The 138,524-nt window shown below is 49.4% G+C and overlaps 7 protein-coding genes across 13 annotated transcripts; 4 read left to right on the plus strand and 3 right to left on the minus strand.

The window, feature by feature from the left end:
• Positions 1-25,390: 25,390 nt before the first annotated feature.
• WDR93 (WD repeat domain 93) lies at positions 25,391-36,506 on the minus strand. Its single transcript, XM_054077985.1, has 16 exons — positions 36,243-36,506; positions 35,275-35,470; positions 34,552-34,616; positions 34,231-34,309; positions 33,245-33,372; positions 32,594-32,680; positions 31,641-31,728; positions 30,861-31,044; positions 30,586-30,656; positions 30,053-30,139; positions 29,610-29,741; positions 29,091-29,307; positions 28,320-28,380; positions 27,401-27,557; positions 27,092-27,272; positions 25,391-25,914 (listed from the first exon to the last, which is right to left on the minus strand). Exons 1-16 carry the CDS (start codon positions 36,504-36,506, stop codon positions 25,797-25,799), a joined length of 2,115 nt encoding a protein of 704 aa, XP_053933960.1. The 3' UTR covers positions 25,391-25,796.
• PEX11A (peroxisomal biogenesis factor 11 alpha) lies at positions 36,461-42,973 on the plus strand. 2 transcript variants are annotated; one of them, XM_054077984.1, is made up of 3 exons: positions 36,461-36,600; positions 38,414-38,529; positions 39,885-42,973. In XM_054077984.1, the coding sequence occupies exons 1-3, from the start codon at positions 36,461-36,463 to the stop codon at positions 40,448-40,450; spliced, it is 822 nt and encodes a 273-aa protein (XP_053933959.1). In that variant the 3' UTR covers positions 40,451-42,973. The 2 variants fall into 2 exon arrangements, with proteins under 2 accessions (XP_053933959.1, XP_009559685.2); XM_009561390.2 differs by lacking the exon at positions 36,461-36,600 and adding an exon at positions 37,564-37,697 and having other exon boundaries at positions 39,885-42,972.
• Positions 42,974-46,170: 3,197 nt separating this feature from the next.
• PLIN1 (perilipin 1) lies at positions 46,171-51,829 on the plus strand. Of its 2 annotated transcripts, none has more exons than XM_054078123.1 (9): positions 46,171-46,290; positions 46,980-47,068; positions 47,272-47,470; positions 47,613-47,695; positions 48,050-48,302; positions 48,474-48,679; positions 49,223-49,375; positions 50,049-50,282; positions 50,780-51,829. In XM_054078123.1, the coding sequence occupies exons 2-9, from the start codon at positions 46,994-46,996 to the stop codon at positions 51,149-51,151; spliced, it is 1,575 nt and encodes a 524-aa protein (XP_053934098.1). In that variant the 5' UTR covers positions 46,171-46,290; positions 46,980-46,993; the 3' UTR covers positions 51,152-51,829. The 2 variants fall into 2 exon arrangements, with proteins under 2 accessions (XP_053934098.1, XP_009559688.2); XM_009561393.2 differs by having other exon boundaries at positions 46,176-46,290; positions 46,980-47,038; positions 50,780-51,827.
• Positions 51,830-51,951: 122 nt separating this feature from the next.
• LOC104059691 (ras-related and estrogen-regulated growth inhibitor-like protein) lies at positions 51,952-56,177 on the minus strand. The gene is made up of 4 exons (XM_009561394.2): positions 55,071-56,177; positions 54,595-54,648; positions 54,053-54,129; positions 51,952-53,506 (listed from the first exon to the last, which is right to left on the minus strand). The coding sequence occupies exons 1-4, from the start codon at positions 55,222-55,224 to the stop codon at positions 53,081-53,083; spliced, it is 711 nt and encodes a 236-aa protein (XP_009559689.2). The 5' UTR covers positions 55,225-56,177; the 3' UTR covers positions 51,952-53,080.
• A 1,193-nt stretch (positions 56,178-57,370) lies between these two features.
• Positions 57,371-68,225, plus strand: KIF7 (kinesin family member 7). 4 transcript variants are annotated; one of them, XM_054078114.1, is made up of 18 exons: positions 57,371-57,675; positions 58,842-59,042; positions 59,300-59,711; positions 60,413-60,944; positions 61,636-61,773; positions 61,916-62,143; positions 62,550-62,746; positions 62,984-63,090; positions 63,395-63,550; positions 63,886-64,088; positions 64,205-64,402; positions 64,658-64,783; positions 65,233-65,409; positions 65,704-65,919; positions 66,140-66,346; positions 66,732-66,930; positions 67,023-67,172; positions 67,373-68,225. In XM_054078114.1, exons 1-18 carry the CDS (start codon positions 57,381-57,383, stop codon positions 67,756-67,758), a joined length of 4,128 nt encoding a protein of 1,375 aa, XP_053934089.1. In that variant the 5' UTR covers positions 57,371-57,380; the 3' UTR covers positions 67,759-68,225. The 4 variants fall into 4 exon arrangements, 3 of the variants coding, with proteins under 3 accessions (XP_053934089.1, XP_053934091.1, XP_053934090.1); XM_054078116.1 differs by having other exon boundaries at positions 67,376-68,225; XM_054078115.1 differs by having other exon boundaries at positions 62,553-62,746.
• Positions 68,226-68,982: 757 nt separating this feature from the next.
• Positions 68,983-88,165, minus strand: TICRR (TOPBP1 interacting checkpoint and replication regulator). Its single transcript, XM_054078028.1, has 22 exons — positions 87,470-88,165; positions 86,007-86,292; positions 85,147-85,388; positions 84,653-84,899; positions 84,004-84,139; positions 83,134-83,276; positions 82,204-82,416; positions 81,445-81,593; positions 80,596-80,690; positions 80,147-80,240; positions 79,897-79,976; positions 79,335-79,577; positions 78,689-78,785; positions 78,381-78,450; positions 77,541-77,681; positions 76,975-77,065; positions 76,411-76,472; positions 75,523-75,678; positions 74,658-74,815; positions 72,169-74,461; positions 70,686-70,799; positions 68,983-70,341 (listed from the first exon to the last, which is right to left on the minus strand). The coding sequence occupies exons 1-22, from the start codon at positions 88,097-88,099 to the stop codon at positions 70,223-70,225; spliced, it is 5,859 nt and encodes a 1,952-aa protein (XP_053934003.1). The 5' UTR covers positions 88,100-88,165; the 3' UTR covers positions 68,983-70,222.
• A 6,843-nt stretch (positions 88,166-95,008) lies between these two features.
• Positions 95,009-103,852, plus strand: RHCG (Rh family C glycoprotein). Of its 2 annotated transcripts, XM_009561395.2 has the most exons (10): positions 95,009-95,466; positions 98,794-98,980; positions 99,475-99,625; positions 100,366-100,513; positions 100,895-101,061; positions 101,742-101,879; positions 102,243-102,379; positions 102,923-103,047; positions 103,418-103,491; positions 103,604-103,852. In XM_009561395.2, exons 1-10 carry the CDS (start codon positions 95,256-95,258, stop codon positions 103,667-103,669), a joined length of 1,404 nt encoding a protein of 467 aa, XP_009559690.1. In that variant the 5' UTR covers positions 95,009-95,255; the 3' UTR covers positions 103,670-103,852. The 2 variants fall into 2 exon arrangements, with proteins under 2 accessions (XP_009559690.1, XP_053934236.1); XM_054078261.1 differs by lacking the exon at positions 102,923-103,047 and having other exon boundaries at positions 95,010-95,466.
• The last annotated feature ends 34,672 nt before the right edge of the window (positions 103,853-138,524 follow it).

The raw sequence follows: 138,524 nt of genomic DNA on the forward strand, positions 1-138,524 counted from the left end.
TCTCTTTTTCTCTGAAATTTATTAAGGTTGAAGTGGTCTTTTCAAGTGTCTTCTCAACATGCTGGTGCTATCTAATCAATTGAAGACAAATTAAGGGTTTGATCAGATTTTCTTTCACAGGAATTGACCTGATGATTAGAGATGATGCTCTGTGTGTTACTTCCTCTAGTGCAAGAAAAACAACTGTATCTTGCTATGAGTGGTCATTTTTGGGTGATTGATGCAACTTGACTTATTAAGCATTGCTCAGCAGTCCTGTTGACTAAGAACGATTGTACAATATATTTAATTTTCATTTTACTTTAAATAATGACAGTTTTTCTGCAAATAGCTCTAAATTGTGACAGTTTGAAGTGCAGAGGGGCAGACTGGACCACGGAAACCCAAGCAGCTCCACACATTCCCTTAAGGTCATGACTGTCTCCTCCAAAGCCTTCCTGACAAGAGACAAATGTTCTCTAAATTTTCTTCACAGACAACAGCGGAGTCTTCAAGAAGTCAAGGGTAGTTAACAGCAGTAAAACCCAGATCCACCTTCACACATTCAAATTCCCATGTCTAGTAACCAGCTATTTCCTAAACCAGGCAGAGAAAATTCTGGTAAGCCCACACCAAACTTCCCTCCAGACACCTGGAAGGTGTCAGAATTGCTGGACAGTATCAACAAATTTGGCCCAACGTCCTTCATGCTCTCAGTTGCAAGAGATGTTTCTCAGACACACAGTGCCGATGGCTGTGTCTGCAGCAATCCTGAAGCAACCAGGTATCCATTTCAGGGAATTATTGAAACAGGAAAAAAACATAACCTACAGGAAAAGGTAGTTACTATTTGACTGTAATGGAGAGGCACCAGGAAGATGAGAGCCATTGTGTATTTGTTGGTAGAATGAGCCAATGATATGAGTGGGCCACAAGAGAGGCTAACGAGCTTCTGCAATTACTGCAGGTGGCCTTGGTCTACTCAGGAGAAGCTGGAGATTAGTGTCATTGCTCAGGCAGTTGTACAGGATCTGAAAATCAGGACAAGCCCAGGCATCCCAGTTCTGGAAAGATCTGATTCAGGCCGGACCAGGTACAAAGAACAATAGATGCTTAGCTAATCTCACAAAAGGAGATTTGAAATAGCTCATTCTGGTTTGCAAATGAAAGACCAGGGTACAGTTGAATAAACCAGGGAGATTACTAGCATCAGATCCTGCCTATTTGGACACAAAGCCCCAAGAGCCAGAATGTGTTCTCCATCAACAACATGTAAGACAAAAAGCAGTTTTGGCACAAAATGAGTTTTCCATTAAATTTCCAGCACAAGCTCATTGGTTGGTTAAGTGTCTAAGCATTAGATGAGGGCAAGTATGGAAAAGCTTTCCAATAAGAAAAGAGGGAGAAATTGGCATCCTTCATTAAAGGGCATCTTACCTTGTAGAGAGGGTGACAAAGTGGCACAGCCAGTAGCAACTTGGTTTGGACTTCATTTGCTCTTGTTTCAAGAGCAATGTCTGCATCAGCATAATTTTATCTTTTCATTGACGACCATCTTTCCCCTGGGAGGCTGCCTATGTCCCAGCAGCAGCTGCTTGCAGGTTCTCTGAATGGGACTGGGATTCCTCCTTGATCCAAGACACTCAGGGAAACCTTCAGCTACTTTCCTTTTTTCTGAATCCACACAGCAATTTGTGTGGATATGAGGAGCCTCAATGGCATCTGCAAAGCTGTTCATATTTTTCAGTCTCCTCATCACTGAATATTTCCATAAAGTGATTGTAAGTTTTTCAGAAAGGAAAGGGAGAAGTTTAATATATTGAAAGATTAAAAATTTAGGTGCAGGATAAAATTAATTGAACCTTATGTTAAATTATACAGCTACAGAAATGCCAGCAGAATTTTATCATTCATATGTAGTCCAATAAAACCCTCAGGCCTTTAATTTATCTCCACTCCAGCACCACCCTGCATCACGAAAGGGGTTTGCATGGAGTAGAGGTCAGGCTTGCTACAGAGCACCACAAGCTGTAAATACAGCTGACTGGTTTCAGCTGCCTCCCCGGTGGGACTGACATCAGGATGCTCTTTTCTAAGGAGAAATCAGAGAGAAGCACAGCACTCGAGAACTCATTTTCTTTCACGCTCTGTACAACTGCTTTGATGTCAAAGGTGGGTACATAGCCATGCAAAGTTGGATGGGTGACTCTCAGATGGGTTTGTGCATTCAGCACTATGTTCCTAATGCTCTGCAATAACACAGGGCTTGTGCAGTTGCTGTTCATCAACAGGAAAGGAGGAACAGTTTCCCTTTTTCCAATACTCTGGTCCATCCCATCACTCCTCTTTGCAAGACATTTGTCCTGTCCAGGTGTAACAATGACTTCCCTCCCTCTTTCAACTCCCCTGTTACCATCTTGATTGCCTTCCTCAGCATGCTCCAGGCTCTGGGGACACAAGGCACACCCAAAGCTTGCACCCACAGAACAGCATCGCCACACTAACCACCTCAAACAAGCTCATCACCATAATTCAGCAGCTCCATCACAACCACTTGCTCTCAGAGGGATCCCAACAGCATTAACTGTGTGGCTATTTTACAGCACCTCTACTTTCTTTTTAAATTACTCCTAACACACCAAAGCTCAGCTAATCACATCCCTTCACCAGACCTCCCCATTCAGACTTTTTAGGGAGCAGAGGGTTGCACCACAGTACAGAGGAGAGCAGGCAACACAGGACAGGAAAGAGAAAATTCTGTCCATAAAATGCTACAGCTGCCATTATCCTCAAAGGCTAAAACCTTCTAAGCCCTGGAGACATGGATACCTTTAATTCCCCACACGCTAAAGTGGATGGCAGTGGGTAATGCAGAAGAGAATAGGAGCCCTTGGATCTCACTGAACCTGGCTGGAGTGCGATGACATTGCCATGGCATAACTTAGAGCCCTGTTTAAATCCAAGTTGTTATGAATTTCATGCATTTTCTGGGGCAGCAGCAAACACAGCATAAAGGCAAATCAAGCTTTGTGGTAGTCAGGACTAACACACTAGTTTTGCCTTTTAGCAGCCTGCATTTAGAAGACCTCCCGTAGACCTCAGGCAACTACTGAAACTCTGCAAGGTGTTTACGCCAAAGAAGCTGGCATCCTGCAGGACTTACTCAGCCTTCCTCCACCCAGTCCACACTGCCTATAAAAGGGCAGGACTATCTACCAAGCAGTTGCCAGTAGCACAACTGGCCCCAGGAGGCAGAACAACTAGTGCTGGAGCTTGCACAACTTGGAAGACCCATTGCACTGCAGTCCCCAGACCCGTAGGGATACATGACAAATTTTGTGCATCTTCTGGACTAGAGATTTATTCCACAGTTACCATACCAGCTGACTCTTTTTAGCCCCATGTCCCTGTACTCCTTTGAAACCCTGTTTTTTTGTTGATTGTCCCAAGATGGGAATTCAACATGTTCCGGAAGGTCTGTGTGGCTCCACCTGCCTGAGATCTGGGTGGATATTGATTTCACACACCGAAGTTGCTCAGTGAAACCTTCCTGCTCCATACCTATTTCCCAGCAATATTCACAGGACCTTGCTCTTGAAGAAGTACTGATCCCTGACAGTCACTCACCCCACTCAAACCTCGGCTTCAGCCTGTGCCATATCAGTCCCCCCAAACCGGGCAGGGTATAATTTCCACAATGCATTTTAAGAAAGTTTCAGCTATAAAAATCCAACAAGAAAATGAACAGCTGACTAAACTGTGGCAAAACTGACATGTTGCATAGTTTTGAGGAATTATTCAATTTCCCTTATTGATACAAGCTATGCATTCATAAGCAGCTCAGTGCCTCAGCAGCCTCCTGCCGGACCAAAACATTTCAGCTGGAAGATGAAAAACCACCAAAGTTCAAGGCTGCCACAACAGGAACCAGGCTTTAGGTCTGAAAACACCACAGACAAATAAGTAAAACGTCTCTCAGCCTCAGGACATTCGAGATTCAATTTCACCTAATGAAGCCGGCCATGTGAGATCCACCATGGCTCTCAGCAGCATCATGGGCAGAGAGGCACACACCAACGCCTGCTGGAGGTAGGATGGGGTCCATGTGAGCTCTGTGGTGGCCCCACCACAAATGTCTTTGCTGCAAAGATGCTCTTTAGGCAGTTCTCACAGTTTTAACCTATCCTAGGATGAAAAGGACCATCAAAGCCTCTCCCTCAGACTGAGAAAGGCAACGTGACTATGCTGTCTTGTTGCTTCTACAGGGAGATTTCAGATGGCAACCTGTAGAGCTGCACTAAGTAGGTACATATGGTCAGGGACCACCTTCAAAACACAGCTGTTTTAATTATTTTTGTTCCTGTGCCAGGCATATGGCATTTTACCTTTGGTTTAAATGCCACCAGCTTCTATTCCCATACCGTTCCTATCCAAAACTTGTTCTCTTTCTCTCCCCTTTAATGTTTTAAGCTGCAACTGATGCAGATTTTTTCAAATGAGAAGTCAGTAGCCAAACAAACATGTCCATGTCATAAGATGAATGCTTATACAGCTAAAGCAGTGATGTTTTCAAGATTAATCTTACATAAATATTTCATTTCTTCATTTTGACTTATGAACTTTTTTTTACATAAATACTGACAGAGTTTATAGATCACTCCTGAAAGCAAAGTCTGATTAAAAAAGCCTACAAAACCACTTGGAAAAAAAGGACTTCAGTCTCATCTAAAAGACAGGTTTTGCTATCTGCCAAAGAACCCATGGCAAGGTGACAGGTCACTTAGTTTTGATAGTGTTTTTATTTCGATTACAAGGGCTATCATGAGTCTTGTGCTACTTTTGCCATTGTTGGATTAATATAATGAAACATTTACTTGAGAATGAAACCATTAGGCACTGTCACGGACTATCTGAGACTCACTCTTCTGCAGGAATTCAGCATGGCATACACCTCCTGTATTGCGGAATTCACTGAGAGCTGTCGATACACATTTCCTTCAGAAAATTATAAAGCATAAGAAACCCTGTGACAGACAAGATGCAAGACTGATGAGTTGCAATCAGTATAAATTAGCACCTGCAAAGGATAAATCCAATACACAAGTAAAGAGAAAATATCTGTTATGTATATCTGAAAAAATCCAGCAACGTGAACTTGAGGAAGTCACAAGGTTGTTATTTACAGCAACACCTGTTTAGCAAGTGGAGCTTTGCAAAAAAATGAAGTCTCGGACACCACAAAGATGGATGTACGCCACCACAACTAAGCAAACCCAGCTCCACCGTGCACCAAGATAGCTTTAATCTACATTTAGAGACTCCTCTTGGCAGGATCACACATCCACACAGCGTGGATGTATCTAAGTCCTGAGCAGCAACAGCAATAGCTACACCAACAGCTAAAGAGCAGCAGCATGGCTTTACCATCAGGTAGACAGGAGAAGCTGTATGGGTGAAACAGGGGCAGGCAACTCCAGAGCACAACAGTCCCACCACCACAGTTGTCTCCTCTGGGAGCAGCAGCTCTGCCAGAGCCGGCCAAGGTGGGCTCGCTGTTGGTGCAAGCTTTTTGAAATATGATGGGGGTAACAAACATTTTGCTGCACCCTTCTTGCACAGCCTGTCTCTCTACCACCTGCCATTCAGGGCACTATCCTTCTTCGCTGTTAGTTAACATGCAAGAGCTCCTGGAAAGCCCACAGAAAGCACAAACTGTTGGGGAGCAGCCTGGGACACACTGAAGGTAAACCCTTTCCTCCATTATGGGATACTTCTAATCCAGCTTTTCCCAAGGTCCCTGGTTTAGGGTTCTCGCTAACCTTGCCCTGCACCAGTGCTCTGCCCTGTCTGTGTACTGGGGCCCCTGGCATTCCTGATGTTTTCCATCTATAGTCTAACATGCAGTCCTGCTCACATCCAGCAATGCCCTAATGTCCCCACAGTCAACTCCCAGGTGCTCTGAAGACCACCTTGTCAGACCCAGCAGACATAACTCTAAGTTCTAGAGTCCTTAAGCTAACATGGAAAAGCCTCTCCCATGTGCTGCTGGGTCTATCTGTCCCCCCAGGTCCTGTCCATGCTGCTTGCACCAAATTCAGATGCTCACCCCCAGGCTGCGCACCTGCTCAGACGTTGTTGGAGAGCTAGCTGGAGAGGAAAACAGTATCAGCTCTTCCAATGGAGCAGTTCTGCAGGAGGTTTCCACACATTGTGCAGGTCCAACACGGTCTATTTTTCTCCTACAGGTTGCTGTATGGCCAAAACAAAGACCCAAACTGGACTGGAAACGCTCTAATAGACCAGGTGAGAAAAGGAGTACGGTATCAAGGACAAGTGAGGCCCAGTGTCCCCAGGCATTCCGTCAGGTGATGTAAATCATCTAAGTTATGAATTCCATTTAGATCTCCACGCTCTTACTACATCCGCACAATCTGTGTAGCAACCTCATAAGAGCCATTAATTACCAGCAAGCCTGAGGATATCTCCTTTCCCCACTACCCCAGTTTCTCAGACACTTCAGTAAATACAGAGTTTTCTCTTGCAGGGGGAGGGATTGTTTCTGCAAAGCATTAATAGTCTAAAGCCACTTTCAAAATAGCTTGTATCAGCTGATAAGTTCATCCTACACATTGGCACTTTAAAAACAGCAGGTCCAAACATATTTTTCCCAGACCAATTTATCAAGATTTATATCAAATTCGGGGGTTCTATTCCAGCTTGACTTGCTTAATTTTTCAGCATCGTATAATCAAACCCCAAGAGGCCCTTGACTCCCACGCACGATATCTTCTGCTTTCAAGATGTTCTGTGTTAAGAAATAAAGAGGTAACTGTGTCAGGCAATAAGCAGGAAGAGAATATTTAATGATACAAAAGAAGTAATTAAAACTCGGCAATTTATCTGGGAACGTGTATGCGCTTTTGTTGGTAGAAGAATGTCGTCCCCGGCTTTTTTCTAATCTTGGGATGCACTAATGTATTGTGACACTCCATGCTTTTCGGTGCCGTGCATTTCCATTCATTTTGTTCCCTTTAGTGGGGCAGCCCTTCCAATGGATTGTCACCATTTAGTAATTACAAATATAAATGTCACCGCTGTCAAATAATATAACGCACCTCACACATCAGGACACATGCTGTTTAAAATCAAACTATTATAGTAAAGCCACTGCTGTGTGAATATGCCTTGATTAAATTCAAAGACATTAATCATTTTTAATAAAAACTGAATTTTGTCAAGGCAGCAATGAACTTTCCAGAAGACATAGGAGCAAAATGATGTTTCCAGAAGGCACTGTTCCTCCAGGCATTCCTTTAGCACTGGAGAACTGTTCGAGGACATAATGTATAGCTGCAAAAAGCATTTTATAAATTATGACTTCCATACAGCAGTTCAATACTGGAAAAGCCCTTAAAGCTGTAACTTCCAACATATGCCGAGTGCTCACCTGAGCATAAGTGGAGCCTTTTCACTCAGCAGCATTGTCTGCATAAGGGCAGCCCTGGTAAGCTGAGGCCGGGCTCTAGAGTAATTGGTTTTACTGTCAATCCCACCCTCAGGAAGAGGTTTCCCTGCCAGTCTGCTCAATGCCAAGACAGTTTCTATTTTCCACGCTGTCGGTCTCAAATCCTATCAGATTTCAGGCTATAGAAGCTAGATAATCTCAGCACCGTTATGACGGATGCACTGCTGAAGATGTCCAGTTACAGAGCAAAGGGTAATTTTTTCCCTTACGCCTTTCTGCTGGTGTCAGCCCCATCTGCCGTCCACTGCTGTGTTCCTCTTTGTCACGCCTGGGAACTGTGACTACCTAAGGGTGTGTGGCATGCATTAATTAAGTGGAAATATGGTTTGATGGCAGGGCTTTGTTTCTTTACCTTTTCTAGAAAGGGATATCTGGGAAAATGAGCTCCAATTATTTCCCCTAGGTATTAAAGAAGTTATTCTGCATTAGGATCAAACTGCACTCATGGAATGTTGTGGCCACTTGGCACTATGATAGATTGCTGTATCAGTCATACCTGTGCACCTTATTTACAGAAGCACCACAAAAATATCTGACCTGGCAGCTGTTATACTTTGAGAACAAATGTAGTTAAAAATGTTTTCTATTCTGCAGAACAATTTTTTTTTTTAAATGCATGTGCAAAATATCTCTCTCAGTACTTCAGCACCTGTCACCCCTTTTCAGTAAAGAAAAAAGTCTAAAAGAATGAAGTATTTGTTAAAATACAGACAATGATGTTGATGTCATTCTTCAGTTTACTTACAAGAGTCCAACTGAGACCAAGAGTAGATGAGAGTGGAAAGAAATCTCATTCAGACCCAGATGCTGCTCAGCTTCAGCTGGCTGCACACCCAGCTAAGTCTGAGCCTGTGTTCTGGATTCACACCACTAGACCTGGGTTACACCATCATGAAGTCAGCCTGCACTTAAAACACTGGTTTCCACGGTGGGATTGAGCCCTGCTCAGTTTGGGATGAGTGGAGCCACTGCTGCGAGCCCAAGCAACAGTGCTTAGGCACAGGGGACAGCAGGAATTCCCTGGGGACATAGCAGAGCTGCAGCAGCTATCCAATCCCAGAGTCAGACCAGCCCCAGAACCCAAATTTATTACCTTCCACCCACCCAATCCAAAATGCCACCCATGAATTGGGCACAGCCACAGGGACACCCCTACTGACACCTCCCTCAGCCCCATGCTACCACCTCTATCACCCCAGTACAGCTGCACGCAGCTGCACAGAAAAGCAGACTGAGGAACTGATCTGGGCTAAAAATAGGGGCAACTCTTTGCAAATAGTATCTTAAATTTAGCTTCAGACGATGCAGCAAAACTGCTTGAATGAAGTCGGTGAGCTGAGAGTGAGATGCCTTCTAGCAGGGAGCGCCCACCGTGGCACATTCAGGTCCTCCCAAGAGATGCAAAGTTTCTCTGTGCTGCCCTCACATACAGCAGCATCACACACCATAGTGTCTGTGGTCCCCTGAAGCACCACAGTTGTCCCCTGGGCCACCCCTCCCAGGTACAGACAGCCTCACCACACAGACACAAAGCATTGTGAGACAACTCCTCTAATCTGCCCCAAGGGTACCCAGTGGCTTTATCACAGTCTCAGCCAACAGCAAAAGCCTCTCGATTCAGGGGGTTACTATTTTTAATATATTTTCCTGATCAGTTCAAAAACGCATCCAGGCACTCCACAAAAATAATCTCTCTGCAGCCAGTGAAGAGAAACAGAAAGATAAAGTGCAAGGAAGACAGAATTTGTTTTAAATGCAACAGTCGCAGTCCACAGCCCTTCCTCTTCCAGCTCACCTTTGTCCCCTAGCCTCTAGTCAAGCCGATTAACCAGCTCTACAGCTCAGTCCCCTCTTCCTAATATAAATGCATATGAGGAAAGAAATTGTGCCAGGACAGAGACCACATTGCCACCTACCAAGAGCATCAGTACTGCACTTCATACCTGCAAATCCAGGTGCTTCTTACAAACTCAGGTCAACGTTTAGATTCCCTGGCACCAAGCAGAGTAGCTCTACTGAAAGCTGCTTGATCTGCAAGAGCTCGCACTGGCACAGCTCCCTCTCCTCAAATATGCTCCTTGCAAAAACAGAGAACCTCACCATATTTCTCTCAGTTTGCTTTCTCACTTGGTTTGCCCAAGCCTAAGCCCTCTCCTGTTCCTCAGCACCTCACAACGAGAGCGAATGCCAAAGTGAAGCAGCTGTTACAAGCACAAGGAAAAACAGAGCAACCACCACCCTGACCTACCTCCAGGCTCTTAAACAGCTCCTCTTCCCGTCCCTTTCCTCTACAACAGCTCTTCATCCTGCAAGCCTCCAAGCTGAATTCCTTACTTCAGCTGGGGAAGGCTCTTATATAAACTCATAGCACTTGATGATTTTCAGGTGGTCTGTATTCAAGGTGCCAAAAAACCCACCCAGGTTTTCCACCAGAAAACACTTACCCCAGGCTCCAGGATTGCCCAGGGAAGAAATGTGTCTTTCACAACTAATCATTTGTGGGAGAGAGAGGAGAGATCAGCCTGGAGGAAAAGGCTGACAGTGTCCAAATGGGAATACTGTTGTGGTTTTTTTTAATTTTGTCTTTCTGAACAAAGAAATAAACTTTTTTATGTGGTAGAAATATGAAAATGTTAGGGGTAGAGTCAGCAGTAAAGCACACGTTTTCTCCTTTAAAAAGTAACACGTACTCAGGTATAATAAAAGTGTCTGTGCTCACTCGTCACTTCAGTGCCAGCGTGTCAGTGAGGCATATCCGCCCATGCAGGTAAACCACAAAAGACTGCTGCTCCCTCTGCACAGCCGGGTCAGTGATGGAAGAACAAACTGGAGTCTACTTGGCTTCACAGAACACCTGCAGAATTGTCCTGTGCAGACAGCCCGTGCCATGGCCAAGGGGGAAGGCACAGTGGAACTCGGCACTGGCAGCCCGGCCGTGGTGGCCAGCAGGACCGGTAGCAGCCAGGACCTGTCACAATGTCATCTCAAACCACAGTGTATTGTATTGCCTTTTGCTTTTCAGTCCCTGTTTTAAATATGGAGGGTTAAATTTGCATGCTTTAGTTTCAGAAGAGAGAATGGATCCTTAGCAGTCTCCGGCATTCCATACCTGTCAGCGATTGCTGCTGGGGTGCGATGAGGCATCCCCTACTCTTATGCGTGCACCATAAATGAAAGCCAGAGCAACAGCTGTGCTTTGCAATCAAAAGGAACATTCCTGTGGATGATTGCAGCAACAACTCTCCGCAAAACATGGATTTGCTCTCCACATGCTAAATGTGAGCTCACTAAGCTCTCACAGACATTACCTGCGGGACTGGAGCCCTGAAACCCCTCCGTGTGGCCAGCTTGGGGCAGCCACAGGGGCTGAGAGCAGTGTCCTCAATACAGCATCCCTGAGGTGGCTTTAGCTTATGCCAGGGTGGATGTGCACCAGGATTCTCCCTCCCACAGCAATCCAGAGAGCACAGCATCCTCCTCATCTCCATAACCCCTGCGCAAGAGCAGAAGGAGAGAGCACTGCAGCCTGTTTCTAAGCAGCTCAAAGAAGCAGTCACCCTGCTGGGATGGCTCCAAAGAGGTAAAAAGGTAGTTTTGCTGAAGTGATGGCCATCCACAGTGATAACACAGCCACAGAACTGCGCTCCAATCTCCACAAACATCCTTCTGATCTGAATCTGAAAATCTTTTAAAAACCCTTTCATACACCTCAATTATTTTAACCACTTAGCCATCACATTCCAGTATTGATTTGAACACATACCAATTATTTAAGTCAATTGCCTATTAAAATTCATTTTCAGTGAAAGGTCAAACCTGCAAATTGAAACCAGATGCAGTACATTATGCCTATCAGTATTGTGATCTGCACGCAAGTTCATAATTATGTTTCTGCACAAGTAATTTCTCTTGCCAAATTTTGCTCTGTGTGACAGTGTCACTATTATAAGCTCTGTTAATTAAGAGGGCTTTTCATTATTATTGACAGAAATGTTTAAATATTGCAGTCTCAAATAAATATATGTAAAAAGACATTAAGGCTCACCGACCTAAAGCACGCTGCTCCTGTTGTTGAGAAAGAAATGCAAAGAAATTAATTTTGCAGCTGGATGTGCATTTTATTCAGCTACAGAAGATCTGAGGAGCTTTAAGGCTCCCTGTTGAGAATAACAGTGATAAGTGGTACCTTCCTCCAACATCTCCTGGTTACACACACAGGACTGCATTGCTTCTAAAGCGTGGTGACTTCTGGGCAGTTGTTACTCCACTTGAAGCCCATCAAGAACAAAAGGCCACAGGAATGGCCTCTCCACGTAACCTTGAAACTTCTGTCGACTTCTGATGAAAGGCAGCAGAAGTACAAGCCGCAAAGTAGTCTCAAAGCAGTTATGCTGCCCTCCGCCTTCGCAGACAGAGCTGGGAAATCCCATCCAGACTTACTCTGGGTTGACCCAGGATATCATCTCATTTTAAGGTCCTAGAAAAATAAAGGCCGGTTGCTCTGCCACTTCTTGCCCACATCTTCCCCCAACACACCCATTACCCTTTGCATCTTTCTTCTATGTAAAAGGATACAAGTGGCCTATGCAGTAAAGGTGACATTGGCACATTGGGGAGAAACGTGGCACTGTCTCCCAGAGTATGGGAAGTGTTTTGTTTCCTTTGAGATTGACTCCCTAAGTGTCCCAAGAGAAAAGTTAATTTTCTTCCAAACTAAAATAATATTTGAAAGGAAGCCAGTGGGAAAATGCTGGCATTCCTCTTGGGTAAACTGGAAACAAGCCAAAATGAAAACTTTCATTTTAAAATGCCAACTTGAAACAAGGTATTTGCATTTCTACCCTCCAATAGCAGGCACAGTTTTCCTCTTAAGATGTTTTTAAAAGGGTTGTGTTTTGGTGGAAGGAGGGGGTGTTTGATACTTCTGATAGGAAAATCTGATCTCTGACCATCTCTGAACTTCTGAAAGTGTTTTGAGCTTTATGCAACACAGCCTACATTCTCCTTTCAGGGTGCTTCAAGTTGCACAGATCAAGTCAACAAATTTAAAGCATCTGTGTAACCAGCAGAGTGAGGGAGGTGATTCTGCCCCTCTACTCTGCTCTCATGAGACCTCACGTGAAGTCCTGCGTTCAGTTCTGGAGTCCTCAGCACAGGAAGGACATGGATCTGTTAGAGAAGGTCCAGAGGAGGCCATGGAGATGATCTGAGGTCTGCAGCCACTCTCCTATGAGGACAGGCTGAGAGAATTGGGATTATTCAGCCTAGAGAAGAGAAGGCTTTGGGGGACCTTAGAGCAGCCTTCCTTAAACGGGGCCTAGAGGAAAGCTGAGGAGGCACTCTTGATGAGGGAGTGCAGTGATAGAATGAGGAGGAACGGTTTTAACCTGAAAGAGGGAAGATTTAGATTAGATATTACGAAGAAATGTTTTCCTGTGAGGGTGGTGAGGCACTGGAACAGGATGTCAAGAGAATTAGTTCATGCCCCACCCCTGGAAGTGCTCAAGGTCACATCGGCTCGAGCTTTGAGCGACCTGATCTGTTGGAAGGTGTCCCTGTTCATGGGTTGGACCTGCATGATCTTTAAGGTCCCTTCCAACACAAACCATTCTGATTCTATGAATTCAGTTCATTATATCTCTCCCAGCCCAGGGAATCTCTTCACTGGCACATTGCACCAATACAGACAAAGGCTGTACTTCAATTACAGCTACTTCCATAGTTCTTCCAAAATTTCCATCCAGCTTTTTAAGACAATTGCCAGCAAAAAAAATGAACAGAAAAGCGAAGAGAAGAGGAGCTGCCGTCAATGCCAAGCATAGTCGGCTGTTCAGCAAGCACTCCCAGACAAAGGAAATTTTCTTCCTATAAGTCAAACCTTTTCTTCCTAAAGTTCTCATTACTTTTCTGTAAAAATATTTCTTTTCAGTGGAGCTCTAGAAAATCTTTCTAATTTCCTTATATTGTGTTTGCTGGAAAAAAAGGAGCCTGCCAGTCCCTAGCAGGTCATGCCAGAAGCAAGTGGGAGCATGTGGGTGCTGCAAGAAGAGTGGGTGGGTGTCGTGGGGAGAGTGGGATATCACAGGGAGGGTGTGTGCTTGCATGTGACCCTTGAAACTCCATCCTCAAATGAGCCCTTTCTCCTTTTATCTGCCATAGTCAATGGTATTGTTGTCTGCTGTTGGGCACAGTTGGGCTTTTTTTGTGGTATTTGCAACAACAGTGGAATCACTAAATTTACTGACTCTCAACAAAGGGAAAAAGAGTGGTGGAGGTGGTTGAAACCTCCAAAGTGACTTTGGAAATGTCTGCTGCTGGATTCAACATGGAACTCCCAAAACCCATGTTCCTACTCCTGCGGAGGGGCTGGACTTTGCTGCCTGGCTGACAGCAGATGAGGGGTCCGACGTGACCGTTCTGAGCAGCTCTGCTTCCAGATTCTTTGTGTTTGCACAAGCAGGGGAAGGATCCCAAGGGGACAGGAAGGGCAAAAAGGGAATGGCAGAACCACGAGGACAATTATAACAGTTGGCTGAAGCTATACTCTAATAGCAGAGAGATCTGGGGATGGGGAAGGAGCTGGGGGGAGAGTTCTCCCTGGGGCTCCCATCTGCAGCTTGCTGTTAAGTGGCAGCAATGCACCTTGCTGGGGAAGACAGATAAGAAACTCCATCCAGCTCTATGAGTGGCTCTAGGTGCATAACCAGGAAAGGAAACTCATGGCAAAATATTTGTTTGTTCCCTTGCACCCACTCCTATGGTTAAAGTAGAGATGAATGCCACTGAAATTAGAGAAAAAAACTTCATTTTCAACTAGTATTCAGAGCAAGCAGAATAGCCAGCCTCCAGCTGCCTTGTCCGGGAAGGTCTGGGATAGTGGGACTTGCATAATGCAAAGGACATGCTATTTCTTATTCTCCCTACACCTCCTTTGATACTAAGCCCAGGGAAGAATATAGCTTGTTTTACAGAAGATTCGGTATCCTAAGGGGAAGTCTTGGAAAGGCACAGGTGAAGGAGCTGCACCCAGAGCAGATGTCTCTCTGCTCCATGTCTCAAGGGAAATGAGAAATCATATCCTGAAACCGGGAGCGTTGTACAAATAGCCACAGAAAAGGGGGTTGAAGATGAGGAAAGCCATCGATAGAATAGAGCCCTGTTTGAAGTGATGTAGTGTTATGTTCTGCTTCTGGTTGGGTTGGGCTTAACTCATCTCTCTTGAAAGTTATTTGGACACAGCCTCTAGAAAGGACTAGTGGGAGGCATCAAGTTGCTTTCTCAGTGCCTGTTGTAGTTCCAGTTCAGCCACAAATACAGGTTCCCACTGGTGATTGAAAGTGCTCCATTTGGGCAAAAGAAACCATAGGAAAGTCTAGTGCCTTGGAGAAATGTAACCCAAATCCCAAATTCTAACATCATCTCTTCCTCCCTTCCTTAATACAAGTAAGAACCTACACCTGGGCAGGACTTCACAGTCCATGGCAGGCAAGTACAGCTTCTATGAATGTGGTTCGCAAAGGGCAAGCATCTCAGAGCAACTTTCAAATGACCAGCACAGAGGACTTAAAACAATTTGGCAGAGCTCATCCCAGTGCCAGTGTGAGATGGTCCCCGGGCAGGGTGTGCAGCTGATGCAAAACCGATGCTACATTTGATCTTAGCTGAAAGGCCATTAAAAAGAAATCAGAAGAGACTGGCTAAAAGCAATTTATGGGGTTACAAAATGATGTATTACATGCACCATGGCTCTAGGTTTGCAGTAATTTAGGCTGGTATTGATTGAGGAGAGACTGGGGCATATTCCACCACCTTTTTAATTTCGGTCTGATTTGGCCACTGCTTGCAGGTCAGCAGGCAATTTAATGAGACAAAAACAAACCAAACATTAGAGCAGCCTAAATCACCCACTTTTAGAAGTACCTTGTAAATAACTTTTAAGGCTGAACAAGGAGAACAAAATGAAAGAACTGGCTGTTAAAGAAATCAAGACAGAAGATTCAGGCTGAGAAAAAATGGTTTCACAGCAGAGTTAAGAAGGAATATCACTCACACGTTGCCTGCCTTTATTTTCCCAAACAAATATACTTGTTTTTTCCTCATATTACACTGCTAATTCTGATTCAATGTGAACTGATTAGATACCAAAATAAAGCCAAAGTACACACAGTTTCTTATAAAAGCCTCTAATCGTATCACTGCAGTAATGGGATGGATGACTTGGTAGGATTCCAGATTATTCAAACCATGTAATGGTGTAGGATTGTCTATGCTCTGAGGAAAGGAATGGGCTGTAAATCTGAGTGTGAATCTCCTATAAGGGTAGATCTGGGATGATTTTTCTCCTGGAGGTAGTGATTACAGTACTAAGTGTACTGGCACATGGGATGCTGGGAAATTGCCACTAGACTAATATCAGGAAAGAAAACTTGCCAAGTATCACATAATAGTCAGTAGACAAAGCACAGGCAGAGGAAGCGGGAGGAAAAGGTCATTAAATTCTTCATTATGCCCCTTTGATTCTGGGGTTGAAGTGAAACCCTCCTCAAAAATCTGCATTAACATGCATAAAACGCCAGTCCTTTTCTCCTCACCCTGCTAGAAATCTGTCGTGCATTATCTGTAACTTCTCAAACACATCCACAGTCTCACATGGTGAGAGGATGGAGGCAGAATGTTGTAAAAGGGGAATCACTTCAAACCAACAAGAGTATTCAACTGCAAACTGCCTTCGGTGTCAGCTATGACCCTGAGCTCACCTCTACTGCATTCATATATCGATCATGTGTAGGTCATAGGCAAAGGTCTAAGTAAAGAAGATTGATCATGTAGTTTATACCAGCCATCAGATGTTGGATATAAATGGATTGTCCAAGTTTACTGTGCCTATCAAAGCTTGAACTCTGATGAAAGGGAAAGAGAGACACAGAAATGTCTGATTAGTCTAATTAGCACTTTCCTGCAAGAAGGCTTCTCTGATCTCTAACTGCATGTTCATTTCAGTCTTTTAATATCACACTCGTGAGCCTCTTTTCTGCTTTCTGCAGGTAAAGGGAGGCAGGACGTCGTGTTCTGTCACATGTGCCGGTAGAGCAGTAGATGTTATGTCCAAGTTTGCTGGAGCTTGGGAGGGAGCAGGAAAACTCTCTGCATTTACTTCAGATTGAGTAGTTGCTGAGGACCCAGTTCTTTATTCCTGGATAGTGGGGCATTTGCTCAAATAGCATCCCAGGCAAGATCAAGTCCCACGGTTTTGGCTCATAATGAAGTCAAGTGGAATGGAGTGAGGAAAGCAGGATAACATCTCCTTCCACGGGCCTATGGAAATAATAACCTGCTCAAAAATACACACACATCTTGGAAAGGTCAGCCTAGCTGTGCTCTGATGGACTCGCACAGCTAGCATGGAAACTGCAAGACTCAGCTGCCAGTGAACCTGATTCCACCCTTCTCATAATTAGTTGTACAATCAAATGAAACCACCTGAGCATCTTGTTCCTTTGCTTCAACTCCAGAAGTCGGAGACCTCAAAAGTTATTGGCAGTTTTAATTAAAACTAGCTTTGAGATGCAGAGCAACCTATAACGGTTATGGCGCATTCTAGATAATATTGTAATAACCCTCTCTCATATTAAATACAGCAGCAATATTGTTCACCAGAGATGAGGACGTGAGCACAAATAATCAGCCTCGCTGTCATGGGGAAGACATGTAAGCCAAGAGGGTGTCTAAAATGATTGCATAAAAGACATTTGCCCCTGTAAAAGAGAATATCCTGCAGCTTCCTTCCCTCTTCAGCATCCTTCCTAGAAGGACCTTGACTCTCCAGCAGATTTAGTTCAAAGCCCCCTCATTCCCTCAGCAACGCGCTGCCGTGGGAGGCAACTTCCAGGTTGGTGCCCCTGCCTGGCCACTGGCTGCATTGTTTCTGCTGGACAATCTCATTCCCACGAGCCATTTTTCCCAGGTGCTGAGCTCCAGCAGGAAGGGCCACAACACACAACAACTGCAGATGTGTCCACAATTTCAACCCTGCTCAGCTTTGCTGATTCTAAGCCCTTGGCTCTGACCAGCAAACACAGGGCTCAGCTCATGGTTTACCCAGAATGTAATGTTCGAATAGGCTGATAAACATAATCGTTGCTTTGCTGGGATTCAGAGCTGGGGCTGCCAAGCTGCTCCAGATCAAAGGCTTGGATTGGATGTCCACGATGCTCTGTCTTGGCTTGGTCTGGAGATGCAGAGAGCCACTGTAGATGAGCAGTCCCTCACTAAGCAGTGAAGCCCAGTGGCTCTGCAAACACCTGATACAATGCCTGAGGGACATGTAGAGTAATACCCACCTTCTGCTCGTTTATAAACCTGCAGCACAGCAGCAAGTAAGTAAAATTCCCCCCTGTTGATTGAAACTGGAAATGTTCTTTTTCCCCTAGTGAAAATCTACTGAAGTCAACATATTCCAGGAAGCCCCAAGAGAGAATTTGAACCAGGGAAGTTCATTTCAGAGTCCCAGGGGACACTGAAACTGTCCCAGTCCAGTGGCCCTTGCAGCATTAACCCAGTGCAATCTTATGGGTCAATGGAAAATTTAATTTTTTCTTCACATGAATGACAGCCAAATCTTCAGTGAGTTTTCTAGGCAAATATCTTATGTTCACCTGGAAAACCTTAAAAGACTCTGATTTGAAGGACGCCTTTTGGGAACAATGAAAACAGCCCATTTGAAGGCGCTCTAGTTAAGTATCACAAGGTGAAGTCATCCAAGGTCACTTATGTCTTTGGAAACAACGCCTCTGTTCTTTCCCAAAACACTGAGTATGTGTGTGTGGAGCTCACTGAAACAAGTTTTTGCTGAAAAGATATATTGCTGAAAAGGGTTGTCGTTTCTTTAAACTAATGAAACAAAACATGGCAATATTTCTCCTTTGAGAAAAATTAAAAAATAAAACCTACTTCCTTAGAGTTCTTTTTCCTTCTTCACCCTGTGCCTCTAATTAGATAATAAAAGACTCATCAAAAAATACTGGGTTTGTACTTAAACTTTGTAAATGTCCTCATAGGATTTTTTTCAAACTTCTTGGGGAAATGCTCCACTTTCTGACAGATGATGCATACCTTACTTATAGAACTATAAGCTCCTGCTAACTTCAAATCCTTCGCATATGAAATGCACTTCAGTGGCCATTCTGTTCAGGAACAGTTCATCCTTGGGAAAATATTATTGCTGGAATGCTACGTGAGTCCACAGCTTAGAGCCGGGAGATGCATTTAAATTCTCTAAAGAGGCTTTAAGAATTCATAACAGTACTTGATCTACCTTTGGGGGAGGGAATATGTCTTTTTTGTGCTGCAACAGCTGAAAGCATTAATTGGTTCATCTTTTCGCCAACAATTCATTGTGTTTCATTATGTGCCTTTTACGTGTCTGTTCTGTTGCCCCAGTGCCTTGCTAAATATTTCCTAGCTGCAGGATGACATCTTTGTAAGAGGGAGGAGGGCTATAGCAGTTGCTCGGTTCCCAAAGAATGAAAGCGAAGTAGAAATTAAATGGGAAAACAACTGTCACCGCAATGATAATCAAACTGCAACCTCTATTAGTGCTTTTCCTCTGGAAATAGGCAACGAGACGCATGTCTTCCAACAAAATAATTACAAAACACAAGCAGAACAGGTAGCCTAAGTAACAGTTAGGTTCTATATTTTCTTCCCCGCTCTGGAAGATCAGGATCAGTGCGGTCATAGTGAGATGTAAGAGTAAAATCCAGATCTGGATATCATGTTTTCCCTCAAGAGGTAGAAAATATATGAAGGAAGGCTTTCAATTCAGGTTTATTTTGTAAAAGAAATGTGTAATTCTCCATCTTTATTTTTCTCTGTTTCTGACAAGTAAATAACCTCAGCCTCTCTGATCCCTGAGGAACGATGATTTACAATACTGGTAATGTCCACTGAAGAAAAATACAAGTTGTTCTTGGAAACCACTGATTAAAGTGATCACAGCAAAACAAAACAACTCAGGGCTTCTTTCTTTCATCACTCATACCTGGTTTACCCCTTGTTACTTCACAGCACTGGCTCCAATTTAGTCTGCAGGAAAGGTGCTTGTCCGCAATGCCGATTGACACACCTCAGCCTTTGCAGACATATACCAGTGAGCACCGAGGGACCTTCTGGTAGTGATTTTAGTAGAAATCTTTCTTAAGAAAATTAATTGCTAAAATATGAACTTCCACAAAGAAAGAACCGGGGGGGGGGGGAACAAAAAAAAAAGAGGTGGCAAAACCATATTCACTGTCTACTCACTGTGAAGTAGCATGGGGAAGGGCAAGAGCTGTTGAAGCAGGAGGGAAGTACAGCCTAGCAGATCTGTTTAGTCCTGTCACATCCCACCATCTCTGCAGAAGTCTGAAAGGAGTCTGTCATGTGGGAGATCCACAAAGGGCAAAAGCTACTGGTAATAGAATTGAGCGTTCAATTCCCATGTGGGCAACTGTAAACCTTTTTCCTGCCCTGTCCTGATGCCTCTCTTTGCATCGCCCCAGGAACTGGGGGAAACGCTTTTCACATTTTCCTCTACCACACTAGGAGTCTGTCATAGCCTTCATGGAGAGCAAGGACCCTAGCACAGAATGTACAGGGAACACTTCAGGAACTCAGATCATTTCACTTCTACAAACTGAGAATCACAGGAAATTTGAGTTAGAAAGGATTCAAGAGTTGTCACTACATTACTGACTCGCCCTGGCCAAGACAAGGTCTATACAATGTCATTCCTGGCAGAGTTTTATTTGAGAGGGTTTCCACTGATGATGGCAGCGTGGCTCCCAGGAAAACTACACTGGAGCTGCTGCCACGGCCATGGCAAATTTTCCCTCATACCTAACCTGAACCCACTACTTTGCCCCTGACTGTCTAAGAAGCGTTTAGTCTCCTCACACCTGCTTTGCACACGTACATGTCTTGTAAGACCCTCCACACAAACCACATCTTTTGCTGGTGGGCTCTTCGATCTCCCAAAGATCCAGCAAGGTCCAGTGGCTGACAGCTGGGATGTCACCTATTTGGATTGGAAACAGGGTGCAAATTTGAACAACACAGGTAGTTTGACAATTGGGACAATCTACCCCAGGCTGTGCTGGAGTCTAGGATGGGCTGTTTCAAATTAGCATACCTGATGTCTTTTAAATTATCACTGTGTTTCAAAAAGGAATTAATTCAGAAACATCCTCTACATAGTGTACACCCTGCATTACCGTGCTATATTATCCTATAATTGGTTGCTAGGTCAGGATTGCAACCTGGCAGGTTCCTCTTCCTTGCCTAATTAATGTTTTTTTCCTCATAGCTCAGTGCAAGACTTGGTTTTTTTTCCCCCTACACATCTCCATCTTCTGCACACACCCCCTCACAACACAAACTTACTCCCTCTCCCCACAACAATCCAGCCCTTTGCATGCAGAAGAACTGCTGTTTGCTCAAGCAGGCTGACATGAAGTTTCTAACAAAACAACAAAGTGTTTTACACTTGGCAGCCCAGGCCAAGTTGCCATTCAGATGCTGTACTTTTCCCTCCTGCCTAATCGGCAGCCCTGCAGTGACGTGAGTCATGCCTTCCCCTCTTCTTAAAGTACGGACTTTCCTGGGGTCAAGCCAACTCATGGCACTGTGCAGAGGTGTGACACGTGAAAACTTGGCTCTTGCAATGACAAATCCTTCCCTACTGCATGATTAGTCTGCTGCACTACACCCTGACCCTGGCACTTGGCTTACAATAGGGCGTGAGTTCTTCATAGCACAAGCCCTGTCTGCTTTAGCTGCGTAAAGTGCCTATTAATCCATGGGGCGAGACCCAAAACACAGCATCACCCTAGTCATCATGCAAATCTTTTCTCCCTAACACCCTCAACTCGGCTCAGCCAACTTCCTCCTGTATTTTGGCTCTAAAAACACAGCTCCTTTCTCACCCCAGTCAATGATCATGTTCTTGTAAAATCAGGTATGAATGCCAGCTGAATTGGGCTTCCCTTGCCCTGTGAGAGACCACACCTTGTACCAGGCTGAGGGAGGTGATTCTGCCCCTCATTCCTCTCCTGTGAGACCTCTCCCCGAGTCCTGTGTCCAATTCTCGAATCCTCAAGATAAGAAGGATATGGAACTCTTGGAACAGGTCCAGAGGAGGCTACAAAGATGATCAGAGGGCTGGTGAACCTCTCATTTGAGGACAGGCTGAAAGAGTTGGGGTTGTTCAGCCTGGAGAAGAGAAGGCTCCAAGGAGACCTTATAGCGACCTTCCAGTACCTGAAGGGGCTACAAGAAAGCTGGGGAGGAGCTGTTTACAAAGGATAGTAGTGATAGGACCAGAGGGAATGGCTTTAAATCTGGGAGAGGTAGATTTAGACTAGACATGAGGAATTTCTTCACTATGAGAGTGGTGAGGCACTGGCTCAGGTTACCCAGGGAAGCTGTGGCTGCCCCATCCCTGGAGGTGTTCCAGGCCAGGTTGGATTGGCCTTGGGCAGCCTGATCTAGTGGGAGGTGCCCCTGCCCATGGCAGGGGGTTGGAACTGGATGGGCTTTAAGGTCCCTTCCAACCCAAACTATTCTATGATAAACAATAATGAACTGGAAAGGGGTTTGCAGAAACCCAAAATTAAACTAGACTGAGATGTATGGCATGATGTGTTGGGGGAAATGCAAAGAGTTAGTCTGCATAGCTTGGCGGAACAGCACAACTCAACAGCTACAGCCTGGAACCAAAGGAAGATGAGAAACTACACTGATTCAGGGAACTGAAATAGAGGTAATGAGGTGACATTAGTTTAGAAAACGAGAGCTATTTGACCAATTAGCAATGGCATGTGGTAACTGGTTCACCTATACCTAGAAACAAATTTGTAGACAGGGGACGAAGCTTGACTTTGTGCTTCCCCTACACCCAAGTACGCCTTATTTCCAGAGCAAGCACATGCTGAGACCGTCCTGTCCTAGGTACCACTGCACGTCCCACAGTGTCTTGTGGGGACATTATTTGTCCTAGATAGAACACAGAGGTCTTGCAGATTTCTCCTTAGGATGAATTAAGGTTGTACATGGGGAGGGACTAGCGGTTGTGTGGCTTATTGCATTAAGGCTGGCAAAACGTGTGCAAGGAATGCAGCTCCCAGAACACACACCACTTCGGCTCTTTGAGGACCACACTGCTTCCAACACTGCACAGACATGCCTTACCCAAACAGCCCGAACCTTTGCCAGCCCTCGGAGTGGGGGAATCTTATCAGATCAGCCTCTGATTTCCTCTCCTTCCACAGCACGAGTATGCAAAGAAGTAAGATGACATTTCGCTTCTTGCAGAGAACAGCAGATAATTTAGTGAGATTAAAGAACAGCCTCTTCTCCCACAGAAAAGTTCTCCACGTGGCTGGGCAGTAACCTGGCTCGGCTGGGAGCGTGCTGCTCGAGCGCCTCTCTGTGGATCTGAGCTCCTCTTCCTCCCTCTCACAAACCTCAACCCACCAACTGATTTTTTTTATTTATTTCGTTTTACTTTTTTAAAACACAGAGCCAAGTTGCTTCCATTATACCCAGGTAGCACCTCTGAGTTCACTAAACTCGTCACTGTGCACGAGTTGGCACAGGCAGAACTCTTACAGTTCCATCTTTTGATGGTGATGCTTCTCAAGGCCTTTCTGTAGTTTCCAGCAGCAGAATAGCTCAGATTGGCTCAGACTGACAGCTGCGTCACGCTCACAGAGGGACCAGGAATGGAGGAATAGCTGGCAAGGGCACTGTCTTTGGAATAAACAATCAGGTGCCTCTGATCCTCTCCAGAACGCTCTGTGAAGCTCAGCACACAACTCCATCACCAACATACATGTCAATGCACTGATCATACCAATATTTCTGTATCCCTTCAAAGAAGCAGGAAACAAATTGTCCCCTGCTGAAGTCATGACTTAAAAACAAAGGCTCTTCATCAGCCTCCTGCAGCTGCTTGTTGTTTTTCTTTCTCTGTAGAGCCTGCCAGCTCCTGGTTATCTTGGCCAAGCACATGATTAGAGTTTCAGAGCAGATTCAAATTGCAAACAAACAAGGACATCTTGAGATAAACAACACACAAACTGGTGGATGCACAGTACATCTAGCTGTTTAGTAGGTCCTGTCCTGCCTCTTGTTGTGATGCTACGCAAGCTCTGCTCCTCTTCTGGATGGAAAACAGATGGGGTAGGATTAAGGGAACAGATTCCCAAGCACAAATAGCAAGAATTAGACCCAGTGCTGTTTGAGGGGCGACAAATTAGTTGTGCTGGCTCTCTGCAGTGCAGGAAGCAATTCAGAAACAGGAATTCCTGCCCTGAGTAATCCCCTATGCTCAGTTATGGCAGAAGTGCCATTGTTTCTTAACCTACCACAGAAACAAAATAATTAAGTTGTTACTGCCAACACAGCAAGAGCAGAAGAAAGGAACAAGGATTGTTTCTTGTTCACTTCAGTGCTGAACCAAGTGGCTCAGTTTAAACGTTGAAGATGGTTTGAGCTAACCCGCTTGACTTTGCACTGAAGCAGATGGCAAGTGCTCACACAACCCAGTACCAATATCCGTAACAATCAGAACTGTGGATCTGTAATCTGTGGCAGATGGAAAATGACAACACAAAAGGCTTTACTATGGCCCTCAAAGCTCTCCACAAAGGTAGAAAATATGAAAGTTTAATTCAAATAGTTTATACTTCTCCAGAACAAAACCAGGCATCTGAAGCTGTGAAATTAGAGGAATGCTTCTCCCCTTTCCTACTTTCGCAACAGACTGGTTGACTTTATTTCCAGAGGATGAGCTGAGACCTCTCATCAAAATTCAATCCAAAATAAGGCAACTTGCTATAAAAACCTGAAACAGGATCTTGGCATGTGTGTGTCTGAACAGCTCAGTCTGTGCTGAATCCCTGGCACCCTGCATTGATGCTCTGAGGAACCTTTGGGGGATTCCCTAGAGGAAGACTTGGAAAAAATACAGCTCACCCATGCACACATATTGAAGAGGTTGCTGGCAGATTTGTCAGATTCTTTGTGGATTAGGCAGTCATCCTGGAAGCACCATCAGCTGTAAAAAGACTGAGGCTTTCTGATGGTTTTTATGCTCAAGAAAGCATATGTTTGTTTTGCTTGAGAATGTCTTAGTTCACCTCTCCTAAAGCATCTCAGGTTCCAGAGGACTCCAAGACAGCCTGAAGAGCAACAAAGATGCCTAGTGCAAAATACAGGTAGACTGCCAGCTGCTGAGTGAGAAATCAAACTCTGCAGCTAATGGCGTAAGAAACAAATACATGGATGCTTGGCCTTGCACTGTCCCTGCTAGTTCATTGGCCAGTGTTGCCTGAAGGAGGGATGCAACAGCTTTTTATGGCCTTTAACCAACGTACTCGCCATGCTCCTGGCCTGCTTGGTTCTGCACAGCCCTGAGTCCTCCAAACCCCCTTGTTTGTCCTGCTCCTCAGTAACATCAGTTCTTGGTTCTAAGACCAGTTCTAGACTGATCGTAAGCCAGAGAGCTTGTCTGCACATTTTCAGGCTGCAATTTCTACTCAGCGTTATCCCAAATCTACCTCCTTTGAAGTTAAAAGAAACAACTAGGCTGTGGAACAGCCTAGGTCAGGCCTGACACACCCTGCAGTGTCGCTGCTTCTTGGTGCTCCTATGCTCTTGGGTGATTTGCTGCCTGGTTTGCAAAGATCAGGTCTCTTGCTAAGCACAAGGATGCTGCTTCCTGCCCATCTAAGTCACAGCAGATGAGACACATTGGTGAGCCCCAGCAACGGAAGGACAGAACATCAGAGTCAGAGAAAATACCAGTCCTAAAAAAAGCAAGAGACTCTTACTGGAGAAAAGGGTTTATTAAGGAGGGACATTGTAACGTACCGTACAGCTCTGATGATCCAGGTCTCCAGGAGGACTCAGAGATCCAGCACAAATCCTTAGATGAACCACAAGGGTGCTGGGCCTGCCAACTCAGTGAGAGGCCTTTCCTACCTCAAGAGTCTTCCATCAGTAGTGTTTGTCTCTGATGAAGAGGGGCTGAGCCCTGCTGGAACAGGCAGAGGGTTAGGTAAGGAGAAAGGCAGGGCACGGATCCTTGTGACGGAGCAGCGGCAGGCCAGTAGCTGTTTCAGATAACAAATTGCCCCAAGCTGGAAAGCACTAGGATAGATTTTAATAGAGTTGCTGTCAAAATATCAGTGCTGGATCATGGGTCTGCAGGACTGTGATAGCGCAGAGTCATCCCCTCAGGATGCAAGGCTGACTAGGGCTTCTTCTGTCCCTTCACCTTCTGTCTCTCCTTGTCCATGGCAGCTGCTTGTGCCTGCAGCTGACTCCAGTACTCAGGCAACTGCTCCTCAAGTCCCAGCAGACTCTGCTGCCTAACAAAGGAAGAAAAGGGTGGTTAAAACAGTCCCTGCCATTCAACTGGTCCTCAGACAACCTCAGCCTGGTTCCCCCAAGGGCCCCTGGGGCTCACTACAAATTAAGCAGTTAAGGCTTCATGTGTCCAAAAAACCTCAGTGATTCCTGCATGCCACTCAGCACTCAAGTTTACTGCTCTTGAGAGCAATGACTTCCGTATTTCTCTTTGCCTGTTAGTCTCTGTAAATACAGTTCTCACTGCAGCTGTATTTGCTCTGCTCTGGCGTCGGTACCCAGGGAGCAAGATATTCCTGGAAGAGACATCTCAATGGTTTTTCTGGTGTAAGGCAGAAAAGAGTTTCCTCTCCAGCGTTAAGAGAAGGAGAGACAGAACTGGTGGGTGGCAGCATAGGATGAAACTTTCCTGCACTTATCTAGCCAGACAACACCACAGGATTCACCCTGGAGACAAGGAATTAGAGAAAGCTATCAGGTAGTATGTGCTGTAAGGCCACACCTGCACCTACCTGTTCCATTTCAAATTAGAGAATTAAAGTGTAGTTGAAAGAACAAACAGAATATTATTGACACAGATCTGGCTCCAGGTTCCCAAAAGCAGTGATTCAAGGATAAGGTGTCCCAATAAGAGATGTCATATTGCCATCTAGTGACGGCATTAAATCAATGCATCAGCTAAGCTCTGACCACAGCCTCGGCCTGAGGGCTCTCGGGACCTTCTCAGACCGAGAAACCTCCAACAAAAATTTACTTAAACATCAAACGAACCTAGGAATGGAAGGGAGGAGCAAGGTACAAAGAGATCTCAGCACTGTCTGGCTATGGCGTTAAAAGGAAAACGCAGACACTTACATGAGAATCACCTCCCCTTATGAGCTTGCATAAAAACACATAGCAAAAGTTAGAACTAACAAGACCTCTTTACCTGGAATGACAAGGCACCCTGACTGAAAGCCATTGCGTTATTCTAGGAAGGACAGAAGGGAGAGGAGGAAGGGTTCTGGGTGGTTGTCAGGAATCCCGCTACCTGAACATCACCCTTACAGAGACATAAATCTGTCAGAGCCCACAGAAAAACCCAGAAGCTCCAGTGTAAGACCTTGCATGGACCTGAGCAACACCACAGCTTATAGTAATGCAGGTGCACTTACCTAGAAGGCAGAAGGAGAATCTTACCTATCACATAAGAAAATGTTACATCTCTCAGCCAATGTAAGGTTCTGCAAGGATTTGAAAGGTAAATCTGGTTCCTTTGGGAAAGCTTCCTTCAGTGGGTAGGAGCGGAAGTCAAAAAGGAAGACGGTGCTGCAACCAGCTGTGCTCTGTGCTAACGCATCTGCCTGCTGCTGCTCATCTCCTGAAAAGAAACAAGAAGAGTGGACTATTGCATCAGGACATGCAATAAGAGGAACTATCAAGGATCTTTAGCACAGGTGAATGCACCCAGTAACCATGTATCTAAGGCCACTCCAAGATGCTACCCACCTCGAAGCAGTAAGCACCAATTCACGCTATCCACTACGAACACTGGCTGCCAAGGGCATGCTACCGCATGAGAAGGTGGAACACAGAAGCAGTAAACAATCTGTGATGTGGCAGTGTTCATCAGGGACACTGTGCCATCCCAGGAGAAGAAGAGGGCCTGAAACAGCAAGTTGGCACTTACAAACACGTAAAAGAAGTGAAAAGCGTTTCCTGGAGAGACTATGAAATGACATTCCGGACTTCATATCCCCAACAATGATGCTGTTTTCTTTGCCTGCCCAGTGGTCACAGAGCCATAGCAGATCACGGACAGGCCGTACAGGGATCTTGGACTGAAATTGCTGCAGGCTGGGATTGGCAAAGGGCAGCAGAGCAGGTTGTGCTAACATAGGCTCTGCATGGCTGGCTCTGGCGAGTAGCTTTTAGCCCTTTTTTCCCCATGCACGAAAACTTTCTTCTAAAGCAACTTGAAAGGTCTGGCTCTTTTTGTGCTTGTAACTTCTCTTCACAATGAGATGCCCTCTCATATTTGACCCTGATGCCTGAAGCTTCACGGCTGAACCCTCTCATCTTTGCAGTTGGATCTGCCCATGCACAGAGGGCCTCCAGTGCCTCCCACCTCAGTGAGGTGGAAGGCTAGAGACTAGAAGACAAGGGTGCAACAGGATACTGAGTAAGATCATGGAACAGAAATCCTTTGAAAGTGATCAGCTACATAGCGACCTGCAACCAGTGCAGGAAGTCTCCACGATAAAAATAGCTGGAGGCTGGGAAAGGATGTGAGGGCAGCACCATATCTGATTTGCCCTGTTCTTTATCTTCTAAGCACTCAGTTACAACCATCACTGGAAACAGGATCCTAGGCCAGAGGGACCTGTGTTCTCACCCAGTTCTTAAGACAGCCGGCAGTAATACTCACTGCACTGGGGAATGCCAGGACAGGCACCGCCGCACTGACAGCAAGATTTGGATCTTCAGGCCTGTAAAACAAACTAAGGTTTATACCACTGTTTCATGTACCTGACACGTAGTGAGAGACTGTGATGATGACAATGGCAGTTTGTGGCACGTGGGCTGGTATAAAGTTCCTGCCAAGACCCTTCCATATGGAGGCAAAGCCTGTCTCCTCCTGGGCAGGAATTCCTGAGGCCCATCCCTATGCAAACTTGCCTAGGAACTACGTTGGAGATATAAATCCCCTGCCTGCCAGGAAGGCATGAAACTGCCTTCCTGTTTTCATAGCAGCACTGCCCCCAAAGCTGACCCTTCTCAAACCAAGGGGAATAGTGAACATAAAATTGATAGAAAGATGGCAAGAAATGCTTATTCTGACTTCTAGGGGAAAGTTATGCTGGCAAGGGCAGAAGAGAGAGGAAACAATTCCCTTGGGTACCTGGCAGAGACGCAGCTAGTGGAATGCCAGCCCTGGAGCAGTGCTAAAAGCCCGTGTGTTCTTTTGCACAGAAGAATCTAGAAACACCCTTAATTCTGGTATAACCATTGGATTTCAGCACTGGAACTGGCTCCTCGTAAAACCGCACTTGCTGCTGATAGTAACATGGCAGAGCTATCTAGGTAAAAGCAGTAGAAAGTTCTCTGCTCCACAGAAATCTGGGGCTGCATGCTGGATCTGACCACTATACCACATGGTTTCTTTGGCTGGAGTGAATTCTATCAGAGTCTACCTCACCTGTCTGCAAGGAGGGTGATGCTGGACTTCCCGGCCGTGGGTGCTTTCACCAAATAGAAAGAGCTGTCTGTACAGAGCACTAAAAGCTGCACGATGGGAAAGGCAGGGTCTGTACCAGAACGAGGTGTCTCACTGCTTGCAGCTGCAGAACTCTGCAGGAAGTGGATACTACAGATGACACGTTCCTCTAGAATCGCAGTCACAGACAGTGGGTATCCTGGAGGAGCAGGAAAAAAAAAATAAAGCTGTTTAGGAGAAAAGGAACTGGCAATTTATGCAAGAAAAGCTTCGTTTTGACTCCTCAGGGGCAGCAGCCACCAGAACAATCCTGATGGCAGAAAAGGATCCTTCTTCCAGGAGAGTCCCTGCATCACGGCAGGACAACACTAGCACTGATGGCAGGCTGGACTGTGATGCTACAACAGCTTCAAAGATGACCTGATGGTACAGTGGCAAAGCAGTGACTGTCACCATCTCACAGCCACCAGGCAAGATGGTCATCAGTCAGGGCAAGCTCACCTAGATGTTTATCCCAAATGGTTATTGTTGCATCTTCACATGCCAGTGCTACGTATCTGGAGCAGGAACTGACAGCCGAGCATGCAATTGGAGCTGCACATGGCCACACAATATCAGGTTTTGGATCAGAGTCTAAATAGAAGGACATGAAGAGAGACAACTGTGAGAAGGCACAGAGCATTCTCTCTCATGGTACAAGCATCCAGTTTCCAAATAAAACATGCAACATCCCAGGGTCTCTTTCAGAGTGGCTTCACTCAAAATACTGCCAGTCTGTGCAACATGGAGCCCTGCAATCCATACTAACCTACAAGATCCTGGGCAACTCTCCTCCCCATTCCATTTCCCAGAATCATGAAGATCTGACTGAAAGACAGCCACTGGCCACTGAATACTCCCACTCCCCACAGAGTGCTCTGCTAGAGAAAGCAAGACTTTCTTACCCACTTTCTCTTTGAGCGGACAGTTAAGTAAGTACAAGCAGAGATTGTGGCTTCCATCCCAGTGCACACTGATGCCAGCTGGAACATCTGGTACAGAGAAGGGGACGACAAAAGAGAGAAGACGACTTGGGAAAAATAAAGGAACAATCCAAGACAGCAAAACACCATTAGAACACTCTCATTAGGCTCTCATGGTTTCCCTGACAGGACTTGGAGAAACTCTGCTCACTAAACCAGAATAAACTTTACCATTGTTTGTTATTTTCATCTTGCCTACATACTTCCTCATCTTTTTTGGTGTTTTGAGGGGGGAGGTTGTGTTTTGGGTTTTTTTTTAACTGTGGAGCTATGTTTGCTTGACACCATGCCGGTAACTGACTTATAAGCGTTAGGGCTGACATTTTTATCCAGGCTTATGTCCTTGGACATGGAATTTATCCAGTGAACCCAAACCAGAGCTATTCAGCTCTAACTGGAGCTCAGTGTCATGCAGTGACATACTACATAGCTTTCTGCCCATCTGGATTACCCACCTGGCTGTACTTTCACTTCAGGTCCCACCTGTAGTATCGGGCTAGGCAGGAGAAAATGAAAAGTAGCATGTCTGAAAAAAAGGAAGAAGTGTATTTAAAAAAAAGACCCTGATAAGTAGGCAGCACTGTGACAAGACATGAAATGTTTCTAGCCCCCTGTCCTGAAGCCTTGGAACGAGGGAGGCAAAGCTAAGACAGAGGCTTCCATTTATACTTGAAAAGTGTTCAGCGTTGATGTCTCATGGACTGAAATCCTGGCTGGTGCTCCCACTCACCTGGGGATTTCCTCCTTGCTCTGTCTCTCACTCTCAGCCTCCAGATACTCCCAATAAGTGCTCCGAAAGATTGCTTCCTGCTGCTCCCACTGGGAGTCCTTGATTAGGTGATTGAACCCCAAGCCAAGCATACTGCCATCATTTACTTTCTTCAAGGCATCCAAAGGGCTTTTAAAACTACTGCCTGCATTGGGAACACAAATGAAAAAAGGCATAGCCCTGGAGGAGCAGACACCATGGAGTGCTCAGAGGCACTTCGACCATCCCCCTTTCAGGGTAGCATTGTCTTGAAGAAGGACACACTGCACATTCTATGGGACTTCCATTACCACTAGCTCATTTTCCAGTATTTGAAGACAGGGACTAGAGCAAGTCATCAGAGGATCCAGTTCACCTTGCCTTTCTGTGGCAACCTCCCTGAGAGTCCCAGCATAAGATATGCTTTCTCCTCATCCTTAGCATTTTCCTACGAATCCAGGATTCAGAGTGACAAACTAGGGGTGTTGCCGGGCTTCTAGGGTCTAAGAAACAACATCCTCCCTCCCTGGTGACAATGAAGCCAAGGATGTATGACACCCTCTTCGAGACTCACCAAAGTGTTTTGTGCTAAGGTGACACATGAGATGGTCTAATAGGAAGCAAAGCCCACTACAGGCTTACATTTAACTACTACAGGTCAAGAAGGGATCAGGGAGCACATTACTGAAACTTTCATAAGCTCCATGATTCCTTTGCCACCTGAAGGAGGTTGCAGGTTGCAAGTACAGAATCAGTCCTGACCTGTAACGGGTTTGGGTGGCTTCACTTTCAGCAGCAGCACTGGGAGACTCAGCTTGGCATCACCTTTGTTCACAGATACAGTAGACTCCTGCAACAGAAAAATGTCAGCCTAGAATTGTCTTGTGCCCTACGCTGCTAAGTTTTCACCTATTTGTAGGAATTAAATGCTTTCTAAAGAAAGCGTATGCAAAGACTGGCTGACGCTGCCTAGGAAATACTGGGTTTAGGCTTGTTCTTCAGGCCAAAACACAGAAGCCTGACAAGGAGTCACTACTTTCTCAACAACATTGCAAAGGATGTCCTGCCCAGACACCTCCTGTCTTTGTGCCCCAAATAACCTCTATTTCTGATCTTATTATGGCTCTGAATTACTCTTGTTGCAGCACAGGCCTGGGTGGGGCACAGCAAGGCTCAAAAAAAAGAAAAGAAACAAAAAAAAGAAGGAAAAGAAAGAAAAAGAAGCAGGACTAAAGGTTGCAGAAGGCTGCTGGATAGAAGAACCAGATTTTATTTTAGAGACCCCAGCACTGGAGGAGGTCACCCATGTGATTGGCTGGCAAACAGGAAACCAGCACCAGTATGTTCCCACCACTCCTCTCCACCCCACACACATTGACACTTGGCTAAATAGAAAAGATCTGTCTAAATAATCAACCCTATCTGAGAAGAGGCAGGAACTTGGGTAGTTTACCTGGAATCAGCAAAGAGAGAGTGCCTGGGTCTTTACTTTTGGATTGGCTAAGTTAAGGGAGGTGTTTGCCCTATCAACAGGGCTGAAAAGCAGCTCCCTCTTAAATGGCCAGGAAAGCCTTTGCTGAAGGAAGAGGGAAGAGTTATGAGACAGGTATCACAGAGGGTTAGCTGGAGGCGCTGGGCAGGAAGTGCTTGTGAGTTGAGAGGTGAAATCTAGCAGAGTGAAAGCAGTGCAGGAGAGGGTTAAGCATTGACTCAGCTTTTGAAATTCCCTGTAACAGCTCAGGACTTTTGTTGAGGCGAGTTACAATCGCTGCAGAACCATCTTCACGCAGGTCCAGACTGTTCTGCCAAAGAACCAAAAGTGACAGTGGTTAGTGCAAACAGGCAGACAGACCCTGCCCTGCTCTGGTGGGTTCAGCCGTGATCCCACCAGCTTCCTCTTGCAGGTAGTCTAAAACACAAACCCTGGTTCAGATTCAGACTAGGCTCCCAACTGGAAGCATCAGGCCCAATTCCCACTCCTCTTCACCTTTCCCCAGTAACATAAAGGAGAAGCCCTGTGGGAATACCCTTATATAGGGCCTCCTCAGATGGGGCAATACTGCTGGGAAGGGAGCTGCCACTTTCAGGGAGGGGTGGCAGGAATGCTAACCCTGAGACCAAGGGAACCTTGTTGGAAAGCCTGTCTTGGGAGAGTAAATATGTCCCAATAACACAAAGGCCCTTATGCAATGTGGGATGGGTGGCTATAGCAGCCGTAGAGACACATATGCCATCCCCCTGAGCTGACAGACTTGTTCAGCCTGCATCTTGCTGTCACTGTCTGCAGAAGCAAGGCTTGGGGAAAGACCTGTAGGCAAAAGGGTATAAGAAAAAATAGCACAGTGGGAGATGGAACTGTTTTGTACCACAGATGTCCAGCTTGATGTCCTCTCCCTGTAAGCCAGCTCTGCTGAGGCTCCCAAGCTCTTTTCCATCTCCTTCAGCCAGGAATCCTTAGGCAATTGGTAGATCTCCAGCCAAGTTTTTGTGCTGTCTGCATTGGGAAACCATGTTGAGCAATTAGAAATAAGGAGAAAAGGTCTTTCAGGCAAGCAGCCTCTGTTATCTTATATCGTCAAAAAAAAGATGTGGGTATTTTTGAAATATAAAATCCCTGTGAACTCCATGCAGCCCACCTCTCATCTCATGTAAGGCTTGACAGACTTGATTGAGACAGACATGTCAGCCTCCAGCTAAAGTCCTTGAGGTCCCACATCCACCAAAGAAATTCCATGAAGCAACTCAGTCAAAGAGTTTGTCCTGTATCCTCTGAGGTGAAGTAGAAAGTGAGACATGGTCTCACACTGGTTGTCTATGGATGCTACATATCTCATTCTCAGCATATATCCAGGCAAATTCCATAACACATGGGTCCAGAAAACCTGCTAGCAGCAAATGGGTTGAAAAAAGCAGCTGCCATGAAACAGAATAATGTTGTAGCAAGGAGTTTGTGGTACTGGTTTTTATGCTGTCTGGCTTATGTCTGCAGAGAAAATTCTTCAGGTGTACCTGTTTCCAGTACCCAAGTGAGCCACAGCAAACCAGAGGAAGAACAAGAGTTTGGTACTTCTGGAGAGGAGGGGGGAACCTGCTTTCACAGAGCCTTCTGAGAGCTGGGAACCTCACTGAGCAGTTCCAGAGAGTTCACTTTGGGGATCAGTCCTGATCCACACCAGGACTTTTGGAGAGGACAGGGAGTGGACGGAGCAGTTAAACTGGAAAGGGGGTTGGGAGGGTTAGGATCAGTATCCCTGGGAACCCATAACACTTGGAGCATTTTAAAAACATTGCTGCTGGCTCCTCTGCTAGAACACAACAGCCATCACCCAGCACACCATGTTCCTGCACTTGCCTTGCAGCAGGACACCGGCGTAATCACCTCCCTGGGAGAGAACTACCTCCACGCAAGTACTTCGCTTGCTGATATCCTCCTGCCAAAGAAAAACAGTCTGGCATCAAAGCAAGATCACTGATTCAGAGAGCTCCATGGCCTTATGCAGTTCTCATCAGGGTGAAGGCCAGACAGATTGTTGGAAGAGCAGAAATAAATATTGGGCAGCAGTCTTGCAGCGCTCCTGCCCGTGACAGAAATTACTGAAGGCAGCTAGTACTCTTCATGACAGATTACTTACTGGCCTGTACCCAGTGTCTATGGAATTAACAAGGTGCTTACCACTTCATTTAGGATTTTAATGAGTAGAAAGCTTTCCTTGTGAAAGCAGAAGAGCCAGACAAGCCCTGGAATAGAAATACAGAAGCAGCATTAGCAGGAGGAGAAAAGTGAACTGATGGTAGTCATGCTCTTGGGAGATGGCTTAAACAACACATGCAGGCGAATGAACAGTGTGACCTTTTTTCGTGGGCTCAAGGAAGAATATCCGACCGCTCCCAGCACTAAACTTTTGTTGGCTTCTTTATGGCAGCACCAGCAAACATTTGATTTTACATAGAGATGGATAAGCCAGTTTGAAAAGTACTTCCACCAGCACTGATATGTTTCAGATGAATCAACAAACTAACCTATTTACCGCAGGGCTGTGCAATTACAGGTGCAGAAACAAAGCAGGGGCAGGAGGTCACACCAAGAAATAGTTTTTTTCTGTGCAGTTCAAAGTGTTCCTAAAATTTACTGCACTTCACCCTCAGCTCTGCACCTGCCTCTGCTGCTCCTAAGAGGACACCAAACCCATGTCCTGTAGTAATCACAAGGCCCTACGGCCACTTTGGCACCCTGCAACCCATCATCAAACACCTTTTTTGCAGGGCTTTCTAGGACACCTGTCAGCCATTCTAACATCCCTCCTGATTTAGCACGCTTCCATAATGCAGCTGCCAACTCTTTAGCTCCAGGCACAGCCATCCCCAACTAGGTCAAGGAAACCCACACCGCACTAACCCATTTCATCCACAGCAAGCAGGACATGGCGCTCATTCCCCAAATCTGATGCATGGATGGCACAAATCTCTGTCTTGACTTCATCCCAAGCACCGACCTCCTTACAGTCAGACACATTGAAGGCAGCCAGACCCACAGACAGACCAACAAAGACGTATTTTCCAGACACTGCAAGACAATTGGCTCTTCCTGTTACCTACCAAGAAAGATAAAAGACGAAGGTAACCAACAGCTTCCCCAGTGGAGGATAGATCAGCCATACTAGCACTACGTTCCTAGCTTTTCACCAACAGAAAATGCCAATTTATTCTACAAGGGAAAAATGTTTGCATGAGCTTCTGTCAGAAAAGCAGGGGAGGGGCTCTCATCTCTGTGACAGAGATTGTTCTGTGTTGGGAATGAGAAAGTCTGCTCACACCCTTCCTCTTCTAGTACAAAGAAGGGGATTTAAAGGCCAAGAACTCAGGAGCACTCAGCCCACACACCACTAATGCAGAGCTGCGATGAGACACTGAACTCCTCGGGGCCATTGCAGAACACCAGCAGACACCAGTGTATCCTCCTGGATACTTCCGTGTAGAAACAGGGAAGGCAGCACGGCCTGTCTGCTCACAACACTGCAATGAGGGTCTTCACCATTAACACAGAGCTGTGTTTGCCCATTCATGTGCTACTGACTAATTACCTTCTCCCCAGCAAACAAGGGTGGAGCCAGCCCGAGAAGCAGAAGGTGAATTTAAGGCTGTTTAATATCTGCTTCTCTCTTTTTTTAGAGAGGTATGACAGATGGATGGGAAGCAGAACCTGTCAGACAAGCTTAGAAGCTGCAGCCTTTTGAAGTGAATCAGTGAGATGGTGATGGATTCAGAGGAAGGTGATGAACAGAGAAATGTAAAATCAACATGGATATTCTCTAGACAAAACTGCTACGGTGATAAATGCTATCTCTGCTGTGAGGGGCTCTGTACCTGAAATTCAGCTGTAGGGAAGCATTTTGTGGGCTGGACCTTCAGTTTTTCTGCTTCTCGGAGCATCTCCTTTCTTTCAATGATTTCCATAGCATTCTCGAAAACCAGCATCACCAGTTTGTTGACCATCCTGAAGGGCTGAGGCAACGCATCCTGCTTTCGATCGGGATCCTGCAGAAAGAAATTGTCCTCATCTTCCCTTAGCCAGTCTTTTTCAGATGGTGGAGGAATCTTCAAGGAAAGCTTCCGGATATACACAGCCATGGTTCTGCCCTTCCAGGTGCAAAACACTCCACAGATGCAGGAATCACAGCAGATGCAGAAGAACGAAGGATCATGCGGTATCGACACTTGTAAGGTAATACGGGAAAAGAAAAAGAGGATTAATGATCTCTAAGAGGGAAAAGGGGTTCGTTTCAGTACAGATAGCCAGAGCAATCCTGCTCTATACTGCTCATTTCTACTTACTGCATCACCTCTGTTACTCAGGGGCTTTGCCCTGCTCTGAGAACACAGAGAGCTGTGGGCTTCTACAGGAGGGAACGTAAAAGCTTTGGCACAAGTTTGTACAAGAATTATGGAAAAGCACTCAAAACCATTAGCTTTTCTTCATTAAAAAAGACTTATCCGACCAGGATACAACCCCAATAAATGATTTAGAAAGCAGGTGATTTCACTGGAAGTTTAAAAACTCCATTTCCAAGCTACCAGTCATGAGGTAACAGGGAGAAAGTAAAAGATTCTTAATTATCTCCAAGGGGGAAGGGGGTGGGGGGTTGCATTTCGGTACAGATAGCCAGAGCAACCCTGTATCTATATAGCTTGATTCTCCCTGCTGCACCACCTCTGTTACTGAGGGGGTTTGCCCTGCTCTGGGAACACAGACACCTGCAGGCTTCTGCAGAAGGATCACAGAACCATAGAATCCCTAGGTTGGAAAAGACCTTTGAGATCATCAAGCCAAACGGTAGCCATCTGCTGCTAAATCACATCCCTGAGCACTTCATCCACCCATCTTTTAACACCTCCAGATGCAGGGAGTGTAAAAGCTTTGGCATGAGTCTATATAAGAATCACGACAAAGCACTCAAAACCACTAAATTTTCTATGTCCAAAAGGACTTATGGGGGCAGGATACAACCCCAATAAAAGAGTTAGGAAACGGGTGATTTCACTGCTAGTTAAATCATTTTACTGCTAGTGTAAAACTCCATCCCCAAGCTACCGGGGCCGCTTCCCACGCCGGGGCCCGAGGGGGACGCCTTTAGCGGGGACACAGGCCCCGCTGGTCCCGGTCGCCGTGGCAGCGGCGCGGCTCGGGGCGGCCCGGGCGGGAACGCGGGCGGGCGCGGAGGGTTCCGCCCGCGGGGCGGAGCGGCCCCGCACACCTCCCGCAGCTATGGAGGGCTTCGTGGACTTCACCAACCGCAGCCAGGGCCGCGACCAGCTATGCCGGTGAGTACGGGGCTCCCCGCGCAGGGATGGGGGCTCAGACCGGCCGGGAACCCCGTGTGTCCTGTGGGGTGGGGGCTCAGCGGGGATCCTTGTGCCTTTCCCCGGGCACGGCTCGTCCCGGTGCCCCTTTGACCCGGCCACGGCTCTCCCCGGTGCCCCTTTCCCCTCTCCCCAGTGCCCCTTTTTCGCCGGTGCCCCTTCCCTCTTGGGCATGGCTTGTCCCGGTGCCGCTTTTCCTTGGGCATGGCTCTTCCCGGTGCCCCTTCCCCCTTAGGCAAAGCTCGTCCCACTGCCCCTTTGCCCCGTGGGCATGGCTTTCCCCGGTGCCCCTTTCTCCTTTCTCCCTGCTCTCCACAGTGCCCATTTCCTCCCTGGCACAGCTCGTCCCGGTGCCCCTTTCCGCCTGCTCTCCCTGCTGCCCTCTTCCCCCTGGCACGGCTCTCACGGTGCCCCTTTCCCCCTACTCTCCCCAGTGCCACTTTTCTCTGGGCATGGCTCATCCCGGTGTCCCTTTTCCCCCTGCTCTCCCCACCACCCTTTTTCTCCTGGCACAGCTTGTCCTGCTGCCCCTTGCCCTGGGCACAGCTCACCCTGACTGCCAGGCTGTGAAAGAGTTGGCCTTAAGCTTGGGAATAAACGCTGCCTGGCTGTTGCCATTGCTGTGAATTGTCCCTGTTTTACCTGTGCACCATTTTCCTCATATTTTTCCATTCCAGAGTCACTCAGTACACATGCATGTTGCTTAGCTATTTAATGGAGCATAATGCTGATAAAAAGAAGCTGGTAGTGAAACTCAGGCAGTTGGAATCTAACATGAGCTCTAGCCGGAAAAGTAAGTACCTGGTGTCTAGAGGGATAAGTCCTTCTTCGCTTGCTCCTTCCAGCAAAACAGCTCCCAGCCTTATGCTTTCTGTAGTTAACCTACCTGGAGCCACACAACCTCTTCTGGTATAATCACAAAATTGTCAATAGACCTTATCCCTGCCTTGGCTTGCCGGGCTAGATAGAGCCAAATAGACATTTACTCATTCCTCAGTCCGCTCTCCCATTAAGCAATCTGAATTATTGCTGGTAGAACTAGAGAATTAAGTTAACAGTCAGCTGTTGCTGCAGAGAACAAGTTGTCATCTCTGTCTTTACAGGCCACAGGGTAACAATGCAAGGCTGGTGCACTACCCTCTCGTTAGTCCTTCTAGCTAATGGGTTGAGATGGCCTAACGTTAAAGATCATCATCCCAATAAGATCTGCTTCTTCATTATGGCTATTTTTTGCCCTACTTCACATATTAATCTACTAACCTATATAGCTTTCCGTACTTTTCTCATAGTCTAACCATTTGCATCACTTCATTCTGTGTCACAGTTGCATTCATTATGGTTACGCTGTTGCTGTGGTTGCATTGCTTGCTTTTGGGTTGATCTTACACCTACTTATCAATTGCTTAATCCTGGAACAACTTCAATATATGAGGCAAATATTCTAATTTAACATGGTACCATGGATTTGTTTTGTTATTCCAGCTAGCTTCAGAGTATGGTAATTTCTAGCAGAGAGGCCAGCTGGCTTATCAGCGTAGCCATGATTCTCTTGCTTCTGCTAAACAAACCTCTAATAGACGTCAGGCCTAAATTCAGGACTCTTGCAGTTCCGTTAAGCTTGGGTGCTGCCATGACAGTGCAGTAGATTATGAAAAGTATTTTGCATAATATTGTATTAACTTTCATGGGGTGAAACGTATAGCTTGTTGTTGCAATAGGGTTAGTGCAGTTAACATCTCTTGCCCGCAGAGTTAGGTGAAATCCAGCACAGCGTACAGCTGAAATTGGAGGCTCTGTTTGTGTCACGTTTTTTCTGACACTGCCTTGTTCAGAGCCCTGGATGATATTGGTCCAGAGGGCACCCAGGCCCTTCAAACAGCGTGGCAGGAGGAGGCTGCGAGTCCTGACTGTTGACGAAATCTGTGCGTAGGTTCTGGGCTGGTGCATGACTGAGATATTTAGACGCTTTCCATCACTAATACTAGCTTCTCACACTGTGAGAAGACAACGCTTAAGCATGGAATGCCCAAAGCCCACTTAAGTTTTTTAAAACTACGCGTGGACAGTGACACGCCGAGTTGTCTCGCACAGGGCTGTGTCTCTGCAGTAACACCCAGGTCATGCTAACCTTTGTGGGCTTTCTTGCAGTGTTCAGACTGGGCAACGTGGTACATGCCTTGGTAGCAGCCAGGAAAACTACACAGATGCCAGATGTGGTGCCTCGCTTCTGCCTTACAGCCTCCAACCTGACCCGTGCCCTCTACTTCGTCTGCGATGCAGCCCTGTGGCTGAAGAGCGTTGGGCTCCAACCTGACATTGATAAGCCAAAGTGGCAGAATTGGGCTACCAAGTTTTACTACGTTTCAATCCTGATGAATCTAGCCAGGGACTGGTATGAGATCTCCTGGAGGCTGGAACAGGCTGTACAGGAAGTAGAGACAAAGGCGAATTCATCCTGGGACAACCACCATCAGGAACTGAATCGTGTGAAACATGATGGTTTGCACGGGTTTCTTCTCCTGCTGTTTCAGATACTGAAAAGACATCCTCCTTTGCTGCTAGACTTGGTGAAGAATCTCTGTGATCTCTCAGGTCCTTTGGACACGCTAGGGATCTACAAGACCAACCCAGGAGTGATTGGTTTCTGTGGCATTCTCTCCTCCCTGGTGGGGATCCTCACACTAGCAAGCCCACATCTGAAGCTGCAACAGTGACATAAAAGGAACCGCATAGTATGCAGCAAGCCAGCAGCTTTGATCCTCTGATAGGTTTTTGTCCTTCATGTGGCACTTTCAAAATGAACGTGTCTCACAGTAACCTCAAGATTAATTTTGTCCTCTGAAAGTTGTGAAATAGTTACGTAGACAACTGTAATAGGTTATGATTCATAACTAACTGTGTTTACACTGGAAAGCTGGAATTCACCAGTCAAAGGTTCCTACAGTCAGGTTTCCTGTAGTGGGCTCAGGCAGGTTAGGGGCTGTGGTCAAAATGGCCTGAAGTCCAACACGAGTGTTCTGCTGGGTTTGGGTTGATAGTTCTCGTCTCCTATAGGCTATGGTGTGAATGCAGTGGGATGATAACTGAAGAGTAGTGTGATCTGACCTCCGGGTGATCTCTGTGTAACATGCGCTGGTGATGCTGGATCTGTAGCCTAACAAGTGCCAACTTGTGTCCCAGGAAATCAGCACTTTATTATTTTCCTTTAGTAATGTGAGCCAAGGACTGTTGGCCCCTGACATTTCCAGCAGGCCATGGCTGAGGGTTTTGGTGAACAGCGTGTGAGAGATGCTTGTCTGAGTGCTGATGATGCTGTGATTTGTAGGGAACTAGGTTTCCAAAGCTGTGAATCTGGAACCACTCACAAGCACTGAATTTCCTATTACACATGCACCTTAACTCCCAAATCCCTGTGATTCCAAGTGTAACAATTTTCTGTTAATTCTATTATGATAAGTAACTTGGTTTACTGTTTTAATTTTATGGGAAAAATTCCAGTATAGTAAGCTTTGGAACCTGCAGTTAAGGAGAGAAGCTTGGCTCAAAACTCATTGAGTCAGAAAAACTGCAAGGACATGTTTGTAATTGTGTAAGATCCCAGAGGGAAGGGAATGGAGTCGGTTGTGATAACATCAGAGTCCCTGTGAGAAGAAAAGCTTATTACTAGATTTGGGCATTTATGGTTTAGATTTTCCTGTCTGATCCTACCTATCCTTCCCTCTCACGACCACCTCTTGTGTGTTCCCTTGCTGCTTGAATGGGTTCTACCATTTGAAAATGCCCTACGTTTACCCTCCAACTGCATTATTGCTCATCACTTACCTCGCTGGGAATGATTGCCTGGCAATGTAATCTAGGTTAAAGGGGAAATGCTGTGTCCAGCTCTCTAGCAGTTACATGGCATGCAGTCTTTGTTAATCCTGACTTTCTGTCTCATTCTGACACCATCTGAGAAAATTTGCACATTATATATGAGGTAAAATTATTTATCTTCATCAGAGTTAGGCCGGTGTATTCTGCCACTGCTTAGTGCAGGGACTTCTTGTTTAATTTTGTCAGGAGATGTGAACAAAGACTGCTCTAACCTGGACCAAGGTACTCTCTTATTATTTATGATGCTGTCTGAAAACAGAAATTGAAAGGTGCTGATCTCCTTTATTAAAAGGAATTGAGTAGGCAGGTTAAGGCAGTGCCCTAGTTTACCTTAACTCACTATGGTCAGGCTTTGAATTACTTCCACTTTGAAGTGCTCGCCTGCCAATGAAGTGTTTGAAAAAAGAGGTTGCTGGGCAGGATAATTAAGCATGCTTGAAAACCTAGTGTGGCCTGCAGCAGCTCTTCTTTTCAATATGGAAATGAATACCATAAAAAGTAGATGTACTGGCAGTTCAGACCATAATGGAGACTTACCTATGGGGTATGTTGTCTTCAAGGGCTTCCTCTCTGTCAATGGAATGTTTTTGTTTCTTTACTCTGTTTGCCTTTGAGCTCCTGGCAATGTGGGGCCCATCCCTCCCTTGGTCAGATTTGATCATTATCCCTGCATGTAGCAACAACTGTAAGGAATGAAGAGGAGTCTTGAGGAGTCTTGATGATCAGGCAGTGGAGGTGTGGCCACCTTTTGTCTCAGAATTCCATCTTCTTGCAAAAAAAATGCATTTTTAGTTCCTCTCAGGGGAGCCCTTGGATACAAAGTGCTTCTTTCACTGGATTGTGAGCTAATTTCTCTTTTTCCGTTGTAGTTTGGAGGCAAAGAGAAAATGCATTTATATACTGATGTGGCCTCTAGCGAGATACACCTCCCTGCGCCCTGCGGAGAGAGAAGGATGGTTTTTCCCTTGTGCCAAGTAAATGCTGTGCAAAGCCATGAACCAGGCTTTGATGTTTCTCCTCTGCGGACTGGCATGGATTAGCAAGTTCAGACTTGACCTGGGAGTTGGGGCAGTGAGTTTTCAGCCTGTCTCCGCCTTACCTGTCATATTCTACATGACTTGGATTGGAGTATACAGGAGTAACTCTCTTAACTGGATATTAAGCACTAATACTTGCCTTCTGCTCCCCAGCTGGAGGGTAGCGATTTAATGTATCTTAACATAATATGACTGAAGCCATAGACTCATGATCAAATGGAGAAAATCTTTTTAGTGCCTTTTTTTTGTATGTTTCTAATATAGTAGCTGGAGTAAGGACAGTTGTTTGAACACAAGCAATAAACTGAGATGAACAAGACACTGTGTCTGTGTTGTGTAAAGAGATGCTGCAAGGGGAATCCTCCTTCCTACTTCCGAATTTTATGAAGGATGGTACTGTTAAACACACATTCCCTATATTTGCACTTGGGTTATAGAGCTTTCCTTTTGCAGTGGCAAGGTGGCAGCCAGATCTGTCAGACTAATTTACAATCCCTGTTTCGGTTGCAAAACATGAAGAAGTAACTATGTGAGCAGAAGATAAAACTGTGCATATGAAATGGCCTGAAATAAAGGGACATTTTGAGAATTGCCATCAGCTGCCCCTGAGTACCAGGGTGGGAGCTGGAGCCCAGCCTAGGCACAGCTACCAGCTACGGTGGAAGGAATGGGTGCTCCTGCATTTGAATATCTTAAAAACAGCCTTTCAGTCAGACAGGTCTTACTGTCATAAGGCAAATTGCTGCAGTTTTTTAACAACAAATGCCTGTTTAGGGCAGGGAGTGAAGGGTGACATCTCCAGCTGAGACAGGGAGGGATGGAGCCAGGAAAACCATTAAAACCAAACCTAGTGTTAGCTCCTATCCCCAGAGCCTTGTGAACTTGGAAGCTCCAAAATGTCAGTTCCTGAACAACGTATAAAGCATTGCATTCAGCAATGATTTAGCAAGAGTTTCCTTCTGAATTACTAGTCTCGTACCCATTAACAGGAGAGTGGTCCCTGTGAGATATGCAAAGCGATCTTCTATTCTGCTTGCAGATAAGGCTTTCCTGATGTTAATACTGTGCTTGGCATGGTATTACAAGAAATGTGTGAGCCATTCAGAATTCCCAAGTGAGCGGCAAGAATAATCAAAGGTCTGAAAACCAACATCTCCAGAGAGCAACCAAATGAACTGGTTCTGTGGGGGAAAGGTGACTGGAGAAGGGTGTGAGAAGTCTTCCAGTGTCTGAAAGGTTGACCGCCAAAAGGAAGGTAATAAATTGATCTCCAAGTCCAGCCAGGAGGTAATACATTTATATTGCAGCAAAGGGCAATTAAGTCACTCAGGTGACTTTTTCTTGACTTGCAAGTAAAATAAGACTAAATGGATTCCCCAGGAAAGCAGTGTTTAAGTAGTAACTGGACAGACATTTGCCAGTAGTAGTTCAGGGGGTGCTGATCCTGCCGTAGGGCACAGTTCTCTCTCCAGCTCCCTCCCAGACCTAAGTGCAGAGATACCTTGCAGGTCTTTGGGGGTCTGGCTCATTCCCTCCCCATGGTATATTAAAGGCTACCGAGCTGACTGCAGAGACAAGGGTATAAAACTGCTTCTAAAGCTCTAAATATTGTCTGCAGAAATGCAGAAAGTATTGCTGGTGCAAGGTAGAGGCAGTGGTATCTTTGTACTGCAGAGCCTGGGGCTGGCACAGCCTTTGCCCTGGAGGAAGGGGAGGAGAGGAGCGTAGGCATTAGTAGGGCAGAGGCTGTGCCGTCTGATCCCAGCCTCAGCCAAGGCAGGGAGAAGGTTGGCATGCCTCCTGCACTTTTAGCATGGCCAGCGGGGCTGGAAAATATCTCGTGCCAAGAGAGCAAACTGTTGAGCAGGCTGCTGCCCTTTGTCCCGCTGTCTGCAGAGCACTGAGCTCCAGGACATTCATATGCCTCCACACCCAGATAGCACGGCAGGCCTTGGGCTGGAAGCGAGCTCCATGGTCTCTGGGAAGAAAGGGGATATTTTCCTCCCATGGATGGTTTTCCCATGTCCCTGGGAAGTTTCCCACTCCCATATACAAGCAGCATAGGAGGAGCAGGGAGCCACAGGGCCCTGCTGTGCGGACACCTCTGCGTTTGAGGACTTGGCTCTGCTGCTTGGGCCACTTCTGATGCCGAGCTTCACATCGAAGGTCTCCCTGCCTCGTGCTGGCTGGTCCAGGACACACAGCAGCCTTGTGTTAGCAGGCTGCCTGGATAGCTCATCAGAACTGATCCCGTTGGGTTATTGCTTTGTCCTCTGGCATTTGTCCTCTTTCCACCATGCTGTCCTTGAGGATGAGTGTGTCTCATCCTTGATGTCTGTACTCAATAACCAAAACCCACCACAGCTTCATACAGGTGGTGTCTTCTTTCCTTTCAGTCAATACCGCAAATGGATTTGTCAATTATGATGTGAGTCGGCAGGATGCCTCCTGCATGGCCAGGCAGACTGGCCCCAACAGAGCACCAGGGGTGAGAGCATAACCAGCAGGTCAAGGGGAGCAGTTGTTCCTCCCTGTGAAGCACTAATGAGGTGACATTTGTGGAACTGTGTCTTGTTTTGGCCACACCAGCAGAGGAGAGATCTTGACTAGAGTCCAGCAGAGGATCATAAAGAGAGTAAGACGTTTAAGGGTATGGAGCACATGCCATACCAGGACAGACTGGAGCACAAACTGTGCAGAGGTGCAAAGAGGAACCATAAGAGATGGCAGGCACAAACTGCAACAGAGTTGGGTGTAAGGTAAAAATGGTTTGCCTTGAGCATAGTTAGCACTGGAGCTGGATCCCAGGGAGATGGAAATGTTATCCTTGGAGATTTTCAGGACTGGATGAGACCTTGAGCAGCGTGATCTAGCTTCAAAGGTAGCCTGCTCTGAACACGAGTTGGATGAGGTGACCTGCAGAGTTCACCTTCAACCTGACATTTTCCTCCATTTCTGTCTACTCCATATGCCTAAAGCTTTCCTAATGCAACGTCTGCCCCGATCGTCAGCTAAGAGCCTCCTCACCAAGATCTTCAGTGAATTCTCTTAGAAACTGCAGACCTGGCCAAACTAGATTGCTTTGTGCGGGATGTCCCCCCCATGTCTGCCTTCTGCTCCTTGTGCTTAGATTCTCCCTAGGACAGTTCACTATGTTCTTGGTGTGTATTGCATTTCCAAACAGAATAGGATCCTGGTCCACCATAGAGGATCACAGGGGCTACAGAAATACAAGAAGGTTTTTTCTTTTATGAAACCCTCCCTAATACTTCACCTTCTCCCTGGCTGCTCATGGTCTGTTGCTTTTGAGGTGCTGAGGTCCAAGGGCAGCTTCTTGTCATCTTCTCTTGGTGGAACGGCATTAAACCTCAGTGCATTCTAGCTGTGCTGCCACTTCTGAGCTTGGCAGGGAAGACAATGAAGGGGATTTTCTGACATCATCATTTCCAAATTACGGTGGCTTCAGGAACTCTTTGGCCAGTCTCCACCACAACTTGCCAGCTCCCAAACCCACGCAACTGGGAGGTGGAGCCTTGTGGTTGTAGTGGCAGGGGTACCGTGCATCGCTCTCAGAAGACCCAGGCAAAGGGACGGTTCAGCCACCACCCTCTGCTCCTGCTCTGCTGGGGACACGCTGCCCCTTGGTGAGTGACTCGTCTCCACCAGGACCGGGAGTTGAGAGCAGGGATAACCCACTCCCACTTGATCTCCTGAAATTCATCTGCTGCTGAGAAACTGGGTCTGTCCTGGGGTGGGAGCTGGAGATGTGCTTCCAGCTGTCTCCCAGCTAGAAGCAGTGGAGATGGGTGTTCTGCGGTGCTTACATTGAGCTGGGGCTGCGTGGGGACAGGAGCTGGCGTTGAAACCAGCTGAGCTGCGGGGTGGGCATAAGCAGGAGGGGGATGCTGACCACAGATGGGCAGCTTGCTGCATCCCTACCTACAGCTCCTCTCTCTGCTCCTATCCTACATTCTCAACCTACATCTCTCAGCCTTGTGCACATCTATTAGTATCCTGGTTACTCTGAGTTTGGTTTACAGTTCTGCCAGTGCCCTTCATCCTCTCTTGCACTGTAGCTCCTCCAAACTAGATGCCTCTCAACCAATTCTTTGCATCTGTGGGTTTTAAGACATCCTAGCAGGGGGGGCTGTGTGGAGTCATTGCTTTTACAGCTTAACTGGTAAAAAGTCAAGCATTAGGCAATGCCACATCCACTACCCCATGGGAGGTGCATGTCTCAGCCCAGCTCAATGGGTTCAGGAGTGAGAGGGGAGAGCCAGAACCCAGGTCTGCCTTTGCAGCGGGGTCTGTACCTTGCAACCTGGCTTTACAGGTGGATGCGTCGCGATGACAGCGAAGACAAATCAGACTGTGCAGAATGGAAGTGCCAAGGTGGGTGCAAGAAGAGTTCCAGGGCACCAGGTAGAATATACCAGCTCTGCCAGATAAAAACAAGTTGCATCCCACGTTGTCCCACTGTTCCCTTGTTATCTTTATATGGAGCTCTACCTGCAATAATATAGAGCTTGACCAAAGGGAAAGGATAAAATATTTTGCATGCTTGAAATTAAATATTTCCTTAAGGAAGGGCTCTTGGCTAACCAGTGCCTGTCTGCCCTGCACAGGAAAACGTGCTGCAGAGGGTCCTGCAGCTGCCGGTGGTGAGCTCGACCTGCGAAAGCCTCCAGCGGACCTACGCCAGCACCAAGGAGGCCCACCCGCTCATGGCCTCGGTGTGTGAGGTTTATGAGCGGGGCGTGCAGGGCGCCGGCGCCTTGGCCATGTGGAGCATGGAGCCCGTGGTGCGCAGGCTGGAGCCTCAGTGTGAGTCCATCCACCGGGGAGGACGTGGCAGGAGGAGGCATCAAAGCCTCCCTTGGTGGGACCACCACTAGTGTGTGGGAACCCCTGGCACCTCCCAGCAGCTTTTCTTACTATCCCACCTTCATGCTTTTGTCCAAGGCAGTTGCTGTGGCTAACGACCTAGCTTGCCGGGGCTTGGACCAACTGGAAGAGAAGATCCCTGCCCTCCAGTATCCTGTCGACAAGGTAAGTCACAAGTGGGGCAGCCTGGGACACTCTAGCCCCTCTGCAGAGCTCACAGGGTGTCTCTTCTAGGCTTGTTTCTTGATGGTGATGGGCTGCTCAGAGGGAAAAAGTGCATCTCCAAGCAAGGGCTCCTGCTGTCCCAAGTGGGTGGTTGGGACACTTCCAAATATAGGTCAACAGCATCCTATGTCCCATCCTTGCCAACTACCTCCAGCTCAGGCTGGAAAGAGCTCTTATGCCTCTCTTGGGGCTGTCTGCTAGCATGGCTGTGGCTGGAGTACACATGGTCCCTCTGGCTGTCCCGTGCCACCCTGAGCACACCAGGAGGGCTGTTCTCCATCTCTCTACCCACAGCTTGCATCTGAACTGAAGGATACCATCTCCTCCCCCATCCAAAGTGCCAAAAACACTCTTGGCAACTCCATGGATAAGATCATGGAGCTGGCGGCAGAAGGTTACGAGGCCACCAAGAACACTGTGGAAACAACAGCAAGGTACACAAGGAGGAACTCGGTGAGCCAGATGGCAGCTGCAGGGGTCGACACAGCCCTGGGAGGGCTGGAGAAGCTGGTGGAGTACCTTCTGCCAGAGGAGGATGAAGAAGCAGGTAGTCCTGATGCCCACGTCCCACCCGAAGGTGTCTGGGGAGGGTCAGCCACATGTCGGGTGGTGCCTCACTCACGTGGCGGGAGGAATTCCCTGGATTTTTGCTGCCTAGGAGGGTTGTCCCACCAGGACATAACCCTGCCACTGCTATTCTGTGATCCTCTTCCTTTAGATCAGAAGCCCAAAGAGCCATGTGGGGCAGTAAAAGTCTCCCAGCAGCAGTCCAGTGCTCCCAGCACTCCCAGTTCTCCCAGCACCCTGGGCCGGATCGGTGCCTTGGTTAACACTGTCTCCCACCGCGCTTACCAGCAAACCACTCAAGGCCTCCAGCACGCCAAAGCCAAAGGGCAGAAGATTATCATCTGTATCCCCATCCTGGTGAGTGCCAAAACCCGCCCACCAGCCTTCCTGCTCCTCCACACCCTCTCGGGGACCGATTCTGCTTTCGGAGGAGATATTTCAGGCAACCAAGAGCAGAGTGTTGGGCGCTGTTGGTTTCCCCCACTCAGTGGGACAAGCAGGGGCCAGCAATTCCCGCAGCGTGTTCACACACAACCTTGTACTGTGTTAGCAGGACACGTTATTTTTAGCCAGCTCCCAGTGTCTATTGTTGATTTGTGGCCTTGCCATAACATCCTCCCTAAAGCAAAAAGATCCTCCAGGGGCCTGGAGAGCAAGGGGAGAAGGAGTCGCCCCTCCTCTCCCACCCAGCACTGCAATGGGAAGCCTTTCCCTGCCCTGTGCCAAAATCCCAGAGCTCCCGACTGCCCCAGGGATTTCTTCCCCCATGGCTAAATGAACCCTGCTGCTCCCCCATGGCTAAATGAACTGTGCATCACCAGGGCCCCCTCAGGCTGAGCAGGATGGGGTGCATGGATCCTGCCAGCTCCTCCCCAGTGGTGACTTTTGCTCCCCTTCCAGGGCAGCCTGGCCAAGCCCAGCACCTCTGAGGCACCACAAGTCCACAGTGATGGGCAGGGCACCACCACCGGCTGGTTGAGTCGGCGGCAGAGCAAGGTGCCAGAGCAGAAGCAGGAGAAGGTGGGGAAGAAAGATGACACCACCACCAAGGAGGTATGGAGCAAATGGGGAACAGCAAGCCAAGGGTGCCCCAAAGCATCCTCCTACCCACAGACCATGCCAGCATAAAGGATGCTTGCCCTACACCCCTGGGGACCAGCACCCCATCCCTGCTGTACCCCAGCAGGAGCTGCAGCTTGGAGGAGGTGAGGAAGGGTTGGCAGGGGGCAACCCCAGCAGCCCCCTTCTCTATTCCCCTCAAAGCTGGGGGCTGTGGGCAGCCTCTGCACTGGGCAGGGTCACCCTGCCTCATTTATTCACAACTCCTTTGCTGCTGTGGGGTGTCAGTGCCGAGTGTCCTGCTGAGCCCCTGAACACCACCGAAAAATCCCACCCTCCTGGTCCCAGCAGCAAGGAGCAGAGGGAGCCTACAGGGCTGGGAATGGTCCCAGCGTTGGCTCTGCTGGGACACAGGGACAGGAAGGAGTAGGTCGGGGTTGCTGCCCTTTGCCTCTCCCTGCAGCGGAAGCACAGCCCAGGGCAAGGGGACCCTGGGGGCTTGGGAGCAGAGGGAGCCAGAAGGAGCAACCCTGCTGCGGTCGCTTTTGCAAAGCAGTGAGTCGAAGGCACTCAACCTTCGAGCTGCAGACGGGACGGGCAGCCCAGGGCCACCCCTGTCCTGTCCAGAGGCGGTGGGACCAGCAGCGGAGCTGGTTTCTCTCCACAGGCAGGGGACAGCCCTGGGCTGGTGGGCAGCGTGGCACACAACCTGCAAAGCGCCTGTGCCTCTGGCATCTCCAGTGCAAAGAAGGTCCCATCCGTGGCCTGGGACGCGGCAGAGGGGATGATCCTCTTCAGCCCCCGCAGGCTGTCTAAGGCCTTGGAGACGGTGGATGCTCTGGGAGGGACACTCATCAGTGCCCCCAAACACCTGCTGGGCACCCTGTACAGCTACGTGCCGGTGAGTTTGTCCCCAGCCAGGTCCTATCCATCTCCAGTAAATCCCACTTTGCCCAGCCTCCTCCCATGAACACCCCATAGCTCCAGGCAGTACCAGGAGGTACCAGGATGGGGAGATGGGGTGCCGTTGGGAGACCTCAGGCCCAGCCTCCTCCTGAGCATCCCCCAAGCTGTGAGGGTGAGTTCCCCCATACAGTCAGCAGGTCAGCCAGTGGTAGCACCCTCACAGACTTCATGCCCAAACCTGGTGCAACCACAAATTCCTGGAAAGGTGAAAGTCCAGGCTGATAACGCGTTCCCTCTCCTTTCCCCTACTCTGCTGCTCCCCTGAGAGCAGCTGCCCAGGGACTACAGCTGACCACTCCCCACCACTGACAAACTCTCTAAGGGCAAATTGGCTTGTCTTGAGGTCCCTCTAGTTTTGGGGGGACTGTAGCACAAGGAGAGCAGGACTGGCAGGCAGGTACAGCCTCGGTGGATGCTCACCCCATCTCTCAGCTCCGCAGGCAGTCAGTGAAGGAAGAGGAGGCAGCCAAGGGCAGCAAGCCCAGCCCCGAGACAGAGAAGAAGGAGGAGGATGCCAAGCCTGCCACCCCGCCCCCCGAGGAGAAATCCCAGCTGAGGGGTGACTGGCGACTGTACCGTGGCCATCACCCCCTCTCCTTCCTGGGGCTCGAGGACCCCCTCTTCCTGCGGCACAACCTCTATCGCGGCCCTGCCTTCGAGCCCGAGTGCCCCCTCCCACGGAAATCCGCCTTTGCCCCCTACAACAGGCGAGTGAGCGAGGGCTCCTACCGCTTCAGTCCCGACGCCATGTACAACCGGGCTTACTACACCAACTTCTACAGCCCTGCCTTCAAGAAGGACTGAGCTGGTGGGGAGGATGAGCGCATCCCAACCCCACTCTAATCCCCCCCAGCACACTTTGCCCAGGCCCTCGCCAGCTGCCCGCACACACCTCTGTACTGGGACAGGAGCTCAAAGTGGTAGACGTGCCACGGGATGTCTTCCTCTGGAGTGCATTGGGGCCAGGATGAGGGAATAAAGGCAGTCAAAAGCCTTGGTGGTAGAAGGAGAAGGTAGGGCGAGGTTGAACCAGAGGGGACCAGAGAAGCAAGGGACATGCAGGAAAAGCGGTGAGAGCCAGAAAGAAAGGGACCAGCCAGGCCTGGCACTGGGCTGCCCTGGTCCCCGTTGAGTAGACAGTGTGGACTTACATTGAGAACAGTGCTGAGACAGAGAAGGGAGGACGAAAAAGCCATCAAACCACTATAGCAAACCTGGTTCCCCATTCTTCCTTCCTCCATACCCCCTCGCAGGGGCCATCCCTGGCCACAGATTGCTCTTCTATGGAGGAGCTGAAGGTCCCCACCAACTTGCAGGACTCACGAGTCAGAAATCCCTGGGCACCCACCCCCAGCTGATGGTGGGACAGATGGTAGAGTCAAGAAAAAGACCAATGAAAACAGGTGGAGCTTCTGGAGCCCCTCTGTCCTGCAGGACCATCTGGCTTCCCGCAACACCTTATTGTATTCACTGCAATAATAAATCTTCCCGGCCTGCCACTCATACCATTCGCTCAGCTGCTTTGCACTACCAGAATGAGGGAGCAAAGTGGGGCAATCCATCCAGCTCAAGGCTGAAGGAGTGGGTACGGGAAAATTGTCATTGAGTCGCTACCACAGAGTCCGGGGGTGCTCATGCCCAGCACAGTACATGCAGTACGTGTCTCTTCCCATGCCTCCAGTACGAATTCACAGCCCCAAGGAGCCAGAGGCTTCCTGCCAAAGACAATTTATTGCGTTTCCAGAACACAGCAAAGGAATCAGTGTCCATACCGCATGCACAAGCCCTCTTCCAACACAGTGCTTTCCCAGGCGCACCAGGAAGGGTTTGGGGAGAGGCAGGGAAAACCTCCCAGCAGCAGAACAGTTCAGCGATGAGCTTGGCGACCCCTTTCCCCATCTCCCTTTCCTCCCAGGGACAGGCAGCCCTACAGAAGCAGCAGCTTGGGAAGCCACACAGTACGGTTCCACACCCTGGGAAGAAGCCACAGGCCTGTGTTTTCCCAAGCACAGCCCGTACAGTGCTTCTTGCACAAAGGAAACTGCTATGGTCACTGAAAGGCTGTGGGAGAGAGGACCACGAGCAGAATGGTTCAAAAGCAAGGTGGGTGGGATGGGGACCTCACTAAGGTCCTCAGGGGTCAGCTGGTGCCACAGGCTCTGGGACACTCAGACACGGTGATGTGCACATGGGCTCCCTGCTGGAGAAACGTCCACATTGCCAGCTCGTAGGTTCTCCAAGATTACCAGAGAGGACTCTGACGAGTATTAAATAGGAATAAAAATCCCAGGGTGGGAAGACGTGACATTGAGCTGGGTGGCCATGCAGAAGCAGCGTGTCCTCTCTGCTCACTGACAGCCCAGGTAGCTCCTGCTGAAAGAGCTGAGGATGATGCTGCCTGGAGGTGCAGCAAGATCATCTGGTGTTTTCCAGCACTAGAGGCTGGAAGGAGAAAGGAGGAGGCACCTGAAAATCTGGTACAGCAAATAATAGAGATTTTGCCCCACAACCTGTCCCACCATAGAGACAACAGCTCTACAGGTGGGAGCAGAGGAAGGCACTATATTCCTCAGCTGCACTGGCAATGTATGGCAGGAGATCCAATCTCTGAGGTTAGGAGGGCAGCAAGGAACCTACCGTACTTATGGAAGCACACACCATCTCCATGGGCACCCAGAGTGGAGGCTCAGTCCAGCTGGGCAGCACCGAGAAAAGCAACACCTAGGCTGTATCTCAGAGGGAGTCTGTTCGCTTACGGGCAAACACAGCCGACATGGTCTTGACGATGCCACGGATCCCTGTACCCTTTTTCAGTGCCAGTTTGGTGTCAGGGATGCGCTCAGCCAGTCCATGGAAAACCATGAGGGCCCCATGATAAGCCTCGGCTGCAGAGACCTCATAGAAACCACAGTCTAAAGAGAGGGCCAAGAGCCGACCCTCCTCACTGGACACTACCCTTTGGTGGTGTAGGTCACGTTTGTTGCCCACAATGACAATGGGCACCTTCTCCTGGCTCTGCCCCTCCTTGGTCGCTTTGATGAACTGGATTTTGAGGGGTAGGATGTTGAAACTGGCACGGTCACAGATACTGTAGACCAGGACAAAGCTGTCTGCCCACTGGATTCGCTTCTCCTCTGAGGATCCCTCCTCCGCCTGTTCCTGCGGAAAGAGACACGTAAGGTTTCTTTACCCAGCTCCTGCCTGCTAGCACGAGTCATGGTGATCATGAACCCTTTGGGATTGGAGCAGCTACTGAGCAGCAGCAGAAAGGCACACAGGAAGAGTAGTGCTAAAGAAGGCAGAGTGGGACCCGGCAGACCTCACCAAGGGGTCACAGTTTGGGCTTCACTGCGCTCACCTGATCACCCAACAGGCAAGCACTGCAGGCTGGAAGTGATAACAGCGTGGAGACCCGAGAGCAGCACTTGCATTTTGTCAGCAGAGTACTGTGCTCAGTCCAGGCCGATAACATGAGTGCTTCAGCCCCAACGTCCTCAGTCATGGGACCATGGTCTACAGTGACTACTGCTACCCTGCCAGCAACGTCACTGTCCTCTGCTCTGCAGGCAAGAAGGGTTTAGCTGCCTACAAAACATCTGACGCAAGAGTTTTGCCTATGCCTATGGTTCACTCCGTGTAACTTTTAGGAGAAGGATTTTTTTCTCGCTAGGGTCAAAACAGGTGATGGGAGAGGAGCCCCCTCACCTGTGAATTAGGGACATCCCAAATGTGGAAAAGAATCTCTCGGCCGTCCACGGTCAAGTTGTGGCTGTAGATGAATTCTGACAAAAAAAATGAAAACAAAAATGGTCATCTTCACAGAGCTACCAAGAGATAGATAGCTCCCTCAACCCAGGTGTTCTGGGGACAAGCCTGCTGTGTCCACCCTGGGGGACCATGCTCTGCAAGGCAAGGTCTGGGGGCTCTCTTCGTATAGCAACAACCACATGGAGCATGGTGGTCTCCAGGGCTGTGACGACTCCAGCCTACCTCCACCCAGGTGTTCAGTCCAGGCACACTGGTGCCACCAGCTGCCATCCAGGACCCTTCACACCCCAGAGTAGTAGTTCCAGAGTGAAGGGAGGGGTCACTGAATAAATGCAATCATTGAGACCCCCAGGAGCAGGCAAAGGCTCCGGAGAAAGGCAGGAGAGGATGGGAAGCAACAAAATCCCATGAGTACAAGAAGGGTGACCTCCCAACCCCAGTCCCTAATGGAAACCAGCCTGGCCTGGGCTGGTACTCACCCATATCTCCGTACTCCCCGATAAAGCGTCGGGTGAGGAAACGCACAGTCAGAGCTGCAGAGGGAAGAGCAAGAATCATCAAAATAACCCTAAACCTGGAGGACTGACCCTTTTAAATCCAGAGCAGAGTCAGGCACTATTTCCCTGTAAAGTCCCAGGAGGAGCAATGACCTCCGGTTTTCCAGCCCTCAGCCGGTCCGTGAGCAGAGGCACAGCACTAATGAGAGCATCAACAAATCACAGCTCAGTAGAAAACACCTTCTCCCCACCTGCTGCTTGAAAGGTTGTGCTCAGCTTCCCCACCTCAAATCACCACCACACCTGAAAGCTCAACCCCATCTCACCAGCTTTCTCCACAGAGCTGGTCTCTGCAATTTGTTCTCCAAACACTGCTGCAGTTTTCAGCCTTTCCGAGAGGGAAGAAACAGATTTCCTTCCCTGGAGTGCCCTGCTCCCATCTCACAGTCAGTTCTTACCTGATTTCCCCACGTTGTCTGCTCCCATAACGAGGACGTTTGCTTCCATCTTCAGGGTGGTGGGGCTGGGCACCTCCATGAGGGCAGGGTGGTCAGGGGTGAAGCTGGCGCTCCGGCGCAGTGGGAGCCGAAGCCCCATGCCAAGCGTGGCCATGCCTCATCGGCGGTCCCAGCAGCGTCTGTGACTCGTCTGTGCAGAGCCGAGGAGCCAGCGCTTCCCACGACACCCAGGGGACCCGCAAGGGCCACGGCCCTCCCTGCAGCTGCAGGGGCGGTGCAGCCACAGCTGCAAGCAACAGATGAAAAACTTGGTTATCGGTCAGATTGTCCCAAACATACATCAGTGCCCAGAGCCAGCCCTTCCATCTCCCAGCGTGGCAGGCGGCCAGGAAGGACCAGCTGTCTATACTGGCTGCTCTGCAAGCTGCATCCCAAGAGGCTGCCCACACCACTACCTCAAGCACCAGTACCAGAAGCCCCTTGTCCCTCCCCAACAGTGATTGTGGGAATGTCTGTGAGGAGTGGTGGAGTGTCTCACAAGTGATAGAGTCTCTTGTAACTGATAGAGCATCTCACGAGTGATGGAGCATTATTTACAAATAATGAAGCATCTCACAAGTGACGAAGGATGTCACTAGATAGGGAGTATTGTGAGTGACGGAGTACTGTCGACAAGTGATGGAGCATCTCACAAGAGATTGAGTCTCGTGAGTAAGTGAGTGAGTGAGCGAGTGAGTGTCTCACAACTGCTGCAGCATCCCATGACCGATGCAGTCTCCTGTAAACAATGGAGCATTTCACAAGTGATGGAGCATCTCACGAGTTGCAGAGCATTGTCTCTCAGATGGTGGAGAGTCTCACAAGTTGTGAAGCATCCCACGAGCGATGGGGTCTCCTGTAAACGATGGAGCATCTCATGAGCAATGAAGCATCTCACAAGCAATGAAGCATCTCACGAGATACAGTCTTCTGTGCCTCTCAAACGATGGAGCATCCCATGAGCGATGGAGTCTCCTGTAAGCAGTGGAGCATCCCACAAGCAGCAGGGTCTCCTGTAAACGATGGAGCATCTCACAAGTGATAGATCACCTCAGGAGAAAGAGTCTTGTGAGTGACCAAGTGCTTCTCAAGCAGTGCAGCACCCACGAGAGGCAGGATCTCCTGTAAGCGATAGAACATCTCACAAGTGATGGAGTGTCTCATGAGATACAGTCTCATGAGTGACCAAGTGCCTCTCAATTGCTGGAGCATCCCAGGAGTGGTGGGGTCTCCTGTAAAAGATGGAGCACCTCACTTGTGACGGAGTCTCCTGTAAACGATAGAGCATCTCATGAGCAATGGGGTCTCCTGTAAATGATGGAGCATCTCATGAGCAATGGGGTCTCCTGTAAACGATAGAGCATCTCATGAGCAACGGAGTCTCCTGTAAACAATAGAGCATCTCATGAGCAATGGGGTCTCCTGTAAATGATGGAGCATCTCATAGTGGTGGGGTCTCTTGTAAAGAATGGAGCACCTCATGACCAATGAAGCATCTCACGAGATACAGTCTTGTGAGTGACCAAGTGCCTCTCAAATGCTGGAGCATCCCACGAGCAGCAGAGTCTCCTGTAAATGATGGAGCATCCCACGAGTGGTGGGGTCTCTTGTAAACGATGGAGCACCTCACAAGTGATGGATCACCTCAGGACAGAGGGTCTCATGAGTGAGTGTGACTGAGTGCCTCTCAAGCGGTGCAGCATCCCACGAGCAGTGGGGTCTCCTGTAAACGATGGAGCATTCTACGCGTGGTGGGGTCTCCTGTAAACGATGGAGCATCTCATGAGCAACGGAGGCTCCTGTAAACAATGCAGCACCTCACAAGTGATGGAGCGTCTCACGAGATGAGTGACTGAGAGCCTCTCAAGCCCTGCAGCCCCTCCACTAACGGCGGGTCCCGGTGAGCCCCGCAGAGCTCCCCAGCGGCGGGTCCCGGTGAGCCCCGCAGCGCCACCCAGCGGCAGGTCCGTGTGAGCCCTGCAGCCCCCCCCAACGGCGGGTCCCCGCAGCACCCCCCCAGCGGCAGGTCCCGGTGAGCCCCGCAGCCCCCCCACTAGCGGCGGGTGCCGGAGAGCCACAGAGCGCCCCCCAAGGGCGGGTCCCCGCAGCGCCCCCCCCCAAGGGCGGGTCCGTGTGAGCTCCGCAGCCCCCCCACAAGCGGCGGGTCCCGGTGAGCCCCGCAGCGCCCCCCAGCGGCGGGTCCCCGCAGCCGGTCCCCGAGCCCCCCCCAGCGGCGGGCGGGGCGCTGCGCGCGGCTCCTCCCGCGCGGCCATGGCGGAGGGCGCGGTGCGGGTGGCGGTGCGGGTGCGGCCGCTGCTGCGGCGGGAGGCGCTGCGCGGGCAGGCGCGGTGCGCGCGCGCGGACCCCGCGGCGGGGCTGGTGCTGCTGGGCCGCCGCCGGTTCCGGTTCGGAGCGGCGCTGCCCGAGGCGGCGGGGCAGGCGGCCGTGTTCCGCGCCTGCGTGCGCCCGCTGCTCGCAGCTTTCTTCCGCGGCCTCAACGCCACCGTCTTCGCCTACGGGCAGACCGGCTCCGGCAAGACCTACACCATCGGCGCGGGCAGCGGTGGTGAGTGCGGCGGCGGCCCGAGAGCGGCCCGGCCCCCCCCCCCCCCCCGGTCCCACCAGCATCCTGAGCCTGAGAGCGTCCCAGTCCCACGAGCGTCCCTGTCCCGACAACATCTCGGTCCCGACAGCATCCCAGTCCCACTAGCAGCTTGGTCCTATCACCGTCCTAGTCCCAATACCATCCCAGCCTCACCAGTCCCACCAGCATCCTGATCCTGAGAGCATCTCAGTCCCAACAGCATCCCTGTCCCACTAGCAGCTTGGTCTCACCACTGTCCTAGTCCCAGTACCATCCTAGCCTCCCCAGTCCTGCCATCATCCCAGTCCCACCAGTGTCCTGGTCCCACCAGCATCCTGATCCTGAGAGCATCTCAGTCCCAACAGCGTCCTGGTCCCTACAGCACCCCAGGACTGCTGGCATCTTGGTCCTGACAGTATCCCTGTGCCACTTGCAGCTTGGTCCCACTACTGTCCTAGTCGCAATACTATCCCAGCCTCCCCAGTCCCACCATCATCACAGTCTCACCAGTGTCCTGACCCTGAGAGCATCTCAGTCCCAACAGCGTGCAGGTCCCGACAGCATCCCAGGACCGCTGGCATCTCGGTCCCAACAGCATCCCTGTCCAACTAGCAGCTTGGTCCCACCCCCATCCTTGCCCCAGTACCATCCCAGCCTCCCCAGTCCCACTACCGTCTCAGTCCCACCAGTGTCCTGCTGCCATCAGCGTCCTGATCCCAGGAGCATCTCAGTCCCACCAGCATCCCTGTCCTAACAGCGTCTTGGTCCTGACAGTGTCCCAGCCCCACCAGCACGATGGTCCCAGCAGCATCCCGACAGTGCTGGCATCTCGGTCCTGACGGCATCCCTGTCCCACTAGCATCTTGGTCCCACCACTGTCCTAGTCCCAATACTATCCTAGCCTCCCCAACCCTGCCATCATCCCAGTCCCACCAGCATCCTGATCCTGAGAGCATCTTGGTCCCAACAGCGTCCCAGTCCCAACAGTGTTCCAAGCTGGAAAAACTGACCAGTGGGAGGGTTGTAAGGCTGTTTTCTTCCAGCCACTGTGTGCTGCAGACAGGCTTCTGCGCCCAGCTCTGTCCCCGGCCAACATGGGCTCCTCAGGCATTTGCTGCTCCCCATGACCACATGCATCTCTCTGGCAGCTTCCATCAATGAAGATGAGCAGGGCATCATCCCACGAGCCATGGCCGAGACCTTCAGGCTCATCGATGAGAATGACCTAATTGATTACACAGTCCGAGTGTCCTACCTGGAGGTGTACAAGGAGGAGTTTCGGGACTTGCTGCAGGTGGATACAGCCAGCAAAGACATCCAGATCCGGGAAGATGACAAGGGGAACATTGGTATGTGTGGCTGTAGAGAGTCTCCCTTTTCTCGCCATTGCTGACGCCAGGGTTGGGTTATCTGTCACTGAAGGCACAGCCAAGTCTTCTCCCTCCATCCTTCTATCTGTCTCCTACAACAAATTTCTGTGCTTAGTCCTGTTTGGTGTGGAAAGCTGGTCTGTGTGTGGCATGGTACGGGCAGGGCAACAGCACCCGGCTTTGTAGAGGATCCACAGCTCTGGGTGTCCCATCCACAGCTCTGGGTGTCATTGCAGTGATCTGTGGTGTGAAGGAGTTGGAAGTGGAAGGGCTGGATGAGGTTCTGAGCCTGCTGGAGATGGGGAACACAGCCAAGCACACGGGAGCTACCCACCTCAACAGGCAGTCGAGCCGCTCGCATACCATCTTCACGGTGACCATGGAACAGCGGCGCAAGGCTGGGCGCCTTGCTCTCTACCACCACGACCCCTCCATACCTGCCTCGGGCCAGGTCCTGGTTTCCAAGTTTCGCTTTGTGGACCTGGCGGGCTCGGAGCGAATTGTGAAGACAGGAAACACAGGGGAGAGGCTGAAGGAAAGTATCCAGATCAACAGTGGCCTCCTGGCCTTGGGCAATGTCATCAGTGCCTTGGGAGACCCTCGCAGGAAGAGCAGCCACATCCCCTACAGGGACTCTAAAATCACCAGGTACACTTGGGACTGGGAGCCCCGTGTCTCATGAGCTCTTGGTCCAGCAGGAGGGACATGATGCTTTTTCTCCTTACCTTTCCTATGCTCAGCCTGCCAGTTTTGGTGGCAGCGACCCCAGGCTAGCTGAGAGGAGCTTGTCCCTTCTGCTCTCACACCGAATGCTTGATGGCACCGCGCCAGTTGACCCACTGTGCATTGCAGCAATTTACAGGTCTACCTTCTGTGCAGGTTTTCATGTAGGGAATCTTGAGGAGCAGTGAGACCAGGACAGAAATAACAGACTGGCTTATTGCTGTGCTGCAGATGAGGCTTGCCTGCTGCTGAAGACAGGGACAGGGTTATCCTGCCCCTTCCTGCCTGACAATGAATAGAAAAGGATGCTTGTTTATTGGTCTGCAAGTTAGTTTTTAGCTCAAGCAGATGGCCTTTGCAATCTCCAACAGGTTCCCATGCAGCATGTGCCTACTAGTGATCACAGAGTTGGGGAGCGCCCAGCTTCAGGAGTTTTTTGGATGGAAATTTGCCACAGTCCAAACTGTTATTCTGCTTAATTGTTCTGCATGCTTTATTAGTGCTGAGCCAGCCATAGAGGGAGAATATAATTTTCCTTAGGCTTAACCTCTGAAAAGGGTTGGAAACCTCCTGTTTCCTGCATTATTTTGTATTTTAGCTATTTTAGTCTCTGTGTTCTTCCCTAGGATCTTGAAAGACTCTCTGGGAGGGAATGCCCAGACCGTGATGATAGCCTGTATCAGCCCATGCTCTTCTGACTTCGATGAGAGCCTCAACACACTGAATTATGCCAGCCGGGCTCAAAACATCCAAAACAAGGCCGTAGTGAACTGCCGCAAGGAGACGGAGAACGTGGAAGAGCTTCACCAGCAGATAAAGAACCTTCAGAAAGCACTGGAACAGCGGCACCGCTCCGAGACCCGCATCATCAACCGCTCAGCCACCGCCAAACGACGCGCACCGGACCCCACAGCTCGGCTCCTGGCAGAGTGCACACATTACCGGAACTGCACCGATGCCGCGTACCGTCTGCTGATGGAGCTGCAGGAGGACAGTAACCTGACACTGGAGCAGATCCTGCGGGTTAAGGAGTGGCTGTGCACGGTGGAGAGTGAGAGGAGCGAGCTGACCTCAGCTGGGCTGGATAGCGGCATCGAGAGCACCTCCATGGAAGACCAGAGCCCCGAGGCACAAGGCTCAAAGCTGGCAAAAGCCCAGGTAATGGTTGGGGTGTTGCATCTCTAAGGTTGGGTTCATCTGATGACCTCCTAATAATGGAAGCCTCAGCAGGGCATGGTGGAAGGGTCAAGAGAGGCAGACGAGAAAAAGCAACCTGGTCAAGAGACTGTAGAGAGACTGAAAGATGCAGTCCTCTTAGAAGGCAGAGAAGAAGGGAGAGCATGAATCATAGAATCACCAGGTTGGAAAGGACCCACCAGATCATCGAGTCCAACCATTCCTAACACTCCCTAAACCATGCCCCTAAGCATTTCATCCACCTGTTCCTTAAACACCTCCAGGGAAGGTGACTCAACCACCTCCCTGGGCAGCCTCTGCCAGTGCCTGATGACTCTTTCCGTGAAAACATTTTTTCTGATATCCAGCCTGACCCTCCCCTGGCAGAGTTTCAGGTCATTCCCCTTGTCCTGTCCCCTGTTACTTGGGAGAAGAGCCCAGCTCCCTCCTCTCCACAACCTCCTTTCAGGTAGTTGTAGAGAGCAATAAGGTCTCCCCTCAGCCTCCTCTTCTCCAGGCTAAACAACCCCAGTATGGAGTCAGCCATGGTCAGGAGATATATTTTGCATGAAAAATTTGGGTCTGCAGAGCTCCTGTGCCCTTGCAGAGTCCAGCATGAAGGGAAGGACAAAGGTGGATGCTGATGCTGCCCATCTTGTATTTTGGGAGGCAGGTAATCACCGAGAAGGGGCGTGAGTCCATCAAAGATGAGCAGGTGGCCAAACTGCAGAGGCAAGTGGAGCGCCTGCAGGAGGAGAACTGTGATTTCCTGGCTGCCCTGGAGGATGCCATGGAGCAATATAAGCTGCAGGTATGTCTGGGCTCTGCTCTCTTTGTAAGGACCTGCCCAACTCCTCTTGCTTCCTAGGAGAGTGCAGCCCAGCTTTTGGGTTCCTCTGCAGCAGATCTAGGATCCGTGTGTATGCAACCACATTTTTCTCATTGCTTCCTAGAGCGACAAATTGCAGGAGCAGCAGGATAAGATCTCAGAGCTGCATGTGCGCCTGGAGATGGCAATGCCAAACCTGTGCATTCCAGGACTGCTGGAAGATCTTCACCTGGTGACCACCAACCAGAGACCTCACACAGCCCCACTGGATGCTGCCCCATCCCATGGCCTTAGCGGGGTTCTCTCAGAGCTCCTTCCTGCTGAGCAGAGTGGAAGAGCCCTTTGCAGGAAGGTGAGGGCACAAGTCTGTACCATAGCAATTGCTGCCTTTTCACTTGGGTGCCCCCCACTGTAGGAACTGCTTTTTGTCCACTGTTGAACGTGAGCCTTGTCAGAAGCACAGTACGGAGGACTACGCTCAGTGTTCACATCCAAAGAGTTTTACAATGCCAGCAAAAACCAGCTCAGCTCCAAAACTCAGGTTTTTACTTTGATGTTACAGGTGGTGCCCAGATGCACTCAACAGAAGGCAGGAGGGCAGGCAGCTGGATCTAGCAACACACTAGTTCTCTTGAAAATACTCTCAACTCCATTTTGTTGCTTTTCTTTGTGTCTAATAGTGAAGCTCAGCTGAGACTTGTTTTTTCTAACACCAGTTCTCATGCAGCATGTTTCTTCTTTCCGATTCTCTGCCCCAGCAGCTCGACAGCAACTCCTCCTTCCAGGAGGAGGATCTGGCAGGCTGGCACCTGAACCACATGCAGTGCACGACTGGCAATCCAGAGGTCAAAGATACGGTGCCGAGCAGGGAGCTCAGCCAGGACTCAGAGAAGCCATCAGAGCTGTCCTCAGACGAGGAGGAGTGGGAACAGAAACGGTCCCTGTCTCTGCGCCGGTAAGTCACAACATTGTGCAGTGCCTTGGCAGTCGCATGATTTGGCTGTCCCACCTCTCAGCTCTCATGTGAGAGCTCAGCTCAGCTCTCACATAGGATGTAGAAGCAAATGCAAATCTTTCCTGATCATAGCTGCTATTTCCGTCTCCTTCTGGAGCCTGTGGATCATGAGAGTCCTTACTGGAAACACCTCTAGCAGTGCCCAGACCCAACTGATTAATTTACTGCTTCTTCTAGAAATGGAATTCAAAGCTGGAGCAAGAAAGAGACTTGCAAATTGAGTGAGGAGCCAAGTGAAGACAATGCCCACTCGATTCAGGAAGAGCAGCTGGAGCTGTCAAAAGGCAAGTGGCAATTTTATGTTGTTGGACAGTAATCCTCAGGCTGATGGTGCTTCATTGGGTGCTGTTGGTGTCCTACCTGGATGAGCCCAAGGGACAAAAATGGAGCTGGTGACATTCAGGCTGCTTTTGTTTAGGAGAAACTTGAACTGCTGGGGTCTGACAAGAGCTGCGTGTTTTGTTGGAAGCTGTGGGTGGCTCTGGATGATGCTGTGCCAGATCTTAGCTACAGATCTGAGATTGGATTGTCCTTTGGTTACCAAGCCACTAATATGGGACTTCCCTTACCTGGGAATCTGTGTTGCAGAGGTCTGTAGGAGGTGGGAGCCGCTCCTCAGTCCCCAGGAGCGCCTGTCAAGGAAGGATTCCAAGTGGAGGCTCGCACAAGCACAGCAGAAGATCAGAGAGCTGGCAATCAACATCCGTATGAAGGAGGAGCTGATCACAGAACTCATTAAGACAGGTACAGAGCTGCTGGCGGGAATATGCACTCATGCCCCATAAAATCTCCTCCTAGTCATGATGCTTGGTCTGTACTCCCATCCTCACCTTCCCTCCTTGTGTTGCTTGTGCGCAGTCCCATCTTCTGTAGGCAGCAGAAGCCTGTTTCTCCATCCCTTTGGCTGACTGAGACTCTTGCCATTGCTTTTTCCCTTCCCTGGAGTTGATCAGGGAAGAGGAAGATTCAGTTTCTGTAGGCAAAAATACCTGGGGAGAGAGAACAGGGCTGCCCCTCAGCAGGACCCTGGCTCTGAGGGAAAGGGCCTGGAGGTCACGGCTGAGTTGGGGATGTTGCAGGCAAGGATGCCCAGGCTCTGAACAGGCAGTACTGCCAGAAGATCAGCGAGCTGGAGCAGGAGGCGGAGCAGGTGCGGGCAGAGCTGAGCGAGAGCCAGAAGCAGCTCCAAGAGCTGGAGAGCAAAGAGCTGTGGGACCCTGGGGAGAAGCACAAACTGCAGGAATACCGCACACGCGTGGCAGCTGCGCAGAGCAAGGCACAGGTGAGCGGGAATGGCTTTACCTGCCTAGGGAGGTGGGCAGGGACAGAGCCGGGGGTATCTCTGCAAAGGGCACAGGGGAGATGCGGAGTCCAAGGGCAGCTTTCGCCCTCCGGCAGGTTCTGTGCAAGAAGAAGCAGGCGACAGAGAGGCTGGTGTCACTGTCAGCCCAGAGTGAGAAGCGGGTGCAGGAGCTGGAAAGGAACATTCAGCTGATGCGGCGGCAGCAGGGCCAGCTGCAGCGCCGGCTGCGGGAGGAGAGCGAGCAGAAACGGCGGCTGGAGACGGAGGTGAATAAGCGGCAACACCGAGTTAAGGTAGGAACCAGCAGGAGCAGCTGTCTTGCTACAGTACTTGTGAGGATGACAGTGGGTGGACTCTGCAAGCTGCTGAGCAGGCAAGGGTAGCTCTCATGGGGTCTACGATTGTCTTGGAGAGCTGGGGATGGAGAGAGTGTTTTTTTAAGAGTATCGTAAGAACTAGCAGAGAACATAACCTGTCCTTTAGGCCCTTGGCTCTAGCGCAAACAGCAGTCAGCCTCTTGAGGCTCATGGCTGCTTCTTCCCATACAGGAATTGGAACTGAAGCATGAGCAGCACCAGAAAATCCTGCGTATCAAAACAGAGGAAATTGCAGCTTTCCAGAGGAAGCGGCGGAGTGGCAGCAATGGCTCCGTGATCAGCCTGGAGCAGCAGCAGGTACAGGCAGAGCAAGCCTGCCATCTTCTTGTTCCAAGGGGACTGCTTGGCAGACTGCAGGCCAACAGGAGAGATCTGGAAGCAGGGACCTTAGCTTGAGATAGGACATAGCCCATTCTGCCATTAATGTCACTTGCATCTAGTAGGACTTAGATCTTGTCTTACCCCAGGACTAAATCCTGGCACTGGTAAAGAAGCTGTGAAATCTTCTCTGTTAGCAGAAGGAGATGTCGCCCCAAGGACTCCTTGATGCTGGGGATTTAGCTTATTTCTGTGTCTTGGAGGAGACAGAAAGATAAAACAGTGAAGTCTGGGCTGTAGGGTGTAGCAGAGATGGAATTAAGATTCTCACTCTGGACTCAGCTGCACTGTTCTTTAGCCTGGCAGTCCTGGGCATCACTGCTGCTGTTTGCATGCACACACATGCCCTTTGCCTCTCTTTGTGTCAGAAAATTGAGGAACAGAAGAAGTGGCTGGACATGGAGATGGATAAAGTCCTCGAGCAGCGCCGAGCCCTGGATGAGCTGGAAGACGAGCTGAGGAAGCGGGAGACTATTGTGGCCAAAAAGGAAGCCCTGCTACAGGAGAAGAATGGCCTGGAGAGCAAACGACTGCGCTCCAGCCAGGTAGGATACCTCAAGCCTTTCCTTGATTTCTAGCAAAAGTAGGAGGCCAGAAGATCTGGGTGCCATCCTGGATCTGGCAGAGGACTGCAGGCCAGGGTGAAGTGGTGTTGGGAAGTAGTTAGGAAATCTGCCTTTAGAGAAGAGCCTGCTTGTGCTGTGCCTCAGAGCTAGTCAGTTTGATAGCACTTAACCTTATTTGTGCATCTGGGGTCACTTATCCTGTGGAGGGAGTAGAAAGGGACTCAGAGCCTGATTGCATTTAGAGCAGATCCACTTGAGCATCTTCTGCTGCAGGCCCTGACAGATGACATAGTACGTGTGTCCAGCCGCCTGGAGCACCTGGAGAAGGAGCTAACCGAGAAGAATGGGCAGCTGCGTCATGGCAGTGCCCATGACCAACAGCAGATCCGCCAGGAGATCAACAACCTGCGCCAGGAGAAGGACCAGCTGCTCAAACAGAGGTTGGAGCTCGACAACAAGCTGCGTCAGGGCACACTGCTGTCCCCCGAGGTACCTCTTCTTGTGCGGGGCTGCTCTGCTTGTAAACATGTGAAGCAGTAAAATAACAGTAAAAATCTGAGCGTGGGATTGTTAGCAGATGCTCCCCCATGTTCCCAGACTGCATATCCGAGCTTCTCACCAGCAGTATTGAGGTGACGAGGGAGGTTTGGGCAAGGTGAGACAAGAGTGAACCCTCTGCTCCCTACTAACTGCAGCTCTGCCCTTGCAGGAAGAACGGATCTTGTTCCAGCTGGATGAGGCAATTGAGGCTCTGGATGCAGCCATCGAGTACAAGAATGAGTCCATCACATGCAGACAACGAGTCCTACGGGCCTCAGCCAGCCTGCTGTCCCAGTGTGAGATGAACCTCATGGCCAAGCTCAGCTACCTCTCCTCTTCCGAGACCCGAGCTCTGCTCTGCAAGTATTTTGACAAGGTGGGAGACAACTGCCCTCTGTGCTGGTGGGAGCTGTAATATTTGACCTGTCTCTTGTTTTCTTCAGTTGCAAGCTTTCTGCCTGCCTCCTGCTGTACTTTTGCCCTGTAAAGTCAGGCCACAAAGCCACAGCACCATGATCCCCGCCTGTCCCAACACCAGGGAGAAAGGCATACTGGTCCTAGAATGTATGGATCTCTGGGGTGTCTCTGCTGCATCGGTGCAGCCACACATTGCTCTTCCTTCAGCAAGGCAGCTGTGATATCCTAGAACTACTAACCTTTGTACGTCCTATCAAAAAACTAACTTGATCAGGCTCAGTAGGTCAGGAAACCTTGCCAGGCTCTGAAGGCACTGCTGTTCTGTGCTTTTGGGCTGTGACCAGGTGGTTACGTTGCGAGAGGATCAGCACAGGCAGCACATTGCCTTCTCGGAGCTGGAAATGCAGCTGGAGGAGCAGCAGCAGCTGGTGTACTGGCTGGAGGCCGCTGTGGAGCGCCAGCGCCTGGAGATGGACCGCCAGCTCACCCTGCAGCAGAAGGAGCATGAGCAGAACATGCAGTTACTGCTCCAGCAGAGCCGCGGTAACCACCCAACTCCTGAAACGGGCAGCAGTGGCACTACTTTCATCTTTCACAGGGCCTGTGGTTTGAAATGGCCTTGTTTTCTCTTACAGAGCACATGGAAGAGGGGCTGGCTAGCAGCAAGCTGCAGTATGAGGCAAGGATTCAGGTGCTGGAAAAGGAGCTAAGCCGTTATATGTGGGCAAATCAGGAGCTGAATCAGAGGCTGAGTAGTATGAACCTCCATCCTGGACAAACCAAAGGTGAGAGGAAACCCAGGCTGGGGCTTTGCTGTTTCTATCGAGTTAAAAGCAAGGGAGTTTAAACTTTTTCCCTGTCAGCAAGAGCTTGGAGCAGAGTCAAGAGGTCATTGCTGGCCTTAAGCAAGCTTTCTATAGGCACATTCCAATGAGAAGAGCTAGAGATGCCAATACTCATCTCACTGTATCCCAAATCTTTCCAGCAGGGATGGAGAGAAGTATTCACGGGGCTGGGGACAGAGGTCCTCCTGCACTTGGGACCTGCGAGGAATCTAGCTTTGGGGAGCAGCCTGTGTCTCTGGCCACTGCGGAAGAAAGCCATCGGGTCAGGGAAGAGAGCAGGGACCTGGTACACGCCCCTTTGCCATCGACCTGGCGTCGTTCCTCCCTGCCCAATGACAGCCCTGGGGACCTTCGGCAGAAGGATGCTGAGCACTTGTTGCGAGCTGGACAGCCCCATGAGGTGCATCCACCGTGGTGCCTCACTCCTGCCTCCAAGCCCCGCCGGGAGCTGCGCAGAGCCAGCCTGAATGTGACCCCAGTGCCTTATCACCCAGCAATGATAGACGTGAGGAAAAATCCACTCTAGACAGAGGCTTAACAGCTACCTGGCACAGGGCAGGGAGGAGCAGATACTGCTGATGTGAGCTAAAGAGCCTTCCAGCCCGCAAGCCAGCCTGGTAACAAACCTGTTACGTTTCAGAGGCCTGAGAAGATGACTTGACTTTTCATCATACAGGAAGTAAGCCTACAAGGTGTGGGACCACCAGCCTATGTTCTACACTGCTGCCAGTCTAGACAGCACTGACTGGACACCTTTTGTCCCACACCCTCAGCAACTTGAACACTGGGAGGTGGGAGATGCTTCCCATCCTGGCCTTAACACTAAAAACTTGTTTACAGTTTGGAAACCTCTGCTGTGGGGCTTGCTCAGCCCTAGCAGCCTCAGAGGGAGGAGCTCTGCAGTCCTGCAGAAGTTGTACGTAGATTTTTGTAGTACCTTCTTTTTTTTTACATTTCTACTGTAACTTTTCTAAATAAATCAGAATGAGTTTAATGAAGCAGTCACTTGTCAGAGCCTGCAGTCATCACTTACACTCTGCATCTGTAGAAAATGAGTTCTCTTTAAACCTCACTGCATGGGAACTTGGCTGCTGTCACAGTTTTGCCTTAATGTTCAAGTACCTGCTTTGTAGGTGCTCAGACAGAGCTGGTGGGTTTCCTACACTGAGCTGCTGCAGAAAAAGCATCTCCAGACAGCAGCAGAACTGTCTGAACCATCCAGGATAAAAGCAACCATGGTTCAGTGCCACTTTCTGCTCTAGCCTGTAAACTGCTTTGAGCAGCATTTTCTTACTCTTGGGGAAAAATTCCAGTCTGGATGTCAGGGAGATTAAATACAATCCTAGAACTTAACACTGACTCATCCACTTTGAGGAGGGCACAGAAGTTTACCTCTGGCAGAGCAAGAAATGAAAGCCCAGGTACCTTGGCTGCCTGACCCCAAAAAAGAAAAAGTACAAAAAAGTACTTCATCCTGAAAGCACAAGGAGCACAGCTACCACAACTCCCATTTGAGGGGTAGCACCAAGTTGAAAGCCAGGATCTAATGTAGGCAGCGCATTATGATCATCCTCCTACATACTTCATCTTTCCTGTAGGGGTGTGTTTTGAGGGGGGACATTACCGAGGATTCTAGGTACAGCTGAGCTACACAAGATTTAAGTTGGAAGCCTTTATTTTCTGCTGTTGAAAACAGATCAGCAGAGACAAGAGGAATCCATCCCACTTGGAAGCAAATAGTAGTCTTGGAGGTCCATGCTTGTGTATCAGTCCACATCCCCAAAGCAGGTGCACTTCTCCCACAAGCCAAACATTCACACTGTTCCTCCACTCTGCAATAGTGTTTCCAGAAAACAAACCCCATTCAATACCATTTAGCTCCTCAGAGCCTTAAAACCATGCAACAAGCTTCTGCCTTACCATGCCTGATTTTGGGAGGACCTCAACCATCTTTATAGCTCTTTGTTCCTGTGCATTCAACTAGACAGTGAGAGGACTTCCCCAATAATCTGCCATGCAGACGTTTGCTACCAGAAAGGAAAAAACTCAGCCTTTCCAAGATAACACACAGTTTTAGCCCCTTGTAGACTGTTTCAGGCACTGAAGCGCAGTTCCTGCTGTCTCCATAAGCTTTATCCTAGCCCCATGTCTCACAGGCAACTGTTCTGTGTTTGATCAGTCTTTGAACTGTCACCTCCAGTTATTCCATCCAAGTTTTACCTCTGAAGGAATTTTCTCCAGGCAGTCCTCTCTGGCCCACTGCAAGTTTGCAAAGACAACAAAGTTACTCCATCAGCACTTGTACTGATCTGCTTAACCGGCAACAGCCCTAAGCCAATGCACCAATTACACCATTCATGATCTACAAAGAGGGAGAATTGAACTCCATTCCTTGTTCCCAGCTAAGTTGTCTTTTGGCATTTGTCTGGTATTGGAGTAATATACTCATTAATGCATCAGAATTAATCTCCTTGTTACTCTCGCACTAAGCTGGCAAACTGGATGCAGCTAACAGGGATCCAGTTAGTATCAGGACAAGATACAGAGCAAGGGCATGCAGCTTGTTTTGTACCAATTTACCTGTAGGACCTTTCTTCCTGCAGCCCCAAATCTCTTCCCTGTTCCTTGGGCTACAGCCACATTTCTGATTAAGTGACACAATGAAAATTCACATCAGTTTATTTTACAAGAAAGCTGTAGAAAAGTGACAATTCTCTGCCTAGCAGAGTTGAACCTTCACTGCAGAATTCAGTTATCACATGCAGGAGAAGCGTCAGAAAGTCCGAGCCAAGATTTGAATGGATGGAGAGATGCTACAATTGAGGTTAAAAAAACCCTTTTAGAGTGGTCCTTATTTCCAATGTCACATGCTTGCATCCACTCTCTCACAGGAGAGCTCCAGACCGGCACCAAGTATAAGGTCTTTGTCAAAAAAAATGTTGTACAGTTGGAATAATACAAAGTTTCCCATACTGTTTTGGCTCCAAACTTCAGCTGAGCAGCTTTTTCCGTGAGTAAGTCCTGCTAAGGGGACGCTTCCTGGAAGCCATGATGGGGAATGGAGACAGCTCCCAGTTTGAAGTAACGTGGAAGGCATCAGATTCCTCGTCTACAAAATAGAAAGAGCCAGTTAAAGCAACGCTTTGCCAAAGTTTACTGGTAACTCCAAGAAGCCAAATACCAAGTAGAAACAACAAGAACAGTAAGCTGCACTTCCTACTAAGCTACTCTTTCTCCATTGCTATCCTTCTAAACTTCCCGGTTCATGCCAAGTTTCTTGCAAGCAGGTGAAATGAAGACACTGAATACAGAAGTGGTGGATACAGCCACAGGCTTCCTGCACAAAGATCAGTCTCTAGCAGAGTATGCTTTTGTTCTCACTTAGCTGTATGCAAACAGAGAGCAAATCTATTCTGCTCGAGCCCAGCCTCCCCTTACAGCACAGGTGGTTACCTCGGGGACACGTCCTGCGAGACGGCGGTGTCTGTCCCTGGCACAGCAGTGGAGACTGGGTCAGTGCTAGAAGGCTGCTAGCAGAGAGCGTGCTCTTCAGTGGTGGAGTTGAGCCTGGAGAAGCACAGTGAGATGCTGCAGCAAACTGACAATTCAAGAGAGCTTTTAGGTAAGTCTCGTATACACAGCCTTTCATAGAATGGTTTAGGTTGGAAGGGACCTTAAAGATCATCCAGTTCCAACTCCCCTGCCACAGGCAAGGACACCTTCCACCAGGTCAGGCTGCTCAAGGCCCCATCGAACCTGGCTTTGAACACCTTCAGGGATGGTGCAGCAGCAATGTCCATGAGCAACCTATGCCAGTGTCTCACCACCCTCATCATCATGAAGGATCTCTTCCTAATGTCCAACTTAAATCTTCCCCCTTCCAATCTGAAGCCATTGCCCCTTGTCCTATTACTACATGCCCCTGTCAAAAGTCCCTCCCCAGCTTTCCCACAGCCCCTTCAGGTACTAGAAGGTTGCTATAAGGTCTCCCTGCAGCCTTCTCTTCTCCAGGTAGAACACCCCCAACTTGTGGGGTCTCACAAGAGCAGAATAGAGGTGGAGAATCGCCTCTTTTGACCTGCTTTATTCTACCTCTGTAAACTAGCCTTTCCTTGCAAGAGGAGACAGATCCTGAATGTCAATGCTTCAGGGCATGCAATGACTATAGACCATCTGCCATAGTCCTCAGTAACATGCAATTTCTGGAACAATACTGGTTTAAGGCCTTGGTCACAGAGCTGAGACAGCTCGGTTCACCCAGGTCAGCTGAATCATCTGCACCCCCAGCAAAAGCAAAGTAGTTTAAACTTCAATACTTACCAATACAACAACATTGCTACAAGGCAATCATTTCAGCCACCCACATTCAACGGGCCAGCCACCACAGGTAGACAGAACATGGGCACCAATAAATACCAACATCCCCAGGACTAACCTCCTGAGGCTCCAGTCTGTACTCAAGAAGCCAAGCTTTAGACTTAACACTGTTTACTTCTGTGCTGGATGCTGGGCAGAAACAGCCGGCAGCATCAACACAAACTCCAGTAAATCACCTGGTCTAATTTCAACACATACTGCAATAAAAGATCTATCGCTTCCCTCAAGTCACAGTTTACGTTCCACTCTGTGTACCTGACACCACCTTTATTCACCCTTGAGTTCTTACTATTTACAAGACAGCAGTTGGATGCGATTGTGATCTTCCCAAGTTCTCAAATTTTCCTTTCAATTCCTCCAGCCTCCCATCCTTTCAGATTTTTCTGTTATCTCCCCTATCATTAATACTCCATTGATGAATTCCTCACATCTAATCTGCCTTTCTACATAATTTACTTCCACACCACAACCCACTCTCTCCCTTGGATACTCAGATAGAAGACAGCTTTGTTATTAGTTATTACCCCACATTTTTATACAACTCTGAATTTCAACTTACCTGACAAAAGGAAGACATCATCATCCCCTACACAACTGTGCTGCTCAGGAGTTACGAGCGCACATGCTCCTGGTTTCTCAGAAAGTACAGTGTCTGTCCTTGATTTGCTTCTGTTGCACTCATCTGTGGAAATGCCAGGGAGATCCAAGTTGCAACTATCAGTGCAACATCTCTTGCGATCACGATTCTCCTCCTTTTCAGGCGATAGGTACCTGAAGACCCGCTTACGAGATTTCAAGCCAAAAATTCCCATGGCAGAGTCCTCCTCAGCCCTAGGTTCAGAGTCACTAGGAGATGCCTGATCCTGGAGCCTGTAAACCCCTTCTAGCTCAAATTCCCCAAGAGTATTTATTACTTTGCTATTGCAGTGCTCCGAGGTCTTCATCCCTCCTTCTCCGCCTGCTGATACTCTCTTCTGTTCATCAGTGTTTTTCTCACTTTGACCACAGCTAGTGTTAGCAGTGCTTCCCGCTGCTCTCTTTCTCCGAGGCCAATCCTTGATAGCATCAGGGGTAGTCTTCCCCCTCTGCTTTGGAGAAGGCGTCCAGGGAACTCCTGCTTCTAAGGGGGACGGGGAGGTGGCATTAGAGGCACAGCTTGTTGGAGTGTATGACTGGCATATGTAGGTCTGTCCTCCCCCTTTTGCAGGTGTGTTGTGGAATGAGCGAAAGCTGGACGGTGAAACACAAGCACCTGCTAGTTTTCCCGGGTGCTTACTACACCACGTTCCAGCAAGATCACCAACGGGGCTTTCTCCTCCCTTGGGTTTGTTGGCACTTCCTTCAGGCTGAACTTCCAGCGATGAGCAAGAGCCAATTTTCTTAATACGAAGTTTGGGCAGGCCTGAAGCTTGCATTTCAAGTTCAACTTCGTAAGTTGGTGGGCTAGCAGAAGGCGGTTTGGAGCGACCTTTAGAAGCAGAGAACTTGGCTGGAAGTTCAGGATTTCCCATCCGTGCTGCAGCCTCCCGCTGCCTCCTGTCCGCAGTGCAGCGTAAAGAATAGGCAGGAGCAGACTTTGGTATAGGAGGCGAAGTATTCAGGGCAAATTGGGAGTGTATCTTAAGACTTGGAGTCTTCACCCCCACACATTCTTCTCCCAGCAGGGTTCTTGCTTCTAACTCATCACTAATTATTTGAGCGCCACTTAAGAAGGACTCACAGGTGTTTGCACTGGAGTTTTTCTCCGTATTCAATTGCTCACACTCCATCTCAGCTTTCTGTCCATGTGCCTCCTCTCCAGCAGAAGGCTTTGGAGACAAATGCTTTTCTAAGTTTTCTGGGTCCTCTATTGGAGAAGACTTTTGAGATGTTACATTCATTTGTTTATTTTTCTCCAATACAGGGATATTTTCAGTAACTCGGGACCGACAATGCTGGAAGCTTTCTATGGAATAGTTACCACCATCATGATGACTGTCCTTATTTTTGGAAGGTGTTGCACATGCAAACGTAAAGTTCTCCTCTCCAAAATTTTGTTCACATTTGGCCTGCTTGGATGTGTGAGGCAGGGACACCAGTGAAGTGCCAGGAATACCTGGGGATTTTAAAAGAGATGCTTTAGGTGCATTAAGTTCCCAGTCAGACTTCCTAGCCTGCATGTGGTGTGGAGAGCCAACTGCCGCAGTGTCTGTGGAACTTTCATGGGAAGGAGAACTGGAGGGAGACTCTAGCCTCACAGCGAGCTGCAACGTTTCTGCATTTAGGCTGGTACACAATTTTGACCCTGGGTGTTCAGTCTTCTTGGGAGTACTTTCAGTTGCATGAGATAAGGGATCTGACTGCACCTCAATTTCCTTTGGGAGGATTTGCCTCCAAGCACTGACTGGAGATACTAATTTTGAGAGGGATCTCAAGGAACGTCTTGGAGTTTGCAGTTCTGTAAAACATCTTTCCTGGACGGCAGAGGAGGAAGAGGCAGCCGGATTTGAATCTGTCAGAGGTGATAATGATGCATTGAGCACTGTGAACCCTGCATGTTCTGCCATTTGTAAGCCCGCATCTTTGCAAGGAGAAGAAAGTCTTTTTGCTGGAGAACAGTCCTTAGAAGCCACTTGTAGTAAATGAATACTCTTACTTTTATTTAAGGCAGATGGTGATTTGACCCTTTGTACAGGACGAGAAAAGTACTTTCCCAAACACTTAGCTGCACTGTGCTTAGCAGCTACACTTTTGCCAGGAGTCTGATCCAGCTTCTGTGGTGTCCTGTGGAGTAGGCGAGGTGATCTCCTTGGTGGCTTACTGGCCGAATTCAGTGGCTTCTGGGCAAATTTATGGGGTGTTTTTCTTGGAGTCTGCAGGGGAAAAATAAAGAATCACGCTTATTCTATTTCACCAGTATTATCTACCTCCCTCGATATTTACTTTTCAAGTTTTAAAATACAAAAAATATTTGATTAGACTCATCAGAAACAGCAAATTTAAGATGTGTGTGTCTCACTAAATATGAACAGAAAAAGAGGATAGGGAAAAAGAGGTGAGCATTTTTACCTGACAGGTAGTCAGGTCCTCTAAGTGTAAGGAATCTTTTCTTATTCTCCTCTTTCCAGGTGAATGCTTCACTGCAGGACTACACATGTCAGTGACTGCGCCAAAGAAAAACCTCTTGGGAGTCTGGACGGTGGAACGTTCTGAGCGTTGCTTAATGCCTGTAAAGCGGAACAGTACAATTCCACTAACACCAAGTAACCTGCCACAAACAATTTGCTCCATCATTTCAGATGTATGGATAAGTAGCGTACAAATCCTATAGCCCTGGCATGTTCTTTTCTAGCCAAATCTTAAAGCTTCACCAGAATTATTATTTCCCAATATGAAACTAATATTCAACTGTAGATAGAGTAGTCTAGCAGACAAAAAGTACAAAATAGCTCAGAATCTTATTCTATTTATAGCTTGTAGCTTAAAGCCCTGGTTCACGACTAAGCATAAAGAACTAAATGTCACTTCTTATAGCTAATAATCCTACTGAGAAAGCCAACAAAGAAGATCCCATCAGTCATTGCTTTATGCTGCCACACAGTAGACTGAAAGTAGATCTCTGTCCCGTATTTTATAGGGATTTCACTGTGTTTAAAGGAACGCAAACTGCCAATCAGCAACACTGTTAGATGGGCCTGACTGGTTTCTTAAGTTGCCAATGTATTCATCATAGAAACAGCTGCCTTACTGTCCTCCAAATTCAAATTCCCGATTCAAAAATAATTACAGAGGGTGAATTTCTGTCTACAGAAGACATCACATGATAGCTCTTTGCTTCTTAGTCTCTTGTAGAGCCAAATCAAATCAAACTTAGAGCTACCCTTGCCAGCTTTTCAGATCAGCAGTATCAGCCTGCTCAAATCCAATTCAGTACCTTCTGCATCCTGCAATGTACCACTCTCCGCTTCTTGTCCCTGATGGACTTGCTGTGAATTTTGTGAGCCGGGCTGTGTAGCAGAATAGAAGACACCAGAGCAGGTCCTGTTCAAACACAGCTGTTTGATGCGTGGACTTCTTCTCAAACCTGCTTCTGAAAAAGTAAGGGCATTGCAGCTTGTGCCTTCTTTGTCCCTCAACAATGGGAACATCTTCAGGAACAGTTTGTAACTGAAAACAACACACTTTAAGACAAAACTTCCATACAGCTATTTCACGTAGGGAGGCAAGTGTGTGAAGAAGAAAGCTTCAACAGTCTCGGGGATTTCTAATATTAATTAATGCATACAAAACACCTTCCAAATCATGATGCCCCCTCTAATTCTTTATTACTGTCATCCCTCTCTAGCAATTATATGGAAAGCCACGTTAAATTTAAGTTACACCCAGTTAATTTTCCTGTCCCTTTTGACCCATGATCTTCCTGCTTGCCCAACCATGCTGTTTTCTTACTTCCCAGGGATAAGAAACAACAGTAGCCAATGTAACTGAGATATTCCCCAGAGCCGGGTGGCTCTCTGTTGCAGCAGAAATCAGAGCAGTGTTAGGGTTGCAGCACATGTTGAAGTTACATTAAAAAAATCCTGCATGTGCTGGTTTGACAACAGGGTTTGACAGCAAGGTCCTTTGTGTATTTTCATTTAGAAGAATTAATATCTACTTTTCTTTCTTAACTTCTACTATGCAGCAAGTGGTTGTCAGAGGAGGCTGTGCTCCACGAACAGAATAGTACAATACTTTTGTATTACATGAATTACCTAAATTGAAGCTCTTCTTACAAGCTACAACACAGCACAACCACCTTTAATCAAAAATCAGGGCTTACCATTTAAGATTTTCTCTGGAGATTCTTCTACAACACCCGTGTCACAACCTGGATCAGAAGACCTTTAGAAACAGCAGAAATTTTGGACTTAGCATACTGTTCACATGTACAAAAACAGAATATACCACATATACTGAAAAGCTGTACTCTATTCTACACCAATATATTGTTTTGCGGGCTGCTCTAAGTGTGGAATTAGCAAGGACCTTGCCTATTAACATAGTATTGAGTATGAGTAGCTCTTTAACTATATAGGTAAGAGTTCTACATGGAAGAAAATGCTATATGTCAGCCTGAGGTCCACAAAATACAACACAGGCCTTTTCTTCAGAAGCCCTCAAAACAGCAACTGAGCCTAAACAGAAGTTAGCTGCAGGAAATAAAGCACTCCAACTTACACGAAGTAAACAGTATTTCTCCCTACTTGGACAACAGAACTGTTTCTCTTTATGCCTTAGGTGAAGTTGACACTTTGATCACAAAGAAGATACCTGGTTCTTGTGCTGGTAGCCATTAATTAGACATCCATTACGTATTGAAGAAATTCAGAAAGAGCTTACTCACCGGCCTTTGATCTGTTTATGTAGTAGTCTCCTGGAGACCTGCTTATGTAGTGGTGTTTCTGCAACTCTCTTGGTCAATAACTTGCGGTGATCTAAAAATCAAGCAAAAGATATAACATCACACAATTATAAAGCAGTTAGGACAAACAGTGTTGTACAGTCTTCATTTTAAGAGACACCCAATATAGAATCATTGTGCATCAGTCTCCCAGCACTCATAAGCTATCATTTCAGAGTCCAGCGTCTATGCTTCCTTCCCACTCCCACAGTACTGACTTTGTCAGACACAGTTAACCTACTCAAGTAACTTCCATTCTTCATCTTCCATTCACAGATCCTTTTTTAATCAAGCATTTTTAATATTGGTTTTCTTTGAGACACAGAAAAAATAAGTTTGTTTCAACACCATCCTATTCACCCCCAAAACAATGCAGCAATGATCTAAGTTATTTTCTCCTTCATTAAAAACATACCATAATTAATTGTTTCATAGGCTGAGGACACAAGAATAGGAATTTTAGCAAAAGCTTTTCCACAGTAAACCTACATGTGCAAGTCATATCCCACCTTTAGTGCCTTCATCAGTGCTTTTGTATCTTAAGCCTTCCACGGCAGATACTGACTGGCTTCTAGGCATCTTCCTCATAGATCGTCTTGATGGTGATACTATCTCTTCATTAAAGAGGTTCCTCCTTACCTTTGTAACCTCTGCGAGGCAAGACAAAGCAAGAAATTAGACTAAAAAGGAAAAAAGGAAAAAACACAAGACAGGAAGGTAATTTTATTGGGCCACTAGAGATGGGAATATCATGTACCACCACAGAAAAAAACCCAATTTTTAGAGGCCACAAAGCATGGAAAATGGGTTTTCTGCTACTGGAACAAATGCTCATCTAAATCCATCCTGGACTTCTCTTACAAACTTGCATTATTTGCATTATTCCAAAAATAAGCTACAAGAAGATGCCATAACAGAAAAAGCAGTCAGCCAGTGTCCCTGATGGAGCTACATTAAGTGAGCTACAAAATTTTAACTGAAGCACACACTGGTTCAGAGAACACATGGGATTTAATTTTATTAAGTATTTTGCATGGACTTATGCTGTTTCCAGATAGAGAAGTTCACTCTTGTCCTCAGTTTCTTTTTAGGACAGAGAAAATTGAAATAATTGCAAGATTTGAGGCAGAATGGAGAGGGTTTTTTTTCAGGATATGTGATTTCAGTTTTCTGCAGAAGGGGACACAGAATACAGTGATTTTTTCCTCAACGTTTTTAAGGAATTCAGCAAAGCTTCCTTCAGATTTCCAGCATGCTTCAGCATAATTTCATCGCAGCTCACTAAAATTTACAGGGAGAACACATGCTGAAGACGCACCTTTCCAGGGAAAAGCTAGAAGTCAATATACCTTGCACTGCCTCTTTCGGCAAGGGCATCTGTTGGGCCTTCTCGGTGGCATGGTAAGAACGCAAGTTCTCCTGAAACAAAAAAGAAGTTAGCCTTGCCAGCAGTTTAATGTTGTGTTTAGTAATCATGTATATTAACTGTATTGTCTGAACCACACATTTCAATCAAAACAATTTTGATCTCTGAACAGCTGACACAGGGCTGTAAGTGAATATAGAGCAAGAGTTTTTGCAACTCAAGTATCACTTCACAACATTGCTACATCTATGCAGAAGCAACTCCCACACAATTCTTTTGAAAGGGTTTTACCTTTCTGATGGGATTCTTGGCTATCTTGGGAATCTCAATTTGACGCAAGTTCTGTGGTGCTTCTGTCATGCTCCTGTGTCTGGCTAATACATTATTCCTTAGAAAGTATACAAAATTTAAGTTAAAATAAGATCAGAAGCATAGTCATCAACCAATTAAACTTAGGTTTGACTCTAGAGATATGCAGTCTTTACCTAAATTCAGATTGTGTATTGTGTTGGTACCTCATTTATGTTACAACATTGAAAGACTATTTACAATATAACTAGCTATACTTAAACAAGGTTGGTATTAAAACCCATGTCACAATTTGCTAAAGCGCACACAGGATCTCAAATACAGAGGTCTACAGTAACTGGCAGTTTTAACTTTAACAATACAGAATAACCTTCTGCACAGCATGTTATGGAAGATGCTCATGAACTCTACTTGTGCACAAGATACACATGCAGGATCAAGACTACACTTTCATGGCAAGTTAAAATGAAAAATGGGAGCCTTTAATATTTCTCTCAGGCTTGCAGAGCTCTCAGCAGATGCCAGCTTGCCCAAGTAACTATCCAGCAAGAGAAACAAAGATGACTGAGCTGTAGTTCAAATAATTCCTCAGGCACAGCTTGGGCTGCAACCTTTTTGGAATTATTACCTTCTCTTTTTGGCAGATCTGGTGCGCAGCTCCTCCAGCTGATCACTCTCAGTGCGCAGGCAAACAGTGCTAGGAGTTAAGGCAGATGATAAAGATGGTGGAAGGCTTGGAGATTTGCTATCCAGAGTTACAGAATCATCACTGAAGAAGTCTGAAGGCAGAAGAGATGCCAGCTTCGGGGGTATTTGTGTACCAAGACCATAGTAAATATCTCCAAGGGTCTTCGGTATAGAATTCATATACCTAAAGCATCAGAAAGAATCCACATCGAACACAATCCTCCACAAAACTGCCAGTGTATCAATCCCAATGTTTGAACTAAGTCTACATGCTTAAATGTCAATTAAAAAAACATCTGAAAAATCAGTTTTTTCCTCATTCGTTAACTTGCTTATTGGCTTTTCCTTCCATCAAGATAAGCGTAACAAACAGAATGTGTCTAAATTTCTGAAAATTACAAAGATGCAGTAAATCAAAGCTGTAGATTTCTCTTTACTCAATGATATCCAACCAAAACCACAGTCCCCAGTCCCCACACTTAAATAATTCCTAAAGAACTTACAATTCTAATATTTCCCCTAGAAACTTTGTAAGATACCCTGGGTCTTCAGTCAGACATAAAATGCGGAGCATATCTGTCACCTGGAAGAGAAAGTCAGGTGGGAAAACAGATTAAGTTGTGACAGTTGCAAGACAAGATTTTTTTAGCAAGGACTATAAAGCATCACAGTAAAATAAAGGGAAAACTACAAGTTCCAGGTCTGCATTTCTAGTGCCTTCCAGAAATGCAATGTGGTCTATAATTTACTTGCCTCTTCTAACAGCTGCTCCATTTCATCAGTGTTGCTTTGCAGTGAAGGGCACTGAAGACATAACTCAAGGCGCAAAAATACCTGAAGTCGGCATCTAAGAAAAAAGTAATCATTCACTGCCTTTTTCTGGTGAAAACAGCATATTTACTGCAAAAGGTATGCTCAGAAAGCAATGGGAGGGGAATAGGCTCCTTTTGACAGCATAATTTGGTTAGCATTTCATTTTGGTGGCAGGAGAGATGCCTCATTTCAGATATAGGCTGCAATGCTTATCACACAGCATATGTATATTTGCACTTAATGAAGTGGTTTTGCTGTGAGCAGAAATTCTCCTTGGAATATTTACTCTCCGTAAATAATTTTCCACTTGTACAAAAAAAGCCACCATTAAAAATTGCTAACTAACTCCACAGTATCTCAGAAGTTGAAGTAAGCAGAATGTCCCATACTCTCCAACTTTGGTCTCCTTCTGTAAGCCATGCTGTTGTCTGAGTGTTTTGCTGGTCTTCAGGAGATGGTTTCTGACTCTTTCCACACAGGCCACCTGCAGGGGCACAGAATTACAGCAAAAACTTCAAGTTTCCTCCCTGTCTGCAGGACAAGTTCCCCCTCCTCCTCTAAACCCATTCTTTTGGAAACAGCTCAATTTTTTTCTTCTCCTTCAAGGAAAAGAATTATATTTTTCTTTCAGTAGTAAAGTCATAACATGAGACATAGAAGAACTTCAAGCTTCAAAGTACAGAACAGGTCACTCACTTGCAGCACCAGGCCTTATTCAGTAACTAAGGATTTGTTTTTCACAGTATTTTTTTCAACTACTCATAAGTTTACCAGTTTGGGTTTCAGTGAGTTACTCTAAATAAAGTAGTGTTAATTTTTCTAAGTGTTGAAGTTTGTAAGAAATACCTTGAACTATTTTACTTTCCTGAAGAAGTAGTAGGCCTAAATTTGCAATGTCAGGCAAAACAAGAAGTTGCACCTTTTTTTAAAATATGGTTTGCCAAAACATTTTTTTAAAGTACTGTCTTTGAGTAAGTGAAATTGCAACAGATGTCTCTTTCCTTTACACTGACCTCAGATTGAATTCCAATCTGTAGCAAGGGTGTACACTGATAATTGAAATAGATTCTCCTACATTCTTTACAACTATCTACACTTTTTCCACCATTATGTCAGCACAAATAGAAGCAGTTACGTGCAATTGTGCATAAAAGCTTCAGGTAAGGTAAGGTAACTTGAAATAGTAAAAGCTTTAGTTTCCAGATCAGTAACAACCCTACCTACTTGCTCTTACCTACCTCTTTCTCTTTGTCATCTTGTACTTTCAAGAACTTTTTAATGGCCACGATCATATTCTGAGCACACACAGATGAAAGAACTCCCTCAGCAATAGCCATCTGGTAGCTTGCAATTAAATGGGACTGCAGTTCCTCTTCAGTTTTAAAGTCTGCAAGGGAAACAGTCTCAGTTAACTAAAAGCCTGCCCACCCATCCTTACTGATAAAACACTCATTCCATCTGAAGAGGGAAGCAGAGGGGGTCATCAAAAGAGATTTTTTCCAGCAAAGATACATCCAGACCACAGAACACTAAACAGAAGCAGTACTAGGTCCAGACCCCTGACAAATGATACGCGCTTAGTTCCAAGCAGCAAGCTTTCTGGTTACTGTAGCAGTCAAGAAATTCCCTTTACATCTGCATATTTAGTAAACATGACCGTATTTCCAGTTACATCTTTATGGGTGCTTCCCTCTACTTCTTTGGTCAATTAAAAAAAGAAAAAATACAGTTCCTTATTGGTTTTTGGGGTTTTTTTTTCAGATGGAGAGAAGGCAGGATATGAACCGCAGGAGTAGTTTAACTCTAGGTGGTAAATATTTATAGAAAGTATCTGGGATAAGGTTGTAAAAAATCCCACCACCCTGGGCCAAGCTGAAGATACAGAAATCCAAACACTGCTCTGCTCCCTAGCACCTAATATTGCATCATTTTCCTGCTCCCTCCCTTCCATGAAAATCCCCTATGATTTCTTACAAATATCAGGACTGATAACACACCTATGGATATTTTAAGTGCCTTTTCCTTTTCTTCCATCTTTTCATCCAATCTTTTTGCTGAAAGCTTCTGTGGAACCTTCTCATTCACTGTTGGTGATGCACCATCAGGTTGAAACTTCTGAGCTTTTACATTCAGCCTTGCTACGTTGAGCATTTGCAGAGATCTGGACATGGTCTTCATCTTCTGCCTGACTGGAGTTCGGGGAACTCCACCTGCAATGTGACAAAAAGGAAGCTCTACCATCAGACACACTGGGGCAGGAACTCCACCTACAGCAGACCATAATACTGAATTCTGCGTTAGTGTCACATGAGATTAGTAACCTTCTAGTAGAAAACATCCTGAAAGGTTTGTATTTCTCCATGAAATATACATACAGGCAGCACAGCAGGCAGCTACTTCTCCAAGTAAAAATTGTTGTTCTGCATAATAATTTACGTACATATAATCATAAGTAACAAATACAGGAAGCAATCTTATATCACAGCAATAGAAGCAGCTGACAAGAGCAAGACTTGTGGATACATTGGGTCAGGGTATAATCACCTGTGGTTGGTGTACTGAAATGCAACGATGACACTCTTCTAGAAGTGTTTTATTTCTTCAAATCAGAACAAAGTTGAAAGGCTGCAATATTTACTAGTAGTTGGAGTAGCCCCTGTTTCAACAGCTACTGAAACTGCAGAGCTCTGCATGCTGCTTTTTAACAGTTTTGTAGGTCACTGCGCAGCCTTGAGTTAGAGTCATTTGTGTTGTACTAAACGACAACCCTAATGCTGATATGTAAATGATTCTGTCTCTTAACTAAAAAATATCTAAAGCATGCCACTACTCTGGAAAGTACAGTTCTCTAGGGATCATGTATTAAAAAAGGTCTGCAGAGACATCTTTATCATCTTTGACAACATATAATCCTGAAGTATACATACGTCTTTTTTTGTTATTTCCTGGTCCAGCTGCAGCAGATATTTCACTGAGTTTTCTCTGGTACAGCTCAGACAGACTTTCTGAGAGTTCCATTTTAGACTGGTCTGCATCATCCTTCCCATTAACACAAGGAACCTGCAGGAGCCTATATAAAAGAGCCATTCAATCCAGTTATCAAAAGAGATGGGAGCAAGAAGCATATCCCTTGTTCCCAGAGGACAAGAACCAGGTTTTTCTAGGTGCCAGGCCAGAGCAACATAATGCAAGTAACACTATGCTCTTCCAATGCCTGCTCTCCAAAAAACTCTTACTTAAAAGACACAAAAACCCTAAATCACGCTTTTAGAAGGGTCACACCAAGCTGGAAGTAAGCATAACAAGAGATGCCTTATGTACAATGGATACAACACTGACCCATGCCACAGAACTACATGAGCAGTTTTGTGCTATCTAAGCTATCCTACATTAGGCTTTTTTTATGTTTCACTCAGTAAGCTCTTTGAAGAAAGCAGGCTTATTCATTCGTACTAAATACCAACCACTATCTTCAGTAGCTTGCAGTGGATCTCATCATACTAGAGAAAGAGCCGAAGCCTGACATTTTCACAAGTAGTTTCAGTCATTTTAAGTCACCTATATCACTCCCGAAACTGTCAGGATCTTAATCCATGCAAATTGCTACCCAAGTTCTCAGTTCCCCTTGTCTATGCACCCAGACATAATGAAGCAAAAGCACATGAGTACAGAAATAAATGCACTAATAGGATCATTTAATTGTTACAGAAATCTGAGCAATGCTACAGCCATACTCCCTCCTTAAAGGGAAGCAGAAATCCTTGATTATTACTGAGAGATATGTTTCAGAAAAATACCTGAATGACTCCATCAGATCTGAGCTGGCTCCACAAGCATTTGATGCAGGATACCATGCTTCAAGCGCTGAAGGATGCCAGCCCCCTGTATGGGACAGTTCCCGCTGGACCCACTCTGGCAAAGGAGTTTCTTCTTCTGTGCACAAAAAAATTAGAAGGAAACTAAATGAAGAGTAGAAGGTCCCTGCCTTCACAGATGCTCTAAAGCAGAGGTTTCCAAAACTTTGCTCCTGGAGAGGCAATTTAACAGCCAATACATCGGGCAGGGAGACTCAGAAGACTCATTCTAACATAAAACAAGTGAGCTAAAAGCAGCCTCCTCGCAGCTACACCCAAAGGCTTTGCTGGCCATAGATAGCCCATGTGACACATTTTAGGACACCTCATTCTAAAAATTTGACCCCAAACACAAATACTTGCACTTCACCTACAAGGCAATGGAAACTAAAGCTGTGACAATAAAACAGAAAGGTACTCCAGTGCAGATTTGTGCATCACATCACAAGGCCTGAGCCACAAAAGACAAAACAAATGGAACAAGTGACAGAAATGAGACACTCATGCTGAGGAAGTCACTAGCTTTGGATTCTTCCACTCCAATTTTGATCATCTCCTGATCAGAATAAGTTTTGCATTTCCTAACACCTACCCACACTGGCCAGAGAATCTTCCACCGATGTGTTAATTTTACTCAACACACTGTTCACAACATCTGGGAGGCAAGGAGCATTGTCTTGGGAACACTTCTCCACTACAGCTCCTTCAAGAATACTGCATCGCTGAACTTCAGCAGTCTTCTCCGTACCAAGTACAGTCAGAACTGCAGAACTCTCTGAAAGCGGTGATAAAACAGCAGTACAGGGACACCAAGTTTCATATAGAGATACCTCAGCAACCTACATTAAAAAAAAGATAAGTTTACATTATCTAGAAATACAGAGACCTAAAGAGTACAGATACTTTACAAACAGGCTATAGACTTAAATGGTCTCCTACAGAATATTCTGAATTTAGCTCCAAATGAGCAATTTGTAGTGCAACAAATACCACTATTATTGTCTTTGCAACATGATACACTGTCACTCCTTTTGTCACAGCTCATTTCAGAAAAGTTATTAGTTTAAGGCAAAGAGGAAGACTTACCATGTGTAGTCCTTCAGTCGCTAGACTCCTTAATAGATGATGAAACAGTGACCTGTTATGTTCTGCCTGCTCAGCCTGCGAGCTGTGCAATATCCAGCTCTCTGTAAGAAAGTGGTCAGCCTGCATCAAGCTCCAACCCGTCAAGCTGCCTTTCAGGAAAATATTGACTGGACAATGCAGTCGTCTTTGGCTCATGGCTAGGGGTTCTAGGATCACGGCACAGCTTTCCTGCTTCTTTCCTCCTGTTCAAAGTCAAGATAAAGCAAGATAAGATAAATTCCTAAAGCAAGTAAAATGGGTTTTTCATCTAGATGAAGAGACAATTTCAATGAAAAAAAACCTCTCAAAGTTCCCAGATTAAATTTGGAATAGTTCTACAGCGAGCGTATTGCAGAACTCACCACCTCCTCAAGTTCGCAAGAAGCTGAGTGCACAAAGGGATGACAAAAGCAGGAGCCAATGACCACTGCACATTGCTTTGAAGTTAATCTGTTTTCTTTTGAAAGGGCTTATTTGTGTTCTTAGCTAAACCAAAGCAGAGACAAAGCACGTATAAGAACTGGGTCTACACCTATATAAGACTTATATAAGGCGGGACCAAAGAGTAGTTTATGCATCCAAACTTCCGGAAGCATGGAAAACTGAAAAGAGTAAATCAGAAACATGGGCTAATGGCTCTCATACGAGATGAACTCAAACACATCCAGGACTTCTGGATTTTTTTTTTTAAATTTAGGCTCTTAAATATCTGAAGTTACTTCTATGCATACTGTTCACAAGGAAAGCTCATCAAGGACACTGCACAAGAGAGCACAGTTATTACCACGCACATCTATTTTGTTTGGGTTTTTTTTCATTACCAGGCATGCTGAGAAACAGCGTTCCTTCTTGCTGAGGGAATACTGCTTGCAATACAGAGGGCTTTGACAACAAGCAGTTCAAAGTCGTGTCCAGCGGTAGAAGCTTGGTCCAAGGCACAGTTTGTGGCACTGGGGAACTCACGTCTCCAAGAAAACCACAAGCAAGATCTGCCCTGTGGTGACTCAAACACTGCACTAAGGTTTCAGATGGCAAAATGGTGCCTCCTATCTGACGAAGCAGTTCAAACATTGTCCAATATCCAACATGATCTGGGGATTCATTCACCTGAAATAAAGTAACAGAGAAGTAAAAAGTTAATATTGGCAGTGAGGTAACCTCCATCCGAACAAATGAAGATTGTATGCTTTTAGAAAAAAATGGCATACAAAATGTATATAATGCACCTAAACACAGGGCTTTCCAAGTGTTTTTATGGACCTTATTACCCTTCACAGGTACTCAACAAAGAAAACACGATTCCAGAGGAATTAAAAGCTAGCACATCTTTTCAAGCCAGGGGTTTTGAATCTAGTATCTATACACCTGAACTATCAGGCTGCTTATTAACAATTCTGAATAGTTTTAACACCTAACTCAAACCTAACAAGATGAGCCCACAATAAACACGATACTGTTACTCAGCTGCTGATACATCTCTCTCTCTCCACGTGGATGACTACCACTTCAGTCTTCAGCCTCCTCATGAATAAGATTACCTGGCAGTTACTGAAGACTTTCCCTACCGCTCAAAGCCTACAGCGTAGCACTGCTCTCTGTTCTTATGCAGAAGAGTAGCACAGAATACAGGAAAAATATTACTGCAAATAGTAATAAATTGAAAAGATAACAATTAAGGAGACCACATAGAAACTGTATGATCCTGAATGCTCATTAGATTGATACCTATCTACAGCCTAATTTGACAGACACTAGGGTGCACAATATCTTCATTTTCAGAGATATTTTGCAACTGTTTAATTAGCATTTATCATCAACACAGTCTATAGAACCGTCCAAACTGTTGCTAGATTAAACACCTCCACCAAGGCAAATGAAAAAACGCTAAGAATCACAGAATCACTAGGTTGGAAAAGACCTCTTAGATTATCAAGTCCAACCATTCCTATCTGCCACTAAACCATGTCCCTGAGCACCGTGTCTACCCATCTTTTAAATACCTCCTGGGATGGTGACTCCACCACCTCCCTGGGCAGCCGTTCCAGTGCTCGATGACCCTTTCTGTGAAAAATGGTTTCCTGATATCCAGTCTGACCCTCCCCTGGCGCAGCTTAAGCCCATTCCTTGTCCTGTCCCCTGTCACTTGGGAGAAGAGGCCAGCACCCATTTCTCTACAACCTCCTTTCAGAAGGTAAGAGATCAATTATTTACTAATGTCTCTTACTAAGCAGCAGCACTCACGGCCGAAAGCCGCGCCGTACGCTTCCATTAACGCTCCCGTTACCTGAGACCACTCAGCAGTGTCCACCCAGAACAGGGTGATTTTCTGCTCGGCAATCAGCTCCTGGACACTCCTGGGCAGCAGCTTCTCCGCCAGCTCCTGCACGGTGGGCGGCTGGCAGGGGGAGGCAGAGCCCTCGCTCCCGGACACGAACCGCCGCAGCTCTCTGCGCGAGTGGGGGCAGGGCGAGAAGAGGAAAACGGCGTTCACGAAGCCCTCGGGCGGCTCTCGGGGGGGCGGCCCGCCCCCGCGGCTCCCGCGCAGGGGCTTGGCGGGGGAGGCGATCTCCGGGCGGTCCCACTGGAAGTCGAGCAGCGTCTCCTTGATACCACCGTGCGTGAGGGCGGCGCGGGGCGCGGGGCCGGGCAGGGCTCGGGGCGCCCCGAACCGCTCGGCCAGCTCCTCCTCGAAGCGGGCCCAGGCGCGGGGCCCGGGGGAGCGGAACCCGCCGCCCCGCGAGGCCCCGACGCGGCCCCCCAGCGAGTCCAGGAACCGAAAGGCCCAGCGGAGGCGACACGGCCCGAACCGGCAGCGCAGATGGTTGAGGAGACGCAGGGCGCCGCGCTGCAGCCGCGCCCGCCGGCCCGGGCTGGCCGTGTCCAGCAGAAACACCACGCTGTGCGAGCACGCCATGCTGTCTGTCCGTCTCTCTGCCCGGCCGCCGGGCCCCTCAGCTCCCGCCCGCCGCCATGTCCCGCCGCTCGCGCCCTGCCCGCCCCGCCGCGCTCATTGGCCGCCGCTGGGCGCGCGCCCCGCCCCCCCGCCCGACTCGCACTTCCCATTGGTCAGCGCCGCGGAGGGACGCGCATGCGTAGTGCGGCGCCCGCGCTGGCTGAGCGGGAAGGGGGCGGGAGGAAGAAGCTGTGCCGGCCGCTGATTCGCCGGCTGCGGCGTCCCATTGGCGGGAGCGGTGTGACGTCATGGGAGGGGCGTGGCCGAGCCACCCGCAGCATAGGTTTAAAATTTAAAGCCGGCGGAGCGCGCGTGACGCTGCGGTGACGTTCCCACCGTGGTGGCGTCACCGCGGCGACGATGGTGGGCCTGGGCTGCAGGGGAGCGAGGGGGAGTTGTTCCCATTGCAAAGAGTGGAGTCATGGAATCACGGAATGGTTTGGGTTGGAAAGGACCTTAACGATCATCCATTCCCCCCCTGCCATGGGCAGCGACACCTCCCGCTGGGTCAGGTTGCTCAGAGCCCCGTCCAGCCGGGCCTCGAACACCTCCAGCGTGGGGGCAATGTCCATATTGAAGAATTTCTTCTAATATCTAATCTAAATCTTCCCCTTCCAATTTAAAGCCATTCCCCCTCGTTCTGTCACTCCGTGCCCTTGTAAAAAGTCCCTCCCCAGCTTTCCCGTAGCCCCTTCAGCTACTGGACGGTTGCTATAAGGTCTCCCCAGAGCCTTCTCCAGGATGAACAACCCCAGCTTGCTCAGCCTGTCCTCATAGCAGGGGGGCTCCAGCCCTTGGATCATCTTTGTGGCCTCCTCTGAACCCATTCCAAGAGTTTCATATCCTTCTTATGATGGGGAAAAAGTACTTTGATTTAAGCTAAAGTAGAGCCAAGTTTTCATCCAAGTAACTGTATTTTTTGGAAGTTAGACAAAATGTCCCTCTGATGGCATGGGTTTTCTTAAAATAAGTTATTTTCAAATAGTGTTTTTCTCTGTCACACTCTTCATTCTTTTGGAGATGATAACGCCTTGTCTTCAGTGTGGTCTGTGCTGAGCAGAGGTGTCTGCTCTGATCACCTCTGTTTGCAGCCCTTCTCTATCTCAAATGCAAGGAGAGCTGGCTCCAAAGCTCCAAATTAACAAGAGATTTGAGTGTTGTGAAGTTCATAACAACATTTAAATTAGCCCTTGGTAAGTAATAGAATATGCATAAGATTTCTGGGAAAATTTATCCATATGTGTGTGAGTGGGAAATACGTTCTGTCCCCAGCTCTTGTTTCACTGTACATGATTGATGGAGATCGCTCCCTCTTGTCGCCCAGGCCTGATTAAAGGATGCTTGCTTTCTAAAACTCCAAAGCGAGTTTTAGAGAGTTTATTTGCTGACATTTTTGGCATCATGGGTAGGCAGTCTGCAAACCAGCTCCTGTGCAGCCCCATCACCAACCAGACAGCCTCGGGCAGGTGAGATGGGGACAGGCAGGTGCCCTCCAGCTGCCCAGCAGGCTCTGCAGACTTGGAGGAGATGTCACCCCAGGGCGATGTCACCCCAGGGCTCATCTCCTCCCTGAGCCTCCCTTTGGACAGCAAGGCCAGCCCAGAACCCGGCTGGGTGAAGAGATGTAGGGTCAACATTTCTGGACAGTGGCTGATGTCTGTGAAGTTGGAGGACAAAGACTCTGGGTTGTCATCGACCATTTTACTCTCAGGCACCATCTCCCTGCAGGTCTTGGAGCACATCTTGCCCCACAGGTGTTAGCAGTCAGAAGTGAGCCGAGTATGGATGGATCACACCAGGGACACAGGGTGGAGGAAGCCCTGCAGATCAGAGAGGCCCAGACACCCACATCTCCCTTGTCTCCACAGCCTGAATGCCCCAGCCCAAACCAGTGTCACCAGCAACCAGTCATATTTATAAAGCAACAAAGACAAGTGGGCAATAAATGACCCATTTGGCTTTGTTGGGGACTGTGAACGCAAGTGAGTTTAATGAGCTGGAACGAGGGGCTGATCCATTCGGGTGTGTAGGAGAAACCTGCCATCAAGAGCAAGGGAAGGACACCAGGTCTCCCTGGCTGAAAGGGTGGTGGGCAGCCTGTGGTCTTGGGAACATGGGCTCCCTGAGGAGCTGTGGGTCCGTCCTCCTGGCTGAGGGTTGCTCTCGGCCCTGCAAGACATCTCATGCTACTTGTCAATAGATCACTCACCTGCACAAGCCCTGAAGAAGAGACAACCCAGTCGTGCTTCCACTGTCATCACCTAGCTGTGGGTGACTGTCCCAGCAGCCACTGAGGACACTTAGCAGAGTGTGACCAAAACCTGCCTTATCACAGTCCACCTGGGACCAGAAACAAACTCAGGGCATGGGAGAGTTTCTCAGCAAAGCCTGGCAGCTCCCAATGCAGGAATTGCCGACGGCTGCTCAAACACCTGCTCCTTTCCTGCCCGCTCCAACGTATCTGCTCTTGAAGCCCATTCAGTTCTCAGGAAAGCCATCAGAGATGCTGGCTGAGCCCCAGTGACCCACGTGTTTCCCAGCGTAACAGCTGCAGTTGCCCACACTTCTGCTTCTTGCTCTGTGCCATGCTGGCACTGCTCACAGAGACATTCGCCCTCTCTGCTTGCTCCTCAAGGACACTGACTTCTCTCTCAGAGCCCTTGGGTTCTCTCTGGACAATCATTTACTTGCCGATAGATGTGGTTTCATGGGAAGAAGGAGAGGGCACGCAAAAAATGATTTGTAAATTTGGCTCACATTTTGTTGTCATTTTGATCCAGATGGGGGGGGGATTTAACTTAAAAAAGTCTTGCTTTATTTTAAACTTTTCTCAACATTTCTCTCCAAGTGATATTTAATGGTGAGGGCTGAAAAAAGGGCTGAGACCCAGACCTAAATGACCTCTCTGATCCCCACCATACCACCACTCTGTCCCACCCTGATGGGAAATATGTTTGCCATTCTGCTGAGCCAGCCCAAAAGTGGTTTGTTGTGCATTGACTCAGATGCTTTGCTTTCAGGACTACGCTCAAGGACCTGCACAAGTAACGAGTCTTCTGTGATGCTGGGCTGTGCCCAGAGACTGACTTGCGGTCAAAGGTAGCAGCTGCTACTTAGCCCACTAATTCTGGAAAAGCAACTCAAGCTGGACAAAGGCCTCCGAGGTGGATCTCCAGGCAACTGTCTGAGAAGGGAGGAAGCTGCAGGAAGGGAGGGGAACAAGCTGAGAGGGTTGGTTATGCTTCCTGGATATTAAAATCCTCAGAGATGGCTTTGGCCTGGCTGTACCGTGATGTGGGAGGTCACTGGTACCTCCTGGGGAGGCAGTTTTCCCAGTTCTCTGTCTTAATGGAAAAGAATTTGATCTGCTTCTCTTCCATTCACCAGGCAGTTAGGCAAGCTAGCATGAGGTTTGGGGTAAATCTAGCCAGGAGCAAGGATTGCTGCCTGCTGCATGTAGGCTAGCCTACCCTCACGTCCCTCCCCAGTCACTCTTCTGTTTCCCACTGGAGAATTTCTGGTATTGTCTGGTTTTACCTGGTTCTCCTCACTCCAGTGAATCCTTGGATCTGCCAGGAGGGAAAGGCAGGGGTAAGCAGGGAGGGATGTCAGGCCACTTCCTACAATGCTGCAGATGGTGAGATGGTTCTTGCAGCTCTGCTCTCCTCTGGGTGCCTCCAGACCCCCAGGGTGCTCGGCTTTGCGGTTACCTCTTAGAGCTGCCACAGCACTTTGGCTCCAGCTTTGGCTGCGATAAGACCTGCCAAGACAGTTTGCAGTGACCCAAGCAGCTTCCATTCCCTCCTCTCCAGGGCGAAGCTGCCCCAAGGCCTGCAGGCAAGAGGGAGGGATTTCTGTGTGCTTTAGATTTTGTTTTTACATCTCTCAATTATTTTTAGTGCTCATAAAAGTGTGAAACTGGGAGAGACCCAGCTGGGACCAGTACTGTTCAGCCCTCATGCAGAGCCTTCCCAAGGCAACTGAGACCTGACTGCTGCCAGCCTGGTCCCAATTCTCCAGAGCAGAAGGGCAAACACAACTGCACCTCTTCCCCCAGCGTCATCCAAATGAATTTCTGGGGACACCTTGACGCTGTTGTGGGTACCGGACATAATGAACAAAATTCAGTGGTGGAACAGGCAGATGTTCCAGCCCACATTGTGCTGGCTTATACTAGCATGGAGTTTCCAAGTGGATTTTTAAGTAGGTTGACATTTGTGACTGGAGCATGGTGAAATCTGCCCCACCGCTCCTACCACACAGTTAGGTACCTTGTAGGATGTACGCAAAGGACTTGGTCTAACCCACTGTAGGAAGCTCTTTGCCTGCATTGCAGGCTCCTGTGCTGATATGCCCCCATCAGCCTCTCCAGTTACCCTGGTCCCGGGGAGAACACTGGAGAGAAGCTGGTCTTTTAATGGGCTGTCCCAGTGTGGGCAGCCAATGGAGCATGCAGGCACCGATGGGACTGCAGCAGCAAAGCGCTGATCTATAGGTCGATAAGGAGGGGCAGCATAAGGCAGTGCAGCAAGGTGAGACTATCAGGCCAGTGGAAAAGCCATTAGCCTTTGTCCTCAGCCTCCACACACAGGAGAGAAGGGCTGGGGACAGCGGGTGGGACACAGCTGCTGCTTCCCAGGCTGTGCAAGGGCTTTGCAAGCTGCTTTTCTGGGGATGCTGTCATTTCAGAGAGACCATGGATTAGGAAAGCTCTGCAGTTTGGTTTCTTCTACTAAAGGGTGATCACAGAGCATAATTGCTGGTGGCTACACTACCAGGCCTCAGCAAATTCCCTTGTGTTATAAAATGCTCCTCTGTGCCTCTATGTTGCCTTTCTCAAGGTGTCTAAGAACTATTCTAGGACAGGGCTGAAGACTGGTCCTACCACGTAGCTGGCAGTAGGACACACAACTATCAACAGTGCTTCTAGCAATTACGGATCAGGTATTGTTTAGGGATTTCAGCTTCTTTCTGCCTGGAGATCTCTTCTTTCCTGGTGCATACAGCTGAGACTGCCCTGCAGAAATCATGTGTGATGGGAGACCTAAAACCAAAGTGGGTGGGCCCCAAGCAATATCACTTGAGGGAGTACCTGTCCTTAGGACAATGTTTCCTTGTCCCCACCAAGTGACCTCAGTCTAGCTAAAGCCAGCTGAAGATCTGCTCATGCAGAGTGGAGGGCTGGGTAGATGGGGTTCTCTTTTCCTCAGCCCTGGCATGGCTGGGAGTGGAGCACAGCCAATCTGGAGCCTTGCAAAGACAAACACAGCACTTGTTTGTGGCCTCGACCTCCCAGAGCTTGCCCAGAGCTACAGAAAGGACCCTGCAACGTGATGCTGTCCCATGGTCTGGCCTTCACTTTCTGCCTGGATTCACTTGCTGCTTTTCTCCCAGCTGTCTCTCTCTGGTGTGTTTTGATCGCTAGCTGGTTCCTTTGCCACATAATGTGCTCCTGAGATGCATCTCCCTGGCTTTTCCCAAAGCTGCCTCTGCCCTGCTGCCTGTATGGGGCGCAAATGATGTTGGAGAATGATTTTGTGTGGCCATCAGTCTCTTCAAGAGCATCTACAGCATTTTTCTGCCATCTGTCATTTTGAGAAGAAAGCAAACAAGAAAAACTAATAAACTCAAATTATTGCCTAATCAACACAGAAATCAGTGCTGCTTGCTCAGCCTGCGGGCCACAATTAGATGCCATCAGCAAATCTGGGCAGCTTGCCTGGGATGCAGTCTTTCATCTCGTGAAGACTGACAGGCATCTCTGGGATCTGCAGGCAGAGGAAGGGGCTGGGATCCGCTTGGAGGACTCAACCAGCTCTTCGGAGAAAGAGCACATGGTTCAAAACCATGGGGGAAAAAAAGGAGCATTGTGTTTAGGTTTATTAATTAAAGGAATCTCCACACTAGAGGAGAGGACATCCGAGCTGCAGCTCTAAGGTCTCCAACCCCATCTCCATCACCATGTCAGAGTAATGCCCTGGTTCATGCAGCCCCAGCCTGGCTTGACTTGATGGGAGGATGTGCTGGGCAAATTACTCCAGGAAAGGATACTTCTACATCCTTATGGATGCACAGCAGCCTTGGCAGGGTCACTGCATTGTCTGTGCATTTGTGCAGGATATTGTCATTGGGTTTGAAGCATATATCTTCCTCTTGCTCCTGGGACTGCCCCACAGCAGGACCTGCACCCAGTGACTCAGGCTGCCTTGTTGGGGATGTGGGAAGGCTCTGCAACAGATCTTATTGTCATCAGAAGGGTGTGTGGTGTGTGGCCCCTGGGCTCAGCCCCATTTGTTCTTGGTCAAAGAGAGCCAGCTGCTCTGGTTAGGGAGTAGGCAGCCCTGGGCAGACCCCTGCTGCAGCAGGGCTGCATTCTCCCATCCTCACACCCAGGACAGAAGCTCATGGGAGGAAACAGACTCTGGTGACAGTTCGGTGTTGCCCAAGAAGCTCTGGGAGTTGTCCTGCATGGGGTGGCAAGCCTGTCCCTGCTCACCTCCCCGATGGCTCGCACAGTGTGGTCGACTGTCCAGATGCACGCCTCAAACTGAGGAGCAGGACAGTCTCATGAGGAGGCAAAGGGCCTCCTGGGACTGCCATCGCACCCTGCGAGGCAGGAGGGACAGCTGAGAGCTGGAGCGAGGGGCACCCTGCCTTCCCCTTGGTGCCACTTGGGGAAGGGTGCTTGCACAGCCAGGGCATGCGGTGCGGGGAGCACCCAGTGGAGGGAGGGCATTCAGGGCGGTGAGGATCAGGGTGATCCTGCAAGGGGAAGGGAAGGAGTGTGGGGCTGGGCAGAGCAGGGGGCAGGACGCCTGGACTCCACTCCCCACTCATACTGGCCTCCATGTCTACTCATCCCTGAGGAGGCTGGGCTCAGAGGTGCTCGGAGCTCCTTGGAGAAAAGGTGCCTACAAGACCAGTCCCTCCTCCCAGGGAGGAAGGAGGTCAAGAGGACCAAGCCTGCCGAAGCTCCCGCACTCTGAAACGTGATCCTGCTGCAGGCACCTCCCTGGGCCCCACCTTGCCCTCTCCAACGTATATATGTCGCTGGCCTCGGCTGGGTGCGGGGAACGCAGTTTCACACGGTCTGCTGGATCCCCAGAGATCCTTGTGGATGGAGAGGCCAAGGCACCAGGGAATGGCAAAGAATACGTACATGCGCTGGCGGCTGCCACTTGTCTGCCTCCTTTGGGAGGTGGCCATGATTGTCCTCTTTGGGGTCTTTGTGCGCTTTGACCCTGAAGCCGATGCACACTGGGAGGAAGAGAAGAGAGAGAAGAACCTGACCAGTGACATAGAAAATGATTTCTACTTCCGATACCCATGTGAGTATTTGTGAAGTCTAGTCCTGGTGCTGGCTGGTCCTCATCCCATCCCAACCCACCCATGGCAGAGCCTGTCAGAGGCAACGTCTCCACTGGTTGCTGGAAAGGTGAGCTCTTGCCTTGAGGCTGGTTTGGGGCACACCGGAGAGCAAGAGAAAAGCTTCGTGGTCCTCAAATGCTCTTGAGGCTTTGTCAGCAGGGTACCGTGACACTAGTACATGACGTCTTTTTTCCTGGAATAGGGCTGACGTGTTTCTAGCACCCTGCAAATTTCAGCTTGCTGCCCCCTCCCCCGGCTCTGGATCAGAGCAGGCTCTTCTGTGCATACGGAGGAACGGCTGTCGAGATCCTGTGACATCTTCCTCCCCTTCCTACATCCTCCCCCTCACTAGTAAATTACCCTTTAGCTACTGGCATTTCCATGCCAGAGTCCTCCTCACCTGCCAGGTTCCCAGGGCTCTTGGGTCACTGGATCGTATTAACATGGAGATTATTCAAGTGGTTGCCTCCTGGCCAGGCAATGCATTTGGCCAGCTTTGATCTCCAGGGCTGGTCATCTTTGTGAGCCATTGGGAAACAGGCTGCTTCTGTAGGCAATTGTTTCCAAGGAAGCAACTGGCCTGAGTCATGCATCTATTTAGAACATTTCCATTAAAAACACCTGCTAAATCAAAGGAGCTATAGAAACCTGTAGTTGCTGAGGATTAGCTACTTCAGAAACGGATTTGCTTACAGAAACCTGCTGCTCAGCCAGCATCCAAGTTAGTCCATGGCCATGGTTGCCCTGGGCTCTCTCTTGAAATCTGCCCTTGGGACTAACCCACAGAGGTCGGCCTGAAACAGCAGCAGTACCTGAGGGCTGCTCCTGTCACTGGTGTGTTGGGAGGACATCAGGGGTCCAGCGGCTTGTAGAAGCTAAGGCTGTAACAGCTTTTCTGTCCTCGATCCCAACCCCCTCTGCAGTGCCAAATATTCCCCGTGGCTGCTTGGATTCGCACAACTAAATCAACCTCAGAGCAACCGCTTAGCTCAGTTTAGCTTTGAATTACGTTTCTGTTGCAGACCTGAGCAAGGGCTCACATGCCTAAAAGCACAGCTGTTTTTTTCTCCATTATCTAATCAGAAACATTTTGTCTCTGCAAAGATGGGCAAGCATGGCAAGACAGCTAAGCCCTGGTGTTTTGATCCTTGTGTCCATTCAGCGCTGCTCAGTAGACAGTGGGATTGATGAATACCCAAGGATCATTTCTATTAATGAGTCCACAACCACAGCTGTCCACAGGACTTGTTCGCAATGGCAGTGAGATAGCGGTGACAAACTGAGAGTTCGTCCAAGCCCAGAGATGATTGGGAAGGCAGGCAGGACAGAGCCTATGGGCAGTTGTGCCATGGCATCCATTGCCAGGTCTAATCCATGTGACAATTCCTTCTCCTTTCGAAATGCACATTGATATTCCCTAATTGGTGACTCCTCTCTTCTGTAGGGAAAAGGAATTAGATGTTTGGCACAGGTAGCATTCCCAAAGCCCAAATGCTTCCTCTCTACAGTGACGGCAATTGTCTTCCCACAAAGCAGGGTCACAAAGCCTTTAGGGCTTGGCAGCAGCTGGGCTGCCTCTGAATAAAACCAACTTTACTATTCCTCAGAGAAAACAAGCTCAAGAGTTAGAAAAAGGTTTTAGACTGGGTGCAGTGTGAAGACCTGCTCTTCCTCTTGAGTTGGTACAGGGTCTAACATGCAGTGGGGTTCAGATGTGTTTTCAGATGACGCACTCTCCACAGCTTTAACTCTGACCTGTGTATTTCTGGTTTTAGGGTGAAAGTGGGAATATATGATACAAATTGCAGCAGATAATTCTAGCTGTGTATTGTACTGCTTACATTAGAGAAGAGAGGTGAGGACATAAGTACAGCTGCAGAGGGAAAGACTGTGAGATTGTATGGTAAAACCAGAGTTAGGAAGACTGGTTCTTAGAACTCGCAGAGGAGTACATTTGAAATGACCTCTGCTGAACAGTACAAGCTGCATATCTTGTCTCCTTTGTCTTTTTAACAAGTGATTTTGTAGACTTAAGGGGGGGCATTTTTAAAAACAAGCAGATTATCCTGTCTCTGCTACATGGCATTGCTAGAGCCTGTCCAAATGCTTGTCCCAAGATCTTGTAAAGTACCAAAGGACAAAAGACAAGGTTTCTGCAGCATTACACTTCACCTGGATTTTCACCCAACCCTTAGTGTGAGCAACAGATACAACCCTGTCCCTGCAGGCATGTATCTGGGGCTGCTGGATTTCAGCACAGGTTCGGGGTAGAACAGATTTTCAGTTACTGGATTTCCTTTGCCCTGAGCTTATGCTTTCTCTGAGGTGCACAGTCGTTGCTGGGTTATAGTGGCTATAATGGTTTGTGCATTGCAAAATGCAGAACTTCCTGGCATAGCTCTGTTGACACTGTGTTTGCCTCTTCTGTTGTGAGGGTTTGCTGGTGGGAGTCTCCCAGAGGAAGAACCCAGCTTTCGGTCTCCTTCTTTTTTCATGCTCAGAGTTTCCTCCAGTGTAAGGGTTTGTATGGTTCAATTTGTAAGTATGTAGGTTTCAGCTCACTTAATTCCAAAGCGATGCTTATCTGATAGAAACGTGCGGCATTAAAAAGTACAGCAGGTTAACTGCATTGAGAAGTTCTTTCAAGAGGCTCACACAGGTTGAGTTTCCCCCGGGGAAGGGCATCTGAGGGGCTTGAGTTAGCAGGCTTAACCATTTGTGAGAAGAAATGAGTCTCTCTGGTTTAAGCACTCAAAATCTCACAAGGAGGGATCCTGGTCTCAAGGGTATTTTGCCACTGATTTTAATGGCAATTAAAAATGTATTTGTAAACTTCCCCTGTTCTTGAATTCTTCTTGCTCTGAGCCACCACCAGGACCTTGCACTGGATGGACCTATCCAAAATGACCATTCAAGTGTTGTTAACAAAACTTCACCGTTCTTTTTACATGACATTTTCTGACATTTTAACAAAAGAAGGGGGGGAAGAGAATCTGAATAGAAAAATGCTTTCCTTTGTACACTCCACTAGTCTATCATCTTCTCTCACACACAGCTTTTAATAAACATTTTTGGCTTTCAAGACTGATCCTTTTAACCAAAACCAGTTTCCAGAAGCTGAGCTGTTTTCAGACTTAAAAATGTGGGTACATGGGACAAACACATTTTCCCATGAACTTTCCCCCCTATCGTCACTGATGCAGTTAGTTTCCTTCCGCCACCAAATTCAAATAGCACTCACGGCCCTGCTGTCCCCACAGAACTAACAGTCCCTTCCCTCTGCACAGCTTTTCAAGATGTCCATGTGATGATCTTTGTGGGCTTTGGCTTCCTCATGACGTTCCTCAAGCGTTATGGATTCGGAGCTGTGGGTTTCAATTTCCTCCTTGCTGCCTTTGGGATCCAGTGGGCTCTCCTGATGCAAGGCTGGTTTCACTCTTTCAAGAGCGGGAAGATCCTCATTGGAGTGGAGAAGTAAGGAGGAGATGGGCTCTGAGACACCACCTCTGGGACACCACCTCTTGATTGGCTAGTGGAAGAGATGGGGTGGGAGCCAAGCAGCTGGCAGTGCTTGACCCTCTGTTATGTGCAAACAAGTCTCTTAATATATTGTGCTCCCTCCACATACGTCTACTTGCTTTCCACTTTTCAGCCCAAAGGTACCTGCCACTATGGTGGTACTGCTCAAAGGGAGATGTGAGATGAGTGTCACCCCTTAGTTCCAAACAAAGCACAACAGACACTAGTGCTGAGAACACATATGATCTGCATTATTTAAATAATTTTTGGGAAAGCACCTTTCCTGGACAGTTTCGAAGGGTGGGAGGAAGGTCAGGGGGAAATCCAGGGCTGTCTCCTAATCACCTATTCCTCTTCAGGGGTGGGATCTCTAGAGGTGGGAGTGGGTGAAAGTGTGTTAGAGAAGAGTATTTCCTTATTAAACCACAATTTTCCTTTCCCTTTTGCAGCCTGATTAATGCTGATTTCTGCGTGGGCTCTGTGTGCATTGCCTTTGGGGCCATCCTGGGCAAAACCAGCCCCATACAGCTTCTTGTCATGACTTTGTTTCAAGTCACACTCTTTGCAGTGAACGAGTACATCCTCCTCAACCTACTTCATGTAAGGCTTTTGGCAGCACCCGCTTAGTTCTGCTCCTTCCTTTCCACGTCTCTCCAAATTGCCCCTTTGCTATGGCTCCACCAAGCCACTGTCTTCATAAGCATTTGAAATGCAAGAATTCAGGCAGAAAAGGTAAGAAGATTATGAAGAGTGGGCCAGCAGGTAGTAATTCCCTGAGAAGGGAAATCTGGGGGTTTTCACACAAGCCTGGCAATTCCAGAGCACTGGGCCCCTCTGCCATGGGTCTCAAGTTTTAGCACAAAGGACCAGACAGTCTCTTCATGGCTGAGATTTCCCTCTCATCTCTTTTCCCTGCTGGAATACGGGTGTTGTAGAAAGAAATCAAGGGATGAAGAGGACAAGATGTCTGCTGACAGAGGTAGAGTTCCTGCCCTCCAAGACAGCTCGGAGGGCTGGGAAGCAAATTAATTCCCAGAAGACCTGAGTGCACTTGGGAGGCAATCTGCCTGTCACTGCAACACACTTGCCACTGGAACAGGTCAGAAACTCCCCTCTGCCTCAGTGCTCTCCAAGAGGGAGCTAAGAGGAATGCCATGGCTGTGCATGGGACCAAGTGAGCAGGACACATAGCGCTAATAGAGCATTTTTGTCCCCCTCTTCCCATGAGTGAATGCAGACTGGGTGAGTGGGCAGACAAGTTGGGCATGACACAAAGCAGACCTCAATTCCAAAACAAGTGGTGATTGCAGAAGCAAACCTCTGTTTTCCCATGGCTGCAGGTTAAGGATGCAGGTGGCTCCATGACCATTCACACCTTTGGAGCCTACTTTGGTCTCATGGTGACGCGTATCTTGTACAGACCCAACCTGGAGCAGAGTAAGGACAAGCAGGGCTCTGTGTACCACTCAGACCTCTTCGCTATGATTGGTGAGTCAGCATCCACCTCAAGGGCACTGGTACATGCAGAACATTCAGCTGCAGAGGGCTGGTCCCTCCTGTGTCTTTGGGAAAACCAAACTGAAACCAGATTTGGGGCTGAGAAGCTCTGTATCCTGGTCTTCCATCTCTCAGAGCTACTCAGCTCCCTTAATCAGTAGCTGAGCTGGGATGGTACCTGGGAAGTCAAGGATGTGTTTTGGTTCTCTTTCTCTGCCAGCTGCTCCATTATGGGGAGTATAGCTCTGGGGCAGTAGGACTACGAAATTTAACATCCCTCTGTACAGAAAGAACTTCTTTAGAGGTTTTGTCAACCCTTGTATTCTCTCTTCTCCCTTTCTCTTCTTTATCCCCTCCTCCCCATCCCACCAGGCACCCTGTATCTATGGATGTACTGGCCTAGTTTTAACTCAGCGATTTCTGAGCATGGAGATGCCCAGCACCGGGCTGCCATTAACACATACTGCTCTTTGGCCGCTTGTGTCCTCACCACAATGGCCTTCTCCAGCATGCTGCAGAAGAAAGGCAAGCTTGACATGGTAAGCTGAGAGCAGAGAGCTCTGCACTGCCCGGAGGACTTATAATGAAGTAGACTGAGGGACTGGCACTTGTCCTTCGCTGAACAGATATGGGGTTTGAGGGTGTGCAACCAGCATGCAGGCAGAAACCCAGAGGCTGTGTTGAATAAACAAGTGGGAAGTAAGTCCTGCAGTGCCTGAGGTGCAGAGTGATGGCCTGCACGTGAGGCACCTAAGTCACAGCAGGGACTGGACTTGCTGTGCCCAGACAGCTACCAATGGGCATGCTGCAGTGCCATGTTTGGCAGCGATCTCCAGCAAGCTGAGCAGGGCCTGCACGGCAGCTCGTGAGCAATCGGGGGGCTGACTTGTACATGTAATGTGTGTGGGTGACACGTCTCTGTGACAGGAGAGCTTGCGTGACACATGGGTGAGACAATTTCCATCTCATCACAACTCCCCACCCAGATTTGTGGATGCAAAGAATGTGTGTGGTACAGAGAGTGGGAGTCTCTGTGCACCTGTGCTGCCAACAGAGGCTGCCTGTTCTTCTCTGGTTTTCCACCAATGAGCAGGAAAATGGGCCCTGATATTTCCTCTGGAAACATTTTCAGAGCCAATTCTCCTGCTTTACCATTTGCACCATTCCTGAGCAACTGCAGTCTCCCCAAGTTGCCAAGACATGATGGTTACTTCTACAGGTCCACATCCAAAACGCAACGCTGGCGGGTGGTGTAGCCGTGGGCACCAGTGCAGAGATGATGCTGACTCCATACGGCTCTCTCATCGTCGGGTTCATCTGTGGCATTGTGTCCACAGTGGGGTATGTCTACCTCACGGTGAGTGCTTCTCTAGGGGTCCACAGCCCTGGTCCTGCTAAGGAGACCAGAAATAGATTCACTGTCCTTTAAGGGTTTCTGCTTTTCACCATCCCTTATGTAGATGCACTTCTGACTCCATTTACGGCCCCAAAATGCTCAGAAAGGTTCAGTCTCCCAACTGGAGAGTCTTTGGAGTATATGTTGTTATTTTGTCTTGAGGTTGTCACATCTTTTTCTACAAGCCCTTAGCTCTTTAATGGGGCACAATATCATTCTTCCTTCCCTGCTTACTCCAGTCCTCCATGGAAGGACTAATCGCCACTATTCCTTTCCAGGGCTGTGCTCATGTCCTTGATCTCTCTCTGCCTCCCTCCCCTCCAGCCTTTTTTGGAGTCTAGGTTGCACATCCAGGACACATGTGGCATCCACAACCTCCACGCTATGCCAGGCCTTATTGGGGGCATTGTGGGGGCCATCACTGCAGCTGCAGCCACGGAGGATGTGTATGGAAAGGAAGGGTAAGACAGCTTGTAAATCTCCCCAGAGAACAGGTGTTGCCTGGGTGTCGTTGCGCCAGGAGCAAGAAGAAGCAATTAAAAGTCCTCATTAATTGTCCAGAATTACCCCTTTTCCCCTCAAAAACATGGGGTGCACCAACTGTGTTGGGCTTATTGAAGTGTAAAAGACACCTCTCTTGCAACTGACTTTTGCTGTCCTCAAAAAAAAATGAGCCATAACCCTACTCCCTAGCATTATTCTGAGGCAGAAGTTCTCCTCCCTCCTCCCTCCAACCCTGTACAGTTTGGAGGGTCAGTAAGGTTAAAGGTCTGAAATACAAAAGAAATGTTTATATTTTGGGCTCATCCTAGGTAGGGCTTTGCCGGAGGCCAGAGGAGAAGGAAGTGAGCAGTGTTTTTTGTCATTGCAACACTCTCCCAGTCCCTTGCAGAAGAGGAATGGGGCTAGGGAGGAGCCCTTGAAGGAATATGGCAACACCACTCCTCCAGAGCTGGGGAAGATCTCCTGCCAGGAGCAATTCTTGCCATTTCTGACCTTGGCAGGTTCATCAAGGCATTTGACTTCACTGGCACCTACCAGACGCGGACACCCAGTGTCCAAGGAGGGTTCCAGGCAGCTGGCATCGTAGTGTCTCTGCTGATGGCTCTTGCTGGGGGGGCCCTTGTGGGTAAGCAAGAGGGGAGCGCAGATAAGGAAGTCTTGAATCCAGCCTGTGGCTGAAATGGAGGCATCCATGTGCTTCTTCCTGTGGCTGGATGTGACCTTCCTGCCCGCATTGCGAGGGCTGCAGCCCTTGCCTTGCTCACATCTGGATGCCCTGCAGGTGGGACCACCCAAATCCCTGTGGGAACAGGAGAAACCGGGCAGCCACTGGGGGGGAGCAAGATCAAATGGGGTTGGAAAAAATGGGGGATCAGCACTGAGCGCCCTGACAGGGCTGCATTTGCCCTCTTTGCTGCCGGGACTGATGGACTCTGTCCATCCGCACCCCGTCTGCATCCCACACGGGACAATGACCCCTGCCCACCTGCTTCCAGGGGCCATCCTGAAGCTGCCGGTGTGGGGGGACGCCGCCGCCGAGAACTGCTTCGAAGATGACATTTACTGGGAGGTGAGGATGACATTAACTGGGAGGTGAGGCTGGGGCGCTGGTGGGGTTTGGGGGGCGGCACGAGGTGGCGCTGTGACCCCACGGCGCTGACGGGGGCTCTGCCTCGCTGCAGGTGCCGGAGGACGAGGAGAACGACGCGTACCACATGCACAACCCCGACAAAGCCACCTCGCCCTGAGCCACCCGCAGCCCAGGGGTGCTGTGTCCGCAGGGTGTGGGGCGGTGGGGCTGCAGCCTCCCACCCTGCTGCAGCCACTCGGGGACGAAGGCTTCGCTTTCTCTCCACGACGATGAGGGACCCAGCTCTGCCTGTCTCTCCTGCTTTTGTAACGAGCTGTTGTGAATGAAAATAAAACCGTGTTCTCCATACATGTTCTTCGGAATGATAGGACGAGGGGGAATGGCTTTAAGTTGGAAGGGGGAGGACTTAGATTAGACATTAGGGAGAAATTCTTCACGATGAGGGTGGTGAGACACTGGCACAGGTTGCCCAAGGAAGTTGTGGATGACCCATCCCTGGATGTGTTCAAGACCAGGTTGGATGGGGTTTGAGCAACCTGAGCTGGTGGGAAGTGTCCCTGCCCGTATCAGGAGAATTGGAACCGGTTGATCTTTAAGGCCTCTTCCAACTCAAACCATTCTGCGATTCTTTCCGGCCCTATGTGAGTGGTGGAGCAGGGTGGGATGTCACCCAAACCCCATCTCTCTCACTGCAGCTCAGGGCAGCTGCAGTAAAGTGGAAGCACTGGGGCAGTCCTGGATCTCTGGGGCCAAAGTGGATGCACGAGCGATGGCAAAGCAGGGATAGCGCAGGCTGTGGAGACAATTGCCTTAGGATGTGGTGCCTGAAAATACAGCGGCTGGAGGCAGCAGCCAGACCTTCCATGGCTGGAGCTGGGCCTGTGTGGGACGCATAGGCCAGGGTGGTGCTTTTTGGGTGGGGATGCTGGGGTGCAGCAGCTGTCCTTGCACTCATGTGCATGTTACTCACTTGTAAGGGCCAATCTTGAGCTTCAAGTCTGCCTGCACTTCTACATGCCTCAGCTGTCACCCACTCAACTGCTCTGCTGAGGCCTCCATGAGCTCCTTGGGAGCCTTGTTTGCACATTCTTCTTCTCTGGTTTCAGCCATTTCTTCCAGTGTCATCAGACCACTCCTTCCACTCACCAGTGCTATCCTGATGGGAAGAGCCCAAAGCCAGAGCACAACCCCTAGCTCTTAACAAGATCATTGGGCTTCAGACAGACTTGGATGAGACAGGAGTTAAAATCAGGCCTAAAACTTGCGTGTTCTCCAGGATGATATAATATGAGGGGCAGAAGAGGAAAAGCACGGGGGGGGAGAGGAGGTAGGAGGGCTGATAGGTCTCTTCACCGCATCTAGCTGCAATTCTCGCACCTGAGGGGGGATTCAAAAGTAGCTATTCACATCCCCTTGGGATATGACACCCTCATTTTCCATGTTGGGTAAAGACAAAAACCCTTTACAACGTGTTTCTGGAATTTGTCAGAGGCTGCCAGCAGCAGCATGTTAATTAAATGTCGGTAAAGATGGAAGCAAGAGGCTCTGCTCTAATTGGACACTTTGCTTGGTGGAGCTGAAAAACATTATGACAGAGGAGGAGGTGCCGAAACACTCTGTTCCCCCGCTGTGGTGTGGAGACAGGGACAGCCAGGTGCAAGCGATGCTCTCTTCTGAACCAGCGTTGCCTCTGTTTGGCCTGAGACAACCTCACCATTGTAGAAAGAAGAGTAATAAAATAAGAAAAGGCTTGAAATCCTCCACAGGCAAGATCTCAAGCACAGCAGCGGTGTGGGATGCAGGAAAAGGGGTTGTTGGCTAAGGGGAAATTCAGAAATACCATAGCTGTGCTGTCAGGAGCTCTAGTCCTCTTGCCAGAAGACAGTGGATTGTATATTCTTTTATGATGGCAAAGGAGATGTCTGACAGGGGTTAGAAATGGTCTCCAGAGAACGATCCATGCGGAGGCTGAGTTTACATTGAGCTGCACACTTTCCCCAGAGCAGAGATGGAAAATGAAGGGGCAATTCCTGATTTCCCTGTGCTGGGATCTGCTGAAGGAAAGAGATCTTCCACCCTTTGCACTGGGGAAAGAATGTTAACAGCCATTTTCTATTCCCAGATGCAACCACAGAGCCCATCACAAACCATCACAGGAAGTTTCACTGGCAGTGGCTGTAGGCAATCTCTTTTCAAAAGTGGAGTCCTAAACACTGTGCCCCAAGTCTTCAAAATCTCCTGAAAGCAGAAGCAGACCTCTTGGGCACTGCATTTCCTACTGCTTCAATGGACCACTGCCCCTCTGTCCTACCCCATTTGAGCTTCTGGCCACGTCCCAGACAAGCCAGCATCCAGCCGTGCCAGCCCTCGGGGAGGCAGAATTCCACCGTGGGGATACCATGTCCAGCCTCTGTGGCCCCTGTTTTTCCCTCCCAGAGGCTTGCAAAGGGCTGTGAGGATTAGCGACCGCAAAGACTGAGCCACCTTCTTGCTTTAGCGAGATGGCCAGCCTGCATCTCTGATGGGTCAGGTTTGTGAGCACCCGGAGATGGTCATACCCTGTGTTCACATGCCAGCAGAAGGAGCCCCAACCCCACTCCCTGTCCCTTCCAGACTCTGCCTCCTCCTCGTGGGAAGACACCTAAATTGCCCGGGCTGCTGGGCAGCGAAGCGTTTTATTGCCTGTGCTCTTGCAGGGTTCAGTCTGGTCTCAGTAACTAAATCACTCGCTGGGGCTGGCCTTGCAGTTTTAATTCCCTGGCAAACAATGCCGGGGTCGGGCTGGCGCGTTTGAAGTGCGATTGTGGCCCCAGTGGTGGACAGAGGGCTTCTCAACAGGGGAGCACGGAGAGCAGAGGATTGGGCTGCTCTGGCAGGCGGGAGAACGTGTGAGAAAGGGGCTGTCGATACCCGAGGGGATTAGGTGATACAAATTGGCTGGGAAGCACCGGAGGCATTGACCAAAGTTGTCCTGGGACAGGTTCCCATGGGGGGGCTAGCTGAAACAACCCGCCTTCAAGGAGGCTGGAAGGCCCAGCTTGGCTGCTAATCCCCTGGGATCTATGGGGCACAGAGCAGAAAAGAGGTTAGAAAAAACAACAAGGCAAATCTCATGTAAAGGTGGTGGTTTCCCCAAGGGGACGATGTTAGAGAGAGCGGAAAGGGGGTGGGGGAAAAACCAGCATCGTTTAATCCTGCTTTTAATAGGCAGGTGGTGGGCTTTGCTTGCATTCCCACTCCTGTGTGCTGCAGCAGAGATTTTGGGGAAGGCCTGTGCTCACCTCTGCTGTCCCCCCATCCTGGTGGGGACCCCATGCATCTTCAGAGGGTCCCCGGCCACAACCCTGCCCAGGAGAAGGTGGATTGTGTGTTTACATCTGTGCCCATGTGTGCATGGGTGCAGGTACTTGCGTGCAAACCCCAGATTCAGGCTGAAATGGGATCATCGCACACCCAAGGCACTGGCCATGGCAGATCTCCTGCTGGCAGTGTCTCCATGCGCACAAAGCCCTATGTCCCCACATGCATGCCTTCAGCCTTCTTGACCATGCACAACCAACATGCTGAAGACCACTTTGTCCAGGTGGCCAGTGCTGCTAGCCTGCTGGCCACTGCGTCACTACGCATGTCCACCTACCTTTGCCATGTATGTCCATGCACCTTTGCGCCGGTGCCAGCACGTGCATCTCGGACTCGGCATGTCCACGCCTGTGTGAGCACCGCTCCAGCCCCTTCTGAAGGAGCGCTGTAAATTGTAATCAGATTAGGGCAGCCGGTCGCTTAGGGCCCTTGAAAAGGGCATACGTCCCCTCATCAGTCCCTAGCATTGAGTCGCACAAAGGGTCTAAGTAACTCGGCAGGGGTCGGGCCCTCTGGAGCGCAGGGGAGGGGGCTCGCCTTTCTTTTCTCTCTGTCCCTTGTAATTATGTCAATTTGCTAGCCAAATTGTTTGCTTGAGTGGACAGTGGGGGCTTGCCCCCCTTCCCGCCTCCCTCCCACCCCTAACCCCATTCATGTGCTAATGTGGGAAGGAGCATGGCCTCCTGACTTCTGGAGGTGGCCCTTGAGGAGCACAGAACCGGGGTGCATAGGCTGGGAGCCCCCCGTTTATGTGCCCGTGGATGCCTTGGCCTTGTAGCCCAGATGAATGGGGCACTCCTGTTTGCTTTAGCCCATGACGGTGTGTGCAATGCCCAGCCACTCCTGGCCAGCATTGGTTTCCTCCAGCCATCCCTCACCTGTACCGTCTCCCTACTTGGGCCACCACATCCCCAGGGTGGCGAACCGTGCCCTGCCGCATGGCGACTTTTTCGGCACACATCCCCACCCGTGCACCTCCCAGCATTTGCATATATTCTGCCTGCAAATCCTTGTCAAGGGGAGCCTCTTTATTGCCTGTATAGATCACAGGGTGTTAGTTAAGGGGCTTCTTTGTATGGCCTCAGACAGCTGGGGTCATCAAAAGTCCTGCGGTGGGAAGGAGAGACAGGAGGAGGGGGGAAGCCCTGACAATACGGACTGAAGGATTAAAGGAGCATATAAAGTTCCTATTGAGTGAGACAAGAGGCTGTTCACTCCCAAGATTGACAGCAACCAGGAGGCGATTCCCAACACAATGTCCAATTAATTCTCTACCCTCTTCGCTGCCGTCTCCTCCCTCCCTCCTCTCTTGGGCTGGGGCATGAGCAGGGAAGGGCTGAGGGTAAGATCCTTGAGAAGGTAATTAATTATTCCTGACTAAGAGGAGCCTGCCGAGATGCAGGCCAGTCCTCAGGCTTGCTGGACATCCATCCCCCTCCCACCGGCTACCATCAGCTTAGGCCACTTCGGGATACTTTTCCTTTCCATCACAGGCAGAGCTGTTCCACCAACGGTCCATCTCCACAGCAGGTCCTGCACAATAACCATGGTTAGTGCTGAGCCCAGAAGAGGTAGATATGGGACTAAAGCCAGGCTGGCAGTGGTATGCAGCAGGGCAAGGCAGCAGTAGCAAGAGAGCTAGGGAGCAGAGCAAGGTGCATGAGCAAGGTGCATGGCCATGCAGATCACTTAAAGAGAGGCAGAGCAGCATGTGCCAGGCCTGGGAATCAGGTCTTACCCATGAGTGCAGTGACAATGGGTAAAGCAGCTCCATCTGCCTTGGTTTTGTACGGAGAAGCGGGCTCCTGGTTGTAAGGGTGTATTGCCGCTGTCCCCTGGGCTGACCACTCACACGGGCTGAGTGTAGCAAGATGTGTAGGAGATATTTGTGAGCATGCTCCTACCTCTCTGGCTGACTGCAACTCTGTGATGTATCCTCATCTACAGGAGCAGAATCTGGGCCACCACGTGAAATGCCGGCAAACCACTGAGTAGGAATTGTTTGAATTGTCTGGTCTGGTTTTGCCCTTGCAAATATCTTGGCCCACCGGGAGGGAGTAACCAGGAAAACAACTTGGGCACCTTTTTGTTGGAACTCTCTACAGTGCTGAGACTTCCAGGCGTGGGTGGCAAATGTTCTTCCACAGTAACAAACATCTCCAGATCACCCGGTTTGAGAGAAAAAGCCATGCAACCAGGAGAGCCCATTTCTCACTGCAAGGGACACATTGGACAGCCCATCACTCCATTCCCACCATTCAGCAGTGACCTCTTACACTCCACTGCCCCTGCCCATAGTACAGAGGATGCCTCCAGCCCATGCTGGTGAGGGACCAGCCCTGATTGCCCCATGAGCAGGAGATGCCCTGGGGATGCCGGCACAGGGCTGCTGGTTGCTCAGTGTCTCTTGCCCGCTCCCTCCCGCCGCACACGCTCCCAGTGAAGTTGTTTGAAAGTCTTCCGGCAGTTTTCGCGGCCAGGAGTAACAGATTAGCCATGATCTGATCAGCCCAGTATCTAAGCTGTATTCTCCCCGCTGACAAGTATTTGAAAGAGGGGAGGGGCCACTTTCAGCCCAACGATGAATCTTTCACCGACAAGAAAAGACCCTTTTTTCTCCCTGCAGCCACAGGCTGCTCTGGGCCCTGTTGCTAAGCGAGACCCGCGACTACCGCTTGCACGCGGCCAGCTCTGGCGGAGCCCTCGGGTTAGCAGGATCAGGAGATTCACACCAGACATCTTGTTTTTTAGGAGGGGTGTTTCTTTTCTCACCCGCCTTTGACTGGCAGATAACAGCTCGCAGGCGAGGCCCAGGGATGCCCCTGCAGAGGCAGCTCACCCTGGGAGGAAAGGGAAGATGCAGAAGCCTTTAGAAAGGAGGGCGAGGGCGTCAGGGTCAAGGGCTCAGCCCTACATGTCTGGGGTTTGATGCCACGCACAGGGGTGTCCCCAGTCAGGCTGCGGAATGGCAGCCCCCCCATAGCCACAATCCCCTTGTCTTGCTGGACAAGGCACAGCAGGACCTTGGGGACATGGGCTTGGAGGATGTTTGGCACTGATGGCTAAAGAAAAGACTGGCAGGACTCCACGTAGGGGTGGCTTTGGGGATTGGGCTTGCAGGAGGACACGTAGCAGAAGAAACGGGTGGTTGATCTCCTCCAGGCTTGGGCCAGCTTTTTGGTCCCTGCAGCTTCACACTGCTGCGGAGCACCCTCTCCACTCATCAGCCCCAGCCGGAGCCAACGGCCGTGCAAGAAAGAAGGGAAATCACTAAAACAAAGGCTTTCCAGGCTATTTCTGGAGCTGCCAGCATGAGGTGCCCTCACCTAAGACACGGTGCTCACGTCTCCCTCCTCTCCTGCAAGGCAGCGGTGCAGGCAGGGCTGCAGGCTGGCACCTTCCCAGAGCCCTGCCTGCCCTCCCTTGCAGCCAGGGTGCTGGGGGGAGGAATGAGGCTTTCCGTCCATGTGCCCCTCCAGGGAACCTCTAGTGCTGCTGCCAAGCCTCCCTCGCTGGCCTCAAGTGAAGGCACCGCTGGGTATTACTGATACGCGGCAGCTCAGGCTCTTTGTGCTCAGCCTTGTTGCAGGAAATCCTTCCTCTCCACGGCTGTAGGAAGCCTGGAGAAACCCCCTTGTTCCTGCCTCTACCTGGGAAGACTTTATTAACCGAAGGCTCCTGCGAGCCCTTGATCTCAAGACAGGCAGAGGTGACCAGAGCTCACAGCACTGACATGCAGGAGGGCTGTGGAGGAGACCAGTTCTTTCCCTTTCCGCAGGAAGGGGGAAACACTCCAGCACAGCACCACAAGCTGCTCCCTCCCCACGGCAATGTCCTGTTCCCAACTGGTGCAAAAAGCTCCAGGGAAAGGTGCCAGAGGGGCTGCAAACTTACTGCTACTTTGAGCAGCACGAAAAAGAAAACAAATCCTGAGCGTTTGGGCTAGAAACACAAAAGGCCACATCCGTGGCTGAGATACACTACCTTTCTGTACCATTAGCAGCAGAAAGTAGCTGAAAAACTGGCCTTTCTGGTGAGCTGAGCTCTTCTCTGGTTTGAGAGGGTCCCTCAGTTTCTGAAGGGTCAGCGCTGGTGCCAATGTCATGGCTACTTCCAGTGCAACAGGATGGGATTCCCAGTGCCCTGAGGTTGTCCTAAGTTGCATCAGAGGCCTGATGACTCTCTCCCGTCTTCCTGGGAATAGGGATACCTGTATTTGGCATTCTGGGGGAAGGTGGTGTTACAGTGCAGTTGCTCTGCCAAGTTTGTGCTCGCTGTGGGTAGCAGTGGCTGCACAGGCTGCTTGCCTACCGCAATAGATCTCTTCTAGCTAGCGGCTTCTCAGGGTCATGTTCAAGTCTCTCTAGGCCTGAGACAGCAAAAAACTGGTGATCTCTGAGACATCTCTCGCAGTCCCACCCACCAAACTCTCTGTCACCCTTTTTATTCTCGGGCCGTTGGCTGCCCCAGCAGCAGCAAGCTCCCAGCTTTGGGACCTTACCGCTCTTCTTGTACTTAAGGCCAGATTTCTCACGGTTTTTAGGTGGCTCTGCTAGAAGCACATCTTCCGCTGCACAGACAGATCTCCTGCCTGGCTCTGCAGCCAGGATTCATCTGTGCAAAGGAGCACTGGGAGAGCTAAGGGGCTGGAGGACACCATTTCATCCTGTCCTGGGGAAGCTGAAGGACTTTTGACATACATCTTGAATCTTCCTGGCCCAATGCTTGGTTAAACCTGCAAATGGCCTCTGTTCCCCTGGGATAAACTGCATTCACTTTATCATCTGCAACACGATGACCCAATGCTCACACCATGGACATGAAGACCCATGTTTGACTGTCCCCAGCCTTCACATCATCATAGCTATGACCAGGTTTTTAGGAGCTCTATGTGCTACAAACAGCAAGTCCGCAGCATCAAAACAAATTTCTCCTGATTGTATTCCTTTTGCTTTGGTTGTTTCTCCTTGGCTTGTGCTTGGCAAGTGCTGGAAGGTGGTTTGTGGGTGAAAGCAGCAGTTCCCTGTTCAATTCACTTTTCTCTGGGGAATCCTGAACCACTAAAGCCAACTTACTCTTTAACTCTGGGTAGTCTCTATATTGAAATACTCTAGGAAACCCTCCTCTGGGAAGGATGTGGTCTGCAGAGAGAGACCTGACTATCCTCCCAGTGGTCTGATCATCTGTGGAAGAGCACAGAGGTCCTCTCCAGCTAGGGCCTGGGCGGCACCACATCTTCTTGAGGAAGAAAGGAAAATTTCCCTTCAAGGACGAGTCAGTAAAACCTGATCCGAGAATTCACGTCCCAGTGCTGAAATAAACCATTGTGCAGCAAAGAATAGTACACAATATAAGCACTCAGGAAAGAAGAAAATAATTTTATCCTGATTTCTAGTGTCTTCCTGACTTGTGAGCACCCTCCCATGCTCACACATGTCAGCAGAACACAGCAAAGATATATTTATATGAAAATCTGGCTGTCTCCACAGCTATCTAGAGCATTTCTTTCTGTGTCCTTAGCTTCATCCTATGCCTATGGGTTAGGTTCAGATTGGTTCCAGGACCTGGAACATCCCTGTGCAAAAGGATGGTATCAGCAGCCTGTGTCTGAAAGGGTGCAAAATAAAGAGCCATCGTGCAATCAAACCAGCTTGGATGGGCTGGGGGGCACATGGGGAGCCTCGAGCACTCTAGCATCCTTTTCTGGGGCGCTGCCAGCAGGGAAGAGGGTCCCCCCACAGGCCTCTGTGCAGACGAGGGCCCCCGCTCAGAAAGAAGTGGCGGCACATCAGTATGCAGAAGTGGTCGCTGCTCACCAATAAATTAGCATAAACCACTCTAGGAGGTAAATAGACATACAAGGCGCCAGTGTGTGCAGCGTGGGCTGCGGCTTTGTCTCAGTCCCACTATTGTCACGGCCCCTGCTGCACACTGACCGAGTGGGGCCGGTGTGGTGGGCTCTTACACTTTTGACTGCTGGATAAAAGGGGGGAACATAAAGAGAGGGGAGAACTTTTTTTCAGTTTTTTTTATAAGTCCAGACGAAGTTACAGACGTCTGTTAAACGTCAATTACAGCTGAATAAAGACGTCTGCTTGAGGCTTAGTTATGGCTCCTTTCAGCCACCGAGATTTTTCCAGGGCTGGCCCGGGATGCCTTCGGCAACCTAATTTGGAGATTGTAACTCTATAAACAGGCTCTGGCATTAATCAAGGCTGGTGAAAATGCAAATGATGGCATGGAGGGGGCTCAGGGATGGGCTGGGGTCCTGCGCCTTGCAGCTCAGGGCAGGGAATAGAAAAAGGGAAGCGAAGAGGAGGAAGAAAGGGGCCATGCAGAGAAGTGAGGATCCATAAATAGGGAGATTGGTGGGGTTTTGCTGACTTTCCTCCTGGTGCTCTGGGAATCTGGTCCCATCAGTACTTCTCTGCCTCCGCTTCCCACCAGTTAACCCTTACGGTTCTGGCTGTGTGAGCCAGGAGCATGGCCTTTCCACACCTAGTTTAAGTTTTCCCAGCAGGCCATGGTCAAAATACCATCAAACTGTGCACTTAATGCCTTAAAATCAGTGGAGGATCACTGGATATTTTGAAGAATCCAACTATATAGGAGAGCGTGTCAGAGCAGCATGGGAGCTGCAAGAAGTCACCCCTTTGGAAAGGCAGCTCATGGTCTGTGTGATCCTCCATCACTTGTTATGTGGCTTCTTGATATCATCTCCATTTTGTCATGGGAAAAAGGCCTCCGAGCTCTAGCTGTGGGGAGAATGAAATCCCTGGGCAGTGTTGTCCATTAAAAGCCATTCTGGTGGCCATGAACACTCTTCAGCAAGAACAAGGTATCTAGCAACCTTCTTCTCTCCCCAAAACATCTATGTCTAGAGGACAAGGGCAGAGAGCTGGAACTCCCCTTGGTCTCATCAGCAGTATTGCCTTGTTTTCTGGGGTGCTCTGGCAGGCTTAAGTGAGCACTTGGCGAGAAGAACTATGGCCAATCCTACAGCTATGTCATAGCCAGACATTGCAACTCAACATGTAGGAATAAGCGTGAGAATCAAAGTGGAAACAGTGCTGATGCTGAGGGCTAACAATCTCTCACTCGTAATACGGAGGAGTCTCCCTCCTTCCTCCCCTAACCTGTGAAGCATTGTTCTTGTGCTCCACTGCAGTGCTCAGCACCACAGCAGCCCAGTCTACCATGTGGTAACTGGGATGAATGGCCCAGAGGAGCTCATATGTCTCTCCCTTCCCCAGATCTCATGGGATTATTTGTATTTTGGAAACTTTTGAAAAGGGAGGTGCAGTCCAGTAGCATTTTAAAGATAAATTCCCATCCTCATCTCCATGAGAAAGCGTTTTCACTGCTCATTTCCACTCAGCGTGGAACAACCTCTCTTCATCGCAGCCTCTCTTTTTTTCTTGTCATCCACTTTCCTCCATCTTATCCATACACATTTTCCTGTCTCCTCTCTATTTCCATATAGGAAGGATCAGACTGGCAAAGGGATGCAAGACACTCAGACACAGAAACTCCAGTGACCCCTTATCTCGTTCCTTGGAGTTAATCTCTGTCTATTGTACTGAATTCAAACAACCTGGGTACCAGGTTTTATCCCTTGGCCCATGGAGATGGGAATTGGAGTCCTGGGTACCTCGCAGACCTGCCGTGGGACTGGCTTGATGGAGTGACAAGAAGGGGGCTTTATTGTAGAGAACTGAAACAGAAATGCACCTCATAGATCCTTCCCCTTTGGGTTGTCATCAGAAGGGAGCCTGCCCTTCCCAATCCATCAGCCTGACACTGATGGGGGCTGAAACCGGGTGTATTTTCCCCTGACTGATTTCCATCCATTCATAGCTTCCTGCAATGGGGTGAAAAAAACAACTGCATGCTTCTAGAAAACACTTGAGGGATCTCCTCCAACCTGGAGAGGGCCTACAGGAGGGATTTAGGTCAGAGGAGATTCTTTTGGTTACGTTTCTACACGGCTGAACAGTTTTCCTGCTGAAGCATCCCGAGAAACCCATAGCTGGTCCTAGGGAAGTGTGAATGAGGGAGACAATGTGCCGAGGCTGTGGGGAACCCCTTGCAGGAAAGTGGTGCACATTCTCAGGTGTCTTTTGCAGAATTTGATTTTTCACAATGGGATGCAGTTCAAGGCAAAACCAAGAGAAGAACAGGAGAGTGAAACCTCAGAAAGCTGCAAATACTGGTGTAGGCAGAGACACAAAGTGGCAGTCCCCAAACAGGCACCTAGTTATTGTGGGCTGGACTGGGATCGCTTGTTCTCTGTGGCCTCTGGCTGATGTTACCATAACCCGACATTCACATCTATTCCCCTGTCACCTGGCGTGAGGGGAACAGACAGCTTTTTGGAGAGCTGACAGCATGTCCAAGGAAAGGAAGGTCAGACCTTGTGGTGAGAAACTACCACTGAACCCAGAAACCAAGAGACAACAGAAAAAGAAGGGATAGAAGTGGGGAGGAGGATGGAGATGAGAGGATCAAAAGGGGGGATGTGGATCAGGGCACAGAGCCAGCCCGGCAGACAACGCCCAGGGCTTTCTGAAAAAAAAGAGGATGGGGTGGACCAGCGACAGCTGGAAGATTTAATTGCTCCTCTCCGCAGACCTGCTCAGCTCCCCCCCCCTCAGATCTGCATTTCAATATGAGAGCAGCAGTAAGTGGGATGCCGCTGGAAGGGGTTAGAATGATTAATCATTTAAAAAGCAAGATCTTAATTACAGGGTGCAATTTTTGCTATTTAAGGAGTCCATTAGTTTCCAGAAAGGAAAAAAAATATATATATATTGCAGGTTATTCTCCTTTTGAAGAAAATGGGAGGGGGAGGGAGACTGGGGGCCTGTGGCACCCAGGCTGGTGTGGCCGCCCCTGCCAGGGTGAGGGCGTTGGTGTGTGAGGATGGTGAGGGGGAGGTGGTGTCATTTGTTCCATGAGTGATATTTTTGAAGGGTGCTGGCTGCGAGCGTTCGCCACGCTCAACCACGCGTTGGCACAATCTGTGCTGGAGCAGGCAGACGGCTTCTGCCTAGCCTCCCCCAGCACTGCTCCTCCTCCTTGGGGGTATGGGAAGGATTTGGCCGCTGTCAGCACCGCTGACCTCTCGGCCAAAATAGCTCCCAAAGGGCATATTGGGGGGTAATTGCCGTGATAACAGCTTGTCTGCTGGGAACCAGGCTGAGACCTCGCACAGCTAGTGTCATTCATGGCCAGGGCATCTCTGGCCATGCTGAGGGCTGCAGGGCACTGTGGGTCACAATGCTACCCCTTGTTGGGGACACGGGGCATCGGGGCACAAGGGGATGCCGGCTCAACTGATGCTCGTGATGCCCCAGCACCGGTTGCTTCAGGCTCAGCCCCATCTCACCCTGCGCCGCAGCCTGGAGGGAGGTGACGGGGGTTAATCGCCCACCGCCTCCCCTCTGACCCCTCTGTGGGTTTTTCTCTTGTATGGTCATTTAGCCATCCCTTGACACAAAAGGGAGCGATTAAACACAGCTCAGGCCCTTCATGCTTTAGTGGATTAATTTGCTGATCCCCCACGGATTAAAGGTCTCGACAGGATCAGCGGGAGCAGCGGGGCAGACCCCAGTGGGAGGAGGCCAGCGATAGTCCCGAGCAAACCCCAGCCCACAGCAATCCTCCTCTCCAGGGACCCCGCAGTGTCACCGAGCCATGTCAGGGTTCAAGGCATCGGAAGCTCGCCTAAATACCGCATCCCCAAATCTTCCTGCTCGCTTCGCCGAACAGCCAAGGGACAGGGGTCCCTATTGCCCCGCTTGCTCCAGCAATGGGAGCGGAGTCCGTCCCTGATGCACCCAGCAAAGGCCGATGGGCCGAGCGTGAGCGGCTGCTCCAGAGGAAAGGGAGGACCATGGTGACTTTAGGGGGCTGCGCTCCAGTGGGGGGGGAGAGGGGATGCAGTTGCCCTCCCCAGGCCTGCGGGAAGCAGAGATTGCATCTGCCTTTAATTACTCCCTCTCTGCATATCAGATGCTCGTGCACCTTCTGCACATGAATGCTGATTAATTGCAGGGTTAGGCTCCGAGGCAGGCCGGACCACATTATTTCTGATGTTTGCTCTTTTCACGAGGAGAATAAATGCCATGAATCCACAGTAATCAGTGGCTTTTAGCTTGTCACTCTTATGACACTCTTTACTTAGACCAGGAAATGGCAAATGTGGTGGAAATAAGAACTTTATTATCTCTTTTTTATTTTTTTTTTTTTGCTCCCAAAAGGGAGGTGTGTGGCAGGGAGGGGGAAGAAGGTGGTGGGGGCATCTCACGGCACAGGAGAGGGAGAAAGTAGCTCCATTTTCCCCACACCCGAGGAGCTGTGCTTCACCCTGTTTGGTGAGGGAGAGAAGAAGAGCAGCGGCATATTCTTTGTGGAAGGAGCCTAGGGCGGTAGGTCAGGCTGGGGCTGTCCTGGCACCCCCAGCCTGGGCTGGTGGTGGAGATGGCAGAACTAGGGGGCAGCGGGGATCTCTTCCACCCTTGGTAGTGCCCATGGCTGAAATAGCGAGTGTGGGCATGCACCATACAGCCACCTCTAGGGACAAGCATCCCTGCGCGCTTCATCCAGACTGGGTGACACCCCATAGCCTAACTGGAGAGGAATGCAGCCAGAAGGGACACCCAGCAAGGTTCTGGGCCTCCTGGCAGTGACAGACGCTGAGGGACAAGCAGCAGCACCCGCAGCATCTCCCATCCTTCATCCCTCGCCTTCCCTCGCCGCCGCCAGCAAGCTCGCTCTCCTCCCGGCCAAGCCCCATCAGCTCAGGTGGGAAACCCTTTCACCGCCTCCCTCAATGCCCTGCTACCGATCTCATTGCCGTCGCTTAGCTCAGTGCGAGGGCAGCCCTCTGCTTTTCAGCGGTGAACATCTGGCGTGCCGCGGGCGGCTGGCCACCAGCCGCCACCACCCTCCTCCCCACGCCAATGGGAATGCCCACAATTAGGGAGCCCTGAGCCCCTGGCCATGGCCCCGCTCAGGTGAGCACCCCGTGCCTGGGGATGGAGGTGTAATTAAGGTTAATCAGAGGGCCAGGGGGGTCAGGGCGATGGTGGGGAGACCCAGCGAGCCTAATGGCGGCCGTAATTAGGCAGCTGTGGAGAAGCGGTTAATGAAGACCGCAACCGTTAATAAAGCTCTTCCTGAGCAGCCTTCTGGCCCGGGTAATTGAGGGATTTGCAAGTGCCATCTCCCCCTTAACCCTGTAATGAGCAGACCGGTGGCGGCCCACGTTAACCCTTCCAGGGACCGAGGTAGGGCCATTGGCCGCCCCTCGCTCTGCGGGGCCGTGGCAGCAAGGCTGGGGTCGTGGGAGGTGAGTTTGAGACCCTCTCCTTGCCACCGGGTCTCTGGGGCTCCTTCTGCCCCGTGGCTTCCCCGGGAACCCTTTGAGCCATGCTCAAAGCGGCTGGCAGAGACTTTTCTCGCAGATGCTGTGGTTTCCCACGCCTGCTTCGGCATTATGCAATCCCCCCCCAGCCCTCACTGCCCACCCCCCCCCTCCCGGCCCCACCACCCACCAGCGCCAGGATGTCATCATCAGCCCAGGCCTTGGGAACCCACATTGTTAGCTTAGTAAATAGAGAAATCCCCACTCAAGCATTGCAAATGAGGGCAGAGGGGGAGCCAGGGAACTGCGCCGGCCACGAAGGCTGCAGGGTCTCTCCGCTCTCTCTCTCTCTCTCTCTCTCTTTGAGTTGTCAGATGAATTCAGTAGTTAACAAAGAGCAAGGGAGGGAGCTGAGCTGCTGTCGCAGCTGGGCAGGGCGGTAAGAGGAGGCAGGACTGCAATGCCACCGCTCCGTCATGCAGCTTCAGCCCTGTGATACCTGCCACAGGTGGGCAGCAGCCCCGGGTACCCCTATGGCCATGCCTGCCATGTACCCAAGCATCAGCAACGCCACACCCTGAGGCTCATACTGCAACAGGGAATGAACTTTTGGAGGGCAAGGCAGTCAGGGGAGAGGCTGAGAGGGACTGGGGATGTGTCTCATTCTCACTTTGTTTCTCTGCTACTGGTTGTACCTGTGTGGCTGCAGTTGCCTCTGGGAGTCCTGGGGACCCTGCTGAGCTGTGGGCCCCACTGTATCCAAATGCTTGTGAGCATCCTGAAAGTGTCAGTACAGAAGTGAGGCAGATCAAAAGATACAGAAATGCTTTTATTTTCATCCAAAATAGAAAACAAGCACAAAAAGGCTGTTTTGACAGAGCGATGGTTCTGCTTCTCTGAATAGGGCATGAAAATCATTTGATATGTGGAGCACCCAGTGCCCAGCGCCAGCTCTGGCAGGGGTGATACTACTTAGCCTACTCACAACAAAGTCTGTTGTGGCCCTACCGGGAGGTTTTCCTTCACCTCTCACTGAGGATCCTCCCATTTCCCTCTAACTCTGGGATTCTGCACGTACAGGGAGGTATTGAGAGTGGCACACGCTCCTCTTTGTGAGGTGCACAAGGGGCAAGAGGTACTGTTTGAGTCTATCCCATTTGGTGCTAGTGTCTGGAGCCTTCAGCCATGCTGAAGCTGCTGTATAGCTGCCTCTGCAACAGCCTGCATCACGCAGGACAACCGGGTGGGCTTTGAAGTGTTTATTAAGATGTGGATGCCCTTCCCTGCCAATTGCCTTAGCCTAGAGCCTGAGAAAGTAATGGTAACATGTCTGGAGGTTCGCAGACTTTCTTCCCTGCCTGGTGCTGAGACTACGGATGCTGTTCCTGGCACTGCGTAGCGCTCAAGGTCCCATCACCAGGGTGCCCACAGAGCAGCTGTCTGCAGGAATCCCATGGGTGGGCACAGCTGGAGGGTCAGGAGAAGGTGACAGCCCGTATAGGGCTGGGCACCCAGGAGCGAGGGGGTGAGGTGGGGGCACAGATTCAGGGCAGCTCTCTCTCCTAATAAAAAGCTTTTGCCATCATCACTGGGCAATCAGGGAAATCTGGCCAGAGATATCAGCTGGGAAAAGCAAGGGCATATTTTCGCAGGCCATGATGATTTGTAAGGGACTGAAAATTCTTTGATTCCTAATGCTAACCTGGCTTTCTTGAACTGCTTTGTTAAACTCTTTAAATTGTGTGTTTCTATTATAATGACATGCTGGGTTTAAAGTAAAAAAGACCTTTCTGAAGGTGGTAGCAAAAATGTTTCACTCCAGGTCTTTGCCCCTGGTTTCTGCCACAGCAACAGGACTTGCAGTGGGTGGAGGAGGCTTAGGGAGCCCCCAGAGTCCTGTTGAGAGGTTCAGCAGGGTACTGGCAGCTCAGCCACCCTGGTAATTTGTGCCATTGTGTGCTTGTCGGGGTTCAAGTCCTTACCCCAGCATAAACAGGGGAATTGGTATTGCAATCAGGCAGACAGAGGCAGAGCTGCATGGATCCTGTACTGATAATGAACCCCACCTTCTACACGATTTTGGGGGTACAATCAGCAGCTGGCACTGCTGTGCCATGGATTGCAACCCTTGTACCTGTCCTCAGGCAGGGACAGACTGATGGGGAGTGACAGTCCTTATCTCCAGGGCTTTCCAGGGCCACACGTGGTGATGCAGCCTGAACTCAGTCATGCTCTGACCTCTCACCAAATCTCTTGGGCCTTCCTCAGGTCAATCCTATGCGGCCAGATTTACTGCTGGTTATACTGGGAGGATTGGAAGGAGTCAAAACCCACTCCACTGAGACAAATTGAAAGAGAGTATTGGCTTTCTATGATGAGATAACCGCAGCAGTGGATGCAGGAAAACCAACGGATGTGATCTATCAGGACTTCTGTAAAGCCTTTGACACAGTCCTCCACAACATCCTTCTCTCTAAAATGGAGAGATATGGATTTGATGGGTGGACTGTTCAATGGTTAAGAAATTGGTTGGAAGGTCACATTCAGATAGTAGTGGTCAATGGCTCAATGTCCAAATAGGGATCCATGACAAAAGATGTCTCTCCAGGGCCTGTACTGGGACCAGAGCTGTTTAATATCTTCATCAATGATACAGACAATGAGATTGAGTGCACCATCAGCAATTTTGCAGATAACACCAATCTGAGTGGTGTAGTTGTCACACCAGAAGGATGGGATGTCATCCAGAGAGACCTGGACAAGCTGGAGCCTGAATGGAGCCCTGTGGAGAAGGACTTGGGGGTGCTGATTGATGAGAAGCTCAACACAAGCTGGCAAAGTGCGCTCACAGCCCAGAAGGGCAACCATGTTCTGGGCTGCATCAAAAGAAGCGTGGCCAGCAGGGAGGGAGGGGATTCTTCCCCTCTGTTCCTCTCTTGTGAGACCTCACCGGGAGTGTTGTGTCCAGTTCTGGAATCCTCAACATAAGAAGGATATGGAGCTGTTGGAACAGGTCCAGTGGAGGCTACAAGGATGATCAGAGGGCTTGAGCACTTTCCGTACGAGGACAGGGTGAGAGAGTTGGAGTTGTTCAGCCTGGAGAAGACTCCAACGAGACCTTATAGTGACCTTCCAGTACCTGAAGGGGCTACAAGAAAGCTGGGGAGGGACTTTTTATAAAGACATGTAGTGATAGGACTAGGGTGAATGGCTTCAAATTAGAAAGGGGCAGATTTAGACTAGACATAAGGAGGAATTTCTTCATAATAAGAGTGGTGAGGCGCTGGCACAGGTTGCCCAGGGAAACTGTGGCTGCCCCATCCCTGGAGGTGTTCAAGGCCAGGTTGGATGGGCCTTGGGCAGCCTGATCTGGTGGGAGGTGTCCCTGCACATGGCAGGGGGGTGGAATTAGGTGATCCTTAAGGTCCCTTCCAACCCAAACCATTCTATGATTCTTTGATTCTATGATTCTATGTTTGTCCTGTCCTGTACATCAGTGTTTATGGAGGGGTGGGAACGAAGATACCACGAGGAGAGAGTAGCTTGGAGCAGTGCTTGTGTTTAGGAAGGATTTTGAAGAAGAAACCTCTCCTTGCAGCCCTAGAATCTGGGGAATCAGATGCTCTGGGTTCTTCAAACCCACGCCAGGTGAGTAACCATGCTGTGGGATCAGGCAAGGTCCTGCTCCTGGGATCTTCCAACACACCTACATGCCTCAGGAAATCAGTGGCAGCTCAGTCTGCATCCCTCCATCCCTCTCCAGTCCCACAGCCTGATCGTGCAGGGATCCCGTAATCCAGCGCTGTGATGCACCAGCTCCCACGGTGCCCACTCCCAGCCCGCCACACCACAGCGCACGGCAGCGTCACTGAGTTGGGAGCCACAAGCAAACCATCACTTCTAGGTATTTTAGGGTGGCTTTTTCTTTTCCTCGAGGAGAGCAAATCTTATTAAATCATAAGGAAATAAAGAAGATGAAAAGGCTCAGAGGCGACTGTAGCTTGTGGCTGCTGTGTTGAGCATCGCCAAAACAACCTGGTAACAAAGATATACTCTTGCCAATTATTTACCAGCAAACCTACTTTGGCAGATCCCACACAGAATAAAATAGAGAATTTTTCATGAGAAGGTTTATTTCTTTTTGGAGGGGCTCCACGCTCCGTAAAACACAGTTAACCAGTCATATACAAAATACATTTATCCAGTTTCTTTAAAACAAACAAAATAACCTCTCCTCTCTCTCTGGCCCCACTCTCTGCTCCTTTCTAGCCTGGTCTGCTTCTCTGTTCCTCGCAATATGGAACATGACAGGGTATTTTCAATGCTATTTTTGTCCGTTGTGTCATAGCTTATATTTAAAATAGCATTTAAATCTGCCAAGTAGTGCGGTGTTTTAAACTGCTGTCAGACTGAATTTCTCCTCCTACATACCGCAGATTTCAGCTACGACTTAAAGACAGCTAAGGGAAGCTTTTGAGGAGGGGGGGAGGTGGAGGTGGTTGGAAACCAGATTGTCTGCAGGTACCAGGAAAGTCAAAGGATATTAACAGGGTAAAGGGATACTAAAGGGGGCGGAGGGGGGACACAACCCCAAAGAAAACCAGGGAAGGTGCACATGGGAGTGAAATCACCTTCCTAAAAGAATCTCCTGCTTGGGACAAAAGGCTACAATGGCAGGACCAGTGGTCTGTAACCAGCAGGTGTGGAAACCAGGCTGTCCCTGGTCTGAAGGCAAAATGAGAGACCTCCGTCAAGTGGTATTTGGGGTTCGCCTCATGAATTCCCCATGTGGGGTTAGTTGATCCTTTAGCAAGAGCAGCCTTAAGGCAAAGTCTGGGCTTCTGCTGCCTTTCTTGCATTGGGGTTTATTATCCCTTTCTTCAGAGTTTATTTTTTGGGACATATCTGACATCTGGGAAGCCTCTGTGTGAAGCATTATGGTCATGGTGCATGGCCAATGCCTGGGAAAGGGACCATTCCCCCTCCTTACACTTTCAGGGGTCTAGAAATCTTCTGGTTCCTTCCTTCACCAAGCAGAGCTGGCTTGGTTGCAATCAGGTTAAAAAATGCCAGCCTACCCTTTCTCAGCCAAGCCCTCAGCCAGTTCAAATGTCCATGGAATCTCTGAAGTCATCTCCCACAGGAGGAGGTGCTCCAGAAGTCAGTTTTCTCTCCCATCTGAGCCCAAACCACCTTAGTATCATATGTTCAACCTTCAGGCCTTTATTCTAGGTCCTGGAGCAATTGTGTTCTGTAGGTGCTCTGTTGTCATCTTCACATGGCTTCCTCTACTCATGAGCGCATCCCAGCAGTGTGATGGATCCTGAGCGGCATCTCCCAAACTCTCCTTTTGATCTGCAAGCATCCTCCCTTGCATGTCCGTGTCATAAGAAGATGCCCCATGCCATCGTGCTCCCAGCCACTGGCACGTGAATGGCATGGGATGCCCAGGCAGAGATCCCTGCTGACAGGGACGCTGGCTCCCTGCCTTTCCCCATTCCCAGCTGCTGCTGGCTCCACTCTACTCGGCTTCACTGCCTGCGTGGGAATTGTTGGTAGCACAAGGAGGGCCAACGAAGGTGGGAACATCTCCATGCCAAATCCAGAAGGCACAAGTCCCCATCCCACTGCAGAAGAGTTCGTTTTCTCTTCTTCCCCATCTTGTTTTTGGAGGCAGCAAAGGTCTGACCCAGAGCAGCTGACATTCGGGGGAGGTTTCCTTCTGCACCTATCTCTGATATCAGAGTTCCATATACAAGGGGTTCAGGTGTCTCCCAACCCCTTGCACAGCCCTGCACTTCCCATGGTGCTGATGAGGTCCTTGCCAGGCTCTGATGGCTGCTGGATGCTCCCTCAGGCCCGGAGGTGTGGGTGTTTCACAAGGTGCCTGGAGCCTGCAGGTGCCCCCCATCTTCCAGAGAAGGTCTGAGTTTCATTCCTGCATCTGTCCTGGGCAGAGCACCTGCACACAGGCTCATTTCGTGCTCTATCTCCGCCGGTGTCTCACCCTCTCCTGGGACACATGTGCCTGCCGTTGATATCTCCTACCCATCCTCTTCTGTCAACACCGCCTGAGGAAGGGACAGATTTAATTTTTAGCAATGTGTCCTCTGTGTCAATAACTCCCCCTCATCCTCTCCTGGGCGGCAGGGCTATCTGCTCACCCATCTCCTTTTCCCTTCTCGGCAGGCAGCTTTCCCCTGTTTCTCCAATCTCTCTCCTTCACCATTTTCCCTTCTGCCTGGAGTTTTCCATCACTCACCCTTGTTCCCAGAGGGAGAGGTGACCCTTCCCAAATTCCTTGCTGTTTCACACAGCACCACACCCCTTGGTCAAACCCCATGCCAGTCCCAAAAGCAGCTCTGCCTCCCCCCGGCTGGGATAGCAAAAGCATCTGCATTATACCCCGCGGCTCACTGGGGCTGAGACAGGACCAGCGTTGGGATCTCTCCCTCTGGGATCACCTCATGCCTCCAGTTCAGTCTCATTCCCGAGCTCAGTTCAGGACAGGGCAGTATCTGGTTGAGTTTGGTTATTTATTCCCCCAAAAGGGAAGGCTGGGGAAAGGGTACGGCCGCCTCTGCGATTGCATCGCAGCGTGTTAATCAGCCGCATTAGAATTCCAAGACAGCTCCTGCCAAAGTGGCTGCGCGCTGTGCAAGGTGGCTGGGAAACGCCGGGAGCCGTGACAGGCAGGCGCGCGGGCAGACAAAGAGCTCGCTCTGGGTCTGCTCCAGGAGCAGAAAACCAACACACGCACACACACATACATACACACACACACACCCCCCTCCATGCTGCCATGCAGCCCCATGCCACCCAGCCACGCAACTGCCACCAGCAAGCCCCAAGCATGCAAGTGTGCAGCATTTGGCAAGCTTGTTGGCATCCCAGCACCAGCCCAGGGGCATCTCTAGGTTAGTTGGGCATCTCACCTGACCCCATGGGCAATCACAGGGTGGGGTGGTACCCACCACAGGAGACTGGGGATGTCACGGTGAAGGGGACCACCTGCTGCTCAGCCCTCACTGCTTCATTCCTGTCTGTGCAAGGCTGCACACCCCCCAAGAGGCTGTGAGCCCCCCGGGCAAGGGTCCCCCCAGGCCTTGTGTCCCCCTCCAAAGCCCCTGCCAGCTGTAGTAATGCATTTTGCCACAGGGTGCCACTATGGCAAAGCTGTAAGGCCAGCCAGCCCCGTTGTATAAGCGTTAGCCACGTTAGTCGTGGTTTTCTTGTTCCCCTCTGATCCCATCTTCCCCCATGTCCCTCAAAAGGAAACGGCAGCAAGAGCAACACAAATGTTCTTCTGAAGGTGTTGGTGCTGCCAGGAGACCCCTGCTCCACGTGACAGAGGAGGATGCTGAGGGACACAGGGATGGTGGGGACTGACATGTCACCAGTGCGATGGCACTGCTCCATCTCTGATGGGCTCGACAGAGAGGAGAGATCCCAGAGGTTCTGTGGCACATGAGGAGGATGCTGTGTAACCCAGACATCCAGCAATAATGTGCCAACCCTGCTCCTCTCCTGCATTTGGGATGTTGAGCTTTGGGGACGCAGCTCTCCCTTAAAGGGGGTCTGGTTCTATTGCTAGGGGACAAGAAAAGGGACTGTTGAGGCTGCAGCCCCTTGCCTCTCCCAGCTTTTCACCAAGGATGGATCCAGACAGACCTGTCCTCCCACACCTGGGCCTGCAGACTGCCTGCAGGAAAGGGGATGCTGCAGCTGGGGCACCTCATCCTGTCCCAGGGAGAAACCACTGTAGGAGTGAGCAGGATGGATCCTGTACCCCAAGTTTCTCAGCCCTCCTGCACCCACTGGCCCCTTCCCAGCCTCTTCCCAAAAGCAAGGAGTGCTCCGGTACTGTTCAGCCCTATGCCCACAGCAGCACCACAGCAGTCCCATTCTGCACCCATGTGAGGGTGACAGCACAGCTCAGCGTTGGTAACTGAGAAGAAGAGAGCTATGCAGGATCAAGCCATAAACGTGAGATTTTTTAAGGTGAAAAGTGCTCTGCAAATGGCAGGCGGTGGGATCCTGCGTGCTGCATCCGCCGCAGGCGGAGAGAGAAAGAAGATTCGCTTCTTCCCTCGCTAATAAAGTCTGGCTGAAATGACACAGTATAATCAGTGTTTACCTGGGAGTTTACATACGGTTTGTTGTAATTATAGTTTCAATTCCTGCTTTTGCATTTTTTTTATTTTTTTTTCCCAACATCTATTTTTCAATCAGTAAAAGTAAATACTATTTTCAGCCCAATGTAATTCTTCCACTCCCGTGGCCACAAACACAGCGAGGAGAGCGATTCCATTTGTGCGCTGTGCAATTGAGCAGACAGAAAAGCCCAGCGGCTGCGGGGCATCAGCAAAGCCACAGCCGAGCGGGGACCTGGGGACACGGGGATGAGCCTCCCCTCCCCGCCACAGGTCCCCCGAGACCTCCACCCTACACGGCGGGGCTACTTTTGCTGGTAAAAATCAGCATCAGGCCCAGACACTGCTTCTTGTTGTGTCGGCATCGTTAAAACCCTAAAGCTGCCTGGTTGGAGGCAGCGGGGAAGGGATAAGAGCCATTAGGTGCAGCATCATTTATTTCAGGGCTGGCAAAGCTTTGTTCCAGCTTGGGGATTGAGTTGGCACTAAAAACACTGAGATCCCCTGGATTTAATTTTTTTTTCTCCCCCTGTTTTTATGGGTGTGATTTATAACAAATCAAGGATGCCGGTGTCAGGTCCCCTTCTTCACCCAACTATTGTCACAAACACACACATGCACACACGCTGATTAAAACCGCCTGGCCCCCGCTGGTTCCTCCTCGTCCATCCATCAGCTGCTCCGGGGACAAACTTAGACATCCCGCTTCCAGCTCACACCTCCATCCGCGCACGTTCTGGTGCCACGGGTTTTAAGCCAATATCGGGTGTTAATTTGATATGCACATACACGCAATAAATATAAATATATATGTAGGTATATTTATTTATGTCATGCCTCTAAATCCTTGTAAAAATAATTGAGAGTTCTGTCTCAAGGAGGAATTGGGCATTGTTGGGACGCAGAATAAAAACATCGCCCTAGAGACACACAGAGGTTTTCTGCCTCGGTCACTCCAGTTGAATGTTTGCTGGTTACAGCCCCAAATCAGGCACTGTTGAACTCGGTGCCAAGGCAGAGCCGCTGGCGGGCAGGTGTAGACGGGAGGCTGGGCGATGCTGTTGAGAAGGGACCCTTCTCTAGCCCGGAGGGTCTCAGCCCTTTAGGGGAATCAAGCGGAGGCCAGCAGCCCTGCCTGCACCCCTTTATGCCCCAGCATCCTCATCATCCACATTTTGGAGTTAAAAACCAGATGATGAGGATGTTTCTGCCAGAGCCAAGTCTTTGGTCTCCGCTCTCCAGCACACCTTGTTCCCCACCAGGAGTATTATTATATATTTTACCATGGTTATACCCCGAAAGGGCTGGTTTTTCCCCCGACGCACACACCACTCCATTTTCCTCCACATTAATATCTCTGGGACCAAAAGGGAAAATTTCAGCGAGGGTTTTCAGAGAGGTTTCTTGCTCCTAAAGCCCCGGCACGGCAGGCAGGGAAGCTGGGAGCTGAGCAACCCGGCAGCAGCTGGGGCTCTCCAGGCGTTAGGAGTTTGGCTGCGCTGATAAACGCCTGTCCCGAAGCACGGGCAGCTTCGCCTGGTGCTTCCCGAGGGGGGGACAACTTTGGGTGTCCCTAAGATGGGAGGAAGGAGGGTGAATATTGGCCAAGTGGGGAGAATCATCCCTCTCCCGCTGCTGCCTAGCACTGAAATGATAATTAAAACCCAAACAGCTTTAAAAATATAATAAAATAAAATTGTTTTCTCTCTGGCTTTCACAAAAAAAAAAAAAAAAGCATTTTTCATCAATCCCAAGCATGAATATATTTCCTGACTGTATTTCTTAAAAGCTTATCCCACTCCACCTTTTCCCTCCAAATTAAGAATTAGCTGGTGTAAACTCTCACCCAAAATATTTAGTGCGAGGAACAAAGGTATCCGATTCAACTCCAGGGTTGGATTTCAATTCTCCCTTTCAGGCTTTTATCGTTTCAATCCAAATTTCACTGACAATAATCCGATTTTGATTAACATTAAAATTATTTATTGTCACATTGTGGTTGTTTAATAAATTGTGCCTACTTTATTTTTTGGCTTATAAATATAGTATCTTTACTACATTGGTGCTTAATTCAAGAGAAGGAGTTACTTCTGAAGGCAGGCAGCAATAGTCTTAGCCCAGACATGTAAAAATGCTTTTTTACACACATGACCCTGAGGAAAGAGCCAATTCCACCTTTTTACTAATTTATATATTTTAAATCTCTCTGTTTTATGAAATTTTACTCTATTTTCTAATGGTAAAATACACTCCTGCAAGCTTCATATAAAACGAAGAGAATTTAATCTGCATCCACATATGGAACAATTAATTTGTCAGAAGTATTTAAAAAATCAGGAAAACAATTCAGGACACTTTCATGATCCATATTTGAGAGATTTTTCAACATTCAAGGAGTGAGTTCATAAAAAAAAATATAAAACAAAGCCTGGAGACATCCATTTCAGAGTGCCATTAAAATCTGGGTCGCGTTGCAAATGATTTTCTTTTTTTTTTTTTTTTTAATTTCCACAAATTACTGAAAGTTAAAAGAGCCATCAGCCTATTTTACTATTAAAAAATAAAGGAGAGAAAATTAAAAAATAACACTGAAAAAAATGTAGCTCTTTTTAGAACGATCCAAAAGCGGTGCCTCCACGCCTCGGCAGAAATATTTCCCTGGGCGGAAGATTTCAAGTCTGGGTTCCAGAGATGCCTTTTAGTGGGGGGTCCTGCCTTTTCGCCCTGGGTGCCGGGGAGATGCCAGGGGGTGACAGAGGGGGTGCCGGTGCTCGCAGTGTGGCCTGGGGCTGCAGCATCTCAGCCTCCTTCCTGCACCGCACAGTGGAGGTTGTTTGCCTCGTGCCCGAATGTCCTTAAAATCCTTTTTTAGGGGAGGCTAAGGTGGGAGATATTTTTCCTGTCGGCAGACAAAGGAGATCTCTGTCAAGGGGGAACAGTTTTGTGCTCGGTGCCCACAATCGCACAAGATGGGCTGGAGGTTCCAGGGCCCCATGTGGGCTTCTGGGACCGGGGAGGGATGCAGGGTAAGGCACGGAGCAAAGATGCTCTGTTGGGGCTCAGCCCTGGGCACCCCCTGCACCTGCTCCCGCGCACACAGCCTTGCTGCCGCCTCTCTCCAGCCACGCATCCCCCTCAAAACCACCCCAAAGCCATAATCTGTGGCTTCTTACATCCGCGTGGGTTTGGCCCCTGCTCTGTTATTGACACTGCTCTTTAGGGAGGGGTGTTATGGTCCCACCCGAGAGCTTTGGGACAAGGTCTTTCCTGCAGGGACATTGGGTGACCATGGGGATGAGGAAACTTGCCCAGTGCCAGGAGGGATGTTGGGGCTGCCCTGGGTCTCCCCGCTAATCTTCTGCACTGCCTCTCCCAGCACCCGGTGGCCACAACGGCTCTGGCAGCCACGTTTGTTTACGGGCTGAATTTGTATTAAAACGGTTCATTATTTTCCTGACTGGCAGGTTTCCAGTGTCCGTGCTAGTTAATAATTGCAGCCAATTAAACCTTTGCAAAATATGCATTGCGGGGATGGGAATGGGGGGGACTGGGACACAACACACGAGGATTTTTCACAAGCCCACGGGTGGCTCATGCTGCCACTCAGGAGCCCCACAGTGGGGTTTGGGATGCACTATGGCATCGCTGCTGGCCACGGGGACCTCCCGGAGATGGGGTGGCTGACCCTTTGGGATGAGGATGCTTGCGGGGCTGTCGCTGCAAAGGGGGTTTGTCCCTTTATAGGAACAAAATTTGCAGCGGATAGGAGAAACACAGGCAGGATCCATCCCAGCCCTGCAGATTTGCTGCCTCCTTGACTTTGTAGGTACCAATGCTGCCCACCTCAAGCTCTGATTTGTCCATGCACCCTGGGTGTGGGTGACCGTGGGGTGAGCAGGCAGGCCATGGGCTCGGCTGGGGCATCACCCTAACTCCAGGCATCCCACCACAGATGCAAGCTTTCCTTCTAAAGTGCAGCACTCTTTTTTACTGCTCATCCCCTTCTGCTGCTGGAACGCCTTATGCCTCTGTAGGCCAGCAAAGCATCATCTCCAAATCCTACCCTAAACCCCTCCAGCCTAGGCACAATCTGGGAATAAAACATTTCTCAGGGGCAAAATACAAGTGAATATCCATGATCCAAAACCCACCCAGGACTGAGACTGCTCAGCTTCTTCCACCTGTGTCCTCGGGTGCCTTTTGCAAGCCCTTTAGGACACAAGCACGTTTCTCAACCACTGCTTGAAAAGCAGCCAAAGAACAGGAATAAAGAAACATTATTTAGCGAAGGCTCGCCCCGCTCTTTGAAGCTGGGAAAGCTTGGCAGAAAGGCTGAGTGTTCAGGCAGGCTGTGGCTGGAGGAAGGCTGAGGGGGATGTTTCTCGGATGCTAAAATCACTCGGAGAGATGCGGGAGTGGGAGCGCATTCGTGGGGAGGACGGCTGACGGGGAACCGCTGCCTTTCAGAAAGGCAAATAATCGCAGCCTAGGTTAGCTCTTCTGTCGAGAGAATAATTGTGCTTCTAAAGGCCCTGGTATGATGAGCAGCACTGCTTTGAAATCGAAATAAATACATAAATAAATCAGGGATCTTGGACTGATTAAGGCAATTGCTTCCCTTGCTTTTGCAACCCCTTTGGGTCTTGGTTCCCAGAGCCAATTACATATTTAAAAAGTTTCTCTCTAAAAAAAAAAGAAAAAGGACTTGCAACTCTAAAATAAAGTTTCTTTGTGGTTGCCTAATGAACAGCGAGGGCCGGGGCAGTTTACAGTTTATTAATTGGTTTTAAATGGCTCCAGCTCTGTCTCGGAGCATCTTTATGAGCTGGTCACAATGTGGCTTGGCTGTGCCCTCCCAGTTGCCCCGCACAGGGTCAGGGCAAGCTGGGCATCACCAGCCTGGGCTCCTTTGTGAGGGCTAGCAGCCAGCCCACCTCCTCCATTGCTTCTCCTACTCGTCTGCCCCACAGGCAGCCCTACAAAAGCCCCCTAAGACCTGCTGAGCTCCCGCTGCCCCAGCCAGGGTACAGATGCTGCTGGCAGGGAGAGGGGCCGCGGAGGTGCTGATGCTCAGCCAGTCTTTTCCCAGTATATTCACAATTTCTCAGCTCCCTACTCCCTCTGGTATGACTATGAGGGAGACTTGCTTTGCCACACGCTCCCCGCTTTGTCCCCTACCTTGGCACACTGCAAAAACCTCATTGCCACCCAAGCCCTGGCTTATTGTTAGGCTCCACATGGCCATAACACACGGAGCTCGGCAGCCAACACGAGCCTAGGGGCTGCCTGAGCATCACTGGGCACACCATGCCTAACATACCGGGCACCTCCAGGCACTGAGCAGGTGGAGAAAAAGCTCCGTTGCTCACCAAAAAAAATATCCAGAGGATTTAATTCAGCAAACAGTTTCCTTGACAAGAGGATAGGGAGAAATAATCTTTCCCCCAGCTCAAGGAGGCACAGAAACTTCACCCCTAAGGGGAGACAGAGTTCCAGGCAGGGGCTTCCTCAGATATCTTCTCCCAGTAAATGTGCATTATTGACAGCAGAAATTATGCCAGATTGGGTTTGGGATGTAAGGAAATGCTGGTGATTATTGATATTTTCCAGAGTTGATTCCAAACCTATTCTTGGGTTTGAACGTGTTGCGTGTGTCACCTCCGATGATTGGTTTTAAGCTTTAACTCAAAAAATAGCATTATGTTTTTAATACTGTATAAGGTTTTCTCCTGGCTGTACGCACGGGATTATATATGTATCTGGGTGTGGGTGTGGGTGTGTGTGCAGGGATGCGATGAGACAAACAACTCCATCTGGAGCTGATGGGGAGGAAGAGCCGCACACACAGCCCTGAGAAGTGGCTGGTTCCCTTCGGTATCAATTTGGTTTCTTTTTTACCAGCCGGCAGAGTTGTCTGAATAAACAGGTTATCATTTGAACTGATCTATAGATAAACAGGTGGAGATGTTGTAGGTGCAGGTATAAATTGGGAAGAGCGTAGAGGGGGTGCATTTACCAGCTGTTGAATGCTGGAAATAGGCTGGTGTGTGACAAGATGCCAGAAGATTTTCAGCCCATCAGATCTGTAGCTCGGCACTTTTCACGGAACGGGAAGGAAGCAGTAATTAAGCAACAGGACTTACACCACTCCTGCACCCAAGTCGCACCGCATCCCTTTCAGCCCCATGCACGTGTGTGCTGGCACACCCAGTCATGCCAAGTAGAGCCTCATCCCGTTTTAAACACAAGCCTGATGGGGTTTTTTAAGATAATGGATAAATCACTCAGAAAGAGTGTTTCCCCCATTCTGGTTTTTTTTTTTCAGTAATGCCTTACTGGTCATTTCTGTTGCTCCCTGCTCAGCTCTACTGGTTTTATGAAATGGTCTGGAATAATACTGGGAATAGCAGCATGTGGGAAGGAGGAGGGAGGTTTTAACTGCATGGGGTCTTCCATCTCCAGCTCTGTTTCTATGGATATCTGAATGGAGTTTATATTTATCCTTCCTGTTTGAGCCATGTGTGCAACTTTGGAGGAGGAGGAGGCTTCGAGCAGAGATGCTCTGCCGGAGCTGCTGGCTCTGCTGAGCCCTGACTCCTTTGGGTCAGCAGTGAGAGCATCACCTCAACAGGCAACACCAGCCTCATCCTTCCTCCCAAACCAAAACACCACTGCAAGAGGGGAAAACAGCAGAAATACTTGGGCTAGAGCTTGACACAGCCACAAGCACCGTGTCAGGCAGGGAAGACACCCGCTCTGCCACCCCCAGCTGCCAGCCAGAGATGTCAGGGCAGGAGCATCACTCCCAGTCCCTCCCGCAGCTTCCCTGTAAATGGCCAAATTTCCTGGGAGCAAGGGATTTTCCATCTGTCACATTGTCCTTTGCTGTCAGGAGAGAAGTCAGCACAGCCCCGGTGCTGGGGGGAGCGTGCTGGGCGCCAGAGCAGGTAGGAGTGGGAAGGCGAGCGCGTGACTCGCCCTGGCCCTGGCACACCGGCTCCCGGAGCATTACCGTGATGGCTCCATCATTAATTGATCAATCACAGGATGACAGTTAATTATGTAGAAAATAAAGCTACTCTGCCCAGTCTGGCATTATTAGGTGGCGGCATTAAGATTTCTGGAGTACAAGGGGGGAAATTAAAAAACAAAGGCACAGCTGGAGGAATAACCCCATCGCCGGCAGCTGGGGTGGCTGCGTGGCACAATGCTGCCAGGGCGGGGACGTGCAGGCAGCCCTGCACGGTGGTGGTGGTGATGGCCAGTTCTTGGCTTCTTCTCCCCTTCCAAAGAAGCCAGTTTCCACCCTCTGCTCTCCAGGAACATCCCGTTGTCTGCGTGATCCCTTCTCCAATGGCTCCGGTGCTGTTGCTCGGGCACCAGCCAAAGGACCCTCACCAGCCTCCGGGTCTACAAGGGAAAAGCTTTTTGATCCTGTTTTCCCATCTCCCAGACCTGCCCTGCAGGCTCATCCTCAGCCAGGGTAGAGAAATAGAGAAAGCCAGAAATAAAGCATCCTTCTCTCCCCACCTCATGTGCCGGGGATTGTCTTGATATGAAAAATTATGGTTTTTGTTAAAAACTATTACTAATGAGGCATCTTTCCTGCCCTTAATTGTTGCCAAGGCGATGACCCCAGCCAGCCATCTTTAATTAACTTAGACTAGATCTCCTGAAATGAGTTCCTCGGGTAAATTGCTCACCATGGCTTTCAGGCACGGAGCGGTGTTTGCCAAGCCCACCGGCTCCAGCGTGCTGCCACAGCCACCGGCAGAGGTGATGGCATGGGCCGGCATCCCTTCCACCGCCAGGCCAGGTCACCCCAAAGCCAACAGGTAGAAACTCGGAGCCAGATGGGGATGCAACCAATGCCTGACCACGAACACGAATTTCTCCATAAAATGGGAATTCACCCGTGCTGCTGGCTCCTCCTGGGACTGGAGCATCACGGGGGCTGTAGGACCGTCCGCACGGCGGCTGGCGCCTCTCCAAGCAAAAATCACATTTCCTGCCTGACAGATAACGTCGGTCAAGAGAATGCCAGGACAATTCCTGAAAATGCCATAATTGTTTTAATCTGATGGCGGATAAAAGATAATGATGCTAACAATATTTAAATGTAATTATAGTTTCCTGCGGCTGTTGGGCTCTCTGAATCCTCTCCATTCAAGTGGCTTTGTTTACGAGCGGCTTCAATAAGGCAGGGCCCGTTTTCCTCTTCTATCGCCTTCACACCTGCACCTCCATTGAGGCGCGGGGGGTGGACACGTGCCAAAGGGGTGGCTTTCCGTAGGGACCGGTGCTGGCTGTCTCTGTGCCCCCCTAGGGCTCTCCTGCCCTTCATCCACTACTGCCCACTCTCTGTCTCCTAGGATGTGATGCCTGCATTGGTAAAGGGGCTGGGATGGTGTTGCTTGGACCCTGGCAGCGCTCAAAGAGCAGGGATCTGTTTAGGGACAGGTGGTAGGAGTAAATCCCACCCCGCTGGGAAGGAGCAGGCATATGGTGGTTCGTTTATACCGGTCACCTGTGTCAGAGCCGCGACTTCCCTCATGGCCCCCCAGATCCCATCCTTGGCTCCCCTCCAAGGTGGGCTCCCCAACATCGATATAAAACAACAAAGCAGGACACGGCAATTCTTCAGGAACGATTTGCTGACAGCGAGCAAATAAAAAGCCCCAGAGGTGGATGTCTGGAGGCTTGGCATCCACAGAAGAAAATGGAGGAAGAAGAAAATGGGATGGAACCGCTACACTGCAGACCCTCCTGCATTGGAGACTGCTAACATGATCTTAAACATATTCCCTAAAAAGAAGCTTTCTTTCCAGGGGGCTGGATGTGCTGACAGCCCGGGTAGCAGTAGGAGAGGTTGCAAAACAGCTCGGTCGATTGCGCAGAAACAAGTAGTGAGAAAAGATGGGATTTAGGCAAGGCTTTTAGAAGAACTTAAATATGAAATGGCTATTTCAGTAGCTGCAGTTTAGCCTCCTGTGTGAATCAGTCTTTGTAAATAGGAATGGAGGATAGCCAACTTCCCCAAAAGAGCTCTACGGGGGGTCCGGAAAATCACAACGTCATGAGTTTAATGGGGGAAACAGATAGAAATGGTAACAAAGAATGGAGAGAAACAGCAATAAACCTGATTGTTTGGTAAATAAGGCCGAGCCTGTTGCTGAGAAGTGAGGTTTGAAAAGCAGCTGGGAATGAATAACCAGTTAAAAGTTAGGAGACAAAGTGGCATAACAAACCCAGGGGGTTCCCAGTGCGGAGGGGTCAGTGCCGGAGCCCCTGCGGCAGGCAGGAGCACAGGCCGTCAGAAGTGCCAGGGAGGAGGGAAGAAGCAGTGACAGGATAATATCCACTGCTGCTCCAACACAATAAAGCCTGGCACCACATAGAGGGGTATGGAAGGGTCTCACTGTGCTGACAAACCTGTCCTTAAAATGAGGGAGGAACTCGGCATTGAGCACAGAGAAAACAAGTTCATTGCCTATAGGGCCATGAAACAGCTACATCCAACGAGCAAGAGCACTGCAAGCCATGGATGTGACTTTGGAAAGATCATCTTAGTCACTAGCAGGGGGCAAGAGGTGCACAGCGAGTCAGGAATTACTCGGGATGGACAAAAAAAGAGGATAGAGATTGACTCACTCTGTGCTATGCGAGTCCCTGTCTCACCAGGGAAATCTCATAGAGCTGGGGAGGCAGCGGGGAAGGATGAAGAGCTGGGTTGGAGATGTGCAATAGCTGCCATCTGAGGAGGGATTAAATAGAGCAGGACTCCAGCCTACAGAAAGAAGGGACTGAGGAGGAGAAGACGACTGTGAAAGCACAAATGGCAGGGAGAAGAGGAATGGGTGCTCAGTACTCACTGCTTGTCTCAGCAAAAAGAAGTAGAGGGCTTTGGATGCACCAGCTGAATACCTGACATAGAGAACTGCTTTGGCAGTCACCTGAGGAGCTGCAGGGACCAAACGTTTTGGAGGAGCTGGAAAAGGAATTGGAAAAGCAAGAGCAGAGAGGTGCCTGGCTGCTGGAAGGGCTGGGATCCAGCTGGGGCTTTGGGGCTCTGCAGGACTCTGGGGAAGAGCGGGCAAGAGAGTGCACCCCTCCCTGCCACTGTCCTGGGCTGGGACAACTCGGGGAAGGGTTGGCTCCTCCCTGGAGCTGCCATAGGTTTGGGGATGGCCCATCAGAGCATTTCTGACCCCCAGAGCCAGAGAAATACCTCTGGAGGGGACCTCTTTCCTAAAGCACGGGGAGGGACCCTCTCCTGCCTCCCAAAACACACCTCCAAGTTTCCTTGCGCTTCTCCTCGAGCCAGACGGGAAGGATCTCACCAATTACTCAGTGTCTGCAGGGAAACCCACGCGAGATGCGCAAGGACAGCTCTTGACACCACCCAAGATCACCCTGCCGGCCGGGGCTCGGGTGGGGCGGTGTCACCGGGGAAGTTCGACCCCGCAGACACGCGTGGCCGGCGCGGGGCCCCTCCCCGGGCTCGGTTCAGCCCCGACGGGGCGCGGTGACATCTGTAACCAACACGCCGGCTCCGGCAAAGGCAGGGCTGCTCGGCCAGGCGGAAAATTAACACTGACATTGAGTTTAATTAAACAAAACAACCAGGCTGCGAGCTGGAGCGGGGACGTGGCGGCAGCTGGAGGAGCCGGGCTGGGCGCGGTTTGGGAGCGGCACTCGCCACCAGCCCATCGGGATGAGCCCACTCGCCACCAGCCCATCGGGATGAGCTCACTCGCCACCAGTCCATCGGGATGGGCCCACTCGCCACGCTGGGCTCGTCTTCCCTGCTGACCAAGTCGTCCAGCTCCGGGAAATACCATTTCCCTGCCCGTTTTGCCCTTCTCTTTATAAAGAAAACCGCTCGGTGCGCAGCATAGAAGGGGAGCCCACGGGTGTCCCTGCCCCGGCGCGGAGCGGGAGGGGTGCCCGGGGGGCTGTGGGGCGGGGGGGACGCGAGAAGAGTTCCGGGGCTCAGATTTCGTTGAAGGGGATTTGGGGCGATGCTGCTCCGGCGAGTCTGGGCACCGGGAAAGACCGGCTTCCCCCGCCCGGTCCCAAATAAAAGAGATGAGAAGGGGCTGATCCGGGCAGGGAAAGCCCAGCAGATCATCTCCTGGCCAGCCTCTCCCTGCCGGGCACCAGTAGCACCAGTAGCACCGGTGGCACTTGCACTGGGAAGCGGAGCGCCGGGGAAGCTCTGCCAGACGGAGCTGCAGTTTTGTGCCGCACCGTACGGGAACCGCTCGGTTCTGCCTCTCTCACCGCAATTCCTGCACCGAAGGACTGAAAATAGAGTGCAGTCCCGCGCAAGCCGAGCAGGGAGCAGCCTCCTCCGGCTCCCGAGGCGTTTGACGCCGGGTGATTCCCACTGTTTCGGGCCGCCCCATGTCCCTCTGCCCCCCCCAGACCCCAAGAGCTCCCTCCAGCATCAAGGACTCCCCTTCTTCCATCCAGCCCGTTATGCCCGGGTCCTGGGTGATCCCTTTGCCGTCGGACTCCTCCTCCCAGTCTGTAGCTTTGAGGCTTATAGTCTGGTCATTTTATTTTCTTTTCTTTCAATTTTTTTTTTTTTTGGGGGGGGGGCGTGAAATGTCGGCTTTGAAGGATATTTGTAATAACATAACCAGCAAAATGAATGTCATATTTTTGCTCCAATGAATTGGATTTCCTGAAATATTATCTCCGTAATGATGCCTTTAGGCTCCTCTGGATTAGATAACTCTCCAACCACATCAAGAAGGCTAATTATTCCATAGCCACTTTCCCTGCATTCCCACATCTATTTTCTATATCTGTGTCTATCTATGTATATAGACACACGATATTCGCCCCAAATACCGGGGGCTGCCGCTCCGCAGGGACGCGCACCGGGAGGGGAAGGGAGGGCAGCGCCCTCGGGAGCCCCGTCGAGCAGCCGTGACGCCACCAACCCCGACCCCTCCCCAGCCAATCCGACTGCTCGTCGTCAGCCCGAGGTGACCAATGAGGGGCGAGAGGCGAGACCCCGGCGGGATCCCCTCGACGGCTCGAAGCACGTGTGGGGCGCTGCGGGACATCCCGAGCCCCGTGGGGACCCCCGGGACAGCATCGCTTGGCGTGGGGACGGGGTG

The sequence above is a fragment of the Cuculus canorus genome, chromosome 12 (assembly GCF_017976375.1).
Source record: "Cuculus canorus isolate bCucCan1 chromosome 12, bCucCan1.pri, whole genome shotgun sequence".
Taxonomy (NCBI): Eukaryota; Metazoa; Chordata; class Aves; order Cuculiformes; family Cuculidae; genus Cuculus; species Cuculus canorus.

What these genes read in the sequence shown, in the direction of transcription:
- PEX11A (XM_054077984.1), top strand. Translation starts at nt 36,461, where the DNA reads ATGGTGGAGGAATCTTCAAGGAAAGCTTCCGGATATACACAGCCATGG. An exon ending in GCGGTATCGACACTTGTAAG is followed by an intron (nt 36,601 to 38,413) that starts GTAATACGGGAA and finishes TTTCCATTCCAG; the next exon opens with AGTCACTCAGTACACATGCA. An exon ending in CATGAGCTCTAGCCGGAAAA is followed by an intron (nt 38,530 to 39,884) that starts GTAAGTACCTGG and finishes GCTTTCTTGCAG; the next exon opens with TGTTCAGACTGGGCAACGTG.
- WDR93 (XM_054077985.1), bottom strand. Translation starts at nt 36,506, where the DNA reads ATGGCTGTGTATATCCGGAAGCTTTCCTTGAAGATTCCTCCACCATCT. An exon ending in CGCCGGTGTCCTGCTGCAAG is followed by an intron (nt 33,373 to 34,230) that starts GCAAGTGCAGGA and finishes TTCCCAATGCAG; the next exon opens with ACAGCACAAAAACTTGGCTG. An exon ending in TGAAGTGAAAGTACAGCCAG is followed by an intron (nt 30,140 to 30,585) that starts GTGGGTAATCCA and finishes TCTCTGTACCAG; the next exon opens with ATGTTCCAGCTGGCATCAGT.
- PLIN1 (XM_054078123.1), top strand. Translation starts at nt 46,994, where the DNA reads ATGACAGCGAAGACAAATCAGACTGTGCAGAATGGAAGTGCCAAGGTG. An exon ending in AGAGGAGGATGAAGAAGCAG is followed by an intron (nt 48,303 to 48,473) that starts GTAGTCCTGATG and finishes CTCTTCCTTTAG; the next exon opens with ATCAGAAGCCCAAAGAGCCA. An exon ending in TCATCTGTATCCCCATCCTG is followed by an intron (nt 48,680 to 49,222) that starts GTGAGTGCCAAA and finishes CTCCCCTTCCAG; the next exon opens with GGCAGCCTGGCCAAGCCCAG.
- LOC104059691 (XM_009561394.2), bottom strand. Translation starts at nt 55,224, where the DNA reads ATGGCCACGCTTGGCATGGGGCTTCGGCTCCCACTGCGCCGGAGCGCC. An exon ending in AGACAACGTGGGGAAATCAG is followed by an intron (nt 54,649 to 55,070) that starts GTAAGAACTGAC and finishes TTCCCTCTGCAG; the next exon opens with CTCTGACTGTGCGTTTCCTC. An exon ending in CGGGGAGTACGGAGATATGG is followed by an intron (nt 54,130 to 54,594) that starts GTGAGTACCAGC and finishes TTTTTTTGTCAG; the next exon opens with AATTCATCTACAGCCACAAC.
- KIF7 (XM_054078114.1), top strand. Translation starts at nt 57,381, where the DNA reads ATGGCGGAGGGCGCGGTGCGGGTGGCGGTGCGGGTGCGGCCGCTGCTG. An exon ending in CACAGAACTCATTAAGACAG is followed by an intron (nt 63,551 to 63,885) that starts GTACAGAGCTGC and finishes GGGATGTTGCAG; the next exon opens with GCAAGGATGCCCAGGCTCTG. An exon ending in CCATCCTGGACAAACCAAAG is followed by an intron (nt 67,173 to 67,372) that starts GTGAGAGGAAAC and finishes AAATCTTTCCAG; the next exon opens with CAGGGATGGAGAGAAGTATT.
- TICRR (XM_054078028.1), bottom strand. Translation starts at nt 88,099, where the DNA reads ATGGCGTGCTCGCACAGCGTGGTGTTTCTGCTGGACACGGCCAGCCCG. An exon ending in TGGAGCAGCTGTTAGAAGAG is followed by an intron (nt 79,977 to 80,146) that starts GCAAGTAAATTA and finishes TTTCTCTTCCAG; the next exon opens with GTGACAGATATGCTCCGCAT. An exon ending in CTAGGGGAAATATTAGAATT is followed by an intron (nt 79,578 to 79,896) that starts GTAAGTTCTTTA and finishes CTGATGCTTTAG; the next exon opens with GTATATGAATTCTATACCGA.
- RHCG (XM_009561395.2), top strand. Translation starts at nt 95,256, where the DNA reads ATGGAGAGGCCAAGGCACCAGGGAATGGCAAAGAATACGTACATGCGC. An exon ending in TTTCTACTTCCGATACCCAT is followed by an intron (nt 95,467 to 98,793) that starts GTGAGTATTTGT and finishes CCCTCTGCACAG; the next exon opens with CTTTTCAAGATGTCCATGTG. An exon ending in AGACCTCTTCGCTATGATTG is followed by an intron (nt 100,514 to 100,894) that starts GTGAGTCAGCAT and finishes CCATCCCACCAG; the next exon opens with GCACCCTGTATCTATGGATG.